At 45.2% G+C, this 143621-nt stretch overlaps 3 protein-coding genes across 5 annotated transcripts in view; 2 read left to right on the top strand and 1 right to left on the bottom strand.

The window, feature by feature from the left end:
- The first annotated feature begins 45162 nt into the window (after positions 1 to 45162).
- On the top strand, positions 45163 to 124918 carry SLC9A8 (solute carrier family 9 member A8). 3 transcript variants are annotated; one of them, XM_041732635.1, is made up of 18 exons: positions 45163 to 45284; positions 52930 to 53059; positions 54461 to 54508; positions 55904 to 56082; positions 62880 to 62960; positions 76982 to 77040; positions 82687 to 82770; positions 87718 to 87819; positions 88949 to 88983; positions 94100 to 94243; positions 99814 to 99952; positions 101452 to 101557; positions 109008 to 109124; positions 111373 to 111455; positions 113901 to 114012; positions 117392 to 117612; positions 119253 to 119399; positions 120290 to 124918. In XM_041732635.1, the coding sequence occupies exons 4-18, from the start codon at positions 56052 to 56054 to the stop codon at positions 120395 to 120397; spliced, it is 1569 nt and encodes a 522-aa protein (XP_041588569.1). In that variant the 5' UTR covers positions 45163 to 45284; positions 52930 to 53059; positions 54461 to 54508; positions 55904 to 56051; the 3' UTR covers positions 120398 to 124918. The 3 variants fall into 3 exon arrangements, with proteins under 3 accessions (XP_041588569.1, XP_041588568.1, XP_041588567.1); XM_041732633.1 differs by lacking the exons at positions 45163 to 45284; positions 52930 to 53059 and adding an exon at positions 53222 to 53998; XM_041732634.1 differs by lacking the exons at positions 45163 to 45284; positions 52930 to 53059; positions 54461 to 54508 and adding an exon at positions 53220 to 53998.
- Positions 124919 to 131171: 6253 nt separating this feature from the next.
- Positions 131172 to 131784, top strand: LOC121477699 (interferon lambda-1-like). Its single transcript, XM_041732153.1, has one exon. The coding sequence runs from the start codon at positions 131172 to 131174 to the stop codon at positions 131742 to 131744; it is 573 nt and encodes a 190-aa protein (XP_041588087.1). The 3' UTR covers positions 131745 to 131784.
- A 3950-nt stretch (positions 131785 to 135734) lies between these two features.
- SPATA2 (spermatogenesis associated 2) overlaps positions 135735 to 143621 on the bottom strand; it is a 9141-nt gene continuing 1254 nt past the window's right edge. The window contains exons 2-3 of the mRNA XM_041733345.1: positions 138645 to 139093; positions 135735 to 137712 (exon numbers count right to left, since the gene is read on the bottom strand). Coding sequence (XP_041589279.1) covers positions 136486 to 137712; positions 138645 to 138980 — 1563 coding nt within the window. The 5' untranslated portion in view covers positions 138981 to 139093 and the 3' untranslated portion in view covers positions 135735 to 136485. The remainder of the gene's footprint in view (positions 137713 to 138644; positions 139094 to 143621) is intronic.

The following is a 143621-nucleotide window of genomic DNA, read 5'->3' as shown; positions in this document are numbered from 1 at the left end:
GAGCCACAGGCAGGAAAGAGGAGTGTTGATCAAAGACAGTGAGGGAAAATCTGAGTCTAGGGTCTTAATATCCCAGAGCCTGGCCATAATCAATCAACCCAGACGACAGTAAATGTTATATTGCCCTGAGCTAGAGGCCACAGGATGGGCAGAGGTTATAGCTATGTTTCTCAGTTTTCTTAACCCATACCCCATTTCAATGAACATGAAAGCAACTTGGTCTCCTTTGGCATCATTTTAGATTATAAATTTTTTTTTCTTCAAAACTCTACAATGATAAAAGGAACACATAGAAGAATATCTTTATTTAGAGAGAAAGAGATTTCCTAAACCAGGCACAAAAAGCACAAACTAGGGGTGCCTGAGTGGATCAGTAGGTCAAGCATCTACCTTCGGCTGAGGTCATGATCCCAGAATCCTGGGTTCAAGCCCTGAGTCTGGCTCCATGCTGGGCAGGGAATCTGCTTCTCCCTTTCCCTGTGCCTGCCACTCCCTCTGCTTGTGTTCTCTCTGTCAAAAAAATAAAATATATTTTTTTAAAAAGCACAAACTATAAAGGAAAAGATTAATATATAGGAGTACATTAAAATTGAATATTTCCTCTGCAGCAAAAGACCTCACAAAGGGGAAAAACAAGTGACAAGCTGGAAGAAGATAATCACAACCAATATAACAAAGGAATTAAATCCAGAATTTCTAAAGAACTCTTATAGATCAATAAGGAAGAAAAGATAATCATCCCAATGAAAAAGGACTGAAGGATTTGAATGGCATTTTTGTGAGAATGGGACACATGAAAAGATGCTCTATATCCAGATTAACCAGGGAAATGCAAATTAAAACCAGAATCAGATACTGCTTTACATCCAGAGATTGACAGAAATTCTATTTCTACGTATGTGCTCCAAAGAAATTTTGGCAAGTGAGCATAAGGACATGTATACAGGGTGTTCATTACAGCATTCAGTCTAACTGTGAACATTTGCAGGCAAACTAAATTCTGTTATTAGAGGAGTAGGCGAATAAAATATGGTTTTACTGGTCACATGATGACACACTATACACCAGTTAAAATGACTGAACTAAAGCTTCTCTATGTACCAATATGAGAAAACAGCAAAGCTGCAGAATCACACATACAGCAGGATAACATTTGGCTAATTGTAAAACTTATAAACAATGGAACCATAAATATTACAAGAAAATATGAAAGAGGGCCTTCTAACTATGATTAAAAGTTCAGAAGCTATAAGGGCACCTGGGTGGCTCAGTTGGTTAGGCGTCAGATTCTTGATTTCTGCTCAGGTCATGATCTCAGGGTGGTGGGATCAAGCCAGCGGCTGACTCTGCACTCAGCAGGGAGTCTGCTTTAGATTTTCTCTCCCTCTCCTTCTGCCCTGCCCCTGTGCACTTATGCACACACACACACACACACACACACACTCTCTCTCTCTCTCTCTCAAATAAAATAAAATCTTTAAAAAATCCAGAAGCCATAAAAGAAAAGATTAACAAATTTGACTACATTAAAAAAACCTTTATGACAAAAACAGAGGAAGAGAGAAAAAAACCACCATATACAAAGTCAAAACACACATGACAAACCACAGAAAAAAATCCTGCAGCTCATACCACAAAGAGCTACTCTTCTTCATATAAGAAGAGCTCTTAGAGACAGATAAGAAAAATGGACAACAGCCAATAGAAAAACGGACAAAGGATGCAAACAGACAGTTCATAAATAAGGAGACTCAAATGGCTGTTAAACAGACGGAAAAACCACTCCTCTGCTCTCATTCTAAGAAATGCAAATGCAAACCACCTTGCTCCATCTATCATGCTGGCAAAGTTCCAGAAATCTGATAAGAGTTTGAGGCCATAGGGCACCTTCAGGATTCCCAGTGGGGTATACATTGGCCCAACCTCTCTGAACGGCAATTTGGCAAAATCTATCAAAATAATAAATGCATAGATCTTTTGATCCAGCCATAGCATTTCCAGGAATTTGTCCTCCTTGTGTGTGAGATGATATTTGTATGCAATTGTTTATGGAAAGCATAGGTTGTAATAGCTAAAAAAAAAAAAAAAAAAGGGAAAACAACCCCATTGTCTGCTATGAAGAGACTGGTAGCATAAATTGTGATCCATCAAATCACAGAATACTATGCAGCAGTAGGAAAAAGAAATGACAATGTTCTGGACATCTGGGTGGTTCAGTGGTTGAGCATCTGTCTTCAGCTCAGGTCGTGATCCTAGGGTCCTGGGAGCCTGCTTCTCCCTCTGCCTGTGTCTCTGCCTTTCTCTCTCTGTATCTCATGAATAAATAAATAAAATCTTAAAAAAAAAAAAGAATGACAATGTTCTCTACAGATTGGTACAGAAAAGTCTTTAAGATACACTGCCATGTGGAAAAGCAAGTATGGTAGTATCCACCTTGTATAGAAACAGTAGGAAAACAAAAACGTATGTTTGTATTTGCTTATGTATGCCAAAAGAAACTCCAAATGAACGCATAAGAAATTAGAACAGTAGTTACCTCTTTCAGGGAGAAGAAAACATATGAATCATATACCCATTTGGGGATTAAATGTAAAAACAATGAAAATACACATTACACACACATGTAAATCAGTTCGTGTTTCTTCTCTGCTCAAAAGGCTCCCAGAGCTGCCCCCTGAAATCACAATAAAGCCCTGCACCTGATGGAGGCCTACAAGCCCTGCATAATCAGGTACCAGCCTTCTCCTCCAACCCCATCCTGTCACACTATGCTCACCTTTCTTCACCTTCTTCCTAGATGCTCACACGGTATACAAAAGATATAAGAAGGTATCCAAGACTGGAACCCTCCCACACGGCTGGTGGGAATATAAAATGGTGCAGCCACTTTGGTAAGCAACGTGGCAGTTCCTCTGATGGTTAAAGATTGAGTTACCAAATGACCCAGAGATTTCACTCCCAGGTATATACCCAAATATACCCAAAAGGATTGGAAATAAGCGTCCACACAAAAACTTGTACACAGATGTTCATAGCAGCATTAGTCATAAGGGCCCCAGCGTGGAAACCTTAAGTGCAAATTACTAAGTGAAAGAAGCCAATCTGAAAAGGCCTGTATACTATATGATTCCAATTTTCTGACATTCCAGAAAAGGCAAAATTATGGAGACAATATAAAGATCAGTGGTTACCAGGGACATGGAGTAGGGGAGATGAAGAGGCAGAGTGTGGAGGGTTTTTTTGTTTTTGTTTTTAAGATTTTATTTATTTACTCATGGGAGACACACACACACACACACACACACACACACAGAGAGAGAGAGAGAGAGAGAGGCAGAGACACAGGCAGAGAGAGAAGCAGTCTCCATGCAGGGAGCCTGACGTGGGACTCGATCCCAGGTCTCCAGGATCACACCCTGGGCGGAAGGCAGTGCTAAACCGCTGAGCCACCCGGGCTGCCCTGAAGGGTTTTTAGGGCAGAGAAAATATTCTGCATGTTAATGATAGGTATAGGCCATTATACTCTTATCCAAACCCATAGAATATACAACACCAAGAGTGAATACACAACTCTGAGGTAAACTGGGGACTCTGGGTGACTGTGATGTGTCAGTACAGATTCCTCCTTGCTAAAAAATGTACCATCCTGGTGAGAGATGTTGATGATGGCAGAGGCTATGCACGAGAGGGAGGAGCAGATATATGGGAAGTCTCTGTACCTCCCTTTCAATTTTGTTGTAAACCTAAAACCACTCTTAAAAAAACAGGATCTTAGGGTGCCTGGCTGGCTCAGTTGGTGAAGTATGTGACTCTTGACCTTGGGGTCATGAGTTTGAGCCCTGCAGTGGGTGTAGACATTATTTAAAAATAAAATCTTAAAAAAAAAAAAAGAAAAAAACAGGATTTTAAGAACACACACACACACACACACACACACACACACCAGGACAGAAAAAGACATAATTTTTTAAAAGTTATTGAATGAGTTAGTGATGGGAATGAGGCTGATGGTCACCTATAGCCAAAGCAGATGGCAAACCAAGACTAGCAGAGTGCCCCCGGAAAGACTGAGTGGGCTGGGGAAAAGCAAATCCAAATGTGTCCTTTCTTTGCTCAAAACTTCCATAGCTCCCAACTGGCCCGCAAGAGAAAATCCAAATGCCCTGTGTTTACCAGGCTCCGGAGGAGCTAGATTCTATTTTTTCTCAGTTTCTTTTCTCAGGAACGTAGATCTCACTGGTGGTTTGCTTTTATGTTGCTTGAATGAAACATTTCCCTTTCTCTCTCATTGACTCTTTCCCCTCCTCTCTCTCTCTCTCTCTCTCTCTCTTTCTCTATTCCCCGCCCCCTCACACACACAGTTTCCCTGAAATCCTCCCGCCTCCCACTCTCTTAGGCTCACATACACCTACACACCTGCCAGGCTCAGCTCAGACTTGACCTCCCCCAGGAAGCCTCCTTGGTAGAGGTTCCAGCTCACATAAGAGCCCAGGGGAGGGACCAAGGTGGGGGAGTTGGGGCAGCAGGAAGGAGTGGAGTTGGGGGAGGGAGCTGGAGGAAAGAGATCAGAGGTCCTGCAGGGAGGGGGGTGCGATCACAGAAGGCCTTATCAATCATAGGAAGGCTTTTACTCCAAATGAGTTTCATGGGTGTTTTGAGCAGAGGGACATAGAGTGATTTAGGATATGCTTGCATTCTGGAGAATAGATGTTGAGAACAGAAGCAAGAAGACCCAACCTGGGAGTCAGAATTAATGCCACTTGGTCTGTGTACCCAGAACCCATACATGAACTGCTTTCGACAAGCAAAAGCCCCTATTTCTTTTGTTTTATATTCTAGTTATTTATAAGCAAGTGCAAAGCACAGTGGTTAAGACCAAGGGCTCTGGAGGCTGGCCCCTTGGTTGAAGCCCAGGCTCCACACCTAACACTCCAGTGTTGATTTAGTTTTGTTGGGACCTCAGGGGTTTTTTTCTGTAAAATGGGGTTGATGAATTGCACCAACCTCCACAGAGTTGAGAGGATTAAATGAGTTAATCTACGTGAAGGATGCCAAGAGCATGGTTAGGGCTCAGTAAATATTAGCTATTATTACACAGTGTCTGTCTGCATGACTATAACAAAAATTTCTCAGGATCTCTGTGTTGATTTAGCCTGGGTGCCCAGAGGCAGTTGTCAGGCCAAGTCTGGTGGAGCTTCAAACCCCTGCTCACTGCAGGTCTTCCCCTCTGACCCATCCTCCTTGATTTGTTGTGATTCTTTTTTTTTTTTTTTTTTTTTTTAAGATTTACTTTTTTAGAGAGGGAGAGAGAGAGCGTGTTAGCAGGGGGAGGGGCAGAGGGAGAAAGAGAATCTCAAGCAGACTCCCCGCTGAGCCCAGAACCCTGACATGAGGTTTGATCTATGACCCTGAGATCATGACCTGAGCCAAAGTCAAGAGGTGGATGCTTAACCGGCCTAGCCACCCAGGTATCCCAGTTTGTTGTGATTCTTGCAACAGGTTCCTGCAGAATCTTTTACCTGTTAACACTTCCAAATAATTCCATCCAGTGATCCATGGGCTTTCTGGACAGGTGGACGTACTGGTGGAGGCATTCATTTACAGGATGGCAGGCTGAGAGCCCTGGTCGGCTGTGCAGCAAGGTAAAGAAACGGAGGATCGGAATGGTCAAGCTGCTAGGCACGGGGCGCGTGAGTCAGGAACAGAACTGGGGCAGGATTCCAGGTTTCTTCTCCGCAGGGCTGAGGTACTTTTGTTTCCCTTTATAAATTTTTAATTACACAAGTAAGGCAGTCTCCTCATTTAAAAAAAAAAAACGTAGGTAAGTGTAAAAACTGTCTTTAATGGTCACCCTGTGCCATCAGCCAGCATTCTTTTTTTTTTTTTTTTTAAATCTAGTTTTTTTTATAAGCAAGGAATTTGAAGCCCTCCACCCATCATGTCCCGGGAATTCTCGGTTTTCTGCACGTCTCTTCCTCAGCGCTGCTTAAGATTCTCTTTTTTTTTTTTTTGCTTAAGATTCTTTAGTTGATCAGAGTGTCAGCCAGCATTCTTTATCCATACCCTCTGCTCTATTTTTCACCAAAGCTCCTGTTTCCACTAGGCATACCATCCACTGAACAAAAACTTCCAAAGGGCAGGGAGTCGAGTCTATTGTATTCACAGCTGAGGTCCCCATGCCTGGCACAGAGCACTGAGGACAGTGCCTGGCACAGAGCAAGTGCTCAATAAACACCTGCTAAAAGAATAAATGATATCCTGCCATCCTTCCTCCCTCAATGCCAAAGGAATTGCTATTATCAATTTGGCTTTTTTTGTTTGTTTGTTCCAAGTTAGTTATTTTATTATGCAGTTTTTCTCAATTTTTTTACCCAACCAGACCAGCACCATCCAACAGAATGTACCATAATGATGGAGATAGGCTATATCTCCACTGTCCGATACACTAGTCGCTAGCCACTGGCCACATATGGTTACTGAGCATGTGAAGTGTGGCTGATACCACTGAGGAACTGAATTTTAAATGTTAATGAATTTACATTTAAATGTAAATAGCTACATATGGCTAGTGACAACTGTAGCAGACAGTACTGTTCTAGACGTTTTTTTTCCTATGTATTTACATATGTATGTTACTGAGAGACTGTTTTGCATTTTTGTATTTTACATAAGTTTTCATGCTCTTTGTATCCTTCTGCTTCTCGCTTTTTTTTTTTTCTTGCTGAACACTATATTTTGGAAGTCCTTTCATATCAGTCCATATAGCTCTGCTCCGTTTTTTGTTTTGTTTTTTGTTTTTTTTTTAGAGAGATTTATATATTTATTTGTGAGAGAGAGAGCACATGAGCAGGGGCAGAGGGAGAGGGAGAAGCAGACTCCCCTGCTGAGCAGGAAGCCTGATAATAGGGCTCCATCCCAGGACCCTGGGATCATGACCTGAGCCAAAGGCAGACCCTTAACCAACTGAGCCACCCAGGTGCCTCTGTCCCAATCTTTTCAACTGCTGCACAGAAATCTGTAGTGTGGATGTATCATAATTGGTTTAGCCATTTCCTACTGAGAGATATTCAGATGGTTTTCAATCTGTCACTATTAAAAATTGTGCTGCAATGAATGTTACTATCCATATCTCCTTGGTCATATGTATGACCTTTCTCTCATAAATATTAACGATAGTTATTGTTATAATAATAATTTCTTGAATTTCTTCAGCCTTTGTTATGTGCCAGCCATTGTCCTGGGCCCTTTACATGGGTTAAATGGTTTAAGACTTATTATAGTCTAATAAGGGAGGTTTTGCTATTATCTCTATGATAATATCTCTACAGAAGCAGACACTGAGCACAGAGAGGTTCAGTAATTTGCCCAAAGTTACATAGCCGTAAGTAGCAGAGCCAGGATGTGAGCTCAAGCAGTTGCTTCCAGAGTTGCATGTCCAATATCAGGTTTCCTAGCTCCTGACCAACGATTCTGCAGAGGATGGAGGGACTGTGCCAGTGTACGCTCAGCCATGGGTCCCTCCCACAGGGCTGAAATGCTACCCTAGGGATCTCTTTTCTGGGCTGAGACCCTGGGATCCTCGTTCTAGGGTAAGTCACACATCCCTGGAAACTGGAAACTTGGCAGGGCCAGGCTGCTATTTGGGTCCATCTGGGCAGCACCAAACTCCTGCTGATCTGCCCTGTGTCTTCCTCCCAGGCTGGTGTGAGCTCAGAGCAGTTGGGAGACAACAGCAAGAGAGAGAGAGTGTGAGCAGTGGGCGGACTTACGCAACGCAGTGGAAAGTGATATAGGCCGACTGGCTGATTGGAAACAAACAGGAAAGGAGTCAGGCAGAGCTTCCTGGAATCCAGGTCTAGGAGCTGCCAAAAACAGGCCTCTTCTCTTAGGAACAATTGAATGTCACTGGGGTAACTGAACACTCCTGGCAAGAGAGGCCTCCTGCCCACAGCCTCACAGAGCGGCCTGTGTGAGCTAGGCCAGGCTCCAGAGGAAAAAAGGGCCTGGCAAGGTGCCCTGTGAGGCCATCTGAGGAGAGACACTGCAGTCTCTCGTGCTGGACCAGCCTTTGCTGTAGCCAGGCTGACAGGGATTCCCAGGGCAAGTCTCAGGCACAGAGATAGTTCTCAGGAAGGGCTCTGGCCCAGTGGTCACGCCCTGAACTCAGAAGCCAGGATGCTTGAAAAGCAAAGATAGTAGGTGTCCACATACCACCCAGCTGTCTTTATGTGAGAGCTGCTATTATCGTGCCAAACACAAGGGCAGGAAGTGCAGAGGCTTCAGACATTTCTGGGAACTAGCATTTGAAAAGTCACCTGGAATTGTGACATCCATATTCTGTGTCCCTTTATCATTCTGCACGCAGATTCCTTCATCTCTGCTTCTCTTCTCTGTCTCTCTCTCCTTCCCCAAGCCCCTGACCAAATATGGCTGCCTCACAGCACCTAAGCATGCAACCCCTTCCTTAGGCAAAAGCTGACAAAAATCACTAGAGCATAATGCCAAAATCTCAGGAGAGAGGATCTGCTTGACTCATTTAATCAGGCCTTCAACTCTGGCTGGGTTGTGTAGTTGTAAGCATGGCTTCCTAGAGTGTCCACACCTGTTGCAAAGAATGGGGTCACCAATGGACTGGCCAAGCCCCACATAGTGTGTCCCTGAAGCTCTACCTGAATGAGGTAATCTCAAAGAGACCAAAGCCAAGTTGTAGAAGCTGTGCCAGAAGCCAGGAATCTGCTTCCTCAGGACAGGACCAAGTCTTGCCTCTGGGGGACGGCTGAGGCTTCCATGAATAAGCGGACCAGCAGTCAGGTGGAGCTCTGCAGGCCCTGGAGGAGCATCCAGCCAGACCAGACCAGCAGAGCCTTCTCCCACCAGGAAGCCATGAGAACACCTGAAGGAAATAACAATCATAATAATAATATGAAAGAGTGCTCATCATAATCCTTATTCAGTGGTACTACCAGGCTTCGCTCCAGATATTTTAAATACATAATGTTTTTAATCCTCACAATGATACCATGAAGTAGGTACTTATTATCCTCATTACAGAACACCTGTTGAATGACTTAGCATTAACAGATCACTTATCTCATTTGTTCATTTTCACTCACTCCCTGAACAAGTACTTAATGAACCCTAACTATATGCCATACATGAGTGTGCTGGGTGTTGGGACCACTGTGGAGAACAAAAATGATCCTGCCCTCACAAAAGTTATAATCAAGGGTTGGAGGTCTGAAGGACCGATTGCCATTAATTAGACAGAGGGAAGGGAACAGCATTCTAGGTAGAGGGAAGAGCATGTGCTAAGGGCCCTGTAGGGGGGAGGGAGTGTGTGATGCACGGACAATGCAGGTAGACAGAGAAACAAGCAATTTACATCTTCTGATTCATTGAACCCTTATAACAATCCTGTCAAGGGCAGCCCCTGTGACACAGTGGTTTAGCGCCGCCTGCAGCCTGGGGTGTGATCCTGGAGACCCGGGATCGAGTCCCACGTCGGGCTTCCTGTATGGAGCCTGCTTCTCCTTCTGCCTGTGTCTCTGCCTCTCTCTCTCTCTGTCTCTATAAATAAATAAAATCTTTAAAAAAAAATCCTGCAAGATTTTTAACATCACTTTTTCAGATGAGTAGACTGAGGTACAGAGAAGGTAAGTAACTTGCCCAAGGACACACAGCCCCATCAGCAGTAGTAGAACTAGAGTTGGAACCCAGGCCTCTTCAACTGGAATCCCAAGCAGTTCTAATTCTTAGGTAAGGAAAGGAAAGAGATATTCCACTGGGGGCAGGTGTGTAGTCTGGGGGCCTTGCAGGACTATTCGTACTTGTGGCCATAGCCACAGGATTTGTGGTTTCCATCACAGAGGGGAGAAGAGTGCACACAGCCTTTCCCAGCCACAGACAGGAATCCTTTCAGGCAATTATTGATATTCAGCTATAGGAGATGCCACAGGGAGACACACGGAGGAGCCAGCCCAGGGAGAGGATGGTGAGAAGACCAGCATTCATCCTGGAGTGGCTCATTTCCCTTTCCATTAGGAGTGAGTCTGCTTAGAATAGAAGGAGCTCGGACTCTGGGGCCAGGCCAACCTGTTTCAAATGGCAGCTCCATCACCCACACACTGTGTGGCCTTAGGTGTGTTATATATTTGAGCCTCCATTTCCTCCTACAAGCGACTTAAAGTATCTGAAAAGTATCATTCTCTCCCTCCTCCACCCCACTGCACTCTCTCCCTCCTCCACCCCACTGCACCCAGTGACCTCATCCCCAGAATACATTCATCATTATTAGGTTTATATATCACCTTCCAGATAAATTTTATTTTATTTTATTATTTCATATTTTATTTTTTTAAGATTTTATTTATTTATGCATGAGAGACACAGAGAGAGGCAGAGACACAGGCAGAGGGAGAAGGAGGCTCCATGCAGGGAGCCCAATGGGACTTGATCCCGGGACCTGGGATCACTCCCTGAGCCAACCACTGAGCCACTCAGGCATCCCATATTTGATTTATTTTTTTAAAGATTTATTTATTTATTTTTAGAGAGAGTGAGTGGGGAGAGGAATGGGTGGGGAGAGAGAAAACCCCAAGTGGACTCCCCACTGATCACAGAGACTGACACTGGGGCTTGATCTCGCTACCTGGAGATCATGACCCGAGCTGAAATCAAGAGTCCCTTGATTTCTCTCTTTCACTCACTTGTTACATCCAGTCCATCATCCAGTCCTGCTTGGCTTTCCTGTAAACCCAGGGTCCCTCATTTGGACAGCGCTTTCAATGGGGCCACAGGAGTATATGGTCTTGTAACACCTACAAGGTTAACACCTATAGGTGTTAACACCTGTAACACCTGTAACTTCTTCTGCAAGGTAAGTTATTCTAACTGTAATCATCAGGTCTGCTGTCTCTAATCCAACTCCCCTGCATCCCCTCCCTTGGTGTCAGGTGACAATGGGGAGCCATGGACACTTGGGAGGGATCAGCCAAAGAAGCTAAATTGGGGAATCCGTTCAGTTTGTGTTTAGTGGGTATGAACACAAAGCTGTGTATCTCTTCTAAGCACAGTGAAGTTACGGCCTGCTGTCCTGGCATAGCAGTGGCTTCCAGAACACTCCTACAGCCCACATACTGACTTACCTAATATGGAGACACAAAGGTGCAGAGATAAAGGTCATATTGCTAAGGAGGCTGGAGCAGAGAGAGAGAAAGAATCTGGATCTTTGATGATATCATTGCTCACCTAAAGGAACGAACTCTGAAACTGTTCTACATTCAGGCCTTTTCTTTCTTTTTTTTTTTTTTAAGATTTTATTTATTAAAAAAAAAAAGATTTTATTTATTCATGAGAGTGGCAGAGACATAGACCGAGGGAGAAGCAGATTCCCTGCAGAGAGTTCAATGTGAGACTCCATCCCAGGACCCCGGGATCACAACCTGAGCCAAAGGCAGCTGCTCAACCACTGAGCCACCCAGGTGCCCCTACCCAGGCATCATATAATTAAGGCATACATTTGTACTTTGGGTATTGTGTTGTACTTGAAGCCAAAAGAATCTCAACAGATACAACAATATAGGCTTATCTGAGGTTTACCTAGAAGGGGATGTGGAACTGGTGGATGCCACCTGGGAAAGGGACCTGAGGCAGTGAGAAGCCGGTAAGAGGGAGACTCACTTTTTCTGGATACTTTTATTCTACTTGAATTTTGTTTACCTTGAGCCAGCTTATCCTATTCCAAAAACTAGAAAATAAAACTTCAAAAGTCAGTGGAACAATTGAGGTTTACATTCCTTTTAAGTGCATGAAATAAATAAATGTAATCTGGCAAGCTTGGTCTTTGCTGAAATAGTCTCCGAGAGGCCATTAGGATGGCAAAAGAAGAAATGTTGGCAAGTTCAGTTACTTAAGGGTCAGAAGGTGATCTGGGACCAAGCACGTAGAGCTCGAGGGACATTGAGAATTTTTCCTGCCTGCTTTTTCCCCACCACTGAGCCACTCAAGGCAGCCCAGCCTGATGTTCCAAAGGATTTCCAGGAAACTAACACCAGCCACACCCCCTTGAAATTCTTTTGAATGACTATCAAATGCACCCGCCTGCTTCCTCTTTAAAGAAAATGTTGCTGACGAGCTAAGGGACCTCAAACTGATTTTGCCATCCGCTTTAGACGTCAGGAGGTGGAAATTTTTTTCAAGGTCACACAACTTGGTCTAACTGATGACGGGGAGGGAGTAACGAGGATTCCACTGCCTGCCTGGGTGTATTTAGTTTGGCCACTTCGTGCTCCTGGTCTGCCTGAGGTTCCTTATCTCCTCCAAGGGGCTTTCCTGATTCTCGGTGTTTGTAATGGGAGGATCGCTGTGAAAAAATGACCTTGACATTCAAAGTCCAGGAGTCTGGAGAATGCTGCATTCTATAACCCCTTTCTGGAAATTTATAGAGCATTTGAGCAGATCAAAGCCTCTGGAAAGTCCTATTGTAAAGGAAACTACTTAAAAAAAAAAAAAAAAAAAACCCAAGCAGAAGCTCTGAAATCAGTCTCCTTGGTTTCAAAACCTCGCTCTTCCACCTCCCAGCTGAGTGGCCCTGGGGAAAGCACATAGTGACTTGGACCCTCGATTTCCTCATCAGTAAAACGAGGATATTAATAGTGCCCGTCTCACAGAGTTGTCATGAGGATGACCAGTGTTTCAAAATACAGGAATTTATAGATTTTAGAAAAGTAATGTGGTTTATATTCCATATATTTTATAGCATCCTGTAATCAAACATGTTGATTTGAATGAAACATATGAATGTAGATTCACATGAAGAGAGTTTGACAAGATTATAAATAACCACAGATCAAGTCAGGGTTTGCTCCTAAATGAGTTTTGGTGCCAGACTTTTGGGAAAATGTTGGCTTTCACAGCTTTTTAAAAAAAATTTTCAGAATTGTAGATAAAGGAATGGGGGCTTGTAATAAAAATAATAACTAATATTTATTGAGCATTTATTTGAACCAGGCAACGTTCCAAGCACTTCACATGGATTCACTTCATTGAATCCACAGAATAATCCCAAGTGATAGATACTGTTGAATCTCCCCATTAGGCAGATGAGAAAACTGAGGCATAGAGGGGCTAAGTAACTCAGTCAAGCAGCAGAGCTGGGATTAAATGAGAGGATCAATATGTATGGTATATAACAGTGCCGGGCACATAATTACCATTCTATAAATAACAGTTATTATTGTCTTAATAATATCATCCTTACCAATAGTGGAAGATTTATGATTGATTTTTGTCTTCTTTGAGCATATGTGCAATTTCCAATTTTACTATAATGAAAATATTCTGTGTGGGAAAAAAATGTTTTTCTAAAAATGAAATTCAATTTCTGAATTGAGCCTAATCTCTCAATTGAGAGAGAGTCTTCTGACTCCTTTTGTTAAACTCGATGCAGGCCCTGGGGCAAATATGAATTTGTCACCTCAAATTTGACTTCCTTGGGCATAGCCAGGCCAGACACTAGACACTCTGTGAGGCCCTCTGTGCCCTGGAAGGGCACAGCTTCAGGAACATGCTGCCCTCCTATGAAGAATGCAGTTAGCTGACAGCCTCTAGCTGCAGCATCTCTGGGATCTGTCCCACCTACCAAGCAATGCCATGTAGCCCCAGATCAATGACTGAGTATGGTACGGTTCCGGGGTTGGCCATTTCTGCCCAACATGGGCCTCCTCTAACCAACAATCTTTGCTCTGGAGCCCCCACAGAGTTGACAAGGACTTTGCAGATCTGCATTGCAGTCTGAGGTTCCCTCGATCAATTCTGCTTTCTCTCATATTTATTTTTCACAAGCATAACACCTCTCCTACCCCCTATAAACTTCACTCCATCTTAGCATCTACTTCCCAAGAGAGTGTGAACTGACACACTGCCCCTTCCTGCCCCACTGGCATTCCCATCCCACGTCCACATCTTCCTGCCCAAAGAACTTGATTTGGGGCTAAAGAAGAAGTAGAAATCCCTTGATCTTTGGAGGGTAGGTTGCTCTCCAGCCCCAGAAGATAAAATCATGATTCATCTTTAATAAAAGCAGTGATCCCATTCCCCTTTGGCGGTGATTGATCCAGAATGGGCACATGATCCAGCTCTTAGCCAATGAAAGGTCAAGGGAAATCTGGGGGGTTCACTTCATTAATCAGATAGAGCTTCAGGGGGTGAAAACCTCTTGCCTCGGTCCCTTCCTTCTTGCTTTGATCTGTGTCCTGTGATCAAATGGCAGGCGATGCTGCCATAGGTGTGATGGGCAATGGGTCTGAGGCCAAAGCCAAGCACTGGAGATGACAGAGCAGAAAGATGAGAAGAGCCTACCTGGGTCCGTGACAACACCATCGAGCCACTTCGACAGCTTCGGAGCTGCCGACCTCCAGACTTTTTGTTATAAAAGATAATTACATTTCTTCTTCGCTTAAGCCACTATTAGTCAGGCATGCTGTCACTTGCAGTTGAAAGTATCTTAACTAATGTGGTCACTTTCCTGATTCTCTATTATCCAGATTTCCTGGGGAAATAGAAGGAAAGGAAGGAAACCACAGCTAGAAAACCTTTGAAGGCGCAGAGTTCAGAGTTCCAGTAGAGGTATTGGGACTTTTCCTGGAAGGGAGACATTCAGAAAATCCTTCCGTCTCCAAATTGCTAACACCTACATATGACACTTACCTCTCCCCTGCTTCAAATCCTTCCATGACTTCCCATTGCTCTTAGGACAGCGTTCAAACTCCTCATTATAAAGACTTGCAAGTACCCTGCCATCACTCTGACCCTCTTTATCTCATACTTAGGCCCCAGCCAGACTGACCTACTTTTAGTCCTCTAATATCCTATCTCACCTCTAGGTGTTTGCGTGTGCTAATTCCTCTACTCTTCCCCACATCATCTGGCTCCCTTTCTCTTCAGGTCTCAATTCAAACATTGTCTCCTCCAGGAAGACTTCCTTGATTTCTTACATGTCTTATTGTACCTTATGCTTGCCTCTATTAAAACGCTTTTTAAGGGGAGCCTGGCTGACTCAGTCAGAAGAACATGCGATGCTTGATCTCCAGCTCATGAGTTCAAGCCCCACAATGGATATAGAGACTACTAAAACAAATAAATTTAAAAAAGAAAAACCTGGGGATCCCTGGGTGGCGCAGCGGTTTGGCGCCTGCCTTTGGCCCAGGGCGCGATCCTGGAGACCCGGGATCGAATCCCACATCAGGCTCCCGGTGCATGGAGCCTGCTTCTCCCTCCGCCTGTGTCTCTGCCTCTCTCTCTCTCTCTCTGTGACTATCATAAATAAATAAATAAATAAAAAAAAAAAAAGAAAAACCTTTATCAAACTAGATTGTAATTGTCTGTTCTCATGACTGGTGAATTTGCCTTTGCTCTTCACAGTGCCACTTCCAGCTCTTTTTCCTTTTAGTCTCATTGATTGAAATGGCCAGATGCTTGGCTGTAGATTCACAGAGGCAACTGCTTCCCATAGATCTCTCCTCTCCATTCACTACGTTGATTTGGAGCTCAGCTGAGGGGTAGAAATCCCTTGATCTTTGGAGGGTGGGTTGCTCTCCAGCCAGCCGATAAATAATGACCCATCTTAAGTAGAAGCTAGAAGCAGTGATCCCATTCCCCTTCAGCAATGATTGGTCCAGAATGGGCATGTGATCCACCCAAATCAGTTTTACATCTGCAGCTAGACACACTTTCTCAGTTTGACTGGTGACTCTTTTCTGATCCTTCAAGTCCCCTTCCAAACCTTCGCTTCCCCCACACACACACTCCTCTCAGTGGGTGGTCCACTTCCTGTAATATATCTCTTATCCTATAGGACAGTCATCCACAGTGACTCTGCTCCCCTGACTCACCCACAGTCCAGGGGCACACACTTTTCCTGGCTGTGGAAGTAGAGACATGATCCAGACCCCCTATCCAGAGATTTCTACTTTCCTGTCTACAGGGATGGACATATGCATCCTGGCCAATGAGAGCCTGCCCCAGGATTTTTGCTGAACTATTGTGGTGAGTGGAAGCAATCTTTCCACTGGTGTCATTGAGCTGTTTGTTCGGAAGCCTGGAGCTGCTGGTGATCATCTTGCCACAATGTGGAATGGGCCTGGCAAAGAAGGAGGCCACCAGAGAGGAAGGCATGTTGAAGAAAGAAAGAGGCACAGATTCCATATATTATCACTGGAGCATCTGTATCTAGCTTTGCTTGAAGCTAACCCTATCTCTGGATTTTTTTTTTTTGTAGCTCAAGTCAGCAGAAGTCTGAGCTAAACTCCCAACTGAAATAGTCTTGGCTAATATCAATGAAGAGTAAATATCTATGAATAGCTCTCAAACTGACAATGGCTATTTATGCTACTATTTATTCTTCATATTAATTTTTTTCTTTTTAGAATCAAGAAAAGAATTTTTCTTGTGCAGCTTGAACTCAGACACTGAAGTCAAGACCTGAGCTGAGATCAAGAGCCAATGCTTAACTGACCGAGCCACCTGTATGCCTCAAGAAGCAAGAAAGGAATTTAGAGGGCTCATGTCATATAAAAATGATAGTAGACTCCTTAGGAAGGGGTTCCTCTCTCTCTCTCTCTTTTTAAGATTTATTTATTTATTCATTCATGAGAGACACAGAGAAAAGCAGAGACATGGCAGAGGGAGAAGCAGGCTTCCCGCAGGACCCCGGGATCATGACCTGAGCTGAAAGTGGACACTCAACCACTGAACCACTCAGGCATCCCCAAGGAAAGAGTTCTAATCATCATTTAATCCAATCCTTTTTTATTACAGATAGGGAAACAACTGAGGCTCAAAGAAGCAATACAGCTTGCTCAGGGTCTTATGGCCAGGTTCTGTTAGATAGAGAATGCACAATCTGAATCTGATCATGAGAAAATATCAGACAATTCCAAAATAAAAAATATTATTTTTTTAAACAAAGACAAGGGGCGTGAGTATTATTCAAAAATGTCAATGTCATAAAAGACAAAGACTGTGAATGTTCCAGATTAAAGGAAACTAAAGAGGAGTGACAACTAAATGGAATATCTGACCCTAAACTAACTGGATCTTGCGCTGGAGGAGAAAAAGAACACTATAGGACATTATTGGATCAATTAGTAAAATTGGTATGCAGTTGGCAAAATTTGTATTTTATTGAGGGAGAAGCAGGCTCCATGCACTGGGAGCCCGACGTGGGATTCGATCCCGGGTCTCCAGGATCGCGCCCTGGGCCAAAGGCAGGCGCCAAACCGCTGCGCCACCCAGGGATCCCTATTTTATTGTATTTTAATACAAATGGCAGAAATAGTAGACTAAAGAACTTTTTTTTTTAAGATTTATCTGTTTATTCATGAGAGACAGAGAGAGAGAGGCAGAGACAAAGGTAGAGGGAGAAGCAGGCTCCCCACGAGAAGTCCTATGAGGGGACTTGATCCCGGATCCCAGGATCATGACTTGAGCTGAAGGCAGCTGCCCAACCGCTGAGTCACCCAGGCAACCCTAGACTAAAAGACTTGATCAGTGTTAAAGTATCAGGGTTGAGGAGTACTCGATTGGCTTAGTTAGTGGTGTGGGCAACTCTTGATCTCAGGGTCGTGAGTTCAAGCTCTGCATTGGGTATAGAAATTACTTAAAAATACAATATTTTGGGGTGCCTGGGTGGCCCATTTGGTTGAGTGTCCAACTCTTGATTTCAGCTCAGGTCATAATCTCAGGGTCCTAGGATCAGAGCCAGCATTGGGCTCCCTGCTTAGCTAAGAGTCTGCTTGTTTCCCTCTCCTTCCGCTCCTCCCCCTGCTTATGTGAGCACTCTCTCTCTCTCTAATAAATAAGTGAATCTTTAAAAAAGTACAATCTTTAAAAAAAAGTACCAAGAAGCCCAGAGTCCTTGAGATACATGGCCTATACCAGGGACTCTATACTGGACGCCATTGTCTTGCCTGTCCAGTATTCATTCTCCCATATTTGCTCACAGCACTCAGTATTTCTTTGGGGAACTTTCCCTTCCAATGTCTAGCCCCTGTAGTTCAGGTGGAGCTATCTCTACCTCAATAGGCATGTGACCAGGCCTGGACAATCAGAACATTGCCTTCAATGTTCAGAGACAGACCATGACCTAAGTTTGTCCAATCAGAGTGGAGGCTGGAGCAGAGTTTTCAGGAAATAACCCTCTTTTTTGCCACCAGACTTGTACCCAACAGAATGCAGGCCTAGAGCTACTGGTTGCCATCTTGTCAAGTGGAGTCTGAGAATGGAGCCAACACACTGAAGAGCAAAGGCAAGAGATGGCGAGAAACTGTGTCTGGCAGCCCCACTTGAGTTCATGGATCCAGCCAGGCCTAAAGCCAGAGCTCTTCAGTTACTTCAGCCAATCCTTTTTCAGTTATTTATGCCAATACATTGCCTCTTTTTCAAAAGCCAGTTTCAAATGGGTTTTCTGTCATTTATAAATAAAAGAATTCTAAGTTTCTCAATGTTTGGAGAAGCATATTTGAAAGGTAAATTCCTTGGTCTGGTCTCCAAAAATTTATGACCAAGGCCCCTGGGCCTGGGGCCTGAGACTCTACTTTGGAACAAATTCCTCCAAGTCCCCCAGTGTAGGTGGTCCTGCCCCCCACAATCTGAGACTCTAGGACCTTGGGGAAGGATGGTCTGTTATTCTAATTGGGGGTAAAAGCAATCCAGACCTTCTGATCACAAAATCCAGCTACCTTCTTGGCAAAGAGTAGGGGAAATACCTTTCATTCTTTCCCAATGACTCTGGAGTGGAGGAAATGAAAAGTAGTTGATTTCTCAATCAAGTTATTTGCCACTGTAAACTTTGGTAACTCCCCTTGCTCCACAGTGTTGCTAAAGCAACTCAGAACATTCAGGCAAGAACTATTTCCCAGCCAAACCCAGGGACTACAAACCCTGTCACTTGAGGGGCCAGAGAGGGAGAGCAAATCTGTGAAGCAATGGGAAGCAGGCCTGCTTGTGGGGAACAGGAGGGCTCAGGATGCCCCACACTATAAATGACATGTAAAATTATTTCAACACAGCACTAGAACCAGGCATGCACAAACGGCCACCAGGATCTGACTTCTCTTCCTCATCTTAGTGCCACTGTCCTCTATGATGGCTTCATCATCAGAGGATGTTAGCTCCCCAAGCCAGTACCCTAACAATTTAGGAACCACAGCAGAAGAATGTTCTCATTCTCAATTGTTTCACCAGAAGTCCAGGAAGAAGCTGCCATTGGCCTGAGGGGGTTGGAAGGTAGGGTTTACATGGCTATCCCTGAATCAACCATTGTAGCCAAAGATATCCAGTGGTGTTACTGGTCAGATTCGAGTCATGTGCCCACCCTGGAGTTGCAGGAGTAGAGTTCAACCATATATACCGAGACCTGGGAATGGGGAAGTTATTTGCATCCCTTAGCTTGGGCTCCCCTGCAAGGAGACCCCAAGACAAGAATTTCAAGTGCAAGGAGATGCACTTGAATTCTTTGGGAGATGATCCCAGGTAGCACCATTAGGGGCATGAGGGAATAAAACAGAGAAAGGAAAGCAGCCAATGTGTCTTGGAACAAGATACACTGTGGGCAATTGAAGCTTAATCCCATCAGGAGTCTCTGGGAGCTAGTGTAGAACAGGCACCTTGGAGTTATCCCATTGTAGGGTTGAAGGCGCAACTCCTGCTAATCCTCATCTGAGAGCTGCTCCCAGGAGCGTTAATTGCCCATAATTTTAAGTATGCAAGAGCAAACTGGTCCCTGGCGACCTAAGCCCTCAAAGAGATAAAGTCTGGGCCAGCATACATTGAAGGTTCAGATGATGGCCTGGTCAGGAGATTGGACATGGGCAGTTCGAGCACAGTAACTGTGCACAGTAACTGACCATCCCAGTTTGGGACAAAAGGGTTCTGGTCAATGCTTCCATCCCCCATGTCACTTGAGACCCTAGTTTGAGAAGTGCATCCTCTGTACTGTTTCCTCCTCCTAATAACCTTCTCTTTCCCTTCACCACCTCCTCTTTGGATAAACAGAGGTCAGGCCTTCTGCCTATGCTCTGTCCTCCTTGTTGGACCTCCTTGGTCCTCCACTGGGAACCCCAGTGATGCCAGAACTGTCCTGCTCCCAGAATCCCCCCATGTCCTACTGTCTTGTTTCTTGATCATCTTAGCCCTGGGCGTCCAGGGCTTGCAGAGCTAGAAATGAAGGACCAGAGTAGAGAAAGCACTTGCTGGTCTCACAGGAACAAAGTCAGGACTCTGGACCCCTCAGAATCCTTAGTGTCTGTCATTCAGTTAACTGGAGATTTCTTCAGAGCTGAGAGAAACTCCCTCTAACACACCCTTATGGTCAGCAGAGGGCAGAGGGCATGGCATGCATTGTGGTCTCAAGAAACACTCTGAAATACCTCTAGGGTTCCCTTCCAGCTCCCAAATGATTTCAGGGACTGCTTGACCTGTCTGAAAACAAGTTACCACTTCCATCCCCTAAACCTGTCCCCCATCATCCCCTGATATCTGGGGATGGCTTTTAGACCCCAATAACAATAGTATCCTAGTATAAACTAAGGTTTCTCAACATCTGCACAATTGACATATTAGGCCAAATAATATTGTGGGGGTGGTCCTATCCTGGGCATTGTGGGATGTTCAGCAGCATCCTTTGGCCTTTATCCACTCAACATCAGCAGCCTGCCCCACAGTTGTGACTATTGCAAATGTTTCTGACGCTGCCACATGTCCCCTAGGAGACAAAATCACCCCTGGTTCAGGTCCACTGATAGAGACCATTGATGTTTTCTTAATATTATATAAAGCATAGCAATAAGCAATTTGGAAAATATAGTCATTCTCATTGAGCTGTAAATATCATTTACATAAAAACCTCAAGTTCATCACACAAATGCAGCTTGCAGTGAAGGCCCTGGCATCCTCTGCCAGCCAGTTGGCTTCTCCCAGTGGGTTATACACGGATTCTGGCATCACTGTCACTATTCCCCACACACACACCACTCACAGAACAATAGATCTCTCTTTGGGTCTCCAACTTTCTCCACACACCCACTTAACTCTATTTTCCTGCACTAGAGAAGGCCTTCTTATGTTGCAGGCAACTGTGTTTATGCTAAGGCAATAGAATAGTCTCTTTGGCCTCCAACTCATGGCACATTAACATATTTAACCTGAGTTTCTTGACCTTAGCACTATTAACACTTAGGGCTGGATAATTCTCTGTTGTAGGGGGCCATCCTGTGCACTGATGTTTGGCAACATCTCTGGCCCGTACCCACTAGATGCCAGTAGTCCCCTCCCCCAATTATGACAACCGACACTGTTTCTAGACACCACTGCATGCCCTTTGGGGTACAAAATCACTCCAGTTGAGAACCACGGTTGTTAATCTTTCCTACAAACCCCTAAGGCTGGTAATATCACCATCATTTAACAGATGAGAAAACCACGGTATGGAAATAGGAGGATTTGTCTAAATGGTAAAGGGCAAAGTCAGGGATTAGAGTTAATGTCCAAAACAAGTGATTCACAGGGTGCCTGGGTGGCTCAGTAGGTTAAGCACCCGGCTCTTGATTTCAGCTCAAGTCATGATCTCAGCTCAGGATCATGAGATCAAACCCCATGTCATGCTCTGTGCTTGAGATTCCCTTTCCGTCCTCTCCCTTGACTCCTCCCCCACCTCTAAAATAATAAATGAATAAGTCTTCTAAAAAAAACTCACTAAAAACAGTGAGTCCCAAACTCTCCAGCTGTTAAAATCCTTGTTAGGTCTCAGCTCCTTCTCAGACCCATCGCGTCCGAATCTTTAGAGATGGAGCCAGCAATTCCATATTTCCCACAAGGTGGCTTTCCAGATATCAACAACTTCCAGACACCAGCAGCTCTCAGTAATTCATGGGTCCTGTCCTCTGTCTGTATAGCTTTTTGCCTATATGCACCCCCAACATTTTGAAATTACCTTGTTTATCAAACAAAATCTGCTTTTATCATAATGATTCATACCTTTTCCAGATGGAATTAGCTGGTTTAGCAAATAGAGTGAATAAACTGTCACTCACTGAGTGCCTGTGAAAAAATCCAAGGTGTCCTCAAACAGAATGAAGCTGACAGTGTGTCTAAGAACTGTTACTCTAATTTCTGCTGTACCCTGGGTCTTTTAGCTGGGTTATTATTTTTTTTAAGATTTTATTTACTTATTTGACAGAGAGAGAGAGAGAGAGAGGCAGAGACATAGGTAGAGGGAGAAGCAGGCTCCATGCAGGGAGCCTGATGTGGGACTCGATCTCGGGTCTCCGGGATTACGTCCCGGCCAAAGGCAGGTGCTAAACCACTGAGCCACCCGGGCTGCCCTAGCTGGGTTATTTTTAAGGCCCACAGCAAACATTAGAATGTGAGAACCATTCCCATTTTAAAGAAGAAACTGAGGCAGGAAAATTTTAAGTGAAATTAAAGCCCAAAGCCACAGAGAATGAGAAGAATGTTATTACATGTTTAATTAAACCCGTGACTAGCAAGGAGGTGTCCTGGCATTACTGTGATTCTCTTAGGCTATATAAGATTTATATGTGTGTGCATTCAGACACAGAAAATTAGGGCTGGAGACAGACCCAGCCTTCTCCCTTAAACCCATGGCCATCCAACGCTCCCACTCTCAAATTGAGGTTCTCTAAGCAAGAAAGAAGGGGCAGGATGGGTTAGTAGATAGGTACCCATCAGAGTCTGTACATATCTCCCTCATTTTATAGATAGGAAAGGCCCCACAGCAGCTTAATTGTCAAGACTGGACCTTGAGCCCACAGTCTGGGCCAGCAGACTCTCTACACTGTTACAGCTGGGGACTGAATGTCTCTGCTGGAGGCTGTTTCCTGGGGAACAGCAATCAGCCATGGGCCACACAGACACACAGGAGCCCTCCTTCCCCCTGACAACCCACCCACTGGAGCCTCTATCCAGAATCCACCAGCTTAAGGTACGGAAAGCGACCCTCCGGTCACTAGGGGACTCCTTGTCCGTGCAAAACCCTGTGAGCCATTCTCAAAGCTCCAGGGAAAAAGGACTCCCAGACAGGGGCCCATCCCAGGAAGAAATAAAACATTGGCCCAAGGCCCAGACTTTCAGGGAAACCAGCTGGCCCACTGGGCTGGGGGCTAGGGAGGATCATCTTGAACTGAGGTTTATCTGGACAGAACCATTTTCTTATTCCATCGTTTATTCATCAACTATTTATAGTTATGCTTTTGATTCCTTTAGTCAACAAAGATTATTGGGAGGGGCAAGGTAACTTCAACAATACCCTTTTGAATTGTATACCTTCAATATTGCAAACAGCACATGCTCATTGTTCAGCTTTGTTTTTAAATTAAATTTTTTAAAAATATCTTATTTATTTATTCATGAGAGACACACAGAGAGAGGCAGAGATACCGGCAGAGGGAGAAGAAGCAGGCTCCATGCATGGAGCCCAATGCGGGACTCGATCCTGGGTCTCCAGGACCACACCCTGGGCCGAAGGCGGCACTAAACCGCTGAGCCACCCGGGCTGCCCTAAATTAATTTTTAATAAGGAGCAATACCAAGTACATTCCTCTGGTAACCACCAAGATGCAAGGTAACTCACACTGTGACTCATGGGTGGTTTCTTTCCAGGCTTCTTCGGTGCGTATTCATGCAGATCCATAGAAAAGTTTTGAATTGTTTTGTGCGTATTTGCATATATGCCATCGTGAACTAGTTTGCGATTTTTTAAAAAGGAATTAAAATCAAATTTACTGAGATGCTGTTATGTGCCAGGCATGACTAGGTGCTAGTGATACAACAGCAAACAAGGGACAGCTGCTCCTTGAGTGTCATGGGCACTACAACCAAAGAGATCATTAGAACATAATCTAGTAAGTGCAGTGAAAATGGAGAAACAGGGGCTGTTTTGAAAATCCAGAAGGGGGATCCCTGGGTAGCTCAGAGGTTTAGCGCCTTCCTTCAGTCCAGGGTGTGATCCTGGGGTCCCAAGATCGACTCCCCCATCGGGCTCCCTGCATGGAGCCTGCCTCTCTCTCTCTCTGCCTGTGTCTCTGCCTCTCTCTGTGTGTCTCTCATGAATAAATAAATAAATCTTAAAAAAAAGGAAGGAAGGAAGGAAGGAAGGAAGGAAGGAAGGAAGGAAGAAAGAAAGAAAGAAAGAAAGAAAGAAAGAAAGAAAGAAAGAAAGAAAATCCAGAAGGGTACCCACTGTGGCCCAGGGAGTGCTGGGGGCCTGGGACTGCTAGTCAGGTGGACTTAGGCTTTATAAGTCACAGAATTTCCACTAACTAGTGAAACAAAGAAGGGGAGAGTGAGTCATTGGTTTATGAGAAATCATGATGCCAAACTACCTTCACATGTGACTGGATCCAGGGGCTCAAATGATGTCAAAATATGTATCTATCTCTTCTATCTCTTTCTCATTCTCTCTCACCATCTTCCTGCTCAGCCTTCCTCCAGAGGCTTTCTGCACTTGTTGGCAAAGACGGCCAGCGGGAAACTCCAAGGGTCCTTTTTAAAAATTATTATTAAAGATTTTATTTATTTACTAACAATAGAGGCAGACGTAGGCAGAGGGAGAAGCAGGCTCCCCATGGGGAACCTGATGCGGAGCTTGATCACAGGACCCCGGGATCATGACCTGAGAGCCAAAGGCAGATGCTCACCCACTGAACCATCCAGGTGACCCCAAGTGTCCTTTGTTGCAGGAATGTTGTGCCCCTTGAGGAACCAATCCCTTGGGGGGGGGGTGCGGGATATGCTGATTGGCCAGGCTCACCCATAGAGCCAGGGGCTCCTCCTTGAACCCCAGGGGTAAGCGTCGGGGAGGGAGTATTGGTTCCCCAACAGGAAATTGAGATGCTGTTTTCGGATCCAGAGAAAATCAATACAGGCAAGATAAAAGATCCCCAGGATAGAAAGAAAGCATCCTGGAGAATTTGACCTCTAACCTGAAAACTCAAGAATGGCGGGGACTATGCAGGTGACAGGGAGAAAAGGAACAGAAAGGGAGCACCTGGCAGAGGGAACAGCATGTACAAAGGTCTGAAGAACATTGCTTCCAGAAAATGTGAGTGATTGAGTTTGACCCATTAAGTACTGTGGGAAGGGGAGAGGAAGTGATGAGGTCAGAGAGAAAGAAAGGCGGAATGCCTTCAGGGAATTGCAATTTTAGCCAGGCTCCTCCCCACCCCCACCCCCACCTCTCCACCCCCATCCCAGTCCCAGGATCATGACTCAGTCATGGGGTTTTCACACTCTCTGGCTTCAAGCTTGGCACAGTTTCTATATCTCAGCGAATGTGTCATTCATCAGCAGATCATGTCATCCCACTGATCCACTGTGTGGGTTCCTGAATGTCAGCTGATCGTCACAGATTAGACAACAACTCTTCCAGAGTTTCATAAGGCAAAGGAATTCCAACTTGAAAATCAAAGGAGCATTAATACATAAGAGACAAGCCGGGTGTATAGCACACAGATGTTCGGGCAAGTTTTGCTCAATTGGGAAGAGGGAATCCCTTTAAAACCAGATCTACAACCACCTTTTGGTGAGTGTGTCCTGTCCCTAGCAGCTGAGTCTCCTTTCCTCCTGAGAAGAATCCATGAGAAATGCTTCGGTTATCCCCATTTCACAGATGAGAACTGAGGCCCAGATTTAGGAGACTTGCTCTGTACCTCACACACGATCTCTTTTTCATCCTCACTATAGGGCATGCCATTTCAGAAAAGAGGAAACCAAAACCCAGAGAATTGATACAACTTAACCAGGGTCACTCAGCAAAAGTGAGTCACACAGCAAGAATCTGTTGCTGTATAGGAATGTAAAATGACACAGCCTCTTTGGGAAACAGTTTGGCATTTCCTGCAAAGGTTAAACATAGCATTGCCAACAATAGCACACAGCAATTCCACTCTCAGGTATAAACCCAAGAATGGAAAACGTAAGTCCACACAAAAACATGCACATGTAGGTTTACAGTGGCATTTTTTATTATATATAGCCCAGGGTAGAAACAACCCAAATGTTCAACAGCTGATGGATGGCCCCCCACACACAAAAATGTGGTCTATTCATACAATGGGATCCTATTCAGCCGTGAGAAGGAATGAAATTGTGACACAAAGCTACACCATGGAGGGACCCTGAAGATGTGCAAAGTGAAAGCAAGCCCCAAAGAAGCACATATTCTGTGGTTCCATGTATATGAAATGTCCAGAATGGATACATCTAGAGAGAGAAAGTAAATTAGTGATTGCTAGGGGCTGGGCTGGGGTGGGGGTTAGAGGGGAATGGGGAGTGACTGATAACGGGTACAAGGTTTCTTTTTAGGTTGATGAAAATATTCTTAGGGTGGTGGCTGTGCAGCTCTGAATATATAGAAAACCCTTGAATTGTACACTTGAAATGAGTGAATTATATTGCATGTGCATTATATCTCAATAAAGCTTTTAAAGAAAATGTTTTTTAAAAAGAGAGGACAAGGATCCCTGGGTGGCACAGCGGTTTAGCGCTTGCCTTTGGCCCAGAGCGCGATCCTGGAGACCTGGGATCGAGTCCCACGTCGGGCTCCCGGTGCATGGAGCCTGCTTCTCCCTCTGCCTGTGTCTCTGCCTCTCTCTCTCTCTCTCTCTCTCTCTCTGTGACCATCATAAATAAAAAAATAAAATAAAATAAAAAGAGAGGACAGGGATCCCTGGGTGGCGCAGCGGTTTAGCGCCTGCCTTTGCCCCAGGGCGTGATCCTGGAGACCCGGGATCGAATCCCACATCGGGCTCCCGGCTCTCTCCCTCTCTCTGTGGCTATCATAAATAAATAAAAAAAAAATTAAAAAAATAAAAATAAAAAGAGAGGACAGACTGAATTTTTTTTTTAAGGATTTTATTTATTTATTCATGAGAGACAGAGAGAGAGGCAGAGACACAGATAAAGGGAGAAGCAGGCTCCCTGCAGGGAGCCTGATGCGGGACTGGATCTCAGGACCCCAGGATCACAACCTGAGCTGAAGGCAGAGGCTCAACCACTGAGCCACCCAGGCGGCCCACACAGGCTGAATATCTGCTACTCTGTGCTTAACTAGCCTGAGCCAACCGAAGGAGAAGGGAGCAAAATGGAAAGGCTCACAGACATTTCAGGCATGGCGGAACCAGAAGCTCCAGAATTATCAATGGAGTCATGCTCAGATTTGCCTGTGTTACCTTCCTTTCAAGCAGGTGACAAAGATGGCCTTGTTGTTCTAGGCTGCCTGACTCTTAAACACCCCCGCCACCCTGGGGAGTACTGCGGAGTTTCAGCAAAGGCTTGTGGGAGAGTCCTCATTGACCTGGCCTGGATGGCCTTTGCACTACTCACTATGTCAGGACAATTTGTTGTTCTGATGATCCAGGACTGGGTGTGACATGATTCACCCTAGAACCAAAAAATATGGTCAGCTCCACCCAAACCACGTGGTCAGAACTGGGGGCGAGTGGGTCCCCAAAAGATAGTTGGAATTCTGGACAGGTGCAAGCCACAATTGGGGGACTGTGGACCAACTGCCCAGGTTTGATTCTTGCTTCCTTCACTTGCTAGCTCTGTGACCTTGGCCAAGTATTAAACCTTTCCACATGTCTTAATACCTGTAAAACCTTCATTTTATACTGATCACAATAACAGTCCTGTGTCCCTCCCTGGGCTGTTCAGTGGTATAAATGAGATGAATCTGGTGAAGTGCTTAGAGGGGTGCCTAGTGCACCATCAGCAGTCATTAAATTACCACTATGATCACACATGTGCTGCTGAGCCATCTCGTTACCCATGCCACTTTGGGGACAGCAGGAAAACAGATAATAAAAACGTGAATTGCTGGCGTAACAGGAGTGTGGAAGCAACCGTGAAGAGGAAGAGACAGCCCTGGGTCTTCTCCGGTGACTAGCTCATGAACATCCACAGTGCCTCCACTTCTCCCATCAGAGCATCTGTCACCAAATTATAATTGCTCAACCCCATACTATAAGCTCCCTCTCTGACTCTTGGTGGTTACGGGTTCTGAAGTTCAGGCAATTTTAGAAAAAGAATACAAAGCTGTAAATATTAAATAATTAAAGTATTTATTGACAGAGGGGAAAAAATAGCTCATCTCAAATTACTGGACGCTTGGAGAGTCAGGACCCTTACTTCTGAGATCTCTTTAGACAATTTACATAGAAAAGCTTCCGGATGGTACCCTTGTTGTCCCTCACTGACCCTGGATCACTCTAGAACTCCTAATACCTCCCATACTGGTAAATCACGGTAAACCTGCCTTTGGACCCAGTAAAGATTTTCAATACATGTCTGCTGAATGACTAATTGGTCAAATAACTACACCCCAAATTAATAATCTTCACGACGGACAATACACACCCATAGAGCTAAAAGTCATATGCTTTTTTATTTCCTTTAAACAACGAAGGTTTTGAGAAATCTCCTCTCCTTAAAGGCAAAGATCCCGCCCACCTGATTTTGAGGCCTCTGAAATGAGATGACCTGGATTAATCTCTGGTTCTGGTCGAATTACCTCCCTTCCCTGAGCCTGTTTCCTCCTCTACACAATGGGCATCATTGAAAGGAATAAATGAGAATCATCTCAACCATGTAAGTGGCTTCACACAATGCCTAGAATATGTGTCTAATACATGAACTTCTGTTGTTTTTTTTACTCTTCACTTATTTACGGGGCTAGGTCATACTTATAAAAACTACACAAGGTTGAAAAATCAGTCTCTCTTTCCCTTGTTCCTTTCCCCAACCACCTCCTCTCCCCGAGACACACCACAATTGTGGGTTGCAAAATAGTTTCAAATTTACAGAAACATTGCAAGAATAATTCTAAGAATTCCAGTATACCCATTATTCACATTCACCAATTTTGAAAATATTTTGCCATGTGTGTTTTATCATCCTCTCTTTCTTCGTGTGAATATATATATTCATTATTAATATTTATTTTTCTGAAAAAATATTTTTCTGGGGGCGCCTAAGGTGCCTCAGTCGGTTAGGTGTCCAACTCTTTTTTTTTTAAATAGACTTTATTTATTCATGAAAGACACAGAGAGAGTCACAGAGACATAGGCAGAGGGAGAAGCAGGCTCCCTGCAGGGAGCCTGATGCGGGACTGGATCTCAGGACCCCAGGATCACGCCCTGAGCCAAAGACAAGACACTCAAGCACTGAGCCACCCAGGTGTCCCAGGTGTCCAACTCTTGATTCCGGCTCAGGTCTTGATCTCAGGGCAGTGGGGTCAAGCCCCTCAACAGCCTCTGCACTCAGCAGGGAGTCTGCTTGTCTCTTTCCCTCTGCTCCTCCCCCCACTCATTCTCAATCTCTTTCTCAAATAAATAAATAAAATCTTTTTTAAAATGTATTTATGTTTTCCATTTGCAAATAGATTACATATATCACGCACCATTTACCCCTTAAAATTTCAGCATAATACTTCCTAAGAACAAGGTATTATTTTATATAACTAAGCATGGTTACCAAATTCAAGAAATTTAACCTTGATATAATCCTGTAATCTATCACCCATATTCCAGTTTTGTCAACTGATGCAATAATGTCCTTTACATGATTATTTCCCTCTAGGACAGGATCCAGCTCAAGGCCATGTTTTGCACTGTGTTATTATGTCTCTTTAGTTTTCTTTAGTCTGGAATGATTCCTCAGCTTTTCTTTGTCTTCTATGACATTAACATGTTTTAAGAATACAGTCCAATTATTGTATAGAATGTTCCTCATTTAGGATTTGTCTGCTTCACATTGCTGTGAAACAAATTACCCCGAATTCCTACGGAACAAAAATTCAGAAAGGGCATAGTGGAGAAGCCTGTAATAATATCAGGCTTATTCATTCATCTATCCAGCTGTTGATGCTGGTTGCTGGCTGGGGCTTAGCTGGGCTTTTGGTCTGAACATCCACAGAGGGCATCTCCATGTGTCCTGAGCTTCCTCACAATATGGTGGCTGGGCTGGAAAAGGCAAGCATCCAAGTAAGAGAGAAAGAATGGAAGGAGCTATATTGCCTTTTATGACCTAGTCTTGGAGGTCATGCACTAGCACTTTCACTGCCTTCTATTAGTTGAGAAAATTATTGTGTTCGGCCTAGGTTCAAGGGCAGGGAACATGGACTCCACTTCTACAGGAGGCATGTCAATGTCACAGCGTAAGAAAAGCGCTTGGGAGGGATAAATATTGGTGTGATCATTTTTGCAAAATACAAAATCATTTTTGCAAATGATTGGTGTGATCATTTTTGCAAAATCTGCTCCAGTTTGATTCAGGTTATGCATCCCCAGCTGAAATATGACTTAAGTGGTGTGTCTTTCTCAGGGAGTCACATTTGGAGAGACATGTCCTTCACCTCTCCTTGATGATGTGGCTTTTGATCTCCCGGTGAAGGTATAGCTCTCCTTAAAATTGATACATAAGCTGTTGGGGGGAAATGTAGAAGACCAATGAAATATTTTGTTCCTCATAAATTTCTCTGAGCTCAAAAAAAAAAAAAATTTCTCTGAGCTCTTAGATTAAGCATTCATTGTTTCATTGTTAATTTTTTGCCTGAATCAGTCTGTGATGGTTTTAAAATATCATATATACTTTTTGGGACACCTGGGTGGCTCAGTTGGTTAGGCGTCTGCCTTTGGCTTAGGTCATGATCCTGAGGTCCTGAAATGGAGCCCCTCAGCAGGCTCTGTGCTCGGTGGGGAGTCTGCTTCTCCCTCTGCCTCTCCCTCTACTTGTGTGCACATGCCCTGTCTCTCAAATAAACAAATAAATAAATAAAAATTTTAAAATATATGCTATATATTTTTGTTTATAGAAATATACACATTTGTTTGTTTTGTTTTCTTGTAAAGGTGTATCTTAGGCTGCATCCCATCTTGGTACAATATTTTCCAAGGTTATTTTTTATTTTTATAATGATGCGTCAGTATAATTTTAGTGATGGTTGCTGCTGCTCAAGCTCCTTTGCTGCTTCTCCTCATCTCTCTGAACTTGATCATGTTGAACGTGTTCCACAGCTCAGTTCTCAGACACCTTCCCCCAGCCAGACTCCTGGCTTCAAGTGGCATCTCAACATGACATCCTGGGATGCATGTTTTCAGCCCAAACCTCTCTCCTGAACTTCAGGATCAGATATTCATCTACCTCTTCCACATCTCCACGTAGATATCTAGCAGCCATCTCAAAAAACACACCCCAAATCCAAATTCTGACCTTCTCTCACCTGGCCAGCCCCTTCTTAATGTCTCATCCTATTTGGGCAGGCCAAAAATCTGAGCACCATGCTGGACTCCTCTCTGTCTCTCTTCCCTCACATCCATCCCAACCCATCTTTTTGATACCATCTTCAAAATACATCCAGAATCAACATGTCTCTACTGACACCATTTCTGGCCAAACCACTATCATTTTCCATCGGGATTTATTCCAGCAGCCTGCTCACTAGTCTCATTGCTTTTTTTCCCTCGGTAACTTACTCTCAAATCAAAAGCCAACATTAAGGTAGAACCAGGCCATATCCCTTCCCTGCTTAAATCCCTCTAATAGCTGCCATCTCACTTGGAGAAGAAGCCAAAATCCTCACCTTGGCCCACGAGGACTTGAGGGATCTGATGCCCTGCAACTTCTCTGACCTGAGCTCACCACTCTCCTCTCTGGCTGGAATGTTTTCTCCTACATGGCCCATATCTTCTCCTTCTTCAGGTCATTGCTTAAATATCCCCTCCTCAGGGAGGCATTCCCTGAACAAAAATTGCAACCTCCCCAAACATGCCTTACATTCCATACCCCCATCTCTGCTTCATTTTTCTCCATAGCACTGATCACCATCTAAACCTCCACTAACAAGTCAGCTCGGAGAGAGTAGGGAATACCTCTCTACACTGAGGCACCCCCGGTACCTAGCACAGTGCCTGGAAGGTGCTCGGTTAATATTTATTACCTAAATGAATAAATGAAGAATGTAGCATCTTTGTACCAAACACAAACTTGCCTAGAGCTATATGTATAGTGGGCACCCAAAATGAGTTTGAATTCATGAAATAAAAAATGAATAGCACTAATCCCACTTATGAAATCAGTGATTTGAGGCTGCTGTTCATAGTGACTTATTGAAATTTCCCTGTCTAAACAAGTCTGTCCTACAGTCCAGGAGCTGGTAACATGGGCAGTCAGGCTGGCTGGGACCAGATTGGCCCCGGATGTGGTTATCAGGCCACATCACAGGGGGAAGGGGGATTTTTTGGCCAGAGGTTCCAGGAATGGAGCATTTGGGGAAGCTGATGCCTGTACCTTGGAACGAAACAGAAACTGCAGTGGCTGGCAAGGAAGGATGCCCTCACCTGTGCCCCTTGGCCCCTCAGCCACCAACGACTTCCAATAGACCACAGATGCCTTATGGAAGAAACTTTTTGTTGAAATGTAATATACATACAGAAAAATGCACACATAAGTGATAGCTCAATACACCTTCACAAAGGCAGTGCACTAAGGTAACCAGCCCCTAGACCAAGGAACAGAATATACCTGGTTCCTTAGAAGACCCTTTCTGGTCTCTGCCACCACCCTCAACAGTAACTATAACCCTGATTTCCAACACCAATGGTTATTTTTGCCTGTTTTTTCACTTCACGTAATGGCATCATCCAGTACTAGTTCTTTTATTACTTCTTTGCATGACATTATGTTTGCAGCAATGGCCTTTTGACCTCACCTCTTCTCCAGAAACTCCATGTGAAAGGGGAACCTAATAACTCTGCTTGGCTGGTTTCAGCGTACCAGCCATTCCTTGAAGCCTCAAAACCATTCTGTGGGATGCAACTGTTATTGCTTCCATGTCACAGACTAAGACACAGAGAGCTTAAATAATTTGTTCAGTGAAGTGAAGAGTCTGTATTTGAGCCCAGGTCTATCTGACCTCTGAGTCATTTTCTTATATGTTACCTACACATTTCTTATTGATAAAATGACCATTTATTGAACACTCGCTTGAGCTGAACATTGTGCTTGTGCTTTATTTGATTTTCCCAGCCCTTGAATGAGGAATATACCTTTATCCCTGCTTCACAGATGATGAAAGCGGGATTCAGGGAGGTTAAGTAACTTATCTAAAGTTGCACAGCCTAGGAAGGCATGAGAATAAAGATTTAAACTTTATTCCTAGGTGCAGGTAGGGCACCTGGGTGGCTCAGTGGTTCAGTGTCTACCTTTGGCTCAGGGCATGATCCGGGTCTGGGATGGAGTCTCATCACATCGGGCTCCCCGCAGGAAGCCTGCTTCTCCCTCTGCCTGTGTCTGCCTCTCTCTGTGTGTCTCTCATGAATAAATAAATGAAATCTTTAAAATAAAAGCAAAAAACAAACTTTACTGTATTGATTCCAAAGTCCAGTGCAGGGTGGTGTCAGGACCTAGCATTTATGTGCATCTTTCAAATATAACTACTGAGAGGGCGCCTGGGTGGCTCAGTCTTAAGTGATTAAGCCGTCTGCCTTTGGCTCAGGTCATGATCTCAGGGTCCTAAGATTGAGCCCCGATCTGGGCTCGCTGCTCAGCAGGGAGCCTGTGTCTCCCCCTTCCTCTGCCACTCCCCTGGTGCCTGTGCTCACTTTCTCTCTCTCTCTGTCTCTCTCTCAAATAAATAAATAAAGACAGAAGCCAGGTTGCCATTGTCAGAATGAGTGACCTTGGACAAATTCCTACCCGTCTGGGGTGTGGTTCTCATCTCTGCATGGTGGTGGGGGAGTGTTGGATGACATCTTCCTCTTGGTGTTATCTACTCAGAATCAAGTTCCTGATCTCTGGTAACAGCACCCAAAAGCCCCCCTTCTCTACTCCCTAACCCTGTGAAGCGTGTGGGGCAAACTCCATCCTTGGCTCCAGGGCAGGCCAGGTGCCCTAAGCTGGCCAAACAACACCTCACCCCTCTGCCCACAGGGATTGGTTCAGGGATGGGCACACGCCCCACGTGGACCAGTAAGCCAGTCCTCGGGTTTTAGAATCACTGGCATTGCCCTGTTTTCTTTCTGCTGTTCTGGAAGAGTGTGATGAGGGCCTGAAGCTCAAGGTGACCACTAGGGAGAGAGTGAGACTCAGCTCTGAGAACTGACGAACCCCTGAGTCTAGCTAGCTGTACCTGAAGCCAGAGCATCCTTGTACATGTTATTCTCCCGGAGTCCATATGGCTCTGTTTTGGCTGACGTCACCATGGCAGATGATGATGCATAGCAGATGATGCTGGTCCTCTGCCCGAATCCCCTTGGCACTCGTCATGGTGATGCTCAATGACCTGGCGGCTGCCAATCTCCAACCCCGGGGCTCTCTGTCAGAGGCCTTTGTTCCCACATGAGATTAATACAAACAGGCTAAGAATGCGGGGGGGCCCACCATCCCTATGAGCAGCCTTACCCAGACTGACAGGAGCTGGTGGATAAATACCCCTATTCCCCTGAGCCTCGGCTGGATGATACTGAGGACCATTCTACTCTGAGTCCTGGAGTTCCACAGGGGGGCTTGAGCTTCAGTAACCTACCTCATTATTGCTTCTTCCTCTGCCCTGTCTCACTCCCTGCTTCCCCCACCAGGGATCCCACCTGCGATGATCATGTCGTAAATAAATTCTTCGCACACACATCCTTGTCTCAGATCTGCTTTTGTGGGAACCCAACCTCAGCATTTCCTAAAATCACTTTCTGTACTCACAGTCAAAAGTGCTCTGGCTGACACATAGTTCAAGCATTCTTTGGACACATTTGCCTCCTAACAACTTGCTTTTTTCAGCTGTTAAGCAGCACACGCACTGGCCTGCTGGTATACAAAGCAGAAAGGGCCCTGAGAAGAAAAAAAAAAATGCCCCTGGCTGGCTCTGGGACAGCTCAGTGACCCAACTCGCCTGTTCCCTTCTCACTTCAGCCTTTCCCTGAGCCCATGCATGCTGAGGCCCTAGCCAGCCTCCCCGCCCCACCGCACCCGCACCTCCACCCCCCCCTCACCCTCCTCCCCGGCGCCCCAGATAGGGCCGCAGCTCCCTCGCAGACTCTCTTTCATCTGTAAGACCTCACTGTTCTGTCCTGCCAGTGATAAGACATTCTACGGTCTTCACGCCCCTGACCTTTGTAGGAACAGTACAAATCCAAGGCCTGTGACGTTACCTCTGGGGATGAAAGCAACGGGAACAGGAAGGTTCCTAAGAGGTCACCATTCATTCATTCATTCATTCAACCAATATCCATGGAGTGCTTATGTACTGAATTGAAAACAATAGAATCAATTAGAGCCAGCTTAAGCAGAAAGGGATTTATTAAAGGTTTCAAGTAGTACCCTGATGCCAAACAACCATAAATGGCATAGATAGAAGCACCAGAGCCAGGAGAAATACCCACTCTCATTGCTGAGCTGTTCCAACAGAAATGTCACTACTGCCTGCCACCTCAACTCAGGAGCTAGGGATTGGCTGATGGGACACCCCCGCCCCCCCACTATTCCCTAGAAGGACCAGATACTCCTACCACTGTGCTTGCCTGAAGATGTCACAACTTAGCATCCCAAAGCTTGTGTTTGTCTCTAAAGCTTCACCATGGCATCCTAGGTCACATAAATCACTCCTGTTTGTTGCAAGGATGTCTGGGAAATATATTTTTTCACTTTTTAGCCTTTGTAGTACAGGAAACCATGTTAGAATGGGATTGGGATAGAGTAGGATAGGTAGGTCTGTAGTGCCTGTCATAGGCTCACAACAATGATAAAGTCAACATGAATGAAGTAATTCCAGGAGGGGAAAGCATTATTTAAGGGAAATTTTAGAAATTATGAGAACATAGACTAGGAAGATTTAATCCTTTCCAGTAGGGTCTCCTGAAAGAGGTCTCACTGTATGTCACTTGTGAAGGGCTAACCAGGTAAAAGAAGAGCAGAAGGGAACAGCATTTCAGGCAAGGGGCAACATCATGTGCAAAGGTCCAGTGGCAGGAAAGGTGAGAGTTGTGGGAGGAATTAAGAGAAGGCCAGATGACTGGAGGACAGAGAACAAGGGGAAACAGGGGGGTAAGAGGTAGATGGGTGAGAAGGGGACAGCCCCTGACTTTGTAGTCCATGTCAAGAAGTTCAACGGTCTCCTAAGGGCAATGTGACCCACCAAAGACACATGAGCAGGGCAGTGACATAATAACAACTGCTAACATTTATTGAACACTTATTCCATGACAGACCTTTTTCTAAGCTCTTGACATTATCACTTAGTATCTATTTGAAACAATTCTATAAATCAAGCTCTACGGAACAAGAGCAAGTTTCTCAGACTTCTCTCTATGCCTCAGTTTCCACATATGCACAATGGGGCTAATAAGAGAACTTACCACAAAGTGTTATTATGAGGATTATACTGAATATTTGGCATGTGGGAAACTATGCTTTTTCAACCATTATTCTCATCGTACACATGAAAAAGCTGAAGCCCAGAGAGATTAATCAACTTGCCTGATGTCAGAGTTTATAAGCAACAGAATGGTCAGAAAAGGGGCAGGGGGATAGGAGAGCTGGTGAGGACAGAGGAGCCACATCTCTATCCTAGGACCAATGGGAACCATGGCCTGCCCATCGGGATCCCCATGGTCACTCTCTGTTCTGACTGGTGGGTGCCTGGATCGTGCCAATTGGTAAATCTTTCAATATCACCCCTGCTATTACATAGACATAAAATGTCTTGTGGCTTTACCATTTACATAAACAGTCTTGTACTAAGAGTTTGCTTTTGAAAGTTTTTTTTTCTCACTCAACATCATAAAGACCTATTTCAATCTAGATTATTCATTTTACTGCTCACTGGAATTCCTTTATGGGAGTATGTCACTGTTTACTTACCCACTGACACCTATCCAGTTGACTCCACTTCTGGCCTATCATGGGTGAAGCTACCACACCCACACGCATCTTCTTCTAGAGCTTCTCTAGGGTGGATATCTGGAAATGGGGTGACTTTCACACAGAGCATGCATTTCAGTGTGCCAAACCACAGTGTACGAGAGTTCCCATTTCCCCACTTCCTCACCAATAATAATACACCACTATCATATATGGTACTGATTATGTGCCAGACACTTTCTGGCATTTAACATGAAATAACTCCTGTAACTCTCCCAGGAAATTTTGAGGTAAAAACAATTATCATTCCCATTTGATAGATAGAGAAATGGAGGCACAGAGAAGTGGAGTAACTAGCCCCAAGTCACTCAGCTAGGAATGGCCAGAGTGTGGTATGAACCCAGTGAGGCCATTAACCACTCTTCTGTGCTTTGGTATTTTTTTAATTTTCAAATTCTTGTCTCTGGCTGTGAAACATCAGTAAGTTTTTGAACTTTCATTGCCTACTTTGGAGAGACCTTGAGGATCTTTCCATCCATTTGTTGGCGAGTCAGGTGTCCTCTTTGGGGGAAAAAATGCCTTTTTTAGCCTTGGCTGCTCCTGAATTTCTGATCTTTGAAGCAGATGATCCTGGAGTCCAGAACTCCAGGCAGAGCTCGGCAGAGGATAGGCTCTTGGTAACAATGTCCTGGACCAAACTGGCAGAGTCCCACACCCTCCTCTCCTCCCAGAAGCTTCATGGTGATTACTAATGCGTCTGCTTATATTATTGGCCTGTCATCTGTGTGCTGGATACATGAGCAACTCCCTGGCCCCAAACCCACTTTCTCCTCTGTGATCCAACTATGGTTTATTTCCCCTATATCCTCTCCTTGCTTCTTGTGAACCCCACTGGGCACCCTCCTGTCCCTTTAGTCAGCCAACTTCACTCTCATCTCGGGGTCTTTGCACGTGCTATTCCCTCTGCCTGGAACACTCTTCCCATGGCAACTCCATCTCATTCTTCAGTCCTCAGCTCAAATGCCACCTCCTCAGAGAGGCTTTCCTGACTAGCCATGGACTATCCAGCTTACACAGCTGGAGTATGGGTAAGATTTTTGAATTTTGTTAGCTTACAATGTGACTATATTGCCATTTTTTCTGAAGTGGTGATGTATTCCCTACATGTATTTTTTTTTTTTACTCAAATTTAAAATTAAGAGCCAACCCTGAGAGAGGACAGGTGAGTTTGAGGCTCTATTTTCCAATCCTCCTGGTTCAACACTTCAGCAGGATTGAAACAAGACCCCAGCATTTTGCAACCTCCAGGATTTCCTTACTCCCCACTCCCACCCCCATTCCCTTCCACCTGACCACTGTCTGCCCTTGGCTCTGAATCATAAACCTAAAAGCAAAGCTTCAGATCCAAAAGCCTATCTGCTAAACAGCCTCCCTTCTCCCACGGATGTTTCCGATCAGCAAAATGGGAATAATAAAAGCACTTACTTCACAGGATGGTTATGAGGATTCAGTGTCAGGGCACTTAAAAAGCATCCAGCAGAAGGAAAGCTACTACTGTATGGGAAACGACTGCTTGATGAGTTTGGAATCAGACAAACCTGGCTCAGAGCCTGCTCCCTGTGCTACCTTGGGCAACTCACTTGATCTCTCTTAGCCTCTGTTTCCCCATCTCTTTAATACAGATTTTAAAAATCCATACTAAACCAATTAGAATGCCTTTTGCTAGAAAGAAGCAGCTAATTAAATTCAAAGTGTCCTAGCCAGGACAGACTACCCTGCTACTCCTTACAGGATATCCAGCTCAGGCCAACTGCAAGACAGTGATAGATCTAGCAGCCTAATGCTATCATCAAGGACCCAAGTTCTCTCCATCTCTTTGTTCTGCTGACCCAAATTGGTATCATTCTAAGGTTGCTCTGCCTCGTGAGCACAGGATTACTTGCCAAGAGCTATCAGGGTCGCAGGCATCCTCTTTCATGTCCAGTTGCAAAATAGGTTCCCTTTCAGATCCTTTTCTGGAAGAGCAAGGAAGAACTTTCCTGGCAGATGTCTCCTTGCTTCGCATTGGCCAGATTTGGGTCACATGCCCATTTTTGAACCAGTCTCTGGCAAAGGGATGCAATTCTATGATTGGCTCAGACTAATTGGGTACCAGGTTGGGTGGAAACGGAGGTCAAGGAATCACCTGCACAGTCCTCCCAACCTTAAAGAGTTACAGAGGGAATGGAATGAGATCATGCTTGCAAAGCTTAGCACACACTGGATATTCAATAAACAGTAGTTCTTATTACTGTAATTATCATCGTCATCACCATTTGAGATCTTGCACATCAGACAGATTTCAATTAAAAAGTTTCTCCACTTCTCAGCAGTGTGACCTTATAAAAGTTGCTGACCTTCAATTGTACTATGTAAAATGGAAATTATAAGAGCTCCTATGCCATGTCATTATTGTGTGGCAAATAGTTAATGCTCAATCTGTGCTGGAGTTTTTTTGTTTGTTTTGTTGTGTTTTGTTTTTGACTTTCCAGTAGCAATTTGGGTAGACCTTTTCCTTCCAGTAGATGTGGTGCAAGTGAGGGACATTCCTCCTTATGACTCCAGGTGAGGATGTGTTATCCTCACCTAGATTCCTGCATCACCCCCAACCAGGCCAGTGTGATTGGTTCAGGGAACACATGTGATGCAAAATATATCAATGATAGGCAGCTCCAGAATTCTGATGGTTTTGCCCAGGAAAAGGGTGCTCTCTTTTGTCTCTAGGATTGCTGAGCTAGAGCAGAAGCTAGGAAGTGCTGGAGATTCTTGGTCACCTCTTGGGAAGAGCCTGACTGAAACTGAAACCAACAGAAGAGGGAACAGAGATGGAAGATGAGAGAGGCAGAGGCCTGTTGACACTGCAGAGCTCCTGAATCCAACCATGCCTGAACCAGGTACACCACTTCTTTTTTAAACTAAGGAGGTTCTGTTACTTGCAATGATGAGTTCATAGTGCAGCCTAGCCCCATTAAGTTGGAGCATCAGAGAAAGAGGTAGTCCTCTGAGGGTAGGACCATGCCTGTCCAAATAAGCTTGGTGTCCTGAGAATTTTGTTCAGGTCAACAAATAGAATAGAACTCTAGAAGTAATGAGCTAAAGGTGCAAACAGTCTGGTGAGTGTCTCTCCAGACTTTTTTTCCTATGCTTTAATAAACAGACATATACACATACATAGAGGAACACTTTTATGAAAATGGAATCACACTGTACGTTTTCAATTCAAATGCCACCTCCTCAGAGAGGCCTTCCATGATCACCCCACTTAGTAGTTCCACCTTTGTCCTACTTTCTTGCATCACAGCATTTTTCATTACCCAAATTAACTTATTTTGTGTACTTGTACACTGTCTTTCTCTTCTTGTAGATTGTCAGCTCTATGAGAGCAGGGACTTTTCTCTACTTATAAGTGCTGTGTCTCCAGTGCCTTGAACAGAGTAGCTAAATACTCAATATCTATTTGTTGAATAAATATTCTATAGTTGGTTCATTTAACTGAACAGTCTGATCACAAACTTCTTTTCAGGGTAATAGATAATGAATCTGCCTCAATCTTTTATTCAAATGCATGGAATACTATTGATTGGGTGGGCCATGTTTGCTTTCAAGCCCTGTTGAATAATTGTGAATGAAATAAAAAGCCAAATGGGGCTGCCTGGGTGGTTCAGTTGGGTTAAGCTTCTGACTTCAGATCAGGTCACCATCTCAGGGTCCTGGAGTCAAGCCCCAGGTCGAGCCTGGATTGGACTCACGGCTCAGGGGGGAGTCTGCTAGTCTCTCTCTCTCTCTCTCTCTCTCTCTCTCTCTCTCTCTCTTCCTGTGCCCCTTGCCCCACTCTGTCTCTCAAATAGATACATAAATAAAATCTTTAAAAAAGAGAGAGAGAGAGAGAGAGAGAGAGAGGAAGGTAGGTAGGTAGGAAGGAAGGAAGGAAGGAAGGAAGGAAAGAAGGGCAAGCGGGCCAAATGAACCAGGGTTTGGGTGGGTCAGTACCTCCTCCCCCGTGACACAGAGTCAGGCATGGGGATGGAGAACTCTCCCAGGCTTTAACAGGCTCATCCCGATTCACAGAGAGAGGATGTGAGCAGACATGGGTGACTTCATGTTCCAGCAAAAATTTCCCAGGCAAAACAGTCCTCAAACACACAAAGATGAGGACAAAAAAAAAATAATGCAGTGATCACCTCAACTCTGGAGTGCAGAGTTGTTAATTAAGCGCTCCACTCCCAAATGGAATTAAAAGTTTTTTTTCTAATTACAAAAGTAGTATTGAATTGTTATTATTTTACAAATTTCAGACAATACAGAAAAGCATGAAGAGTGATAAACAGTCAATCTTAGAGCATTTTATAAATTATCTCATAGATTTTTTTCAACTCAGACGTATATTTAAACACTAGTGTGAATTTGTGCTATTCTTATTCAACAGTAATCACTAAAATTTATTAAGTATCTACAATGAATGTTTTCATTGCTCTCTGTGTATTAACTCATGTTATCCTAATATTTCTGTGTGATAAGCACTATGATCAACCCCATTTTACAGAGGGGGAAACTGAGACACAGAGCAATTAAGTGATTCAGCCAAGTTCACACAGCTGTAGGTGGCCAAGCTGGGGTCTAGCTTCAAGGCCTGTGAACCTAACTACTACACTACATGGTCAAGGCAGAGGGTAGGCTTCTTTCAACATCATCACTGATGATGATATGAATCATCATTTTCAGTATCTGTATTTACTCTTCTATTAATGGATAATTGGGGTTTTTCTAATTCTCCCCTATTTAGGAAATAGAAGAGTTTCCCTTTTGGTCTTCAAATGAGGTAAGATATCACCACAACCAACATTTCTTTCTTTTCTTTTCTTTTCTTAAAGGTGTAGTTATTTTGAGAGAAGAAGAGAGAGAGAGAAGCAGGGAGAGGGGCAGGAGAGGGAGAGAGAATTTTTAAGCAGGCTCCCTACTAAACGGGGAGCTCAACACGGGGCTTGATCTCACAACCCTGAGATCATGACCTGAGCTGAAATCAAGAGTTGGAGGCTTAACCAACTGAGCCACCCAGGTGCCCCTCCCAACCAGTATTTCTAATCAAAGAGAAGCAGTAAAGGGTTCCAGCACCACTTGGAAGTAGTCACCCCATTATGTACACAAATATTGGTCTAGGGGGTTACTTTTATTTGCAAAACATCTATAAAGTATTTATCATGTGCCAGGCATGCTTCTAAATACTTTAAGGAGGCTCTCTTAATCCAAAATGATATCCTGAAATACATACCTGGGGAAACTGAGGCACTAGAGGGCTAACTTGCCCAAGATGACAAGGTGAGGTCATAAGCCTCAGTGCTGGGATTTGAACCAGCTGCACTGTCTGGATTCTCCGCTCTTATTCTAATGGTCCTCTCTATCTACCATTGGTCCGTCTCAGCCAGCCAGTCCTGGGGTCCTCAAAGCAAGCCTGCCTTCAGCTGGGGACCGGAAGCACAAGGCAGATTTTTCCCTTAAACATCCAGCTCAGAATTCTTAGGTCCTAAGCCCATGCAGGCTCTGCTGTGTTCTATGCCTCGGGTCTCACAGGCTGAGGTCAAGATGGCAGCTTTCTGTCCGTCTGTTCCTCATCTGGAAGCTCTGGGAAGAATCCTCTTCCAGGTTCATCCAGGTGGTTGGGAGAATTCAATTTCCTGTGATCATAGGACTGAGATCTGAGGCGTTTCCTTGCTTGCTGTTGGTGGAGGTGAGTATCTTAACTGTCCCACAGATTTGTCTTGAATAAGAACCAAAAGGACAGGGAACCCCCTTAGAAACAGATATTCAATGGGATTTTTCTTTTGTTTCAGTCTTGGTGGGGACCACCATGCTGGTGTGAAGTGTTGCTTTCTAGAAGAGCTCGACCATGTCTCCTGAGCCAGGAAAGGGTAGACTTTCCCCAAACCAGCCCACTAACCCTTAGCCCATCACCCACCCTGGGGAGGTACTAGGGGAGACTTGAAGATTACTGGGAGATAAACAGAGGGTAGAGAAGTTTTCCCTGGAGAGGATTTTTTTTGTGCAACTGTGTGCATAGCCCATAAGAAATGCTTAATCCATATTTAATGACTTATGCCGGGCACTCTTCTAGGTATTAGAGCTCCTGAGAGTTTAATGGGGATGAATAAGGAAGTAAGTTTTTAAAAAGAAACAGAATCTTATGTTAGAGAAAGAAGCCAGACACAAAATGCCACATACATGATTCCATTTCTATGAAATGTTCAGACAGGCAAATCCATACAGACAGAAATAGATTAGTGCTTGCCACAGGAATTGGGGGGGGGGATGACTGCTAACGGGCACAGGATTTATTGATGGGGCAGTGGAAACATTTGGGAATCAGATAACATTGATGAACGCACAATATAACAAATATAGTAAATGCCATTGAATTGTATACTTGTAAAGGGTAAAGTTTACACTAAGCGAAATATGTCAAAATAATAATTCTTAAAACATTTTAATTTTTAAAAAATATTTTATTTATTTATTCATGAGAGACACAGAGATAAAGAGAGGCAGAGACAGACAGAGGGAGAAGAAGCAGGCTCCATGTAGGGAGCCCGGTGTGGGACTTGATCCGGGGTCTCCAGGATCACACCCTGAGCCAAAGGTGGCGCTAAATCACTGAGCCACCCGGGCTGCCCTTAAAACATTTTTAAAAAGTCAAAGAAGCAGCATATATGATGCATAGTGCTATGTGCAATGAGGCCAAGAGAGAAAAATAATAACTGGTTGGGGCAAGGTGGCAAGGTGGTTGCTGAAGGCCCCTTTGAGGGAGTGACAGTGGTGATGGGACCTGAATTATGACTAGGAGGCAGTTATAAAAGTATCTGGAAGAAGGTAGGTGAAGGATAAGTGTGTGCAAAGGTCCTGAGGCAGGGACAAGTTTGGCATGTTCAAGGAGCAGCTGAGCGAGTAGAGCTGGAGCCCAGTGAGTTGGGTTTGGTAGAAAGGGTATAAGAGGGGGTATCAGAGACTCCTGCAGGTCCAGGAAGCAGGCCAAACCAGGCCCTGCGAGCCACTAAGAAGAGTTTGGGTTTTGTTCCCAGTAAAATGAGGAGCCATGGAATGGTTTGAGCAGGAGAGTAACTTGATCTGATAAATGCTTCCAAAGGACAGCTACGTAAAGTAAATAGCAGACAAGTGAGAATAGAGGCAGAAAATGTAAGCAAAGCCCTTTGACACTGTGCCCGAGACTGGAAACACTCAGGAACTGCCAGTCAGCTTTCATAAATTAGCAATATGCCAGCTTGTCATATTTATTTAAAAACAAGAAGTCAACGCCATGGTTATTTGATACGTCTGTCTTTGACACTGCCTCACCTCCCTGTTCCGTGAGTCACCAAGCTCTGTCAAGTCTTCCTCCCCCGCCCCTCACCCCTTCACTCTTGTATCCTTCCAACTGTCCCCACTTTGCGACCTGGTGACAGATGGAAACACTAGTTTCCAGGCTGCCCCCGGGCATGCCTTTTTTCTCTCTCCCATTTAAAAATGTCTTCTTTTCTCTTGTATTTTTTTTCACACTGTATATCATTTGCAGAACAAAACTGTTAAAAAAAATAACAAATAAGGAAATAAAATACCCCTGCGCCAAAATTCAGAGACGACCATTATCAAAACAACATTTCAACACATATTATTCCTGTCCTTTTTATTATTATTTGGCTTTAGATTTGATTTGTATCAAGGTTATTTTGTCACATAAATGGAAGTCACATTTTCTAAAAACAGAAATCTTCACTTGGCACCTACTCTCATTTCCCTCTCCCCAAAGACAACCACTTTGACTACTTTTATTTAGCTGACTTTTCGATGTTTAATTCCATATCTTTCAATAACATGCTTCTATTTCCACTTCTTTTTTTTTTTTTTTTTCAGTTTTCAGTATAACCTGCTTGCCCACTATAGGATTCGAGGTTTCTGCTGTCTTTCCCTTCCCATTCTTGGCCCTAAGCAGATAGGCACACCCTTCCCATCTCCCATTCTCTATGGTAATTTTGGTGGGATCAATATTCACTATTTACATAATTGTGACTATGTAAATGCCATGCACAGCTGAGCTCCACGGTAAACTAGGATGTCCTTTGCTTTCCTGAACAGCTTTTTATTTTTCTTTGAGTTAATAATTGTTTTGTTCCCTACTCCCAACCCCAAGCCAACCTAATTTTCTCAGTATTTGTTACCAGTCCGACTCCGAACTCTGCCACCATCCAAGTGTCCTCTCAACACCTTCCAATGCTTCAGGAATTCTATCCATTTATCTTCTGGAAGAAATCTCTCTGGAGCCTTTAGACCTGCTGGTAACTGGAACTGGGACCCATTGGTATCCCAGCTGTCATCTGGGATCTCCCTTTATCATCTTCTGGGGATGCCGTTCGTTTGTCTGTTGTGCTGGGTTTCCGTTTCCTGGGTCATGTGTCTTATTATCCTTTGTCTGATTCCCCCCTTTTGGTGGCGCAGCTTTCTGCAGAAAAACATCCTGAGGAAGGATGTTGGGAAACAGAAATTTTGTGACTTTCCATGTCTGAAAAATGTGTTTATTCTATTTGCTCCCTTGATGATTGCTTGGCTGGGTATGGAATTCCAGGTTGGAAATCCTTTTCATTCAGAATTTTGAAGGTATTACTCCATCATCTTCTTGCTTCCAAGTTTGGGTTGAAAAGTCTAAAGTTGCTCTGCCCTCAGTGCTTAACATGTGACCTATTCCTCACCACCACCTCTTCTGGAAGTTTGTTCTTGGTATTTTGAAATTTCATGATGATGTCCTTGCTATGCATTTATTTTTATCCAACATGCTGGGCACTCAGTAAACTCTTTCAGTCTGAAAACTCATGTCCTGAGTTTTAGAGAATTTTTGTGAATTATTTTATCCATGAATCCTCCCCATTCTGTTTCTCTTCTTTTTTGATAAAGTGCCTATTTTTCAGCTGTGGGATTTTTTAGACTGGTCCCCTAAACATCTTATCCTTTCTCTCCTATTTTGCTATTTTTGTCTGTTTGTCCTACTTTCTGAGACAAATCCTCAAATTTATCTTCCAACCCTTTTATTACATTTTAAAAATTTCTACTGTCGTTCTTTTAATTCCCAAGATCCCCTCTTTGTTCTCAAAATATTTCTTTTTTATAGCATCTTGTTCTTCCTTCAGGGTTGCTCTCTGACAAGTTTTTTTTTCCCTCTTGCATTATTTCTGTTTTCTCTAGTTACTTTTCTCTATTATATTAGTCTCAAATTTTTAAGTAAGAGGCTATCCTTGGTGTCTAATATTTCTTCATTTTCTGTTCATGTTTAAGTGCAGGGAGTCAAGAAGCTGATTATTGTGTATGTTGGAAAGGGGGCTGTTGACTTTAGCTATGACAATGAGCTTTATTAGGGACCCCTGATGTCAAAATATCTTTAGGTGATTCCTCTGGGTCTAGGCAGATTTTCTGGAGCAGACTCTTCTAGTCTCCTGCCTGGAATGGAATGAATGGCCTGGCTGGCCTGGTTCTGGGGCCATGTGGGTAGGCACTATATCCAATTTGCCTGGCTGCTTCGGATGTGAGCAGTGGGGCCAGCTCTGCAGGTTTAGGGAAAGACTAGAGTAGGGCATTCAGCATGAATATGGGCCAGAAAACGGCCCACAAAAAGACATCCACGTCAAATCTCTGGAACCCGGGAATGTTCTTTATCTTTGCAGTCAGGTTAAGGCTCTGGAGATGAGATAATCCTGGACTATCCAAGTGGGCCCTAAGCACCATCACAGGCATCCTCATAAGAAAGAGGTAGAGGGAGATCAGATACATGGAGCAGAAAGAGATAAGACCACAAGCCAAGGAATGCCAACAGCCACCAAAATAGGAATGACAAGGAATGGATTCTCTTCTAGAACTTCTGGACGGAGCATGTCCCTGCTGACACTTTGATTTCAGACCTCCAGGACTGTGACAGAATGTGTTTCTATTGTGACACCCCACAGTTTGTGGTAATTCCTTATAGCAGCCCCAAGAAGCTAGCGTCCAGTGAATCTTTCACTTTTAACATAGTGCCGCTGCCCTAAAGCATGCTGAGGTGTGCAAGTCCAGACACACTCCTGTTTTATTGTCTCCACAGCATAGACCTCTAGCCTTTTACCTGAGTAGGTGCCCAGTTGCCTAGATTCAGCTGGGGGCTGGGAGCACATGAAAATCTGCTTCTTTTTACCCAGTTTCCTTTATTTTCACACCCTCCTCTCCACACACACCCCCCCACTCCCATTTTAATTTTACTTTCAGAGGCACCTAGTATCACCAATTCCTGAGCCTTTTGGAGGGTTTTCTGGGGCAGGGGTGTAAATCAGGGTGGCCTGTGGCTTTCCTCTCTGCTGCCTGAGGATTGGATTTTCTCAATTCTGTTGAACCATTTAAGCCTGCCTTCTTTCTCTTCTCCAAAATGTTCTTACTACTGTCTCTCTCCTCTCTTATTCCCTCATCCTTGAGGGCTTATGCTTTAAAAAAATGAATCTCAGGGAGCCTGGGTGGCTCAGTGGGTTAGGCATCTACCTTCAGCTCTGCTCAAGATCCCAGGATCCTGGGATCGAGTTCCACATAGGGCTCCCTGATCGGTGGGGAATCTACTTCTCCCTCTCTCTCTGCCCCTACCTCCCCCCGCCACCCTACACCCCCCGCTCATGTCTCTCTTCTCCTCAAATAAATAAATAAAATCTTTAAAAGGAAACAAATCTCTGCGAAGTCATAAAAGCAAAAAAATGTTAGTTTATATCACCTGGCAAAAATATAACAAAATTAGAAAGGGATAAAAAATTTACATAAACACTCAGTAAGTAGGAAATTCTAAAACATTCCCTAAGTAAATCCTGTCTCAAAGCAGAAACTGTGGAGATGCCTGGCTGGCTCAGTCAGTATAGAACTCTTGATCCTGAGGTCGTGAGTTCGAGCCCCATGTTGGTCACAGAGATCACTTAAAAAAAAAAAAAAAGAAAGGAAAAGAAACTATAATGAAATCATCATGGGTCAAAACTCATGAGATATCCTCAAAGCAGATTTTCAAAACAGTCATACTCTTAAATGTTTATATCAGCCATGTGTAGGTATGTTGTTAAGCAGGTTGCCCCTGCAGGCAGCTTGAGCTTAACCCTACTGGGTACCTATGTCTAGAACAGACATTTCAGACTTGCCTCACCCCTCTGGGTGAGGGAATGGGGGTATTTATCCTCTACTTGCACCAGTCACTGGTTGAGGGCTGTTCTGGAAGCATTCACTTGTGCTGGCTTGTGCTGTGTTGAGAGGAAGCCTGTGGGTAGCAGTAGGACTCTCCAAGAGTAACTTCTTGAGCAGGCACCAGCAGAGTCTGCTTTGGAGGAGAGTGAAAAAAGAAACTCAGATTCCCAGGCCCCACACCTGAGATCCAGTAAGTCAGTGATAGGCCTGGAATCTGTATCTTTTCACAAACTCTCTCAGGAGTATCTGTTGCACCTGATTCCACTGAATTCTACAAACCCAACCTTTTCATTTTCACCTAGTAATTGTAGTACCTGTTACCTGCCAGATTAAAATATTAAATTCATAGGCATTGAAAAATTAGCCCCGACTCATATGTAAATCCATGTGAAACAATACTAAACAATAAATATAAAGGGAAGGTCAACACAGATTTTCTTTTTCTCATGGTGCGTTAAGCAGAATAATGGCCTCCCAATGACATCCACTTGCTAATCTCTGGATTCTGCAAATGTTGTGTTACGTGAAAAGGGGGAATTAAGGTTGCTAATCAGTTGCCCTTGAGATGGGGACATCATTCTGGATTATCCAGATAGGCTCAATGTAATCACAAAGTCCTTCTCAAAGAACGAAGGAAGGAAAGTCAGAGCCAGAGAAGATGAAATGACCAAATCAGAGGTTAGAGTGATGCCATTGTTGGCTTTGAAGGTGGTAGAAGTGCCCACAAGCTATAGGATGTGGACAGCCTCTAGAAGCTGGAAAAGGCAAGAAAGCAGATTCACCCCTAAAATCTCCAGAAGGAAGGCAGCCATGACAACACCCTGAGTTTAATCCCATAATACTTCCTCCCAACAGAACACAAAGATAATAAATGTGAGTTGGTTTGGAAAATTCCTCTAATATGTCTCTTAATATATATCTCCTACCGGTTCTTCTAATCTGATTGAACCCTGAGTAACATACATGGGAACCACTTTGATTCCCTTTTTAAAATACACGAAATACCAAATTCATTGAAAGCTTTTGCTGGGCCCCTTGTTTTGTTGACAGCTTCAGGTTTTCTAAGCTCTGGGAAAAGAGTGAGGAACAAGACATCAAGTTTCCACATCTGTAAAATTGCGCTAATCAGCATACCTCCTAGGGTTATTATACTGATTAAATAAGTCACTGAGCATAATGCGCTTGAGCAATGCCTGGTACAGAGTAAGGGTTCAAGAAATGTTAGAAGGTGCCTGGCTGGTGCAGTCGGTTAAGCATCTGACTTGGTTTGGACTTGGGTCACAACCTTGGGGTCATGGGATCTGAGCCCAGTGTCATGCTCCACACTCAGCACAGAGTCTGCTTGTCCCTCTCCTTCCCCCTCTGCCCTTCCACCCCCCACACCCCCCTTGTGCTCGTGCTTATGCTTTCTCTCTAAATCAATAAGATCTTTTTTTTTTTTAAGTTAGAAGAGGTAAGGAATAGAAGAAAGGCAGAAGAGAGATAAAATCTCCCTGCTTCCAAGGGGCTTAGATCTAACTGGAGGAAACAGGATGATAAACTCAGGAAGGAAAAAAGAAGAAGGAAGGAAAGAAGGGAGGGAGGAAAGGAAAGGGGAAAAAATCTGACGGTGATAAGTGCCTCAGAAACACTTATGTTTAACACTTCATACCGGGGTCAGCAGCCCCACCCCCCCAGGGGCAAATCAGCCTGCCACCCTCTATGTAATGGCTTGTGAGCTGGGGATAGTTTCCATGTTTCCAAATGGTTGAAAACAAGTATCATGAAAATGCCAAGAAATTCAAATCTCAATATCCATGAAGTTTTATTGAAACAAAGCCATACTTATTTAAATCATCTAATGTTGCTTTCCCACTGCAAAGGCAGAGTCAGATTGTTGCAACAGAGATCTGAATGCCCACAAAACCTAAAATATTTACGGTCTGGCTCAGTACAGAAAAAGTTTGCTGGCTCTTGCTTTAGGCTGAGTGGTCAGGGAGGCCCTCCCTGAGGAGATAACATTTAAGCTGAGACCGGAATGGCAAGAAAGAGGAAGGTTGGGGGTAGGAAGGCAGAAAGAACAGAGAACTAAGGTAAGAGCTTCTCTCTAATCCTATAACAGCCTTCCAAAGAGGGGCTCTGTCAAAAATTATGATGGGGGGAGGGGTCACCTGGATGGCTCAGTGGTTGAGCGTCTGTCTTCAGCTCAGGTGGTGATCCTGGGGTCCTGGGGTGAAGTCCCACATCGTGTTCCCTGTAGGGAACCTACTTCTCCCTCTACCTATGTCTCTGCCTCTCTCTCTGTCTCTCATGAATAAATAAATAAAATCTTAAAAAAAAAAACTTATGGGACTCAACCAGGACCTGTTCTAGCCTCTTTTCGGCCTGGCACAGCACAGGAGCCCAGGATCTGTGTGTTGAATAGCTTTGTTTGCCTTTCTGGAAGTAATGATTTTAGATTGGTTCCCAGGAATAGGTGAGAAGGGCCTGGGATTTGCCCTCAGGCTCAAGGGTAGGTGTTCTATGGACTCCTATTTGGCAGCATGCCAATGAGCGTCACAAAACTGGCCCTGATAACAGGATCTGTGGCAAAGGCAGTGGGTGGAATGCCAGGTAGAATGGGGCAGCCCTCAGGGAATTCAGGAAGCTGTTTTCATCCTGAGTGGCCCTACAGCTGGCTGCTTGATACAAAAAATCCTACCCCCAGTTTGCAGGGGCCAGACTCCAGCCAGGGGTCTTCTGAGAGAAGACTCAGAAGAGAACCTGACTCTGAATCTTCTCTGAGCCAGTTCATTTCTGCCAGGCTCTGTGATAAAGGAGAGAAATGGGGTGTTGGCCCTATTTTAGAGCCAGAGAAATTCAGGTGGTGGAGAGCTACAAGGGATACTTGGTAAAAAGACTCTGAATCCCAGCCTCAACATTTCCCCAGTGTGTGATTTCAGGCAGGTGGCTTCCGTTTATAGATACGATAGTATCTCCCTCAAAACAACAACAACAAAAGTACAGAATTAAGGAAACAATAGCTCAGCACCACACCTACAGGAAGAACTCAATAAACATTGCCTGATCCTAAGCACATTCCCTCAGTTAGCTGTGACAACAGCTCTAAGAGAGTCTAGATGGCAGAAGATTCTGGGTAGGAGCCAGACAGATCTTGTCTCCACCCAGTTCTTCAGGGCCAAATCCTTGAAATCATCCTTGACTCCTCTCTTTCCTTTAGACACCACAGTCCCTCAGCAAATGCTGCCTTCAATATACACCCAGAGAAGCCAAACGTTCCTGTCATCTCCAAGACATCACCTTAATCCAAACTGCCATCGCTTCTCACCCAGATTAGCGCAAAAGCCTCTTAAGCTGTCAGAGGGCTGCCAACTCCCCAACTCCCCACAAGCAAGCAAAGGGGTCCCGATAAAAGTCAGGTCAGAACACTCCTCAAAATCCTCTGTTTCCTAGCACTTCTAGAGTTAACTCACTTCTTTAGTTGTTCAGTGATCATTTATTATTGAGTATCTACTATGTGTTAGGTGCTGTTCTAGACACAGGAGATAAAACAGAACAAAACAGACAAAAACCTCTGCACTCAGGAAGTTTATATCCTCCTAGAGGGAGGACAATAAGCCAATGTAGAAGTAAAACATACGATATGTTAGGTGTCATGGAGAAAAATAACTCAGGGAAGGAGATGGGGTTTGGTATTTTAAACAGGGTGGTCAGCATATGTGTAATGAATAAGGTAAGGGTTAAATAAAAAGCCCAAAAGTGGTAAAAGGTGAGATCCAAGGGGCAACTCACAAGTGGAGTATTCTAGACAAAGGCCTGAGCAAGTACAGAGGTGGAAGTGTTCCTGATGTGTTTCAAGCACACAGAGGAAGCCACTGTGACCACAGCAAAAAACGTGCAGGAGGGGGGAGAGTGGATTGAACTCAGACGGGTAAAGGGGGCCTCAGAGGGGTAAAGGGGACTGGGTTGTTGAATCCTGTGGGTTCTCCAAGTCTTTTTTCTTTGATTGAGACTAGAAGCCAGTGGAGGTTTTATTTTACTATTATCATAATAATAATAGAGAGAGAGAGCACAAGCAGGTAGTGAGGTAGAGGGAGAGGGAGGAGCAGGCTACCGCTAAGCCGCAAGCCCGATGAAGGGCTTGATCCCAGGACCCTGAGGATAATGATTTGAGCTGAAGGCAGACACTTAACTGACTGAGCCACCCAGGTGCCCCCATGGTTATTATTATTTTTTTAAAAAAATATTTTATTTATTCATGAGAAAGAGAGAGACAGAGACATAGGCAGAAGCAGTCTCCTTATGGGGAGGCAGATGCAGGACTTGATCCTAGGACCCTGGGATCATGCCTTAAGCCAAAGGCAGACGCTCAACCACTAAGCCACCCAGGCGTCCCTATTATTATTTTTAAAGATTTTCTTTATTTCAGAGATCACAACTGGAGGGGATGGAAGGGGCAGAAGGAGAAGCAGACTCCCTGCTAGATGCAGAGCCTGAACCAGGGCTCTATTCCAGGACCCTGGGATCATGAACTGAGCTGAAGGCAGATGCTTAACCCAATTAACCACTGAGCCACACAAGTGCCCCACCAGTGGTTTTAATTTAAGTAGGGCAATGACTGGGGTTTTAAAGAATCACTAGGCTGGGCATGTGGCTGGCTCATTTGGAAGAGCATGTGACTCGATCTCGGGGTCGAGAGCTGAAGCCCCATGTTGGGTGTAAGGATGACTCAAGTAAATAAAAAACTTAAAAAAAAAATTTTTTTTTCAGGATCATTGGGGCCCACTGTGTGGAAGACCACAAGGAGCAGCCAGCAGAGCCAGTGAGACAGTTTACAGTTCAGGCAGCTACAACAGCTGTTACGAGATACGAGATACGATAGCTTGGAGCAAGGAAGGAGGTGGTATCATATTCAAAAGCCTTACCCAAGAGTAGGAGCCCTCCTGATGGGGTCCCTCTCCCCCTCCCCCCCCAACAAGCCATGTTCCTTCCCTCCTGTATCCCCTGGGCCACAAACCACAGCTAGGCACATACACGTGTGTAAAGAGTATTTGTTGACTCAGTGAAAGAATTAGTGAATGATCCAAGCCTAGAGCATCATCATCACCTATTATTATTATTTTTTAAAATTTTTTTTTTTTAGGGAAAGAGAGCTTGAGCAGGGGGTGGGGCAGAGGGAGAAAAGCAGATTCCAGCTAAAGGCAGAGCCCCAGGCGGGGCTGGATCCCACCACCCTGAGATCCTGAGCTGAGTGCAAATCAAGTCAGAGGTTAATCCACTGAGCCACCCGGGCGCCCCCACTAACGATAGGCATATAGTCAGCATTCAGTACATGTTTGCAAATAGAGTACAGCACAATTCTGCAAGGCCAGGTGGCTAGTCCTCTTTGCAACGAGGAAGACTGGGGCTCGGACAGGAAGGTGTACCCCCGGGTCCCTCTGCACAGCCTAGACTAGAAGCTTCCTTCTAGCCAAGGCCTGGACACTGGGTGGAGAGTGCTTGCTCTCAGGGTGAGTCACGATGACTTCACAGGAGTTTCCCTCAAAGTTTCTCCGCCCTGAGATGAAGAGAAGCCGAAACTTCACGAGGCCAGGAGGTCAGCGGTCCCAAGGAGGTCAGGCGTCCTAAAACCGCCCTGGCCGGGTCCTCCCACCTTCAGGCCACAGAGACGAAGGGCCAGAAGGGCCGCCCGCTCACGGCCGAGGCCCCGCCCCCCGCTCGCCGGCCAGCCGCGCCTCCAGCGGAAGCCGGAAGCAAAAGCGGTCCCAGCTAGCCCCTGGCTCCGAACTCGGTGGTCTTGGAGGCTCCGCAGGATGGGGGAGAAGATGGCGGAAGAGGAGTGAGTGGCTTTCCCGGGCGGCGGAGGCGGCGGGGCTGGGCCCCGGCGGGTGACAGCGAGCGCCTCGGGCCGCCCTCCGGCCCCGAAAGGCGGAGCTGCTTGTGTCGGTTGGCCGGGACTGACCCTGCCGGCGCCAGCGAGGAGGGCGGGAGGGACGGGCCTGGGCCCAGCCCGGCCCCGCAGCCTCCTGGGGGTCGGATCCTCGTGCAAGGACTCGACAGCCCAGGGCAGGCCTCGAAGGAGCCTGGCGGAAACCGAAACCCAAATTCCGCTTCCCCGGTTTTCGATCTTCTGATGATGAGGGAGAGCTCCGCCGCCTCCTCCAGGAAATCTCCAACCCCCACCCCCCTCCCCCTACTTAGCCAGTCGCCTCCTCTTCCACCGTAACGGTCATTTTTCGCATCTGTTTCCTCCACTGAGTTTCATTCATTCGTTAACTGTTGGCCATTTACTCTATTCCAGGCCCTGGGCACATAGTAGTGAAGGAGGCCGACCAGGAGCTGCCCTCAGGTAGTTTCCATTCTAGTGGGGAAAAGACCATACGCAGGCGAGGTGGTGTCAGAGCTCTAAAAGGAAATGGCAGTGTTAGGATGGGGAAGTCCCCTTAGGAGAAAGTGACATGCCTGTCGAAACTTTGATGATGGGAAGGAGGGTTGGGAGAGGGAACAGGCAAGTGCAAAAGGCTAGAAGCAAGAAAGAGCTTCATGTCTTTGAGGAGCAGAAAGGCAGGATGGCTGGAACAGAAAGAGTGAGGGGGGCTAGGTGTACAAGATGAGACAGGGATGGGGGCAAGGAAGGGGTCCCATGTCCTCCAGGTACTTACCCGCCAGGACCACTCTTTAGCCCGTCTCCGCCTGGCACAACCTGTTTCATGCTATTATAGATGCCCTACCTTTATGAGCTGGTTTGTAAAAACAGTAACAAGGAACCCCCCGTGGTTGAATTCAGACTCCCTCACCTGACATCTTTGCAGATGTGTCTCGGCTGGCAGGCTGGTCCTTTCATTTCCTACTTGCTCAGCACATGCACATTGGCAGACACCAACCTGGGCATCCGCAGCATAAAACAGTGGCAGTATGATTGGTCTCAAACCTGATTCTGCCACCGGTTAATTGAGATACTGGGCAGGTTATGCAACCCCTCTGAGCTTCAGTTATTCATGGGTGAAAAAGTGAAAGGAATAGTGCCCACCTCAGGCCTGGTGGGCCCATTAAATGAGAGGTTGTAGGTGACCTTGTTCCTGGAGTGAAGCATTGACTCAATAAACATGAGCTGTTATGATCACAGTTGCAATGGTTATTATATGAATATTGCCCTAGTTTACAACAGTCCCACCCCAAAGTGAGGAGTGTGCACTGGGAGGAACATAAGAGGTGGGGTGGGTGCAGTATTATGGAGGAGGTTACATTTGAGCCTTTAGAAATCTGAGAAGGATTCTGTAAAGCGGGGTGGGGTGTTCCGACCAGAATCAACAATTGGGTAAATTTGGGTGGCTTCTTCAACCTGCTGCTATAATTCAAGGAAAAGAATGTAAATAGGAGAAATAACGGCGCCAAGTAAATAGCGCTGGATCCTGGAATGTGATGAGACTTCAGTTTGTCTCCATTTAAATCCCTCATTAAATGCCAAAGAGCAGGCAGTGTTTTGTGTCTACATGGGCCCTGGCTCCCCCTTGTTGCTGTTCTCTGAGTGGCTGTGTTCAGAGCACCTGAAGCCCCTGGTACTCTCCTGCTGTGGCAGGCAGGAATTCTCTGAATCAGTGTCTCTCTTAGGCCTGCCTGGTGGTTGTAAGAGTTGTGAATCCCGTCATCCTCTGTGCCAGGTTCTCCTTCTGTTTGTGTATATGTGTTGACACTTGGGGCCCTTTTCCCTTTAACTAATCCTGCTGCTTTTTGTGTCCAACAGGTTTCCTAACACAACTCACGAAGGTTTCAATGTCACCCTCCACACCACCCTGGTTGTCACTACGAAACTGGTGCTCCCGACCCCTGCCAAGCCCATTCTCCCTGTGCAAACAGGGGAGCAGGCTCAGCAGGAGGAACAGTCAAGCGGCATGACCATCTTCTTCAGCCTCCTTGTCCTAGGTGAATGTGGAGACACCCTCATCTGCCATCTTGAGTGTCTGTGTGTGTTTTCTAGAAGGTCAACCCTGTCTAAGCCACCATTTACTTAATATCAAGCCTTCCTTCCATTTGGTTTGACATCAGACACTGAGGGACAATGATCAGTTAGTTCGTAACATCACAACAGGGTGCTCTTTTTCTTTCTAAATCATTGAGCTTAGCAATTCTGAAGAGCTCTTTATATAGTATCTTAGATGTCATTTGGAAGAAGGGATTTTTGGCCCGGAAACCTTGAACTTCCAGCTTAGTGGATTTCAAACCCTGCTCATGAGTGTGTGTGCGTGTGTGTGTGTGTGTGTGTGTGTGTAGGTCGTGGTAGTAGTAGCAGGAGGTGGGATAAGTCAAATGGGAGAGCATCTGACTTTCTGACCAGAGTAGCATTTGGTCTCCTATCTATTAGGCTTCCATGTAAATTTTGCTTAATTAAAGGTTTTGTTGCTGAGTAAAAAATCCAACACCCCCTTCCTTACCCTTTATCTCCCATCAACCATGGTATGATTTTTTTCCCATATCTGTATACCACCTATGCTGTTGTTTACTTATGTAATATTTTTCTTTGAACAGATTTCACTCTCAAACTTAAAAGTCTCGTTCTGTTCATCCTCCTCCAGTAATGGGTGAGAAAATTTAGGCCCAGAGAGATTAAGCAATTGATATGCCTCGTTTCTGGGGAGACTAGAGATTAATATTTGGGTTGCCAGACATCAGTTGAGAAGTTTTGGTAAAAGGCAATACATTAGATGCCTCCTCGAGACTATAGACAGCTGTCTTAGACAAGAAAATCCAGTTGAAACTGGACAACCACTTTGGACTAGCTAAGGAAGAAATAGCTTGAAACTTGGCCCAAATCCAAACTCTTCCTGGAAGAGTGAAGTTGGCATATTTACATTTTGTTTTTCTTTAATGATACTGAGCCATATTTTGAATTAGATTAGGTCTCTTCAGAGGACTAGGAGGTACAACTGGATTAAAAGGTGCAGAGCATTTCACTGATGTCATTGAGGACTTTTTTGAAGAAAACTAGAACTTATTTCATATTTATATTTGGATTCTGCTAATGGTCAAATAATTTTAATAAACCAATCACTTGATTTAAAGTCCCAGGACTCAGCCTTATCTCTCACAGATTCTAAAAAACCTTTAAATTGGGGGCACTTACATGGCTCAATTGATTGATCATCCAACTCTTGGTCTCAGGTCTTGTGCTCATGGTTGTGAGTTTCAAGCCCACGCTGGGTGAGGAGCCTACTTTAAAAAAAAAAGACACACACACACGACTTTTAAGTGGAATACTGAAAAAGTACACAAACCACAAGCATGAAGTCTCCCATACGGACCTGATATGCTCAAGTAATTGTGTACCTGGTGAAGGTAGTTGAATTCTGCATCTAGGGGATTCCTTCGACAATCAAGGACTCTTTTCTTTTTTTCCTTTTTCCTCTGTGATAGTAGTTGAATATAAAGAAAAGCAGTTTTGTTTTCTTTTTTTGTTTTTTTTTTTTAGCAGTTCTTTTCTTGATCAAGAAGTCTTTAGTATCTGAATCCTTAATCCTGAAGGACGAGTATTAATAGCCTCTGTACATTGTTGTCAGTTTGATATGGTAGGATAGCATACAAGGCGGGCCTGGATGCAAACTTTTGTTTTGTAGTGACTTTGTTTTCACGGGAAGATAATAAGTGGTAAGTCAGACTTTGAAGGTGATTTTCAGGGTGTGGAGCAATGAAGGTTAGTTTCTGACAGAAACCACGAAACAGGTTGTTAGTACTTTTTAATCCTGGCAAAACCCTGTGCAGTGGTAACACATCTTTGGGGCTGGAAAGGTCTGAATTGTATTTATGAGTGCTGTGTATTTTACTTGGATTGTCATTTCAAACAGATCATAAACCTAGACTCTAGAGTCACACTAGCATCAGATGGGTTTTGTTTTCACTTCGTCAGACTGTTGGCAGTCTGAATTGGTATCTCCACTTTTTATGTGTCAGTATGTGTTAGCAGAATGGAATGCTTTCTTTTTCAATAAATTTGAAGGCATTTTTGCTTTTTTCCTGTGTGTTATCAACAGAATATTATATATCTCATATGTTAGATATCCAGACAATATATGTCTGATAAAGTATAAAAAAATTTACAGCTAATGGATATCTTGCTAACTCACTAAATACATGAACTGCAGTGAATTGAGGAAACTACTAGTCATAGTTTATTCTAAACTTCAGGAACTCCCAACCTGGAACACATTTAACCACTTTTGTTTATTATTTTTTAGAGATTATTTATTTACTTGAGAGAAGGAGAGTGCATAAGCACAAGTGGCGAGAGGGGCAGAGGGAGAGGGAGAAGCAGACTCCCCACTGCACATCTTTTAGGAAAATACTATTTTCTTTTATATATATATATATATATTATTTATTTGACAGAGACAGAGCACGAACGGGGAGCAGTAGGCAGAAGGGGAGGGAGAAGCAGGCTCTCTGCTCAGCGGAACTACAGCCCAAGACCCATGAGATCAAGACCTGAGCTAAAGGCAGACACTTAACCTACTGAGCACTGGGATGCCCCTTTTTACTATTTTAGTCAAGTCAAATGAAAGTGTAATTTATGTCTTATAAGCTTGTCAGAGGATTACAGTGTGTGCTCCCCTTTTTTTGAGGAAGGATGATAAAACTGGTTACTCTAGTTACTTTTGACTTTAGAAGCTTGAAATCAGTTGACTTACACTTAACCCTTGCTGATCTTTGAGTCTGAAGAAACAATGGTGAGTCATTTTTATTGAGTTAACAATTAGCATTGTATGATACATTTTATGGGCCATTAAGTTTAATGGAGTTATTAAAATTGATATACCTATGTTTTAATATAGTTTCCATAATTATTACTTTGGGCATGAACATTTAGAAGCATATTAACTTGTGGTATCCCTGTCCTCCATACCGCATGGAAGCTTTTGTCCTTTCTCGTTTTTTTCTCAAATATCCTTGAAAACGTGTACTTTTATGTGTATATGCAAATATACGTTCATAAGCACATTCACATATACAGGTACATAGAGCTTAGATAGCTTGGATTTTGTTTGTTTTAATATAAGTAAGATCCTATAACTTGCTTTTTCATCTTGCAGAATGTCTTGGAGGTCTTTTTATGTTACTACTGTTTTTTGTATTACTTGATTTTTTTTCTTTTAAAGAATGTATATGTGTTAAACATAAAATATATACCATTTTAACCATTTTACAGTGTACGATTCAGTGGCATTTAGTACACTTACAATGTTGTGCAACCACCACCACTATCTAGTTCCAGAATGTTCTCGTCACCCTAAAGGGAAACCCAGTACCCATTAAAAGCAGTCACTCCCCATTTTCCCCACCCCCAGTTTCTAGTAAACGCTATTTTGCTTTCTATCCCTAGGAATTTGCCTACTCAGAATATTTCAGGCAAATAGAATCATACAATATGTGGCCTTTTATATCTGTTTTCTTCAGTTAGCATTGTATCTTCAAGGCTGATAGCATGTGTTAGAAGTGCATTCATTGTTATGGGTGAATAATAATCTCTTGTGTAGATATACCACATTATGTTTATCCATTCATCAATTGATGGATGTTTAGGTTATTTCTACATTTTGGCTGTTGTGAATGGTGCTGCTGTCAACATTTGTGTACAGGTTTTTGTGTAGACATATATTTATTTCTCTTGGATACATACTCAGGAGCGGAGCTGCTGGGTTAAATGGTTATTCTATGTATAGCTTTCTCAGGAATTTCCAAACTCTCTATACCATGTTATATTTCCATAAGCAGTGGCCTAGTGTTCCAGGATCTCCACTCCTTGCCAATCCTTGTTATTTTTTACTTAAAAAAAATTTTTTTTTAGATTTTTTTATTTAATCATGGGAGACAGACACACACACAGAGAGAGAGAGAGAGAGAGAGAGAGGCAGAGGCACAGCAGAGGGAGAGGCAGGCTCCATACAGTGAGCCTGACGTGGGACTCCATCCTGGGTCTCCAGGATCACACCCTGGGCCGAAGGCAGCACTAAACTACTGAGCCACCCAGGCTGCCGCTAACCCTTGTTATTTTTTATTGTGTTTTGTTTTGTTTTTTAATGATGGCCATCTTAATTGGTGTAAAGTTTTAGCTCATGGTCTTGATTTGCATTTTTCTAATGACCAGTGACATTGAGCATCTTTTCATGTGCTTATTGGCCATTTGTATCTTCAAAGAGATGTCTATTCTGGTTCTTGGCCCATTTCTTAAATTGTATTGTTTGTCTTTTTGTTGTTGAGTTGTAAGAGGTTTTTATGTATTCTGGTTACTAGACCCTTATCAGATAAATGATTTACAAATATTCTCATCCATTCCGTGGGTCTTTTCAGACTTCATTCTTTTAAGTGGCTGAGGACCATTACCTGGCATTCATGAACCTCATATTTAGTTATCTCTGTTAGAGATAGGTTTTCCCCTTTGCTTTTTTGTTTTTTTTTTTTTAGAGAGAGACAGAGGAGAAGTGCAGAAGGAGAGGGAGAGAGATGCAGGGCTTGATCTCATGACCCTGAGAGTTGAGGGTCCTACTAAGCCACCAAGGCACCCTTCCCCTTTGCTCTTAAAGGTACAAACTGATGTTTGATTTATTACAATAAGCGTTATTTTATTTTTTTAAGATTTTATTTATTCGGAATCCCTGTGTGGCGCAGCGGTTTGGCGCCTGCCTTTGGCCCAGGGCGCGATCCTGTAGACCCGGGATCGAATCCCACGTCGGGCTCCCGGTGCATGGAGCCTGCTTCTCCCTCAGCCTGTGTCTCTGCCTCTCTCTCTCTCTCTCTCTCTCTCTGCGTGTGACTATCATAAATAAATAAAATTTAAAAAAAGAAAACTTAAAAAAAAAAAAGATTTTATTTATTCATGAGAGACAGAGATACAGCAGAGGGAGAAGCAGGCTCCATGCAGGGAGCCCGACGTGGGACTTGATTCCGGGTCTCTAGGATCATGTCCCGGGCTGAAGGCGGCGCTAAACCGCTAAGCCACCAGGGCTGCCCACAATAAGCTTTTTAAATTAATTTTTTCATCTAGCATGGTGCAAAAAAAGAACAGAAACTGAATGAACTCCCTAGATCTATATTCGGTCTACTTATGTGCCTGCCTTTTTAGACAATAGGCCTGCTCACTGGTCACATGTTGTGCTTATGCCTTAGAACATTTTTTTCTTGCTCTTACTATTTAATGTAGGATTTTTCTAACTAAGTTAAATATTTATAATAAAATAACACCACAGATTGATAGCTTAAAGCACAGAATGAAAGGAGGACAAAATTTCTCTATGTACAACTGTTCCCTTTTTCTAGCCACCTGGTGGTTTTTGGTGGGCCTAAAGATATCTAGTTTGTCAGTGCAGGCTCTGAGGGTGGCCACTTAACCGTCCTGCAGATTGTTTAAACGTTTCCTTTTATAAAAAAAGCAACAATTATTTTTAGTGCTGTTAAGATAATACTGTGATTAATGAGATGGTATACCACCTAGGTGCATAATAAAAGAAGGGGACATGCACACTTGGATTTGGACCATGAAATTACATTTAGGAATTATTTATGTGAAAGTATGCTTTGGGTGGGGGGGTGTCCAGAAATACTTCTTTCAAACAGGGTTTTGTTTTGTTTTAAGATTTTTTATTTATTTATTTGAGACAGAGCAGTTAGTGAGAGAGAACATGAGTTGGCGGGGAGGGGCAAAGGGAGAGGGAGAAGCAGACTCCCCATTGAACAGGGAGCCCAATGCAGGGCTCAGTCCTAGGACCCCAAGATCATGACCCAAGCCAAAGGCATATGGTTAACTGACCGAGCCACCCAGGCTCCCTTCTTTCAAACAGTTTCACATCCTTTTGTTTCCTTTCTTTTCTTTCATGACAACACCTCTGTTAGAAAAGTCAGACATTATTCTTATTTTGGTGACTGAAGAACAAAGGCAATTGAGTGGGAGGTGGTGGGTGCCTCTGGTTAATACTACAGGGTTGGCATTGGGCTCAATCCTGCAGTACCTATGAATGACATGACCTCTTGAAGCCTCTGTTTTTACATCTATAATCAAAGGATTATGATAATAATAGTTAAGAGGGGTGTTGGAGGCCAAATGAGACAGTGTTTGGGAAGTGCTCAGTGTAGCGCCTGGCTCATGTGGAGCCCTCAACCAGTGGGAGCCCTGGTTCCCCAGCCAAGAAGCAGGCACCCCATCTTTTGCTCTCGCTGTTCTCATCATCAGCTCAAAGTACTTACTTTGTCCTCTTTATACAACATTCTCACTTCCTTTTGTATTCAAAGAGAACCAACCACATGGTAGCAAAATACTTTGTGTCAACATGTTATGTTGCAGTTATTTTTACATAAAAGTGATTGATTTCATTGATTTCCTTCTCACCATTCAAGTTTTCTAGTTGATTACTTCAAAAAAGTTGAAGACCATTTCTTAGAATCAGAGAGATCTGAAGAAATGATTGTAGAAGGCTTAACAGGCTAGAAAAACTGAAGATATCTGTTGCTCTTTCAGTGACCACTGGAAAACAAAGTAGTCCAGGCATATGAAGAAATATGGAGACAATGCTATAAACACTGTGAATCTGTTTCCAGGTTAAGAAATAAGAGATTGAAAATACAACTGCAGTTTGTGTCACTGTCCCTTGTACATTTTCCTGGCAGCACCCCCCAGAAGTAACCATGGCTTTGAACTTAAAATTGTGTTTTAACAATGTCTTATTTTTTCCCCGCAGCTATCTGCATCATATTGGTGCATTTACTGATCCGATACAGATTACATTTCTTGCCAGAGAGCGTTGCTGTTGTTTCTTTAGGTAAGTGCTTATCAGTGATCCTATAAGAAAAGCAGTAACAATACCATTTTTTGAGTGCCTCCCTAGTGCCAGGAACCACATGAGATATGATATATTCCTGATTTCATTTAAATCCTCACTGCCATCTGTCATGAGGGTATTATGATCCCATTTTACAGATGAGGACACTATAGCTCAGAGAGGGGTGATGACCTCCTAAAAGTCACATAGAACACCCCCCCCCCCCCCCATATTACTGAAAGGCCTTTCTGCTTCTAGAACTACCTTTGGGGCACATTGACTGTGTTACTAGGCTGTGCAGACCTGCAACTCAACTAAGGCAAGCAATTGATGCTTAATTCATAGGGTCATTGAATTTTACAATCTGAAGGGACTCTCACTTTATGGTTTAGGAAGGAGAAGTGGCTCACTTCCATGTCAGTCAGATCTAAAGTTTTCTGGAGCATTCCGTTCTACCTCACATTTCTCTCTTGTTTCCTGCAGCAATTAATTGTTAAGATAATTAACCTCTGTATGTCAACTGTCCTTCAATAATAAATATTAAAAGAAAAAGGATAATTAGCCTCTAGAGGCTAATTTAGTATCTACTGATACTAAATCGGTATCATAATAGATACAAGCTTACATCAAAGTTAATTGAAATGGTTAATGAAAGTGCAGGGACCTTACTTTTCAGTAAGTATTAAAATCAAGATGAAAATGTGGGTGGGGGTACTTAAGGCATAGTATATAAGTTTTCACTAAGGTCAGCTAAGACATTCTTCAGTTTGTGATATTGTAGTTACTCTTACTAGTTTCCACTTGCCTACTAATGATATTTAATTTTTCCTTATCTCCACTGATGCTCTACTTAATTTTCTTTGCCTTGTGAGTCTTATTTAGCATATTTAGTAATAATTTTACAGTACAGCGATGGTTTAGGTTAGCTTTGGAGATGGAACATTCAGACTTTGATTCACCTTCTTTTGTCACCATCTGCATTCCTACTACCCTGGTTCAGCTCCTCCTGTGTTTCCCCTGGGCCTCATGTTTCTACTAAGTGCCAGGTTCTTGCCCATGATCTTTTGCATTGCCCCCTCACATAAGCCTCATAACTCCCTAGTGATGCCGTATCTTAAGGAAGAGACACCACTGGGTAGTACTGATCTTCAGTAAATAATTGAAAAACAATTTTACTCGAATTCCTGTTCTCTATTTAGCAGGCTCTTGAGCTGCACATCCTGGCAGATTCGAACAACCTTCACTAACAAGATAGTTTTCGAGCTCTAAGAATGGGATGATCATTTATTAACATCCCTTTCCTGCTATCAGGAACATTGAATATAACCTATACAACTAATAACCTATTCAGGGACATTCAGTAAAGACTTAAAACATGACTCCAAGGAGTGTACAGTTTTGTGGTCAGTTTTCATAGTTTCTCAGAGTAAGAACTATAGTTGGTATGCATTTAGGTATTATGCACATGGAAACGATGGTTCTTATAATTTGGTTTGGAATTTCATGTTCTTCACTCTTTGAATGTTTGGGTAAGTGCAGGTCAGCGAACACCAATGCTTGTGTTAGGAGTTACAGCAGACATTGTTGGTTGCCTACCCAAGAGCCATGTCCCCCTTCTTCCTTGAAAATAGAACTCTAATTTTGATCAGGTATCTTGCCACAGTGCACTGAAGAAAGATAGGCCCATCCAGGTCAAGACTGGTCTTTATGCCATCATGATAATTCCATTCCACTTTACCATTGATTGGTTGTACAGGGTGAAGGCAGCGAGGCAGTGGGAAACCCTGTTCTGGCCTGTGAGACCACAGTGAAGTGCTGAGGTAGAGTGTACTTTATCCTCTCCGCTAAGAAAATTTCCCATACCTCTGATGCTGTCATGTGAAGATATAATGCCTGGAACACTGTTAGATGTCTTGTAATCACTGTGGCTCAGAGACAAAATCCAGAATCCTAAGGATTACCAAGGGGACAGATGGGAAACCTGGATTCTTGACTGCAGTGTTGTTTTGTTGAATTGATAGTTCTAGAGCTGCCTGTTAAATGAAATAACAAACATCTGTGGCTTAAGCCATTTTTATGTGGGTGTCCTTTTACTTTCAGCTAAAAGCATCTTAACTGATACAGGACTCTTCCTATTTAAGGGACAATATTAATTGAAATTGATTCAAAGAGAACAAATTGGTGGGGGTGGAGTTGCATACGCAGTGGCCCATGGAACCGAAAACCTACAGGTAGCACTAGCTTCAGACTTAGCTGGATCAAGTCTCTTGGACTGTTTTTCTTCATTTTTCAACAGTGCTTCCTTCCCTTTGTTTTGGCTTCACTCTCAGGCAGGCTCTCTCCTGAACCCTAGCTTCAGGCCTGCTCTCCTTACCATAGCAATCACAGTGGGAAAAGTAGCCTCCTCTTCTCCCTCTTTCCACCAGAAGTTGTAGGATGAACTCTGACCTCATAGCCTCCCTAGCCTGGACAGGATGGAATGGTGTTGGGGATTGGCCAAGGCTCTGTATCCACAGGGTTTCTTTCTTCACTGATAGAGCAGAAATAACGTAGCATGTACAGCTAGGTCATGGGAAGGTTGATGGAAAGTAAGTCTTGCTTTCAAAACTTCCGGTAGCTAACTCAGGTGATTGGAACGCTGAGAACGGTTCCAGGGAGAGTGCTGGGGTCCAGAAAATATTTTTTATTATGTTAGAGGACATTTGGTTAGAACTTAGAAATGCTGACAAAGCTATCAAAATAGTTCTGTATTTCATAAAGCCATGTGAATTGAAGGAAAACTTTTTTTCTCTTATTAGAGCAAAGTGTAACAAAATATTGAGATATCCCCCATTTCAATAATTTCCAAGTTTTGTGCCAAAAAGAATCTAGATGAAGCTGCCAGAGAAAAAGGTTTTCTTTCTTTCAGGGATAAACTCTCCCAGCCTACCTCTTCTAACCCAGAGTTGCTTTTCAGTTTGCAGTCATGTAGAGACATGATTAGCCTTTGATGTTAAACATTCAGAGTTCCTGGGGCACCTGGATGGGTAAGTGGTTGAGCGTCTACCTTTGCCTCAGGTTGTGATCCTGGGGTCCTAGGGTCCTGGGATCAAGTTCCAAATCAGGTTCCCCACAGGAACCTGCTTCTCCCTCTGCCTAAGTCTCTGCCTCTCTCTCTCTGTGTCTCTCATGAATAAATAAATAAAATCTTAAAAAAAAAAAAAAAGTTGGTATAAAAAAGGACTGTCTGCCTTTAAAAGCACATTTTCCCCTTCTATTTTATTGTATTTTCAGATGAATCTCCAGACTTTTCTCATTTTTTTTTTAAAGATTTTATTTATTTCAGAGAGAAGAGAACATGAGCATGGTGTGGGGCAGAGACAGAAGCAGACCCCCTGCTGAGCATGGACCCCCCCCCCCCTCCCCCCCGCCAACATGATCAGGACCCTAGACTCATGACCTGAGCCAAAGGCAGACACTTAACCGACTGAGCCATCCAGGCATCCCAACTTTTCTCATTCTTTATAAAAAGTATCAACATGAAATTCTAAAGATATTTCCTTGACCCTTCTTCAAAGCTTTTAGATACTTTCTATACTTATGGAATTCTGTAGCTTAGGCCTTTAAACCCCCCCCCCCCCCTTTTTTTTGCACAAAGAACTATACAGAAAAAGAAAAATCCTTTTCATTGATAACTTCAGCTATTTTTATTATTAGGCTTCGTTCTCTTCCAAACCATTTGTAGACATATATGTGGAGATTAGATGACCTTACTTGGTTTGAGTATCATTTTTGTGTTCTTTCCTTTTTACCATCCTTTCCATATTAAGATATGTGAACATATTAAGTTCATATATTTACTTTTATTGGTGCTGATTGGCTATTTTGGGCTGAATTTATAAGGAATAAAAATGAAATAATTGTACTGCTTACTATCTGCTACTGCTTACAATCTTTCCAATAGCAAAACAGGAGATTCCCACCCTCCCCCCCAACATATTTTTATTTTATTTTATTTTTTTAAATTTTTTTATTTATGATAGTCACAGAGAGAGAGGCAGAGACACAGGCAGAGGGAGAAGCAGGCTCCACGCACCGGGAGCCTGACGTGGGACTCGATCCTGGGTCTCCAGGATCACGCCCCGGGCCAAAGGCAGGCGCCAAACCGCTGCGCCACCCAGGGATCCCTTTTTTTTTTTTTTTTTTTTTTAAATTTTTTTATTTACCAACATATTTTTAGAGGAAAAGTCAGAAGGGGTCAGATACGGACTGAAAATTTGCCCCATCCAAATGCCAATACGCTGATAATTAGGAAACCCAGATTTGATGGAATCATTGACTAGGAAACACCGAAGTGCTCCCTTGTCATCACCTTCTTAACTGTGTGCCTTTAGTTTTATTAACTCATTCTTGTTTTAACTAAAAGACTTTAGATTTCTTTATTGAGTGCTCCTTTAATTGCGTAGAAAGGAATGAAAAATCACTCAGTCCCTGAGTTATTGACTAAAAGTAATTCAGGAAAAAGCAGATGTAGTAATGATATTCTAATTGTACTTAAGTTCTTAAAAAAAAAAAGTTTTTTTTAAGACAAAGGGAGAATCCTAGCTGTAACACTTTCTGTTCCTTTTTAGACTATTAAAGTTTAATCAGTGCTGACGCAGCTTATAGCGGCTCACAGGGAACTATCACTGAATCTGCAGTGCCATGATTTTCATTAGAGAAGAAACAGGCATTCATTTGCTGGTGTTAGAGTAGTGGTCTTAGAGGCAGAGGCCAAAATTGGTTGTCAAATTGACAAAATGGTCACATTAAGCTCAGGATTTTCAGGGCTGTTGCATTCCAAGGAAGAGTGCTAGCACAGACTTTTATTAGTTCCTGGATGTATGGGTCAGAAGTGATGAGGTCCTCTTGGAACTCCTGTTGTTCTTTTACTGCTGTGAACTAAATGTGTGCTCGGTCTGGAATAACTCCCTTTTTTTTCCTGGAGCCTTGTTTGGACTTTCCTAGTTTTATGGTCTCCTTTTCTTAGTGGAGCATTTTATTATCCGTATGTTGTATTTTATACTTCAGTCTTCCAGTTATGCCAGAGTAGGGAGATAAGCTCAAATTTAGAATAAGAAAGATTGTTAAATAATTGTATTCTGAAAGTTGCTATATTTGGCTGATTTCTTGAATTTCCTCCTTCACCACCTAAATGTTCTCCTTTTTGGTGGAAAAAGGAATAATGTTCCTCTGAAAATGTGAGCTACTTTAAAAACAAAACATATAAAACAGGCTTTCCCCAGAAAACAAACAGCCCTGAAGTATGGATTCTAATCCTAACTGGTAGGACTTCTTTTAGAGTATCTTTGAATAGAATAGGTGGCAAAATCAAGGATTAGATTTTCAAAATTACCTTATGATAATATAACTTGGTTCTGAAATTACAGCTGACAAAATGTGCTAAAAACATTTTCAAAAAATCATTTGGCTAAAAGATTATATAAGTAACTATATTTCTTTTGCCTCATATAGTAGCAGACCTGTTTCCTCATGATGATCAGGGTCAATTATCCCTGCCAATATGGTTGCCTGTTTCTAGGCATGCTGGTCTATTGGCTCAAGGAGCCCAAAGGGACCAGGCAGCTGCCGTTGTAACTCTTACAATGTGAACCCTGGTGGAAATGTTACCTTCTGGGAGCCAGGACCTTTCAACCCCCTGAGCCTAAAGTTTCAGGCTAAGGAAGCAGAAATTCCCCAAATAGGACTCTCCATTCCCAAGTGAGTCCCTGAGAATGATGTTGAGTGGGGCCACTCCTACTTTACCCACTGTGTGCTATACCCATGCTTATCCTTGGAGATATACTGCCCTAAAATGCCCTTGGTTTGAGGAGTAAATTGCAGTCTGGGGGAGAGCTCTGTTCTTCACAGGATGTCATCTCCAAGCTGGTGCCTCAGCTTCTTTAAGAGACCCTGTTACAGGGGATCCCTGGGTGGCTCAGCAGTTTAGTGCCTGCCTTCAGTTCAGGGCGTGATCCTGGAGTCTCAGGATGGAGTCCCACATCAGGCTCCCTGCATGGAGCCTGCTTCTCCCTTTGCCAGTGTCTCTGCCTGTGTGTGTGTGTGTGTGTGTGTGTGTGTGTGTGTGTCTCATGAATAAAAAAAAAAAAAAAAAAAGACCTGATTACAGCTCTGGCTGGCTGGCAGCTTCTGGATGGGGTGTTACATGGTATATGACCATTATGGAGTCCATGGTCACATGCCTACTGCTGCATCTTTTTTCCCATAAAGTGATAAAGTGAATCTCTTGGTTTACCCATTGTTATGCAGTATCCCACTTCAGTGGCTTGGACATTTGTGGACCATTGGACAATGGCACTAGCCAAAGGACATCCAGCCAGCATGCATCCAGTCTCAGTCAGTATTAACTACCACCCCTTCCAGGGTGGAAGGGGTCTGAGGTAATAGAGCTGCCATCATGTAGCTAGCTGGTCTTCACAAAGGATGGAATCACATCAGTGGATAGGTGCTGGTCTATGTGGCTGTCCAGCCATCCATCCAGCAATGGTAGTAGCTGGAGCAGCCATAGTGAGGAGGAGTTCGTGCTGTTGAGCCCCTGCACAGCTCCCATTGTAGTGTCTGTGATCATGAACCCATTGCACAAACACTGAAGTGACTGAGGTGAGAGGCTGGCTGAATCCAAGCACCAAGCTTGAGTGCTTTTTCCTCTGTCAGCTGGTCATGAAGAACTCCTTGACAGCTGGTCAAGAAGTAAGCACTGAGAGAGAGATGTTGACGTAACAGCTGTAGAGGACACAGAGGCCTGTGGTGCCTGTTCATGCACCTGTGCTCGCGCCCTGTAGACCTGCACAAGCCTCAGTGCGTAATGTTACACTTTCATCTTTCAACACATTGCTGCTCAGCCCACCCAGCCCCCAAACTGAGTAGTTATGGCAACCTACTTCTAAAGGATGGTTCTGAGCACATGGCATCTGATGAACCATGTCTAGATACTCTGTCTGTACCAGGGCCCCACAGCATGCCAGGAGCATTTTGCGTTTTCTCCTCAGGTGGTTTTCAAATTGCTGCAAATGGCAGGACCTTGCTTCAGAACCCTAGGGAACTATGCTGAGCAGCCCTCCTATTGCGACTTGCCTGAGATGTCACACACCATACCTTTCTACCATAGATCATTCTAGTACCATACCATAGATGGTATGGCAAAAGCAGTGGAGCTGCTTGAACTGCAGCTGGACCTGCTGCAGGGCCTCTCTTCTGCCCCCCCCCCCCAAAAAAAACTATCAGCCTCCCACAAACCAGTAAATGATTGAAGTAGTTTTCTCCAAACCTGGAGGCATTGCACTGCTTTCTTAGTGGTGGGAGGTGGAAGGTGTAAATCTTGTCCTTTACTTGGAGACAATGTCCTGTCATGCTCCAGACCACTTGACCCCTAACAGCTTGCCAGATGGGCAGGCCCCTGAAACTTTCTATCCTCTGAAACCTGTGTGTCTTACCAAGACATCTACTTGCCACTTCTTGTTTATTGTATCAGGTTAACGTGATTTCCACAGTCTAGTGGATCAGCATGTTGTCCTGGGGTACATATGGTCTGGGTCCTTTGGGACTAGGTTATGACAAAGCAGGAGTTAACATAAGGCGCTCGACTTATCTGGGGCTCGTCTGTAATCTTGAAATAGCCTGCAGAACTCTGTATTCCAGCAGGGAGGTTGGGGCACTTCTGCCACCAGACGGTCTCCAAGAATCTGGGGGCTGAAGGTGCTTGTGTGCATCTCCCCTGGATAACTCCCCCAGGTCTCAAAGTCCCACTTCTTCCTTAGCAGGCCTGGCAGGAGAAGGCATGGATGTTCCTTCTCGAGTACAGCTTTCTAGGGAGATCAGCCACTCCTGCACTTAAGTCCCAGGCCTGATCTTTAGCTCTAGAAGCCCTCCAGCTGCAGGAGATGAGGGTCTGCTTACATGTTGCCAGGGAAGCCCTCTGATGCTCACCCTTTGCTTTTAAGTTGTGATTGTCTAAGCCTATCATTTTCTCTCTTCAAAAGATCAGTGGCCTTCTGCAGCCACCACACAACTCCACTGCTCTTACGTTCCCCACACCTCTCCAACACCACAGGCACTGCCTGAGCCACTGCTTCCCACCTAGTGTCTGACCCAGTCCACCACAAGGGAGCCCTAGCATTGGTACTGCTGCCCCCGGGAGTAACCATCGGGATTGACCACCGTGCTGGGGTCCTCATGGACAGCTGGCTGCTGAGCTATCCAATTCCAGAGTACAGCACCTTTCAAATTTGCCTCCTAGAGCCACTCCGCTCCTGAAACCAGTTGTCTTAAGTTGGCTGCCTGAAAGCAGAGTCTGAGACGGGGCTGGGGACATGTAATTTATGGAGGGGTGCTCGAACAAATCTGCAAGAAAGGAAGTAAACCAGACTTCAGGAGGAGAAAGAGCCAAACACCAGGCCGGATCTCAGCTTCAGTCTGGCCTTAGCCTCACCAGAAAGGCCCAGGGACTAGAACCCACACCATGGTTGTCCCTCTTTAAAGAGAGGGAGTTGGACTCCCGCCACCCTGTCAGTCATTGTCTATGAATTGGTGTGGGGTGGGTGTAACCTCCTGAGAAGGTGCCTCTTGGCAGCTGAGGGCACTTTTCCAGAGTAGGGGACAGCTGCGAGCACTTAGCAGCCAGCATTCTCAGAGGCTCCCACAGATGGGCCCAGTGGAAGGAGAATTAAAAATGCCTGTACCCTTGACCCAGCAATCCCTCTTTCAGGGGTTTGTGCTCTGGATGCCCCAACCCATGGGGAATCATGTATTTACTCAGATAGCAAAATCCTGAGAAAAAGCCCAGGGACTCAAGTTTTCACAGAATATTCTTTTGTAGCTTTAAAATTTTGTATCACGTACATCTGTTACATAATTAAATAAAGATGTAATAATTCATTCTTAATTCTGGACCTGCTATTTACTAGATTAAGTGGTGCTGGGCCTTAGCCTTAGTTTCCTTATCTATAAAATGCAGGTGACAGTGCCTTCACTTCCTGGAATTGCAGATACTGAGCAGGGTAATGCATAGAATTCACTTAGTATAATGCCGACCTGCTAATAATCAATGACTATTAGCTGCTGCTCTTAATATTATCTATATTTTTATGGTTTATTGCCTTGCAGGGTAGTTGTGAGAATGAACTAAAATAATGTGTATCTTATACATCAGCACAGTGTCTGGATATAAAGTGTGTGTGTGTGTCTCTTTTTAACATAGGGCAAATAAATATATATATGTACATATATATCTACTCTTTAAGGGAATTAAGATCATGTTCTACATTATGTTTTGCAACCTGATTATCATCCTTAAGATATCTTAAGCATTTTTCCTGTAACATTATTAGGAACATTGCACAGTGATGGTGGTAGGGCAGAGCACCCTGGGAGAGAGGTGAGGGTTTATAGGCTATAACAGCTATGCAGACAGGCTGGGGCAGTATAGTCTGCCTCTGTCTTAGCATCATGAAGTGTTAGGATGTCCAGTGTCCCTTGCTGGCCCTGAGCCATCACACAGGTTACTTCAACTCTCTGAGCCTTCCTACCTGAAACATTCTCTTGAGGATTAGAAATAATTTAAAGTGGCAAATCCTAGGAGAAAGGGCTCAACAAATAATTATGAATTGTTCCCAATGTTTTGAGTTAATACAGTGATGTCCATAATGAGGTATGTGCATCAGGATCTATTGGGGGCAGAAGAAAATGTAAGAACTTGAGTTTCTGTTTTATTTTATTTTTTTTTTAAAGATTTTATTTATTCATGAGAGACACAGAGAGAGAGAGAGAGAGAGAGGCAGAGACATAGGCAGAGGGAGAAGCAGGCTCCCCATTGGTAGCCTGATGCAGGACTTGATCCCACAACCCCAGATCACGACCTGAGCCAGATGCTCAACCACTGAGCCACCCAGACGTCCCTTGAGTTTCTATTTAATTTCACTCTTTTACAAACTCTGTTTTGTGTGTACACTTTCAAATATATTAATATAGTAGCAGTGCTTTTTAATAAGATAAAAATTTATAACTTGAGATTATATATGCTTACATTCTTTTGACTGGTAAGAATATACAAAATTATAACTAGGGCATTATTTCCATCTGGTAGCTAGTCGTGTGGTAGGAATTCCTCCTGGAGAGTAGATTGATTTGACCTAACCTGGAACCTCAGTCTCAAAAGGGAAAGCTGCTAATCTCAGGCTGCATGATATTTTAGTCCTAGGACATCTAGAATGGATTGCTCAGGAAATAGTAGTAACAGTAGTAGTGATAATATCACATTGTATTTTACAAAGCTTTCTAGTGCCTCATAAATAATAATATAGAAGCAAGCTTAGGCAATAGAATGATAATGATTATAATCGATAGATATAATAGATAACTATGAATAATGATTTTCATGGGACGCCTGGGTGGCTCAATGGTTGAGCATCTGCCTTTGGCTCAGGGCGTGATCCAGAGTACTAGGATCCAGTCCCGCATCAGGCTCCCCGAGGGGAGCCTGCTTCTCCCTCTGCCTATGTCTCTGACTCTATGTCTCTCATGAATAAATAAATCTTTTAAAAAGAATAATGATTTTCGAATGCAGCTGTTTCATATGTAATTACAAAGCACTAACCATGGTATTATACATTTACAAGGGAAAGAAAAAGTTGAAGTTTTAGTAGAGCAGAAAAACACTAGCTTTGAAAATGAAATCTGAAACCGTGAAAAGAGGTTCAGCTTCTCTAGTAATCAGGAATGATTACTGAATGCAGATTAACTGCCAATGCAAAGTGAAACAATGTAACAACTTCTTGCCCAACCCGTGGGGCAGAAATGTTTAGTCTGATGACTGTCCAGGGTTGGTGAGAATGTGGGAATGCTCTGGAGCAGCAGTGTAAATTGGTGCAACCACTTTGGAGGACAATTTGGCAACATTCTCAAGAGATAAAAATGTTCATGCCTTTCACTGTCTCTGGATCTGCCCTCTGGAAACACTTACACAAAGCAGCCTGAACCATCGTGTTCGTTGCAGGACCACTGTTAACAGCAAACAGTTGGAGACAGCTATTATTTGCTGAATGGTTAAAAAAAAATTGTGACTTAAAAAAACATTAAAGTATAATTCACATACTATAAACTTCACAGTTTTAAGGCATACAATTCAGTGCCTTTCAGTATATTCACAGGACTGTGCAACCATCACCACTATCTAATTACAGAACATTTTCATCACTGCAGAAGGAAACCCTCTACCTATTAGCAGTCATTCCCCATTCTCTCCTTTCCCCTTCCCTTGGCAACCACCAACCTCCTTCCTGCCTCTGTAGACTTGCCTATTCCACACATTTTGTATACATGGAATCATATAATCTGTGGCCTTTTTTTAAATAACAGATTTATTGAGATATAATTCACATATGATACAAGTTACCCATTTTAAGTGTACCGTTCAGTGGGTTTTAGTATATTCACAGAGTTGTACAGCTATCACAACAATTTTAGAAAATTTTCATCATCCCCAAAAGAAACCCCTTTCCCTTTAGCTATGAGCCCCAAACCATCCTCCCCAGTCCAAAGCAACCATTTCTGTCTATAGATTTGCCTATACTGCATGTTTTGTACAAATGGATCACAAAATATGTGTCTTTTGTGCCTGGCCCCTATTACATAGCATGTTTTCTTTCTTTTTTTTTTTTTAAACATTTTATTTATTCATGAGAGACCCACAGAGAAAGGCAGAGACACAGGCAGAGAGAGAAGCAGGCTCCATGCAGGAAGTCTGACGTGGGACTCGATCCTGGGACCCCAGGATCATGCTCTGGGCCAAAGGGAGGCGCTCAACCGCTGAGCCACCCAGGCATCCCTACTTAGCGTGTTTTCAAGACTCATCCATGTTGTAGCATAGATCAGTGCCCCGTTTTTTTAAATTGCCAGATAATATTCCATTGTGTGGATATACATTTTGTTTCTCTATTCATCAGTTGATGAACATTTGCGTTACTTCCACCTTTGGACTACTGTGAATAATGGTGCTAATGAACATCCGTGTACAAGTTCCTATAAAAGCATATGTTTTCTGGGCTCTTGGGTGGAGTTGCAGGTCATATGGTAACTCTCACTTTTTCAGGAATTGCCAAACTGTTTTGTCACAGCAACCACGCCATTTTACATTCCTACCAGCAATATTTGAATGAAGGCTCCTGCTTCCCTGAACCCTTGCCAGTGCTTGCTTTCCTGTCTTTTTATTCTAGGAATGTGAAGAGCTATCTCATTGTGGTTTTGATTAGCATTACCCTAACAATGTTAAGCGTCTTTTCATGTGCTTGTTGGCCATTTGTATGTCTTCTTTGGAGAAATACCTGTTCAATGTGTGGCATTTTTATGCTATGCTGCAGAGCTGTTCAAAGGAATGAGGCCGATCTATATGTAATAATCCCTGAGTGCATCTCCCAGGATTTAACACTGAGCAAAATAGCAAATAGTAGAATGACACATACTGTAAATTTTATATAAATACACACAGGTGTGCCATATGTACATAAACACAGTACTGTATGTTAAATATAAACATGTCAGAGGCTAGAGAATGATCTGATAGAATGTTTCCCAAACTCCTCGAGATGGTTGCTTACCTTGGGGCAGGAAGAGAAAGCACTAAGGTGGGAATGGGGGGTGGGATCTCATCAAAAGGGACTTTTATTTACAACATTTTACAATGTATTCATGAGCTATTTGGTTAATAAATAATTCTATTAAAAAGTCCTTAAATATATAAACAATTTGAAAAGATAAGAAAAAAGCAATTGGGAAGCTCTATCTGGAGAGTTTGGAATCAGTGCTTTCATGCCACCTGGCAAGTGAATAGACAACTTCTATTTCGAAAATAGATTCATTGACTCTCTTTACACCCCAGATCTGTTTTGTCTTGGTCTCTTTTTCAGAGTAATGTTATTACAGCTTTAACAATATGGAACAATTCAGATAGTATAGAGGTTTATAAAGTTAAACTTATCTCCTCTCCACCTGCAACCCCCTCCCCCACAGAAGTGAGTGATGTGCACTTCCTTTTCCTGATAAACTTCTCTGTTCTAGTATTGTCTCTTCCTCCCACCCCCATCAGACATAGTAACAAAGTGTGTTTCATCTTTCTGTTGTTGATGGGGAAAAGCTCCTTCCTCTGGGCAGGAGGCGGGGGAGATGTCTTTGACTTTTAGGGTCTATGACAGTGGCCTTTAGGCTTGCTTTTAATCAGCCCCTACCAGAGATTGTGATTTAGTAGGTCCAGAGTGCTGCTCAGGTGTCTTTATTTTATAAAAAGTTCCCATGATGATTCTGATGAGGCAACAGGGTTAAAAATCATTTATCTAGTGAGTAACAGAGCCATCATAAATTGTACCCGTGATGCTTCTTTGAGAATTATTTTTGGTAGGTTCTTTATGAAAGAGTAATGAGCCTGTCAGCCTTAAGGAAACATGCCTGAACTTAGATGGTCTGTTTTGTTCCAGGAATTTCACAGAATTTTTACTTTAGGTTATTTTTAGCATTGGGGTTTTATCTCTAACTAAATACTCTGCCTAGAACTGCCATCTGAATCTAAGAAAGTGATCTCAGATTCTTGTTCAGAAATGATAAGAATAAGCAGTATAGAGGAAACTTGGCATGTGAGCTTTCTGTCATTTCACATTGAAAATGAGTGGGTGTACCAAAACTGACCAGTTAAATCGTCTGTGCCCAGCGGACTGTCCTTAGGGCTTGTTCAGTCAAGCTTTTTTTTTTTCAGTCAAGCTTTTTGTTCCCAACCTGCATGCCCCCCCACTGCCATTGTTGACTTCATTCTAGTATGTTTGTCTAAGATGTGACTCGGAACTTCACATTGATCTCCATTCTTACGTTTTCAGATCGAAAACTTGTGGAAATCCATAAAAGCTATTTAAAGACGTAATAATCAGTTTTTCTAGGAAAATAGACCTGAGTAATCTTTCTCATATCATATGTTATGTCAAACTTTATATTTTCTCTTCTAGGTATTCTCATGGGAGCAGTTATAAAAATTATAGAGTTCAAAAAATTGGCAAATTGGAAGGTAGGTTTGCCTATTGATTTTTTTTTTTTTGCCTGTTGATTTTTGAACATACTTACAATTTTTATTGATTATCCTTAATTTTAGTAACACTGATGGTTAGTTATGATGGCTTATCATTACATGACTATCAGTAAACTTTATATTGTCCCACTAATTTTTTAACATTCCGTTGGATTAGGGTTGATATCTTTACCTCTGACTTTTATTTTTTAAGATTTTATTTATTCATGAGAGACACAGAGAGAGAGAGGCAGAGACATGGGCAGAGGGAGAAGCAGGCTCCATGCAGGGAGCCCGATGTGGGACTCCATCTCAGGACTCCAGGATCATGCCCTGAGCCGAAGGCAGATGCTCAACTGCTGAGCCACCCAGGCATCCCAACATCTGACTTTTTAAAAAAAGTTTGGGGATCCCTGGGTGGCTCGGTGGTTTAGCGCCTGCCTTTGGCCCAGGGTGTGATCCTGGAGCCCCGGGATTGAATCCCACATCAGGCTTCCGGCATGGAGCCTGCGTCTTCCCTCTCCCTGTGCCTCTGCCTCTCTCTCTTTGTATGTCTATCATGAATAAATAAATAAAATCTAAAAAGAAAAAGAAAAAGAAAAAGCTTGAGTCTCACACTGCTTCAAGTTAATGTGGCAGCACCTGGTGTCATGTTTTGTTACTTAATTGCATTTGCATAATCTTAGACTCACCTGCTGCTGTCTGGGGAGGAAATCTTTAATTAGCATTAAATATCAATCAGTGGTTATTGTTGCCAGCTAACAATAAAACAGATTTGTCCAGCCCTGTAGAGCTTACAGAATGTTTTCTATACTGTAGCTCGTGTTGTCCTCATGTTAACCATGTGAGGTAAATTGACCACATATTATCATCACTGTGTTTTCATGAATGAAGAAAGTGACCACAGAGAGGTTGAGACATGTCCAACATCAAAGAGCTAGAAAGTGGCTGAGTTGAGCCTTAAGGCCAGACCCTCTGGCCCTATGTATTCTGTATTCTCTCCACTATACCATGTTGTCCTCAGTGTGTGGGCATTCGTACCGGCGTGTTCACACAGAAGTCAGCATGTGAGTATCATCTTATGGTACAAGAACTAATTGAAACTCAAATTTCAACCTAAACTAGTGCATCCATGTTGAGTACAGAGCTTTAAAAAGTGTGTAGCAGGGAACCTGCTTCTCCCTTTCCCTCTGCCTGCTGCTCCCCCTGTTTGTGCTCTCTCTGTGTCAAATCTTAAAAAAAAAAATCAAAATTAAAAACATATAACAAAATTGTGTGGAGGGAAATAAGGTTAATTTCAAAACATTAAAGAATATTTTGTAGCAAAAATTTATCACATCCGAACCCCTCCTATTTTGATTCAGCTCCTAGATGCTAGGATTAATTTACCTATGAAACTATAAAATTTGCATAAAATTTGCAAAGCAAGCACATAGACTGACCTAAAACACAATTTGAAACTGTTATAAATAATATCAGGAAATATTGTATGTATTAAATGGATTCTCAAAATACACATTGAGCTCTTGCTATTATAGATCTCCCTCCAGCTGGGGAAGAGACTGAGCAGGCCCCACTGTACTTCAGTGGGGCCTGCCCAATCTCTGCCCTACTACAACTGGTTAATGTTAATCACCCTTACAGTGGCTAGTTTTAGGGCAGGGGACTGTAATCCTTTCTCTACTCCTACATACAGCCTGGTGTGTAGAGGGAACCTCCTAACACATTTTGTTTGACTTAAATCAGTTGCTCAAAATTGGAACTGATTTTAAACAATTAGAAATTGTTTTATTTTAAAATATTGCCAATCTATATAAAATGCTGGAAATTTCACATAAAAACCTGAATTTCTAGCTTCCCTTGAAGAAGCAGAAACTCTTAACATCAGGCCCACATGCCGCCCTGCAGAGATCCAGCAGCTGCTTCCTGGGGAATGTTGTGTGGCCTGGGGAACCACTTGAGTTGGTGACCCCTGTTCTGAGTAGTGGGGACAGGGGGAAGGAGGGGAGATTGTCCTCCATTTTCAGTTTTATATGCTTCAATTTTGTTGAATTTATTTTTCAGTGGATGTTAAATAATAGTATATTTAATAGCACAGGCAAGTAAACCAGAGTTGGGTGGTGAATGTAACGAAGTGCCCAAAGAGCCATCCAATCTGGGCTTGACCTCAGAGAAGGGGGAGGTTTCTAGGCCAGGACAGTTGGGCCAGGCTTCCTGGAGGAACAGGTGTTTGTGGGAAGCCGAAGCAGGAAGCAGGACACCTGTTTGGAAACCAAATGCTGCAGGAAGCAGGGGGAGATAAGAAAAAACAAGGAGTTTGGTGTTCTCTCCACGCAGTTCTATTGCCAGACTGTCTGTCTGGGCCTGCCTTCCACCTGTATTGTCATATACTTAAATATTTATTTCTTGAAAGTGACTTGGTTTTTACATATATATTTATATATATTGTAGCAGTTTGTTGTAAAGGCTTTTGTTGTGGTGAAGTATATTTAACATAAAATATATAATTTTAGCTATTTTTAGGTATATGTTTCAGTAGCTGAATACATTTACAATGTTGTATAATCATCACATTATCTATTTCCAGAACTGTTTTATCATCCCAGACAGAAACTCTACCTGGTAAAAAACTCCCTAGTCCCCCCCGCCCACAGTCTATTCTGCTTTCTTTCTTTCTTTTTTTTTTTAGTGTTTTCTGTTTTTTTAGGAACCCCCTATTCTACTGTCTATCTTTATGAATTTATGTACTTTAGGTACCTTATGTACGTGGAATCATACATTTGTCCTTTTGTGTTTGGTTTATTTTACTTAACGTGATGTTTTTAGAGTTCATTCATACTGTAGCATGTGTCAGAATTTCCTTCCTTTTTGTGGCTGAATAATACTCTTTTGTAGGTATACACCACACTTTGTTTATCCATTCATCTGTTGATGGGCTGCTGGGTTGTTCCTACCTTTTAGCTATTGTGGATAATGCTCCTGTGAACACTGGTATACTATATACATTTATTTTAAAGGAGACACTATAGTACCAGGTTATAATACTGTGGGAAACCAGTATTGTTTTTATAAATAAATATGATAAAAACAAAGTAATACAGATGCCTGCTGAAGCCTCTGAGGTCAAGCCTGCTCTGTTAAATAAAAGGGCGATCAGCACATTGGAGAGAGGCTTTACACGCCCTAACTCCAACCTGTGGTGTCTGAGTTCATTGGGACTGGAAAAGAATCAAAAGAGGTTTTTTCAATCTGACAGGTCTGTGGTATTTGACATACACTGCTCAGGTACCATCTAAAATTACCTCATATCATTTTGGGGAAGATGTTGCCAAAAGAACCTGGGATCTTTCTGTAACACTGTTCATTGTAAGGTAGGATGTGTATTTCCTGTGGCTGGTGTAGCAAAACTGGGGGGCTTAAGACCACAGAGATTATTCTTCCATAGTTCTGGGGACCAGAAATCTGAAATCAAGGTGTTGGCAGAGCTGTGTTTCCTCTGGGGAGCAAATCCAGGCTCTAGGGGAGAATCAGTGATTGGCTTTTGCTGCTTCTGATGGTCCCAAGTGTTCCTTGACTGTGGCAAGTGATTGGCTTTTGCTGCTTCTGATGGTCCCAAGTGTTCCTTGGCTGTGGCAGCATAACCTGTTTCTCATCCCTGTCTTCACATGTCCTCCTCCTCTGTGTCTGTGTGTCCTTTCCTATCTCTTGTAAGGACACTGTCATTGGGTTTTGGGCCCACTCTAATCCAGTCTGATCTCCTTTGGACTCTTCCCTTAATTACATCTGCAAAGACCCTATTTTCAAAGAAGGTCACATTCTGGGGTTCCAAGTGGACATGAATTAAGCCTGTAAAACCCGTGCAACCCACTGCAGGTGGGTTCCTTTTTTTCCCGGGGTCAAGGTGGAAGGTCAGTTTCTGAAACTCCAAAAGAATCTATATGGCAGTCCCACCACACACATATCCTGAGAATAGGTTGCCCCACAAAACACAGAAATCAGCCCATTTCTTTTCACATGGTCCCAGTCTGAGTCATGAGCTTGTTGCACGGGCAGTTATTTTAAGACTTAATAAGGCATTTTCAGAAGTCATTTGCTTTCTATTTTGAGCCTTTGAATGTTATTTTAGTCTTTATGGTAACAGCTGTACATTTGTAAGAACACACTTAGCCATTCTTTTAAACAGGGATTTGGACAAGAAATCTGTGGCATGAAAACTTTCATGTGAAAGGGGGCCTAATTTTACAATTAAGTATAATAAGTAGACTTTATATTATGTGTGGTCATTTTGGATTTGAGGATCAATACGAATTTTTCCCCCAATACACCAACAATTAGAGATACTAACATAAAAAATGGAATTATCATTTCATTCCTCCAAAGATGGCCATATTCTAGAAATACCTTTCCTAATGGTACTTAATATTTGAATCTGAACATGGCAAGGGCCTTGCTTTATAACTGTGTCCCCAGTAACAAGGGCATCAGGTGGAAACTGTTCTGTCATAGTCCCAGATTTAGGAAAATCTCTGTTATGATTGTGACAGGCAGAGAAAAGGCCGGGTTGTTTTAAACACATATAGAGTTTACTCTTTCTTCAAGTGGATTGTTTTAGGGCCTTAACTGTTACCTTTCTTCCAGAGGATTTCAATTTGTGGACTTATTTTTTAAAGTGTTCTATTTTAATTGAAATGTTTTCTGTATTAAAATTAACGTTCTTTCCTTAGTAAAGAATGAAAAGCAGGGGAGCCTGGATGGCTCAATCGGTTAAGCATCTGCCTCTTGATTTTGCCTCAGGTCATGATCTCAGGGTCATGAGATCATGCCCCACATTGGGTTCAGTGCTGGGCGTGGAGCCTGCTTCAGATTCTCTTTCTCCCTCTCCCTCTGCTCCTTTCCCTTCTTTCTGTAAAATTTTTTTAAAAGAATGGAAAGCATATACTGTGTGTTTAGAAGCAGTTCATCCTGTGGTTTCTCTTGCTGGTCACCTCTTAAAATCACTTGTCCTGTATTTCTTTCTTTCTTTCTTTCTTTCTTTCTTTCTTTCTTTCTTTCTTTCTTTCTTTCTTCTTTTCTTTCTTTTCTTTCTTTCTTTCTTCTTTCTTTCTTTCTTTCTTCTTTTCTTTCTTTTCTTTCTTTCTTTTCTTTCTTTCCTTTCCTTTTTCTTTTCTTTTTTCTTTTCTTTTCTTTTCTTTTCTTTTCTTTTCTTTTCTTTTTCCTTTCCTTTCCTTTCCTTTCCTTTCCTTTCCTTTCCTTTCCTTTCCTTTCCTTTCCTTTCCTTTTCTTTCTTTTCATGAGGGACACACAGAGAGAGAGAGAGGCAAAGACACAGGCAGGAGGAGAAGCAGGCCCCATGCAGGGAGCCTGACGTGGAACTCTATCCCAGGACCCCAGGATCACGCCCTGGGCTGAAGGCTGGTGCTAAAACATTGAGCCACCCAGGGATCCCCCTGTCCTTCGTTTCTTAATGCAGGTTTTGTTGTGTTTTTGGTTTCTTCTGCCTGGTTTTATCATCAGGTACTCTTTTAAACATTACATGCTTCCACTGGGCCTAAGAGAACAATTATTTTGGCTCTTTACTGATGGATTTATTTCGTAACTACACAAATTCTATGCTTCTGAAAATACCCATTTTATATTTATTTACAGGAAGAAGAAATGTTTCGTCCAAATATGTTTTTCCTCCTCTTGCTTCCTCCTATTATATTTGAGTCAGGATATTCATTACACAAGGTAAGACTCAGGCTTGCATTGGTCCTTTAGGACCAGTCTAGGTAGCTGCCATGTTAGTAAGACAAGCTCTTTAAAAGCCTGGTTTTGACCTAGCAGCAGTGGCTCAGCATGAACACCCCGGGGTACATGGTAGAAGCTGGACTGCACTGCCTGACATAGGGAGAAGAGCAGACAATATATATATTATATATGGTCCGTGAGTTGCTCTCATGGCTTCAGGCAGTGTGGCTTATTAATTAGCATTTTCCATAAAAGATTACTTTGCCTAGGAAATGATGACCAAAGTGGTTTTATGTGGTGTACAGACGATACATTGACTCCTCTTGTTGGACGGAGACTGTCCTGGGACAACAGAGACATGTGCCTCAGGCCTTTTGATTCTTTCAGCTTGCAGTGTGGGGCCCCTCTGCCTCCTTCATTGTATCCTCTCTCAGTGTCCTGCCCTGGGCCTCAGCTCCCTGCTGATAGCCCCTCACTCCCAGCCTCCTTCTGGCCCATTACCTAGTCCCACAGTTCCCCTGCCCATCCTTGGCTCCTTGGCCTGGGGAGCAGCCTCCCTGGCCTCTGCCCGCTTCCCTGCTTTGCCCCAGCATTTCTAGTCTCTGTCCTCTGGTTTCCAATGGGACCCTTTCTGCCTGGGCCAGAGCTTCTAACTTTTAAGCTGATTTGTATATATGTGTAGGGGGGAAGGAAAGGGGGTGTTTGGGATGTTATTTTTTTGCCTATGAGTTTTCCTTAAATATATTTAGTTTTAAAAATAAAAGGGTATTCAACTTGAAATGTTAGTAATACATCAGTTATTTTGTGAATGTGATTAAAAATTGTGAAGGCTGGAAGGTTTGGCCTAGCCTTGAAGAAAGCAAAGAGCCTGGACTTTCAGAGAGATGTAGGTCTAATCACGCGCTGCCCCCTACAGGTGTCTTCTGAGTAAAGTCAAAATTAAAAACAAAATGAAAAAACCCCTAAAATTCTACCTCTCAGGTTGTTTGAAGGTTTGCACTAGATGAAGGAATGTTTGCAAAGCATCACCCACCACGATAAATGATTGGTGAGGGTGCTTGTTATTAACATTATCTATTATTAATATAATCAGTGTTGTTTTTAATAGCTTATTAAACTCAAGAGTTAAATTTGTCATGAGAGTTTTAGTTAAAACATATTAATTAAATCTTTAATTTTCCACCTGGATTCTAAAGCATAAAATGTTCAGTCCAAATTCTAAAATTTTCAGTCAGGATTCAGTTTAAACTGTTATTGTGTAGCTATCCAAAGAAAAAGTAAAAAGGAAGTTTAATGTAAAAAAAAAAAAAATTCCCAAGTCTTATAAACTATTACTGATTTTGGATAATTTAAAAAGAAATGAGGGGATCCCTGGGTGGCGCAGCGGTTTAGCGCCTGTCTTTGGCCCAGGGCGCGATCCTGGAGACCCGGGATCGAGCATGGAGCCTGCTTCTCCCTCTGCCTGTGTCTCTGCCTCTCTCTCTCTCTCTCTCTCTCACTCTCACTGTGTGCCTATCATAAATAAATAAAAATTAAAAAATAAAAATAAAAAATAAAAAAAAATAAAAAGAAATGAGTAAGAAGGAATTAAAAAGTCAGCATCTTTCATTTTTTCATTTTATAAACAAATCTTAACTATAAGCAGATTATGAAAATATTTCAAAACAATGCTGAGGCGATTGATTTGGATTTTACTTAAAAACCTGACCCTTTGATTATTGTATTAGAGCATATAAAATGTTTATTTTCTAATTTTTTGGAAGGAAGGGAGATAAATTTGTTCTAAAATTTAAGGAAAATAGTAGTTTCTTAGAAAAAGAAAGATGGCTTTCCAGCAGAAAATGTGACAATTATGAGAAAGGGACTAATGTGACTTAGCAATGTGAATTCAGAGATTTCTGTTCACTTCCTGCCCTCCCCAAAGAAGATAGGAAATTGACTCTGGATGTCCTTAATATTGTTTTATTTGTTGATGTAAATTTGGACTTGGAATAAAAATTTCAGTAAGATTACCATCAATATGCATTAGACAGGTGGCTATTGGTTCTTTAAAATTATTAATATCACATAAAGAATAGGCCATTAGTTATTTGAAAGAGAAACATAAATTTATATTATGTAGCAAAGGGAAGTTCTTGAATGTAGTAACTTGAATTTGGGTAAATTTTCCATATCCAGATTAATATTAAGCAACTACATAAATTATATCAGCATTAGATTCCTATAAACAGATCGACTTAATCTATTTTAACAACAAAATAAATCAGCTCCTTGCAAAGAAAAACTCAGAGGAAAGCCTTTAGTTTAGAAAAAAACAAATCAAAAAAAAAAAAAGAAAAGAAAAGAAAAAAACAAATCATTGTGTTTGCCCTGAGTTATTTTAAGGTTCTTTGTGTATGGTAGATTGATATACCAAACAAAGTAATTGAATGTCAGATCATGGGTGGCCAAATCAGATTGCAATGAATGAAGCAAAGCAGCTTCCTGAAGGAGATGGGCTTGGTGGGGCCGCCAGTGTTAAACTAGGGCACACTTTTGAAGTGAGCTTCAAAATACCACTTCCGGGCAGCCCCTGTGGCTCAGCGGTGGCTCAGCGGTTTAGCGCCACTTTCAGCCCAGGGCGTGATCCTGGAGACCTGGGATCGAGGCCCACATCGGGCTCCCTGCATGGAGCCTGCTTCTCCCTCTGCCTGTGTCTTTGCCTCTCTCTCTCTCTCTCTCTCTGTGTCTCTCATGAATAAATAATTAAATAAAATCTTAAAAAAAAACCAAAATAGCACTTCCCTGGCATGCCTGACCAGCTCAGTCAGAAGAGCGTCGAACTCTTGGTTTCGGCTTCAGTCATGATCTTGGAGCAGTGAGTTCAAGCTCCATGTCTGGCTCTGTGTTCAGTGCAGTCTGCTTGAGATTCTCTCTCCCACTCCCTCTGGCCACCCCCACCACCACCCCCTGCTGGATCATGCACACATGGTCTCTCTCCAAAGTAAATAAATCTTTAAAAAAATAGATAAAGGGCAGCCCAGGTGGCTCAGCGGTTTAGTGCCGCCTTCAGCCCAGGGTGTGATCCTGGAGACCCGAGATCAAGTCCCACGTCGGGCTCCCTGCATGGAGCCTGCTTCTCCCTCTGCCTGTGTCTCTGCCTCTCTCTCTCTCTGTGTCTCATGAATAAATAAATAAAATCTTAAAAAAAAAAATAGATAAAATAGCAGTTCCTGGGGGTGTCTGGCCCAGTTGGTAAAGTACATGATTCTTAATCTCGGGGTGAGTCATGAGTTTGAGCCCCATGTTGGGTATAGAGATTACTAAAAGTAAACTTAAAAAATAAGTAAAATAAAATAGCAGTTCCTATTGTCTCTGGTGTTTTAGTTAAGCAAAAAGATGAGATTCCTTGTCTGTGCCCACAATCAAGTTTTAGGGATCCTTGGTATTGTTCCTAAGTGGAGCCCACAGGATTCTAATAAGTAGCTTTTAAAAATTTTTTAATGGAAATTACCATGGTACTAGGACTCAAATATTTTTTTCTTAAATGTTATGAGGTATAGATGGAAATATATTTTCTCTGTCATATTTGAAGAAGATACTGAGAGTATAATAGAATTATTATTTTTTTAAAGATTTTATTTATTTATTTATTTGAGAGAGAAAATGAGTGAGGAGAGGGACTGGGGGGAGGGAGAAGCAGATTCCCCACTGAGCAGGAAGCCCTGTATGAGATTTGATCCCAGGACCCTGGGATCATGACCTGAGCTAAAGGGAGACACTTAATCGACTGAGCCACCCAGGAGCCCCTAGAGTAAAATAAGATTATTTGAAAGTCCTGGACAGCAAACAGGATTTTCTAATCACGTAATCTATTATCTTGTCATTCTTTATAATAACGCATCTTTTCTGGGGTACCTGGCTGGCTCTAGTCAGTGGAGCTTGTGACTCTTGATCTCAGGGTTAAGCCCATGTTGGGTATAGAGATTACCTAAAATCTTTTTTAAAAAGTATGCACCTTCTTAAAATTAATTAAAAAATTATAATTGTATAAGCTTTGGACTTTGATCAGACATGAAACATGAAAGGTTAATTCGTTCCTTCCAATTCATTGGGTATCTTCCATCTGACAGGTATTATGCCAGTAACTATGTTGTGTAAAAGCAGATGTGGTCATTCCCCCCACCCCACCCCCACCTCCACTGAGCCTATATAGTTTAGTGGGAAAGACAGACATTAGTCAAATAGTTCTATAAATGAATGCAAGATTTCAGCCATGTCGTGTGTTACCAGGAGAGGGTGATTGTTCACTGAGAGCATAGAATAGAATCTGACCTGGGTGAGGGATCAGAGCAGGCTTCCCTCAGGAAGAGCCAGACTGCCCTAAGACCTTAGGATGATTTAAGTTCACTGAGCAAGGAGGAAGAAAGAGTGGCCCAAGCCCGGGGAGCATGACATGTTCCAAGAACCAAAAGCTACCAGTGTGACTAGAACCCTGAGAACAAAGGGGAAATTAGAGGGCTTCATAGGGGTAGAACCATCTAGGCTTTGGTTGGATTTTAGCTGCATTCCAAGTGGCAGTGGGAGGTCAGAGTGAAGATAGCAATAGCACAATCAGGTTTGGCTTTTCCAAAGATCATTCTGAAAGGCCTTGAAGAGTAAAGGGCAAGGGGCCAGCACTGGTTGAGATTGTTGATGCTATTGCAGCGGTCCAGGGGAGAGGCATTATCAGCTTGCACAAGGGCTGTAGCGATGTAAGTGACATGGAGAAGGTGACACCACACAGCACCTGGCTCTGCATTAGATGGGGGGCGAGGGAAGACTCCCAAGGTTACCAGCTTGCCAAACCAGGTGGGTGGTCTTTTGCAGAGAATCAGACGTGTACAGAGGGCCAGGGGAGGGGTGTATGCCTTCATTGACTGGACCACCTTCCCTAAGCAGTCCTCTTATTTCTATTCTTTCCAACAGGGTAACTTCTTTCAAAATATTGGTTCCATCACCCTGTTTGCTGTCTTCGGTACGGCAATTTCCGCTTTTGTAGTAGGTGGAGGAATTTATTTTCTGGGTCAGGTAAGAAAAACATCTTTGAAAAATTCTGAAAAACTTATATTCTTTGAGCTAGTGCAGGGAGGTGGGGTAGGAACATCTTGTGGGGCTGGGTTTCACGTTCAAGGTTAAATGCTGTCCTGGAAGGAAATCCAAACTCCTACGAGGCACAATAAAGGCATGCTGAAATTGTTTCTAAGTGTCCTCGAAGAGCGTTGGTGTCTGGAATTGAGTGAATCTTCTCCATCATCCCCAAAAGTTTTTTTTTATCTTATTTGCAAACCATTAATTTCTTAAGACAGAATACTAAAACTAAAGTGGAATATATACCATCAAGGTCTTCAGATTATAGGTCTTCAGTTGTGTTATCAAGTAGACTGAATCAGGATTAAATACTGTTTCTTAACAAAAATTTGCGTTTTTAAAATCACACTTGATTCTGAATATGTTCACTCAATTCTAAGTTGTCCACCCATAGAATTATATACTCTGGATTTTCCACCATTGCTAAACCAATTCCCAGTGTCATCAGTTGGACACTCTGTACTTCAAATACAAATTAATTTGAATTAATTTAAACCAAATTTACCCAGAAAGGTAAAATCTGTAGTTTTGCATTCTGCATGCCTATGCACGTCAGAGTTCTTTTCCTTTATGGTCACTTGCAGCAAGTTTGCCTGCCCCGGTTCTGTAAACCTAAAGCTTAAAGCTCAGGCATCTGGGTGACTGGCAGGCTTCTTGTGTGTGTGTCAGATATGTTTGCTTCTGTGGGTAGCTATTGGCCAAAGCCCATTGCATCTGATTGTCACCTATGCTGCTGCCTCAATGGCACCAGAAATAAATCTGTCTGTCATGCAGCCTTCTTCATTGCTTCTAGCTTCTAGCATCAAATGGGAATAAACTTAAGAGAAAAAAACTATACTTAATTTGGCTTGAAAAATGTAGCATTCTTTTCCATACTTTTGTTGTATAATGGTTGAATGCATGCTTAAACTAAAACTTTGGAGTTTTCTTTACTTTTCAAGTGGTTTGGGGACTGAAGATTAATGTCCTTATTAGTTTCTAATAAAGCACTAATGGACATTTTAATCTTCTTGGCTGTTCTCCAGGGGGTTTTTTTTGTGTCTGTGTGTTTGTGTGTTTTATTTTACAGGCTGATGTAATCTCTAAACTCAACATGACAGACAGGTAAATCTTTCATACTGTCACACCCGTGTGACTGCTTTTCAGACTGGGGATAGTTTTCTCCACATTGATTCCTGGGTGTGGTATTTCTCTATTCAGTCTCTCTTTTTGTTTTGCTGGTGATTTCTGCCAAATTAACTTGGGGCTCTGAAATGAATCAAAACTATATTGTGGAATTTTGAAGATCTCTAGTCAGAGCATTGCTGCTGGAAATAACTGATTTAATTTAAGCTTTGCAGAGGATAACTCTGGTCAGTTAACTTCAACACTGCACAGTGCATCTTTTATTATCCAGAATCATCTTCAACTAATTTCTGAATGTTTTCAGTGGCCACAATGAAAAGTTGTCCTCTTGATAGATGAAGGATAGGGTGGGGAGTGAGGGGTACAGAATCTTTTTTCTGGGATTCCCGCCAAGCCAGGCATGGGGCAGAGTGGGGGAAATAGGCAGGGCCAAGGGCTCTACTATGGCTCCATTGAGAGCTGTTGTCTCAGAGTGCAGCCCAGGAATTTCCAGAATCAACTTAGCAAGAAACAGCCTAGGCCACTGTCTCGTGGATAGTACCAGATCTAGTGCTAAAAAAGTACACAAGCAGAGTGAGGCCTGGTTTCCCCTCTGAGAAGTCCAGTGTGTGTATGGCCATGGTCTGTTTTTGCACCATCGGCACTTGCTCCTGGAGTATGGGGCGGGGGGGGGGGGGCAGAAAGCAGGGCTGAGTTCTCAGTCCCGGATCTCTCCCATCAAGCTGGCTGGAGCTTTCAGCCTTCAGGAACTTGGGGACTAGTTTTCATGGGAAATGTGCCTCTGCTAACAGCCAGTCCAATCCCATCTTTCTACCGGGAACATAAATTTTGGAGTTTTTGTTGTTATAAGATAGTCCTGATATATAAACAAGTAGCAAAAGTCACATTCCTATTCCATAAGTAGCTGGAAGTATAAAGCAGAACCAAGGTCCTGCATTTTGTAAGTATTTTGCAAGTGAGAAGAAATGCCCCTACCAGTCATGTAAAGGAAATGTCACAGCATTCCGTCCTTCAGCCTGTTCTGGGGCAACCGGTTAGAGATGCAAAAACTGCTTGATAAATTCTTATGCAATTGAATTGAACCAATGTTTATTGGGACATTCAGGTAGAGAAAAGAATTGTCCCTTAGAAAGGCAGAATAAGAGCCAGGTAGGGTTTTTCTTCTCTGTGTGGAGATACTCTTTCCTGTTAGAAAGTGACTGCCAGATAGGGGATACTCTGGGAAAAATTAGCTAGCAGTCACAAACCCACACAGCCATGGGGCCTGGCCGAGTGCTTACCAGAGGGACCTGCCACTGTGCGTCTAGGGGTGGCCACAGTGGTGACCCTAACAGTGCACCCTGTTTGAAGGGGACAGCCACTTCTCAGCTCTACCTAGTAATCACCATGTGAGAATATGATCCCCAAATTACTAAATATTAAAAAAAATTTTTTTTTCACAAGAAGCCAGATTTCCAGATTTTATAGTGAATTTTCTAGTTTTTAAATGTTGACAACTTAGTCAATTTTTCAAAATGCCATGTAAGTCAAACATAATACCCACAGACTTCTGCACAATAGAAAACATAAAAATAACTGTTGCATGTAATATTTTATTGTAGCATTTAAGATTTAATTTATTTATTTGAGAGAGAGAGAGAGAGCACAGAGGGAGAGGGAGAAGCAGACTCCCCGCTGAGCAGGGAGTCTGAAGTGGGGCTCGATCCTAGGACTCTGAGATTATGACCTGAGCTGAAGGCAGATGCTTTACGCACTCAGGTGCCCCAGGAACACATTTTAAGTTGGACTTTTAGCTCCTGGCCTTTCAAAGACCAGCCATGAAAGTGGGGAGGAGAGCAGCTGATGGCACAATGACATGACTCCTGAGACTCCGACCTCAAAGAGTTGGGTCATTCATACTTGAGACGAGTCATGCTCACTGCCCAGAGGGCTCTGTCCCGATATAGATCCCCCCGCCCCCAACCCAAGCTAAATGCGTTCTATGACTTGTGCAAAGCATTTCTGCCCAACTTTTTATTATGAAAATTTCAAACATAGAGGAAAGGCAAAGCATATACCCGTGGACACCCAAATGACCACCTCCTGGACTCTGCAATTACTGTCTCACTGCATTTGCTTTAACCCAGATCTTTCCATCCGCCTATCTCACTGTCCATTCATCAATCTCTGCTGGTTCCTGCTCTGGTTTCAGTTCAGGTTGCTACAGGGACTGTGACAAAGGATGGTACTGGGCCTCTCTTAGTACAACTGAAACCCAACACAACTAGTTTTTGTGTGTGGGGGAAAGAAAGGGTTGTTGGCTCAGAGAACTGAAGTGTCCTGGAATGATGGCTTCCAGCATGACAGCCCCCTGGGGTCCATGCCATCCAGGGATCTCTCCTCCCATCGTGTCTGTGCACTCTTCCAACCAGCTTCATCCTTGGTCCCACTTGTCCCACGTGGTAGCGCTGATGGCTCTGGGCTCATGTTGCCCCCACTCTAGCCAGCTCTGCCCGAGGGCCAACCTGATTCCCAATGACCTGGTGGAATGCCCGGTGGTGGCCCTCTTGGACCAAACTGGGGTCCCCTGCCTGCTCCTAGAGCCCCATTCAACTCTGTGGGAGGAGGGGAGGCTCCCCAAAGGAAAATTGGGGTGCTGTTACCAAAACCAGGGGTGTGGATGCAGAGCAGAGAACCGTGGCTGTCTGCTCAGCCGCACTGTCCCCCGGAATGGAGGGAAGGGCCAGTGGAGCCACACCCCACAATGCACAGGCCATTAAAGGCTCCCAGGTTCCCCCTCCCTCGCCTTTGTCTTTGGGGCATTCAGAATATGCTTTTTAGACCTTCTTTTCCCTTGAGGCCCTTGGTGTTTTGCCCCAAGTGAGGAGAGTGGGAATTAAAGACAAGGAGAAGGGATCCCTGGGTGGCGCAGCGATTTGGCACCTGCCTTTGGCCCAGGGCACGATCCTGGAGACCCGGGATTGAATCCCACGTCAGGCTCCCAGTGCATGGAGCCTGCTTCTCCCTCTGCCTGTGTCTCTGCCTCTCTCTCTCTGTGTGTGTGTGACTGTCATAAATAATTTTTTAAAAAAATTAAAAAAAAAAAAAAAGACAAGGAGAAGAGACAAGCTCCATGTCGAGAATGCAGCAGGAGCGCCTCAAAGTCGGCTGCCAGCGGAACAGGGCCTCCCAGGTTGGCAGTCGTCTGGTGGTGTTACCTTTCTTCCTCCCCCTCGCCTTCCTCCTTTCCCCCCATCCTGCCTGCCTTCCACAAATATCTCTAGGCCATACTCAGTACAGATCCTGGGACTCACTCCCTGGGCACTCACAGTGAGGGCGAGAGGCAGGTGACATGTGGCAACCTCTGTGAGGACAGGGCAAGTGTGGAACTGAGCTCTGAACTGAGACATGAGACTGTCTTTCGGGCTCTGCTCCTCAGCTTGGGATCCAGAGGCTGTCCTTGAGGTAAGCGGGTATCCTGCATGAGTTCACATTAATCAAACACAGGGAGCTGCCAGATTATTGACTTACAGAGTAAACTGTAGCTGGCCAAGGCAACTAGGCCTCTCCTCCCACTGGCTCTGCTCTGCCTGAGCCCAGACTCACGTGATTGCGCAGGGCTGCTGGGGAAGCTACAGTGGGCAGAGCCCACCGCCTGTTCCGGGTGAGTTGCTCCCCCTTCCCAAGTGTGGTGAGGGCAGGAAGCAGAGGTGGCTAGTCTCTGGCTTCCTTCTCTACCCAGGTCTGCCCCCTTGGGGGTCTCTGTTTTGTTGTGGAAGGGGGCAGACCTCATCTGTCTGCTGAGCTAGAAAGAAAGCTGTGCTAGGCATGTTGTTTGAGGGGATTGGAAGGCACACAAGAACTCTTGGGGGTAAAAAGACAAACCGGTGGAGCCAATAGATCTTCCAGGCTCCTGAGGTGGCCCATGAGGCCCTGCCTCGCCTGCCAGCTTCGACATCTCCTGCCACTCACCTTCAGGAGCTGCTGCCATGCTTACCTTTCTACTTCTCAGGCCATCAAGCTTACTCCCACCTCAGAAGCAGCTTACTGCTGTCTCTGTCCCCAGATCCTGGCTTGCCATCTGCTTCTCGTCTCGTAGATGCTTGTTTAAATAAGTGTCATCTCTTCAGAGAGGCCTTTTCTGACCAGCCACTCTTAAGTGGCCTGTCCCCTTGCCCCCGCCAGGTCACTCTGATCTTCCATGTAACGCTTGCTATTTTCCAAATTGGCCTTGGTCTCTGGGTGCTGTTGTATCCAGTGTAGCAGTCAGGAGTACGGACTCTGAGCCAGACGGCCCGGGTTTGGATCCTGGCTCTGCCACTTCTTAGCTGCTGTCTGACCCTGAACAAGTTACTTAACCTCATTGTCCCTCAGTTTTCTCTTATGTAATCAGGGTGGTAATAGTACCACCCCACATGGGAGTGGTGAGCTCTGTGGAGTAGTGAGTGCTCAGAACAGTGCTTGGGACATAAATGTTAGCTGTCATTATTGGCCTCGGTGCCTGAAACATTTCAGGCAATTAATACCTCTGTGTTGGAGAGAATGACACCTTCCTGGGCACCATTAGGGGACGCTGCTGGCCGGGGGGGTGCAGCCCTGGCATTGGTGTCTACAATCCATCCCCTTGAAGGACGCCAGAGTTGCTGCTGACTGTTGACCATGTTACAAATCTAAGTGGCAGGTACGATCAGTCACAGGTGGCACTCTGGTGGCAAGGGGAAAGGCAGAGGTCACACCTCTGGTTCATGGGCCCCGTCAGGGAGGCCCCCCTGGGCCATCATGCTTCTGGCTGCTCTGACAAGGAAGGCTGGGATGTCTGTAGTATATTTTAAGCAAAAGTCCTCCCAGCCATTATCAATCCAGTAAAGTCCTAGGACTCGTGGTGGGAAAGCAGGCCGTTCCTAACAACTGCCTGTGGAGTGGGCCTTTACTGCCTTTGGCACAGGGTCTGCCAGCAGATACCGTAAGTGGGAGAGAAGACACCCTCTCCTGTTGTTACTTCAGCTCCAGTGTGTACTAACATGTTACACCAAGTACAGTTTCTGGCTTTGCTGTTTATTTTGTGGGCCGAGTGATAAAGCATTCCGAGTGACCCCTTCCTTTTCTCTTCTTCCAGCTTTGCATTTGGCTCCCTGATTTCTGCTGTCGATCCAGTGGCCACTATTGCTATTTTCAATGCCCTTCACGTGGACCCAGTGCTCAACATGCTGGTTTTTGGAGAGAGTATTCTCAATGACGCAGTCTCCATTGTCCTCACCAAGTGAGTATCCTTTCTTTTTTTTTTTTTTCTTTTTTTTTTATTTATTTATGATAGTCAGAGAGAGAGAGAGAGAGAGAGGCAGAGACACAGGCAGAGGGAGAAGCAGGCTCCATGCACCGGGAGCCCGATGTGCGATTTGATCCCGGGTCTCCAGGATCGCGCCCTGGGCCAAAGGCAGGCGCCAAACCGCTGCGCCACCCAGGGATCCCGTGAGTATCCTTTCTTCAGGGATGGCATTCAAGTGCCCTTGTATCAGAGGGACAAATGTTCCCATGCAGCTGCGTGTACAGCTGCTTGTCCTCTAGGTGATGGGTTCACACGCTCCTAGGTCTTCTGTCCTGACGAGCCCTGAGGCACCCCAGCAATACTGTCAGGGCCCAGGCTGATCAGAGGCGAACCTGCCTTTTAGGACCTACCTTTCAGCAGTGCTTTCAAGTTCAGCTTCTTGTCAGTGTCCCTGGGGGTAAATATTAACCAGAGTAGTCCCAAGCCCCACTCTCAACTTCTGATTCAGTTGATCTGGGGTAGTTCCGAGAACTTAGGTTCTTAATTAGCTCCACAAATGATGAGGGAGCAGCCGGTTGAGGGATCTATGTTTGGACAGCCTCGGTGCAGACAAAAGCCGTAGACCAAAGACCCTGCTCTCCCAGTGAGGAGTTGTTGCACATCACCTTCCTTTTCACAGCTGTAAAATAGCTAGTGATACTAACAGGCACCCCAACTTGAGATGCTGTTGTGTGAAAGCTACTTTGGAAACTGTAAATCTCTTTCAAATGTTCATGGGTATTACCACCCTTGTTGATAGGATCTGAGAAATTATAGATGAATCCTAAAATGTCAAGAAGCCATTGAGAAAAAGAAATGAATCTAAGATCATCTCAGATGCATTTATCTGACACAGGGCTCTTGTCCTTGTCTTCCTCTTTTCCTTGTCTTTTGTGGTATTCATTCATTAGCATGTATGGGCGAAAGACCCAGACAGTTTTACCAAAAACAGAGAAGGCACAGACAATCAAAGCAATTGGAGAAAAGAGCCCTGGACAGTGTTTCAAGATGGGCTAAGAGAATTTTAGGAGCCAGTCTGTGTTCTGCTAAAGAATAGACTTTCCATGATCTGAATACTGACTTGACTTCTTTTGTGGAGGGGTTCCTGGCTAAGCATAGCCACTCTGTTGTAGTCAGCATTTTCTTAAAAGCTTTATTACAGACGACATTCTGAATTTTTATGTCGGAATAAAATGATGTTTTATAGTGGAAGGAACCTGAACTCAGGTTTTGGAATCAGGCTGACCTGGGTTCAAGTCCCATTGATGCCACTTAACAGCTGTGTGACCCTGGGTCAGCTTCTTTACCCCTCTGAGCTATGTGTTTCCCAGCAGTAAAGTGAGGGTGATAATGCCCCAGCCTAGGATTGGATTCGAGGATTGAATAAATACGATGCTGTGTGAAGAGCACCGGACATAAGTTCATGTTAGGTCCTTTCCTCTTCTTTGCCTGTCCCCCATTTACTGTTTCCTGTGTTTGTCCTAGTTTTGTCCCACTTTTGCAGGAAGAACTTTACCAAATGTTGTTTAATTGCAAGAGGTGCTTAGCAGACCTTAAAACAAACAAAAAACTTTAAAATATTTTTGTTATTCTAAAAGTAATACATTTATTCTTTATATAAAATTTAGAAAACAGGGAGAGAGAGTACATGCATTATTACTATCCAGAGATAATTATAGTTGACAATTTGGAAGTATCCACGCATTTTGTAGAGATGGGCTTATACCCCATATACTGTATTGTAACTCTTCCATTGAGCAGAGTTGAAAAATAATTGTCCATAACCTCATTTTACTGGTTACAGAGTATTCCTTTCTATGAACTTACTGTGATCAGTTTAGCAAGTTCCCCACTTTTGGCTTTTTAATGTTTCTCTTGACAAAAATTTCTGGAGCTTTATTAGGCAGTTATCATACATCATGCTATAAGACCTTTTAAAAATCTGATGGCATTATTTTTTCTAATTTAAGATCTACCCTGAAAGCCTTTAACTTTTGGGTTTTGTCTTTTGTCTCATGTCCTGGCTGCATGTATTGAACATTTGCAATGAAGAATTTTGTCCAAATTGGTGGTGACATCATGAGTTATTTTTACACATTAGGAGCTCAGCTCCTAATTAGAGACTGCTTTGTCTCTAATTTGTTTTGTTTTCAAAAATTCATCAGAATTAGGACGTTTTCTGAACTTTTCCAGGACTCTGCCACAAGAAGGTTAAAGATGAGGAGCTATTTTTTTTTTAATATTTTATTTGTTTATTCATGAGAGACACAGGGAGAGAGAGGCAGAGACACAGAGGGAGACGCAGGCTCCATGCAGGGAGTCCAATGTGGGACTTGATCATGGGATTCCAGGATCATGCCCTGAGCCAAAGGAAGACACTCAACTGCTGAGCCATCCAGACATCCCGAGGAGCTATTTTCTTTTGAAAATGTGAAATCATGGAGTCACTGTAACCAGCCAGAGTTTCTTCCTGGAAAAGTGTTTTTGAAGGCCAAGATCGCCTGTGATGACAGTTCCCAAAACTGGATGTGTGGGCCACATGCATATGTAATGTCCAGCCCCCACCTCACCACTGCTGGTCTCTAGGCTGGGGTGGGTGTGCTACAGGCTGGCTGTCCACTTTCTGCATCTGGTGAAGGCCCTCTATTGCTCAGAGGCCAGCTGGACTTGCCAAGGTCAGTCCAAGGTAGAAGAAGGATGCTCACAGAGAGGTGAGCACAGTGCCTTGAGTACAAGAGGGAGACAGACTCTCTGAGGGATTGGAGTGAGGCTTCTCAGCCAAGATGTCTTGTGAGCCAGTAGGCGTTTTCAGATTGGAGAGGCAGAGGGGGCGTGGTAGGCCTGCCTGTTTTGAGGGGGTGAGAGAGCAGTACAGAGGGGATTGTTGTCACCTTTGCTTGGTCAGAAGGTAGAATTACGTCTTATTTCAGAGTCTACTTCATAAATGATCACTTTCCAAGTGACCTGACACATTTATATTTGCAACTGAATATGTGAATGAATTATACCCCTTTTTCGATGTTTTCATTTTCATAAGTGCCAGAAAGCTATCTTCTGTTTCTACATTGACTTTATTAGTTTTAGCTTTGATTTGTTAGTATGACCATTTATTCTTATAACGATTGCTGTAGAGGAAACCTTTTTGTGCTCTCTAGCTGCAGTGTAAACTAATGAGATGGATCCTGACGCAGCATTGTCTTGTTTTCTTTAAAGTGTGAGAAACAAAATATGTAGAAATTTACCAGGCCAGAAAGAGTCCAGATTCTACTTTCAGTTACCCTGAGTTCAGAAACCATTGGCCTCTGTCCTGGATCTGCTGCTATCCTTTAGTGTAGCCTCACCAGCGAGAGACACTTCCATGGAGCCTCTGCATGAAAAGAAAGCAGTGGCCCCAACCGGTGAACCAGGTGAACCAGCTGTGGCAGCTCTAAGGGGTGGGGGCTGGGCACTATGTGCAAGTGGCCTACAGATCTGTTTGGGAACTATGGGTGAGTTTAGCCTTCAAAAACACTTGTCCAGTGAGAACCCTTGTTGGTTCTCAGCACTCCTCAAGGTGGGGGTATTAACCTGTGGTCTGTTGGGCTAAAGAAAGGGATGGAGGACGTTGTGCATTCAAGTGAGTTTGGTAAACGTTTATGTGAAAAAAGTTAGATTTCTTTTTTTGTGGGACTTTTCAGAACCTTTATTATACTAGAGCTGTGAATCACTGCTGAAAACTTTCTGAGATTATTTGACCAAGCTATCCTCTTATCAGAGATTATCCTGCTTTGAAATTATACCAATTCATGAAACGCTGATTAAAGAAGCTAAATATTTTTATGGACAATTCTTTGTTTTGTTTACTGATCCAACAAAACTGTACTGAGTGTCTTTGCATACCAGGCTCTGCCTTAGGCCCTGGACGCGTAACAATGATTGAGATGGACATGTGAATGACAACCTTAGCACTTGCCATGAAGTCAAGCACCAGGGGAGCCTATAATATGTGAAGGGGTCAGAGCAGGTGTCCCCAGGGAAGTGACACTGACAATGGGTTCTGAGGAACAAACTAGGGAGTTAACTAGGGTCAGGGAGCAGTAAAAAGTGACCTATAGAGGGGTGCCCACCATAACATTGGGGCCCTCCCTGGATGAGGAGGAGATGGGGTCACGATATATGGTGGACAGAGTCAGGTGTTGCTTAGACTGGGCTTCCTTTTTTTTTTTTTAATTTTTATTTATTTATGATAGTCACACACAGAGAGGCAGAGACACAGGCAGAGGGAGAAGCAGGCTCCATGCACCGGGAGCCCGATGTGGGACTCGATCCCGAGTCTCCAGGATCGCGCCCTGGGCCAAAGGCAGGCACCAAACCGCTGCGCCACCCAGGGATTCCCCTAGACTGGGCTTCCTCCTAAAAAGCAGTAGATGGTTTGATGGGTTTGGACAGACCAGTAACCCAATCAGATAGTACATTTTAACGGCCAGTAAGTGGAGAATGGGTTGGTCCCTAGGAAGACAAGGATGTTTAGAAAGAGCCCTGAGACATAAGGCCCAGGACGGAGGATGGTAAGGAGAGAGAGGGAGAGAAGTGGCTGGATTTGAGAGGTCATCTGAAGGTAGGATCCATTAGGAGGATCTTTAATGAGAGTAACTCCATCGTCAGGGTATAATGGTTTTCCCTTTGAGGATAAAACCATTAATTGAATTTAATGGTTTCTGACATTTTAGTGTTTTGTGATCCTGAAAGGAAAATCCTTTCAGTTCTTCTTCCTAACAGTCTTCTTAAGTCCACTCCCTCAGCCCTTACTCTCGGAGTTCCTGCCGTCACTTCAATTCTAGGTTTTATCACAGGGCCTGCCCCCACCGGAAGCACTCCGCATGGCTCGCTAGGGCCTTTGGGTTGCAAAAGCCACTCCTGACCTTGGTTCCTGGCCTCTCACAGGTCTGCCATGACAGCCACTCTGGCCTTATCTCTTGTTGTTGTTCGCCTCCCCTCCCCGGCCCGTTCCTGGGCTCTACCTCTACTAATGTGTGGAATTGAATGCTCCCAGAATGGGCTCCTTGGCTCTGCATGTGCTGTTCCCTCTGCCGGCGGCACTTGTCCTCATTTCTTCACCTGTGAACTCTTCTTTTTTCCAATTCTGAAGCCAACCGGCATGTTACGAGAAAACTCCTTTGGGCACCACCCGGCTGAATTAGATGCCCACCCTGTGTTTCTGCAGCCCTTTGCCCTTCCCTGAGGTGGTCATTTGTTTCTGCCTTGTTCATATTCCTTACCAGGCTGAAGGAGCCCCTGCAGAGCAGGTCCTCTGCTCTCCTCCCTGAAACACCCTCCCACACACACCCCTGCCCCCTACCCCCAACCCTGGAAGGTAACACAGTAGGTGGTAGTTCACAAAGTAGGTGAACCAATAAGTGGCCCAGCCCAGTGGCAGAAGGAATGAAGGAGCGCATAAGCAAAAAATCAGTTTTGGGTTTTAGTTGATTTCTAATAACTTTGTCTATAACATTTTAACTTCTTTCTGTTTTTCTTTTATTTCCTAGCACAGCTGAAGGTTTAACAAGGAAAAATATGTCAGATGTCAGTGGGTGGCAAACATTTTTACAAGCCCTTGGCTACTTCCTCAAAATGTTCTTTGGCTCAGCAGCACTCGGCACTCTCACTGGCTTAATCTCTGCATTAATATCCTTTTAATATGATGAACTAGCATGGCTGAGAAGATTTTCGTAATTAGATTCATTTCCAGCCATTTCCACCCCTGCTTAAGAGGCCAGTTTTAGTGTAAGGCTGCATTTGAAGGACCTTTACGTGGTTTTGGCTTGGGGAGCACTTTCATTGACACCCAACCACTTTTAGATGTGACGTGTACAGTTTAGGGCCTCACTTTTCAGAGTGTCTTGATCACACACACCATTGGCTCTCAGATCCCACTGTTGTGGGAGCTTGCTTCTCAGTTGAGAAGATTTTCTGTTTCCACTGTCTCCTTTTTCATAGTCAGAAAACTGGAAATTAATTTCCTCTGAAAATACTAAATTGAGAAAGTCTTTATTACCCCACTGAAAGTGATTATCTGGACGTCCAGAAAAGAGACTTGCAAAGTGGGTCCATCCAAGGTATTCACACTGGATTGCATTGTTCAACAGCCCATACACTTGCTGTTCCAGCCAGAGGAGGAAGGAGGCTCATTAAGGCCAATGACACCTTCATCGCTGTAGAAAATTCATCATGTTTAAAATAGGAACAGGCACCAGACCATTTCTGTGGGAGCCCAAGCCTGCGTCTCAGGGAGTTGGCCACCTGGCCCTCCTCCATGAGCAGTTTGGTCCACAGATGGCCGGAAGAGCCACCCTTGCCTATGACAGGCATGCTTGTCTGCCGTCCTATTGAATTTTCCTTCACCTCCTTTGTCCAGAAGTCTAAAGGCTCTGTTGTTGGCTGACAGCTTCTCATATTATACCATAAACAGAATGGAAAAGAACTTTTTCTAGTTCAGTATTTTCCTCCATATTCATCTTTCTCTAAGGGGAGGGAGGATGGAGAACCTTCGGCGGTGATGAAGCCAAGTAGATGGGCTCAGTGAGTCCCAGCATAGGCGTGTGGGCTGTATTTGAATAGAGAGAAGACTCTCCTTTCATAGGAGCAGGAGTTTAGAAATCTCCAGGAATAGGAAAGAAAGAAGGTCCTTCAGTGGGGCACTTTACCCCAGAGTTCTGGCCACTCCATCAGCTGTCTCATCAGACGTCAGAGGAAGGGGATAAAGGGTGATGCAGCCCCGGAAGCCCAGGCCCTCCTGGCAGCATGGGCTGTCCTCAATCTGGCTGCTTCCTCAGCTTTGCCCCAGCAACCCCAGCTTTGCCCCCGTAGCTCTGGCACATTGTCAGCCTTTCAAGTCAACATTTTTAAATGAGTTGACTTATGTTGATTTTCATTTATAAATCCCCACCATTTGTCTCAGGAATTTACAGTTGTTAGTATTTTGTCCGATTCCCTTTCTTAAAACAACAGTCTGCCTGCAAAAGGAAAAAAAAAAAAAACAGATTTTCATGTGTTACCCTGGGATGTTCAAAAGCCTTTCACATCCGTTGCTTACCCTATATATTTGGAAGGCAGCAGTTTTGTGACTTGTCTACATCTCCCATCAACTGTCCGTTGGTTCTTTTTCCTTGACAACTGTTATTTACGTGCTAAAGCATATTGACTTGAGGAAAACGCCTTCCTTGGAGTTTGGCATGATGATCATTTTTGCTTATCTTCCTTATGGGCTCGCAGAAGGAATCTCGCTCTCGGGTAAGTGACAGAAATGTTGAACTGCTGGGGTTGATGGCATGTTGTCCTGCCTGGTGAAAGAGGTTAGATCAGTGGGGTCCCTTTTTTTTTTTTTTTTTTAAGATTTTATTTATTTATTCATGAGAGACAGAGAGAGGGAGAGGCAGAGACACTGGCAGAGGGAGAAGCAGGCTCCCTGCAGGGAGCCTGATGTGGGACTCATCCAGGGACTCCAGGATCCTGCCCTGAGCCATTGGCAAATGCTTAACCGCTGAGCCACCCAGGCATCCCAGTGGGATCTCTTTCAATCACAAGAGACAGTCACAACTCTCAAAAGCTTAAGCAACAAAGGGGATTTACTGACCCTTGACCTGGGTCAATTCAGGTCTGGCTGGATTCAGGGTCTTGGTGTTGTCATGGTCATGTTTTCTCTTCACCCACTGTCCTGTAGCAGAGATCAAAATACTCATCCAGTGGTGCCTCTTTCCCAGAATATGGTATCTAAAGAGCCTTCACTCAAAGGATGGGGTCAGACCACCAAGGGCCAGTCAATCCCCTGGCCTGCCCCCAGCCTCTATTGAGCTGCATTCTATCACTATAGTTTTGCCTTTTCCAGAATGTCCTACAAATGAAATCACATAGTATATAGACTTTTGTGTCTCCTTTCTTTTTTTTTTTTTTAATTTTTATTTATTTATGATAGTCACAGAGAGAGAGAGAGAGGGAGAGGCAGAGACGCAGGCAGAGGGAGAAGCAGGCTCCATGCACCAGGAGCCCGACATGGGATTCGATCCCGGGTCTCCAGGATCGCGCCCTGGGCCAAAGGCAGGCGCCAAACCGCTGCGCCACCCAGGATTCCCTGTGTCTCCTTTCTTTTAGTTATAGTAATGTTGTTGAGAGACATCCATGGTTTTGCACTTGTCAGTAGCTTATACACTCTTACTGCACTACATTTTATTCATTCATTTGAAGGAGATTTGAGTTTTTCCAGATTTTAGCTACGAACATGTGTGCATATTTTCATTTATCTTGGATAAATACCTATGAGTGAGGTGGCTGGGTGATACAGTGAGTATAGATTTATTAGAAACTGCCTGCTGTTCTCCAAAATGACCGGACCATTTTGCATCCCCACAAGAATGCATGAGAGAGTTCCAGCTACTTCCTGTCCTCATCGACACTTATTTTTTTAAAGTTTAGCCATTTTGATAGTTGTGTGGCAATTTGATTTTGATGGACTTTGGTATAGTCCTCTTTATATTCTACTTGGAGTTCATTGAGCTTCTTGGGTTTATACTTTATGAAGTTATAGCTTTTCACGAATTTGGGAAAATTTTCCCCATTTCTTTAAACACTTTTTTGTGTTCTCCCATCTCTTCTCCTGTTGAAACTTCAGTTACTGAAATGATCAACAATATACTGTCATCCCATAATACACTTGGCCTTTTTAATTGTTTTCAATCTTTGGTGTTTGTGCTTTACTTTGCCTGGTTTCTTTTGCTATGTCTTTATGTTCACAGATCTTTTTTTCTGCTACACCCACTGTCCTGTTAGTTGCATCCAGTGTATTTTCCACTTCAAATATTATGGTATTCATCTACAGGAGTTCCCCTTAAGTAATTTTTTAAAAAATATTTATCTATTTATCTATTCATGAGAGACACAGAGGCAGAGGGAGAAGCAGGCTCCATGCAGGGAGCCCGATGTGGGACTCGATCCCGGGACTCCAGGATCACACCCTGGGCTGGAAGCAGGTGCTCAAGCCGCTGAGCCACCCAGGTGCCCCCCCCTTAAGTCATTTTTGTATCATCCATTTCTCTCCTCATCATGTTCATGATTGTCTACTTTTTTTTTTTTTTAAGATTTTATTTATTTATTCATGAGAGACAGAGAGAGAGAGGCAGAGACACAAGCAGGCTCCATTCAGGGAGCCTGATGCAGGACTCGATCCTGGGTCTCCAGGATCGCGCCCTGGACTGAAGGCAGCACTAAACTGCTGAGCCACCCGGGCTGCCCTACTGTCTACGTTCTTGAGCACATGGAGCATGTGTATAACAGCTGCTGTAAATCCTCGTTTGCTAATTCCATCATCTCTGTCAATTCTAGGTTGTCTTTGGTCAGCTCACTTTTCTTCTGCTTATAAGTCATATTTTCCTGTTCTTTGCTTGCTTACTAGTTTTTGATTGAATACCAGTCATTGTAAATTTTATTATGTTGTCGAATACTAGATTTTACTGTATTCTTCGCAGAATTTGGGGTTTTCTTCTGCTGTGTATCTGAGTTTCTCAGAATCACTTTAATCCCTTTGGGGTTGATTTTTCGACTTTGTCGGCAGGCCCAGAGGTAACGCAGTGCCCTACCAAGGCCTCTCCCTCCTGGCTCATCTATTACAAGGTTACCTCACTCTGGCCTGGGCAAACACAAACTTACCAGCCCTGTGTCTGCTTCAAGAATTGTTGGCCTATTCTTTTTTAGTGGCTGTCTCCCTAGCTTCTTGGAATCTCACCCCACACATGGACAGACCAGTACAGTACAAGATTCAGGGGGATGCTATGGTAGCTCTCCAGAGCTCTGTTTCTGTGTGGTCCCTCCTCCTGGTTTCTTTTTTTTTTCCTCCTGGTATTATGACTGCTTTGAGTCCCTCGAAAGGAATGTTGGCCTATTCCTTTCACCTGTCTCCTCTTAGCTGGACCAACCCTGCTGGGCTTGGTTTTGGAGTTCCCCTCCCTAAGCCTCAACCTGGAAGCTATGTCTGGGCAGAAGCTGGGCTGGGGCCTGGAGCAGAAGTGGCCACTTTGTTTGTTTCCCTTCTGTCAGGAATGTTTCCCTTCCGACGATCCTATCCTGCAGTACCCAACGTCAGAAGACAGTTTCGTTTCACATCTTCTAGCAGGTTTTCTAGTTGTTTATGGCAGGACAGCAGTCTGCCTAACAAAGTGGAAGTCCCCAGTGGTTTTTAATGACTGTTGAGCAGAAATCTCCTGCCCGCAGGTCACTCTCTAGAATCACATATGGGTACTCTGCAAGCAGATCCTGCCAAGGAGGAAGCAGAGAGGACTCTGGCCATTTTCACTGGAGAACTCGTTATAAACCTTATGGTTTTGTTCTTAGTTTGATTTGTTCCCAAGCCAGTTCTCTTGGGTAATTTCATTGTGGTATCTGTCAAGTTCCTTCTCTTATCTGTCCCGAATTTTGGCACTTACATAAATATTACCTTTGAGTCATTTGGCTTTAGCCTAGCTATTTTTACCTCTGTTTTTCTAAATTGCTCCACACCCCTTTGAGATGAACGCTGAGTACCTGGTTGGCAAAGATGTATTTTGTGCATCCATTTCAAATTTGTGATTAAAACAAGGGTGTGTTTTTCTTGTCTTCCAAGAAGCTGTGTTTTCTGTTTGTCGGTTTCACTTCTTTAAGGACCTTTGCTACATGAGCCAATGGAGCCAAATTCAGCACACACAAGCCAAGAGCACGCTTGGCCATGTCTAGGCGATTGGCTGGGCTCTGCCCCTGTTTATCTTTGGGTTCTCAGACAAGGTTAGGATAGCCCGGGTGCGTTGGGAGGACCTTCTAGTCCTGCTGTGAGAACACAGCGGGAAAGGTGATGTCCCCCCTTCCTTCTCATGCTGCACTATTCCTGTCACAAATGACTGAGTGAGCAGTTCCCAAGAACAGGAAGCAGGATGCTGTCCTCCGACTCACACCCAAACCATATGTTTAGGACACAGCAGTTAAGGATGCCAGACAGACCTGGGTTTGAATCCCAGCCCCATCTCTCATTAGCTGTGTAACCTCACACAACTGACTTATCTACTCTGAGCATCTACTTCCTCCTCATGAAATGGATGTTATAAAAGGGCCATCCCGAGGCTCGTGGTGAGGATTAAAGGGAAGGATGCAAGTAAGAGCTCTGACAGAGGCATGCTGGGGTGACCACATACCCTACTAGCCCTAGTACCCCCAACATGTAAACTAATAATACCCCCTTTCACTCTCACAAACATCCTGGCTTCAACAGCAAATTAAATTCTCCCTCTAATTATGAGTTAGTAAGTGTTAGCCCTTTTCAGAATCTTTTCTAACTCTATCAACAGTAATTATTCTGTTTATTGAGGCCAGTTTCAGGGGCCACTTTGCCCTCTGGCTCTAAAGGTTCTGGGATAAATAGACCCCACCTTTGCCAGGGATTGGGGCAGAGTGACCACTGTCATGGCGAGTCACAGAGGATGGGACTTGGGGGTTGAAGGGTGAATCTGCAAGACTGACCAGGATATAACACATTGTGCCAAGTTGGGAAGACATAGGCCAAAGGTAGAAAGTGTGCAGCCCTCGTGTACACAGGTACACAGCCAGGGGAGTCCTTTATTTGTGGCACTGCCTATGGGAGAAAAACTGGAAGCAACTACATGTTCATTTACAGGAGAGAAAGATTACATAAGTTTGGGTAGGCTCTTACTATGGAATCCTGTGCAGCCACTAAGTGAACTTAACCTATTTGTATTGCCGTGGAAAGAACTCCCAAGATATATTGCTAAGTTTTAAGAAAGAAAGGTGGAAAACCATTTATCCATCCATTCAACCCTGGGCTGAGAACTGTCCTTGGTACTGGGGCTGTCCTTCATAAGACCAGATCAGGTTCCCAACTGCTGAAGAAAGATGGGAAGCAAGTAAGCAAACACATACCATAATTTTCAGGGCGTGAAGTGACAGGAAGGAGAGAAATCAGAGCACTGTGATAGAGAGTGGCATGGGGGCAGGTGTGTCCTGCAGCAGGGGGTCAGGAAGGTCTCCTCAAATAGGTGGTGCATGAGCTAAGGCTTGTATGGTGAGAAGGAGGCAGCCAAGGGAGGGAGGGCCCAGGGCATGATACCTGAGCAGTGCTTGACCTCCCATATTGCCATGAGATAGCTTGGCACACTCCAGGAGGAGCAGAGGTCCATCGTGGCTGGGACAGAGGGGCGGGGACCCTGGCCCACAGAGTTCTCTAGTCCTGGGCAGGAGTTGGGATTCTGTTATGTGTGCAAAGGCAGGTAAGTGTTGGAGGTCTTTTAAAAATCCCTCTGCTGATAATCCATGCTGCATACATAATGTGACCCTCCTATTCATTGCCTTTTAAAGACAGATTTATGGCTTAGGAAAAGAACTGGCAACCTGTATCAGAAACTTAATTTGGGGCGAGGTGGTGTGAATGGAGAGTCTCTTACTCTACCTCTGAGTCTGGATGTTTTATAGAAAAATGGGTTTATTTTGAGGTGATTAACAAAGAAAACTAACTGTGATTTGATCCAGCCTTCAGGAAATTCGTATTTTACCCACAGAAAGGTACAATACAGTGGAAGTTATACCTTGATAGGACCACCCTTCACCTTCTGCCTTTGGACTTGAGTCTATTCATCATCATTGTTCATTACATTTAAAATAATGGATTTAACTGAGACTAGAAATGGATTTCTTCCCTCCTTCCCTCCCTTCTTTCCTTCCTATCTTCCTTCCAAGAAGCTAATAATTTTGCTGCACTATTATCTACTTCCTCAAATGAGTTTGCCTTCTAAAAGAAATACATGTGTCGGGAATTCTTCCTTAGGGCATTTTTTAAAATACCCATGCTTTGGGGCTCCTGGGTGGCTTAGTCAATTAAACATCTGCCTTCGGCTCAGGTCGTGATCTTGGGGTCCTGGGATTGAACCCCCATCAGGCTCCCTGCTCAGCAGGGAGTATGCTCCTCCCTTTGTCTCTGTCCCCTACTTGTTCTCGCTCACTTGCTCTCTGTCTCTCTGTCTCTCTCTCAAATAAATAAATAATCTTTTAAAAAAAAAATACCCATTTCTTTTATCTCTACAAGTGAGCCTGTTTACACCATTTATCCACTGGTGTTTTTACAGCCTGTGTGGTGGCAGCTACAGTGGATAAGGGTAGTCTGGGTAATGGAGAAGCCACCTTTGCTGAGAGACGGCTCATAGGGCAGACACTTGAACTGTCCCTTGGGCCTTTGCACCCACTTCTGATGCTGCTGACTCTTTCCTTTAAACCTCAGAACTCAAGAGATGCTCTGACCTTAGACTAACCCAGGGTAAAATGTGGTGGTTGGCTGTTTACTCTTGCTTTGGCCAGAGGACCCATTTTCATACAGTCCAAATTCAGCCTCCAGAGGTGGTTTGTTTATCTCTACGGAAATTTTGTTAACATTTGAGTTAGTTGCCATCATTAAAAGCTGGGAGAAAAAGAAAGGTAAAATAATAATAATAATAAATAAAAGCTGAGAGATTTCCCATAAGAAACAGCTTTCTAGTATCTCTCAAAAAGCTAGAAGGAAGATTGGTCACCACTTAGGCCTCCCATCTATAGGCTCGCAGTGCCTGGTGGGTCACACAAGGTGGCAGGCCTGCCCCTGTGGGGATGGTATTGAGAATGCAAGCTGAGCTCTTGCAATGTCTCTACTACAGTTCAGTGGTTTTCACCCCTTTTCTAAGTGGAGAGTCAGCCATTCATCCCCGTCACTAGAGTGGCAGGTGTGAGCTACAACTTTTCTTATAAATTTTCACTTGTAATCCATTTTAGCAGCTTACTTAATGACTTCATAAACATCTCAGCTTCCTTACATGACAGTGAGACCCCTTTGGTGCTGCCGAGGCAGAGCAGCAGTAACAGACGAACCCATCCACACAAAGCACTGTGGGAATGATCGGGGCAGTGGGCAACAGGTGTGGACTCTTGTGAAGAGCTTTCAGGAAAGGACACAGACCCTTTTTTAGTCACTCCTCTTTGTAATCTAAAAGATTATGGTAGGGGACGCCTGGACGGATCAGCGGTTGAGCATCTGCCTTCAGCTCAGGGCATGATCCCAGGATCCAGGATCAAGTCCCACATCAGGACCCCTGAGGGAAGCCTGCTTCTCCCTCTGCCTATGTCTCTGTCTCTGTCTCTCTCTCTTTCTCTTTCTCTCTCTCTCTCTCTCGGTGTCTCTTATGAATAAATAAACAAATCTTTAAAAAAAATAAAAATAAAAAATAAAAGATTATGGTGATTAAGGTGAAAATTAGAAAAGAAATGAAAGTCCACGCAGTCTCCACATCCCGATTCTTACACTCCCTTTCTGCCCCAAGAGTGATTCACCTGCCCTGTTTCTGTCTGTGGGTGAGAGTCACTTGTTCCCAGTACCCCCTTGGCAGGTCCACGAGAAGCTGCTGTTAGTCCCCTGCCCAGAAGAGAGAGCTGAGGCTTGGAGAGGTAAAGAAGGTTGGCCTGAGGTCACCCAGCTGGTAAGGACGCTGCCAGTGATAGGGGGCCTGTAGCACTTCTCTGCAGCCTCCAGGAGTACTTTCTTCGCTTTTTCTTTTCCTTTTCTGAATATATGTAACACTGTAGGGTCCAGTGACCTGCAGAAAATATACGATATTATTTGTGTATCAAATAGCAGGTGCTCTTCTGTGCTGTTCATGTCTCTGTGCTTTCCCTCTTGGTCTCTCTCTAGGCATCATGGCCATCCTGTTCTCGGGCATTGTGATGTCCCACTACACGCACCATAACCTGTCCCCAGTCACCCAGATCCTCATGCAGCAGACCCTCCGGACCGTGGCCTTCCTGTGCGGTGAGTTCTGCCTCTGTGTGGTCCTGCGCAGGCCTGCCCACAGCCTTTGTTCTGCTACACCGTTTTGGGAGGCTGCCCAGCCTTCCCCTGGCAGGAGAGGCAGCAGAATTCCTTCAAGCCAGATACTGCACTCCCTTATCTTTTGTTTATTACTCTGGCTTTCAAATTCCGTAATGTAAACCTAACTCCTGATAACTTTCTAGAACATTTGATGCCTGCGATTTTAAAACCACAAACAGTAAGAACTACTAATTATGAATATTGGAGACTCCTATGTTTGTAATGTTGTAAAGTGACATTTCCAAAAATGTATTCCCTGGCATTGGCATCGGTGAGAGTTAGCCAGGACAAGACCCAACAGTCAACAAGAATCTGGAAAATCTTGGGGGAAATGCAGTTTCAGTTTGGGGACTGCAAGAGCATTGTGAGCTGACACACATCATAGCATTTCCCCAGCATATCCACAGGCCCCTTTTCCACAAGAGTGGCTCGAAGAGCGTAACTTGGGAGCTCGTGTGCCAGCACAGTCTTTGTTGGGCAGGGTCCACCACAAGAACTCTCTCTCTGAAGCTGTTCCAGCGTGGGCTCTTGCTCCCCCACACTCTGCTGTACTCCCTCACCTTGTCCCTGGTTTATATCTGGCAGCAAAGGATGCACTCTCACATGGTCCCTTTCCACTGGCCTACCAGGTAACTGTGCCCAGCTGTCATCACCAGCATCTCCCTGGCAATGCGGTAGGGTGCGTCTCATTTTCCAGCACCAGTTCCACACGGTCACGTCCTAGGAGGCAGGGGCAGGCTGTGCAGAAGCTTCCTTCTGCAGCCTTAGGGCACTCAGGTGCCCAGAGTTCAGATGACTTGCCCTCAGTCTTGTAGCTAAGAAGTGAGTCTGGAATCCAGGTCTGTCTCTTCCTGGCCGAGGGGGTCTTTTTATCCCAGCCCCCCACTCGCAGAGCCCTGGCTAAAGTCTCTGAGCCTGATACTCGCAGTTAAAGGAATGTAAAGCAAAACACCTGTCTGTTTTGTACTCATCAGATTGGCCTATCTTAAGTTTGCTAATACCCACTTCCGATATGGGCATTTGGAAAGCAGACCTTGCTGACAGGCGTGTGCACCGATGCCATCTCTTGTATAGTCATTGCAGCATCAGGCAGGGTTTCAAAGCCGTGTGCTCTTTGACCCTCCAGTGCTACCCTCAGGAACTGAGCCTGGATATTTGTCGTAACTGGTAACATCAGAAATAGAAACAGCTTAAGTGTCCATTGACAGAGGATTTGTTTTGTTCAATTAGCCATGACAGATCAATATAGTGAAATCTATGCCACCAGGGAAAAGCATAACATAGATCTAAATATGTTCTGAATGAGCTGATTTGGAAAGATCACAAAAATGTTTATTAGATAAGAAAAAATTCAAGGAGGAGAAGGGTGTGTATACTATCCAGCTTGCAGACTTGTTTTAAAAAGATACGTGTTTAGAGAAAAACATGGCTGAAATGTTTTAAAGCAGCCTTTCTATTTTATGATGTTCAACTCTTTTAAAATACAGTCTTTGTCTCCCTGATTATTAGCCTATTCTGGGGGATGTTGTAATGTAAGCAGGGAGCTTAGTGCTAGAAATTCATACGGTGCTTTTTCTTAAGATACACAAGGGCTTGCTGGCACAGAGAGTAGGGATCCGACTCTCTCTGCCTCGTGGATGGAAGCCAAGAGTCGGAGATCCCCCTCTCTTCCTACAGATCCTGCGGGTACAAGTCCCCTTCCAAACCTGTGACAGCATCAGATGTGTGAAGTCACTCACTTAGTTTTGTCTGCCCTGGTAAGGAAGTTAACCGAGGGCCCTTTCCACACTGGTTATGTGGTATCTGCAGTCATTTGCTCTGAATTTTTCCCACTTCGCTGCAGTCGGGATCCTCACTAATGACAGTGTTTGACAAATGGGCAGATTCATGTATTTATCATCTTCCCCCGGTTGGAGAGTATTTATTTGCATGAGTATTTGACAGCTGGCTCATTAAATGAGGAGATTCTGAATAAGCAAGCACATGTGGCTCATGGGATAGAAAAGAATGAGTGAATCGAAGTACAAGTTCCACCAAGGAGGCATCAGGTGCAGGATTTTTCAGAAAATAAGCAAAGTTGTTATAGTGGATTCTGACTTACATGAAATGTTTGCTTGCTTTAATGATTGAGTACCATGTTAGAAGAAAATAGTTGGGGCTGAATAATCCATTCTTTGGTTTGTTTCAGAAACATGTGTGTTTGCATTTCTTGGCCTGTCCATTTTTAGTTTCCCTCACAAGTTTGAAATTTCCTTTGTCATCTGGTGCATAGTAAGTATTTTCCTTGTTTTTTATTTAATTACTTCTTTGTAGATCAATAACCACATATTCTGGATTCATTTATGTAACTGTTAACTGCTCAAAGTCAACAGCTACATAGACACTCTTCTGTTTAAAGTTTCTTTTGTTAAAAAAATCATAAACATACAATAAAGGGAGGAGGGATGGAATTAAGTGAATGAATATCCCTGGAAAAGAATTTTGGCTTCTTTTTGAATTTTAAACGGCCTTAAAGGTTATGATCTTCTCTAAAACATACAAGTTCCTGTGTTTCTGTGTGAGGTGGTGAAAGCAGATTTCAGAATTTAATACATACTTGATCATAGCCATGTAAAAACATCATGCATAGAGGAAAAAACCATGTGAAAGAATATAGCACAATGTTCACAGGGGTTGTAGAATTGGGGATGATTTCTTTTCCTTTTCTACTTTTTCTCAATAATTTATAATGCATATATTTACTTCTTGCTGTGGCCTTCTTCAGATGTGTCCATTTTTGAGCATAACCATGGACACTTGTTTAAAGTAAAGATTACCAGGCCCTTACCTCCCCAGAGGTTTACCCAGAGCAATTGTCCGAGGTGATTCTTGCCATTCAGAAGGTTTGGGAAGCTTATCCCTGGACTCAGGGCAGCAAGAGGAGACAAATTAAAATATTAATTTAAGCTAATTAATAAACTAACAAATAAAGTCATAAATTAACTAATTAATTTAAAATAGGAAAGGAAAAGTTTGATCATTCACAGTAGAATCAAATCTTTTGGGGGAAATAAATGTTTAGCATTTAAAACAAAGGTCCAGCTTCCTCAGGCATCTGATGAAAGTGACATGAATGGCTTCTGACCTGTGAGCATTTAGCCTGGTGCTCCCAGGTCTCTCCCTTCATTGTGAGCTTGTCTCTCAGGCCTGCTGCCTGCTGATTCTTGCTGTAATCCCTAACTCGATCTTTGTTGTCCTTTTAGACCCACCTTCAATATAAGACACATGAGAAGCACGCCTTACCGTTGCTCAATCAATTATCATAATTCATCTTCAGTTAACTTTTTATTACCAATGCCACTTAACAGAACCCAGCTATTGGAGAGGCACACCTTTTTTAAGCACTGTCACCTACCATGTACAAACCAGTGAGGCCTACCTGTTTGGCACATGGGAAACCGAGCCATGGAGAAGCTAAAAAATCCTCTGGAAACTGTTTCTCCTTGCAGTAGGGGTGCTTCCCCCTCTCAGTCAGCAAGAGCTCATTGCTTCTGTCACTGTTATCTGTCTTTCAAGTTTCAGGACAAAAGAGAACAGCCAAAATCATTTCCCAAAAGTGTAAGAGTCTTTAGTGTGGTCCCTGGGTAAAAGGGCCACGTTTGGTCAAACCTGAGACACAAGTGCAGGGATGAAAGATTGGATTTCAGTGGGTGAAACGGAGGTGGCTCCCTCAGCCGTGGGCTGGGAACAAAAGGAAAATGAGAAGATGTGCTGGAGTGGGAGCTCCCTCCCGCTCCTGGAGGTGGCTAGTGCTGTTCAGATGCATTACCTTAGACTCACTTAGTGGTCAAGGGCACGGGCTTTGGAGACCGGACTGGGTTTGGGACATGGCTCCCCTACTTCCTGCCTAGGTCCTCTTAGACCAGTCCTTTACCCTCTGTCTCCATTTCCTTGCCCCTGAAACTTAGACCCTGCCAAGTGTACATGTGTATATTGTGTACATGTTATTAGATTAGTTATGGTGAGAACCAAGTTGAAAAAAGCAAATTAATAAGTAGTTCTAGGCATCCAATTAAATAAGATTTAAACCTTACCTAAAGCTATATTTTGTTAAGACTGTAGAGATGGGTAGGAACCCAAAGCTGTGGCAAGCAAATGTCCAGGCAGGGTGCATGTGACCTCCTTCTAGAACCTGCCTACACATTCCTTCTGCTTGAGGAGCAGCATTTATGAGCATTAGGTGTACGTCCTTTTCAGTCATTCCTCTTTTCCCTGAGGAGTGGGGTGCCCATAGGAGAGGCAGGAACACCTTGTCTGTCCCTCCAGGGCTAGACCATTGGGAACGATTAGCTCGGGCCTGTCCCATGGTGGAGCACCTTTGGAAAGAGTGGGATTGCCCTTAAATTAGTCTCTGGATACTTTAGCATGGCCTCTTGGCATTTGGTTTTGTTCTACTGTCAGAACTAAAGCTGGCTTTAATACTTGTTAGTCCTCTCTTCCTGGCCACGGCAACATACTGTACAAAGTGTGATCCTTTCCCAGACTCATAGAAACCAGCGTCTAGAGCAACATGCCCCAGCTGGGTCTCTGCCTAGCGTTATCATTCATGTCTTTCATGGCCAAGGGGAAGGCTGCATTTATTCTGGGTGTGTCACAAGGTCTGTGTTAGCTTCAACAAGCTTCATCTTGAAAGACCAGAGGTTTCTGTCTAAGACTTCATTTGTTGCTATTTCACAGGTACTTGTACTGTTTGGCAGAGCGGTAAACATTTTCCCTCTTTCCTACCTCCTGAATTTCTTCCGTGATCATAAAATCACACCGAAGATGATGTTCATCATGTGGTTTAGTGGTAAGTCCAATGTTGAATGAACAGTGGAAGGAAAATGCCTCTTATAAAGGCACACACTGTATAGAGAGTGCATGTGGCTATCTGCTGGAGCCCTTTGAAAATGGGAGCACCTCAAAAAAAAAAAGAAAAAGGAAATGGAAAAAAAAAAAAGAAAATGGGAGCGTTTCAAGGTGCCAGGGTGGCTCAGTTAGTGAAGCGTCTACCTTCGGCTCGGGTCATAATCCCAGGGTTCTGGGATCAAGCCCTGTGTCAGATTCCATGAGGAGCCTGCTACTCCCTCTGCCTGTCACTTCCCCCTGCTTGTGCTCTCTCCCTCTCTCTCTGTCAAATAAAATTTTTAAATAAAAAGAAAAACGGCCACACCTCATAAGGCAAAAATCCTACAATCCCCTGGTTAACAGGGTCCGGACGAGCCCCTTCCAGACAGTACTCCTCACAGGCTCCATGCTGTGAGATAAATGGGTAATGTGCATCTGTTCTACACATGAGGAAGCCCAGGCTTAAGGCAAAGGACTCACTTGGGTTTGTGTATCAACAGGAGGCAGAGCCAGAATTTACTGTCTATTCACGTTCCTCTTGACAGACGGGCAGCCTGGGGCAGGTTGCACAAGGAGCAGCTTTGACTTGCCTGCAAGTAGTGTAGGGCTCAAAATAAAGAAAGTTCAAGTTGAAACTTTTTTTGCACGACAGGCTAGGTTTAGGTATTTTTTTCCTTTAGTCAGAGTTCTCAGCATTGATCGGAACACTGTTTCTGTGCAAATTCCTCTACTTTTTAAAGGATGGGAATGAGTTCATCTTTGGCTCCTAACACACTGGATCCTTAGGCATCTTTAAATTTATTTTTGAGCAATACATCCAGTTCTTTGTACCTTCTTATTTAAATATTATAATTAAAATATTCCATGTGGGTCGGGGTATAGCAACATGCTTTATAAGTTGTTTTCTATCCAACAGCGTATCTGTAAATTTCTCACAGATTTGTCTCCCCTTTCAAAAGACCTTGTTTAAAATATATACATATGTATGTGTGTGTGTTATGTATGTATGTATAGCAAGAGAAACTTTTTGCTCAATCTTTTTTGCCAAGAAGAAAAAAAATGTAGTAGATCCAAGGTCTTAAAAATTTCAAAGAAAATGTCAGATGTATCAGATACTTTACATAGTAGCATGAGCTGTTTGGAGAAGCAGGCATGGGAAGAGGCCTCTGTGGGGAATGGGGCGCTGTTCTAAACAGTGAGGACCATTGGTCCCTGGTGCTTCTCCCAGGCCATCCCGAGCCCTCCTGCCACAGGCTTTTGCCCTCTCTTTCCTGGATACTCAGACTCTGTCTCTACTGAGACTTCATCATTGAAACTCTTAAAGATTCTTTTCTTTCTCAGCAAAAAACAAGCAACTTCAACCCAAACCCCTTCTGCACACCCCCTCCGGCTGCTTCCCGTCTCCCAATGCTGCCAGACCTCCTGACATGGACTGTCCTCGCCTGCTTTCTCCACTTCCTTACCTCCTGTTCATGGACCTGAACTTGGCCTTGCCCGGGTCACGAAGCAACCTTTTGCAGCCAAAACCTGGTGGGCACAGGGCAGCCCTTGTCCGGCCTACCTCCTCGGCTTTGAGCTCCTTCTTCCTACTGACCTCCTTTCTGCCTGGAGATCTTCTTTCCTAGGCCTTCAGGCCATGCTCCTGGTTGCCTTCCTTTTCCTGTGGGGTTTCCTTGCCTTGCCCTTCCTCCTTTACCAAACCCTCAACACTGGCTTCTTCAGGACTCAGCCCCAGGCCTGCTTCTGCTCTTGTGTTCTCACACGCTCACCCATCATGTGGCCTCCACTTCCATCAAGTTCCCACACTCCCAAAGCTGTTTGCTCTTTTTTTTTTTTTTTTTTTAGATTTTTTTAATTTATTTATTCATGAGAGACACAGAGAGAGAGGGGCAGAGACACAGGCAGAGGAAGAAGCAGGCTCCATGCAGGGAGCCCGACTTGGGACTCGATCCCGGGTCTCCAGGATCACACCCTGGGCTGAAGGCGGCGCTAAATCGCTGAGCCACCCGGGCTGGCCAAGCTATTTGCTCTTAAATCTTGACTCCCGTGTTGAAATCCTCCTTTGATGCCATGGAAACACCACAATCTTGTTGTCTAGGACTGAATTTGCCTTCCTGCCCAACCTCTTCTTTGCCAGCGTCCCCCTTCCACGGAGAACAGAGAAATGTGTGTTACAGCAGAGGAATGGCTAACTCCGTATTTGCTGCATGTACATCTGTCCTGTGCTGAGCATTTCCTCCTCAGGCCACCAACCTGGCAGGCCCTGTGTTTAGTCTCATGTGACAAGTTGAGAGATGGAGTTGAATCCATGGCTCCAGCCTGAGACATCTGGGCGGAAAGCAGGGCACTAGGTGGTGAACCCAGGAGCCAGATTCTAGACCCTGTGCCCCGTCCACCGTGTAGCACAGCCCTCCTAGGACATCCCGCCATCGTCTGTGCCCTTCCCCTCTCCTTGTCTCTCTTAATTCCATCCCCTGTCTTTGTCCCTATCTTGGGCACTGCTTGGTCAGAGCCCCCTCATTCTGTGATGCTCCAGCCTCCATATTTGGGTCAGATCCTCCACTGAGTGCCTTGCCCCATTCTCCCCTTCTCTGGCACTCACTGTGTGACAAGTCCTTGTCTGGGGTCTCCCCTCCTGGAAGCTCCCCTCTGTGTGGCCCCAGGCAAGTTAGGAGGTTTCCTAGAAAATGCTCTCTCCGGCTCTGGCTCTGTGCAGCCTTCAGCTGAGCCAGCAGCCTTGCTGGGCACCACAGCAGGAAGTAAGGAAGAGGCAGTGGCGCAGCTCCCCCACAGCCTCTGGCCAGCAGCAGGGCAGCCCAGGACCTGTCATGCCGCCAGGAGCTGTGTAAGAGTGGCATCTTCAGAAGCAAGGGGCCTTTGGATAAATTGCTATCTGGTGGAGAATTGTAGGACCTGCTTTATCAGCCTCCTATGAAGTTCCAGCGAGGTTGTACATGTGGAGTCCTTAGCACAGGGCCTGGTACCTATGCACAGGGATGGCTTGGTCCATGCTAGTATTTTTGTGAGCATTGAGCTGGGTAAATCTTCACACAAGCACGCACGCCTAGTGCATCACGGCCTGGACAGGTCACCTCATTTGACCTGCTTGGCCACCCTGTGAAGGAGAAATGGGATGAGCTAAGGCCCCGCTTCTCTGTGGCCTGCTTTACTCACACCCTAGAGCCTCACAGGAGGAGCTCATCCTCTTTAGTCGGGTGTGTTAGAATGTTCGACTGGCGTGATGCAGGGCCATGGCCGTATCCGCAGAGCACCCAGTCAGTGATGTGGCTTCTCCTCTCTCCGCCCTATGCATGTCCTCATACCCCCTTCTCTTCCCCCAGGCCTGCGAGGGGCCATCCCCTATGCCCTGAGCCTGCACCTGGACCTGGAGCCCATGGAGAAGCGGCAGCTCATAGGCACCACCACCATCATCATTGTGCTCTTCACCATCCTGCTGCTGGGCGGCAGCACCATGCCCCTCATCCGCCTCATGGACATCGAGGATGCCAAGGCACGCCGCAGGAACAAGAAGGACGTCAACCTCAGCAAGACAGAGAAGATGGTCAGTGCCCCGTGGGCCCGGGGATGGGATGGGGGCTTGGTCTGCACCGCAGCTGGGAAATGGGGAAATGAGACACGATTTGAGGATCTCAGCACCTACACACACGTACACCAGTTGCCAGCCTCAGAAGGAGGTTGGAGTCCTGAGGCTCCTTGTGAGTTGTTTGCCAGCCTCTGGCCTCATGGTGGGAAAGGGACACAGCCCACTTTCTCAGTGGGGAGCACAGGTCTCTCTGCAGCCATGTCTCAGCCAAGGCCCTGCTGGAAAGGTCCACAGGGGAGAGGGTGTCACGGGGGCGCTGGCTCAGCAGGACCTTCTCACAGAGGCTGTTCTCCCACCACCCCCATCCTCCAGCTTTCTTGTCTGTTCTTAACAAAAGCCCCAATATAGGTTCTCAGACTTTTTGCTGGGTATCTGAACCAGTGGTGGCTCTAGGGCTTTCCAGGGCTGGGTGGGACCAGAGAGAATTTGCATTTTTAGCAGGTTGCCAGGTGCCGCTGCCCTGCGACCCTGCAGCCATCCTTGTTGAAGCCCGGCTTTAGGGAAACCAGGATGTTTGCCCAGAGGAAGAGGAGCTGCTATGTTATTTAGGGAGCTGCTATGTTATTTAGGGAGAGCCTGTGGCACAGGCTCTCCTCCTACTGTCCCGGGCACCCTGATCACCCACAGGAGGCAGGTGCTCTCTGCTCATCCCCATTTTGCAGATATGAGCACGGAGGCACAGAGAGGCCACACAGACTCCATAGTCTGTGCTCTTAACCATCACGCTCTCCATCAGCGCTCTCAAGGTGGAGGCCCCTGGACCAGCAGCATCACTGGGAGCTTGTTAGAAATGTGAATTCTTGAGCCCTTTCCCAGACCTGCCTAATGAGAACCCTGTGGGGCGGGGGGGCTGCATTTTCTGAAACCACAAGCCTTCTGGGTGACTCTCCCTGCCTCCCCCCACCCCCCGCAGCTGCACCTCCCCCCAAACCCCCAGTGGTGGCCACTTGGCTGTGGCCTCAGGGCTTCTCCTGCATTCACACCCTGGTGGCCTTTGGTCCTCCTTTCAGAGAGTGGGGCTGTTCCTCCGCAGTGGGCTAGAGCTGTGCTGGCATGAATCCAGTGACCCTGAGACCTCCTACCCTCGCAGACCTGTCCTGCCAGAGGGTGGTCACTCTCATTCCTCTCTGCTTCCCACCAAAATTGCCCCCCCACACACCACCAGCCCCACTGATTGACCGGCAAACACCTGCCCAGAACAGAACCACAGCTAGTGCAGCTGCAGGCACAAGTGACAAAAGGAGCCTGCCCTGTTCAGTTTGCTGGGAACAAAATCACCGAGAATGGCAATTCCCAGTCCTACATGCACATTAGAATCACCTTTGGAAAGCTTACAGACCAAACCCCAGCCCACAAATAAATTCTGATTTATTCATGATTCTGATTTATTTCTGGGTATCCATTGTATTTTTACAAGCCTTTCCACCTCCCTCAGGGTTCCCAGGGGGCGCTCTGCTACCTACAGACGCCCTGCACTGATTCGAAAGCACAGTTAGGGCTCGGGGCACTGGTGGCCAGAAGCGGAGGGCTGCTGGGTAGGCTGGGTGGGGTAGGAGCTCCCAGGAAGAGGCCAGCTGACGACCTCCCTCCGGCCACAGGGCAACACCATCGAGTCAGAGCACTTGTCAGAGCTCACGGAGGAGGAATATGAAGCCCACTACATCAGGCGGCAGGACCTCAAAGGCTTCGTGTGGCTGGACGCCAAGTACCTGAACCCCTTCTTCACGCGGCGACTGACTCAGGAGGTGGGACCCCAGCATGCACCACATGGCTCAGGGTCCCTAGCCTTCCACCCTCAGGCCCTGTGGGGCCGTCGGTGGGTGGGCAGAGGGGCCTGCCGGCCCGCCTCCCCCACGCCCCCCTTCCCGGGCGGCAGCTGGATATGCTGTGAGGCTCGGCATCTGCTCTTCGCCTCCCCCTCCCTGCCATTTGTAGTGTGAGTTTAATAATAGACTTGTTAACACAGTTTGGTTTTCCTCGATGATAGACTCGGAACATTGATCAGCTACTGAATCGGAGCTGAAAATTTCAAACATGCCAGGGCCTCAGGCAGTGAGGCCCAAGGCTCAGGGCTGTTGTTCCATCCCCCCGGGGACTGCTGGCCTCTGGACTGTGAGTGACACAGTCTTGGGCCCAACTTGGGTCTGCTGCACTTCATTTCTGAGCCCATGTTCCTCCCTGGCAGTCATGGTCTCTGTCATTGTGGGAATGTTTCTCATTATTGCTTCGTGTCATTTTCCCAACAACCTGTGTAGTAGCTACAGCTATTCTCTTGCTGGACAGCTGGGAAGGCTGAGACCCAGAGAGGTGCAGTAACCGCCCTGAGGTCACACAGCCAAGACGCAGCAGAGGTGGCAACAGAGCCCAGGGGTGTCTGATCCCAGAAGCCAGGTTTTTGAACGTCACGCCAGCCTGCCTCCCACTCCCGTTTCTGAGTGACACCTCCTGTCCTCTCCACCCCCCAGAGAAGAATCCCAGCTTGAGTTAGTTGGTTAACACTTTGAAGATGCCTGCGGCCCTGTGCCCTTCTTCCCATCTCTCTCCCACACCCCCACAAGGTACAGGCAGCTCCCCCTCCTAACCTTGACCTGACCCAGACCCACTGACCAGGGCTTGCTTGTGTCTCCTGCCCCAGGACCTCCACCATGGGCGCATCCAGATGAAAACCCTCACCAACAAGTGGTATGAGGAGGTGCGCCAGGGCCCCTCGGGCTCCGAAGATGACGAGCAGGAACTGCTGTGATGGAGCAGGGCGCCCGCCCAGCGGCCTCTTGGCTCTCAGGACAGACGCTCAGCAGGGGCCCCGGAGATGCTGCATTTGGCCGCAGCCTCAGGGAAGATGGAAGCAGGGTGAAGCAAAGGCCATGGTCTTCTGAAACCAGATGTCCCTGGGCCTTGGAGCCAGCTGTCTGCTTCTGAAGTAGGTCATGTCCCCGGGCCTCCCCGAGCCGGACTTCTGCTCTGTTGCTTCCCAGCCCGCAGATCCAGAGGGACCCACCATCCAGGTAAACCTTCCCTTCTGCTTCTGCGGCCAGGGTGCAGAGTCCTCTGACGAGCTGAGGTGCCTGAGAAGAAAAGCCGTGACCAGCTGTGGAGCCCGCCAGGACTGGGGGTTCTGGGGGAGTGCTGGCTTGCAGCTTCTGCTGTTCTCAGCCACGGCCTTCACAGGAGTCCCTGCTGTGGCCCAAATGGGTGTCTGTTCAGCAGTGCAGGGAGCCAGCCACCCTTTCCCTTTGGTCATCAAGGTGCCTCTGGTCTCAGCAGCAGTAGCAGTTCTGACCTAAGTGGTGGGCTCAGAAATCCGGAAAACCTCACACTTCCCTTTGAGTTGTTGCTTGCACTCCCTGAAAAGGAAAAACCAGTGACCTTTTTCTTTACCTCGGACTGGCACCTTTGCGGGCTGTCTCCCTGGGTGGCAGGCAGCTGCTGTCCTCCTCTGGGAATAGTGTGAATGTTTACACTGGTGCGGAGCCGGACACGGGTCCTTCTCAGGAATCCCATTAGAAGCTGCATCGGGTTTCTGGGGGTGAGCCAGCCAAGTCCGTGGGGTCAGAGCGCCCTCTGAAGGGAGAAGCTAGAGTTACAGGGCTTATGCAGCCGGTATCGGTGGTCTTTGAGTTGTTTAAATTCCTGCACTTTTACATAGTGAGAGCCTGGCAATCACCTCCCTCCCTCACCCAGTGGATCTCATTGGTCCAGAGGCCCCAGTTCCTGGGCTCTGTGGGGTCTGCCCACGGTTTGCCTGCTGCCACCTTCACTGCTAATCAGCATTTCCTTCTTCCCTGTTCGGTTCTTTACCGTCTTGGGTCCCAGCTCACCAAAGCCCTGAGTAGGGGCCAGAGCAGCAGTGCCCTGTGCTTCTTCCCTGCCACTCCCACCCAGAACTCGCTCACAGAGGCTTGCACATGTCTCTGTCTCCCACACGTACACCCCCTGCCCTGTCCCTGTGGTCCTGGCCCTTGGCTATCCAGGGTGAGGAGCTGCTAGTCACATCCAGATAGAGTGGAGTTCCTCACTTTCACATCTGCTCCTCATCTTCCCTTAACAAACCTCATACCCACTAGCCTTTGCCCATCTATGGGCCAGTGGTACCTCCCCTAGGTGCCTCAGGGTCCCTGCCTTGGGACTCGCCACCCTCTTGGGTGGTTTCGTTCATTGTGTCCTGGTTCTGTGTGAGGAACACTGGGCCAGCATGGACCCTGGGCTGGCAGCAGGTCTGTTTTCATCCCTTCTGCCTCAGGCAGCATGGCCCTGGGTGTCAGGAAGAACGGACTGCAGAGCCCTCCAAGACCCTGGTGCCCAGCCCACCAGACCAGGCCCCTTTCCTGGAAGTATGAGGCCAATCAGACAGGAAGCACTTGGTTTCCTTCTTATGCATGAAAAGTAAATCTGTACTTGCTAGGGTTAACATATGTTCATTTCTCTTTTTGGAACCTCCCCCTTTAGCTCCGTAATTTAAGCCAAACAGGAGTATTTTACTTCACCTAATACCTTCTGAGAGGAGCAATACCATGCATAATTCTGGTCTCTGTCATTTCCTACTTTTAGAGGTCAAAGAAGGAGAAGACGGTTGTCCACACCTAGGAGGAAGAGGGCAAGGATCCGAGACTAGAGTGTTTTCCAATCCATAAATAATTTACCTTCTCCTTTGAAGTTCGTGGTCTGATCTCAGAAGTGGAACTTGCATTGCAAACTCAATAGCTTCCCAGAAAATGGGGGGGGGGGGGGGGGAGGGCTGTGAATTCACAGATAAAGCAGTGGAAACACCTTCTCAATTCAGACTGCCCCCTGTCACCAGATCTCGCCTCCCACTTTTAGCGGAGACTTGAAAATGATAGTGTAGTAGAGAAGAGTCCTCAAAGTGGAAGGTCCCCTAGGCCTGGGTTAGTGGGCCTGGGGGCACCTTTCCTGGCTGGTCCTGGCACCTCTTGGGTCTCCTGAGAGCCTCTTCTGCCCCCTGCTGGCTAAGTGAGGCTTTGGCAGGCTGGAGCCCATTCTCATGGGGACAAGGGCAACCCGCGTTCCTCACGTCTGTCTCTTGGCCTTTACCATTTTCACCTGCAGAGCCCATGGAGATACATTTTCCTGGTGGATTTTTTCAAGTGTCTTTGCTTGAAAATCAGAAGTTTGCTGCTGCTGCTGCTGCTGCCTTTAGCATACTTAATAATTCTACTTTTGGGGGCAATAAATGCCTAGTAGATAAAAAAATATTTAGCATAACTACAATTTCCCACAGATTTATTTCCTTCTAGGTCTAGCCCATGGGAAGGAGGGGGTATAGCACACAGACAGGGTCATACTTCAGAGCGAAGGTGAAGGCTGTGAAGTCTGAGTGCCTCTGAGGCAGCTGTCAGCTTAGTGAACTTAGAAGACGTGCTTGTCTTGGGGAGCCATGTGGCAACTAGGCCCACACCCAAGGCTCCCCCCTGCAGCCCTGTCATTGTAGGATCCCTGGGAAAACCATACCCTGAGGCTTGTGGTGTGGGGAGTTACAGGGCAAGGAGGTGGCTTATCTTAGGTCCCCAGAGATCACGTTTTAGGCTGGGCTGAGCCAGGGCCAGGCACGAGGAAGGTGGCTCAGTTCCATAGTCTGGTGCTCAGATAGCCCAGCAGCAGAACCAAAAACCTCCTGCTCCCTGGCCAGCTACCTCTCTTCACAGTAGAAGTGCTGGCCAGGCTCTGGTTGACGTAAGGCCCAGGGGCAGGGCCTGGCCCAGAATGTTGGCTCCCCCAGAATACCCCAAGTTAGCCTACAGAGGTTCTGGTTGGCCTGCAGATTCCTCTGTGTGCCATGAAATATGGAAAGATTGATGAGCAGGGGACCCTCCTATCCTTGAAACCTACATCAGAGGTGGCATCAGCAAGATTTGCTCTGTGAGGTCTCAGCTTCACATCCCAGGGGCTTGTGCATTTGGCCGAGTCCTCAGCAGGGTGGCCACATCCAGGATCCCATTTCTGCTTTCGTGGGGAGAGTGGGGGCAAGGCAGGGTGGTGGCTGGCTTCTCATCAGCTAAGTCATGGATGTCAATGGTGCAAGCCTCCGAACTGGTCCCTGATTCAAGCACAAGGAAGAATCAGCAGCAATGATCTGCCATTAATTAGGACTTTAAAAGCGAGAGAGAGAGAGAGAGAGAGAGAGAGAGAGCGAGCCAGCGTGATCCTCCCCCCTTCCCTCCAGAATGTAGACCTGTGTTTCTCTTGCTGGTTGACGTGTGTAGGAAACCAACTCTGAACCATTCTCGTTCTCGATATGGCAGCCAGCATCATTAAGAAGCTGTTCTCCTAGGAACTCAGTCTCTAAAGCCCCAGGCAATTTGTTTTAAATGCAAACACTCCCGGTGAAAGGGAAGACTTACACAGAGTAAGTAGCCACACTCCCTCCTGCTTAGGTTCCTGCTGTCTCTCACGCAAGTAGTTAGGTATTGAGGAACTTCTGTGGCCATTTGCCATGTGACAAATGAAGAAGACTTGACAAGTTTCCCCTGGGCCACCCCATCCCACTGGCCAACTTGGTCCAGAGGGAAACAAACACCTGGTCTTTCTCCCGGTGAGCTGGTCCTGCCAGGCTGCGGTGTGAGCTCGCCCGACTTCAGGGTGAGTGCGGCTGCCGGAGCGGGGCCACCTGACCGGACAGGGAACGTGCAGACGGGCACTCAAGAGAAAGGTCCCCTGTCACCCTGGTGGGCCTGTGCTCCCAGGAGCCTGTCAGCCCTGTGGAAGAGCCATGTCCTCGTGCTCCTAGTCCCTTCTAGAAGCCCCAGCCCTGTTCTAAGGAACAACTAGAGGCCTGGGGAAGGCTCCTCACTCGCTGCCAGGTTTTGGGGTTCATGGCTTCCCCACGGCTTTCACATCATCTCCACAACAGCCCCTGCCAAGTTTGATCTGTTCTCAAGGTTAATCAGAACTTTGAATTCTTCTGACTCATTTTCTTTATAAAAATGAAGGATTTTTTTTTTTTTAAGTAATGTTTTTTTTAATTTGTTTTAAGGACCTTTCAGAAGGTCAGGCTTATTCTTTGTCCTCCCACGTGTAAGTTGTGAGAGGTATTTGTTAGGTCCTGGTTCCTGAGAAATGATTTGCTGCTCTTCCTGATGGGGCTTCAGACTGGAGAGGGGAAGGTGGGCTGCCGTGGGGGGAGGGGGGGGAGCACAGGAGCTGCTGTGCTGGAGCCCCTGCTTCATCTCACTGGACTGTAAGAATTCAGAAACAGAAAACAGTAATGTCACTGGATATTTATTTAGAAATAAAAATGAATGCTGCTGGATCCGAGCAGTTCCTGTATTTGTGTTCAGGTGGCACTACAAATACACGGGTCCCACTCTCCTGGACTCTGCTCTGTGTCAGCACCTACCAGACTCCGGGGACCAGCGGCAGACGTGTTGCCCAGGCCATGCGGTGGGCTTCGGACCAGACAGGCCCCGGGCGTCATACCTGCCCCTGCCCCTGCCCCTTAGTGAGGAGGATGTGAGGCCAAGCAGAATGGTCTAGCTCGGGCCCAGCTTCTGTCTTCCCAATGGCTCCCTGGGCTGCTGGTCCCCCGCTGCTGGGACTGCAGACGAGCCCCCATGCGCCTCTGCCAGGCTGTGGAAGCAGGAACTTGCCAGTCCATCCTCCAGGTTCTGAATCCACAAAGCCGCAGGCGTCTCTGGTGGAAGGTGGTGGCACGCTCTGCCGGAAGCCTGGAGTCTGTTTGCCCCCTCATACTTCCACATGGCACCCAAAGCTGCTTATGGGAACAGGCACAGACCAAAAACACACGTACTAGAAAATGAAAGCAGGTAGGACAGCCTGTGCTGATGCCAGGTGCGGGCCTTCCAGCAGGGAAGCCAGAGCTGGACCTCTCCGCTTCTTCCACTCCTGCTCCCCCACCCCCAGCCGAAGGAAGTGGGGAGAATAGATCACACCTGGGACCCAGCTGTGCCCGGGCTGCCAAACCGGGTGGCCAGACATGCTGCTGGGGTCGGGGGCAGGGAGCTGTGGGGGCGGGGGGGGGGGGGGCAGAGGCACTCGCACCTCCCTCTTCCACCTTTGAGGAGACCTGGGTTCAGAGAAACGTTTCTCTACGTAATCAAACTGTGAGTGTGATGACGGGTGGCACTGGAACGATGGGGACTGTGGTGGAGTCCTCTCAGGCCACCGCTGGTTGCAGGGGAGGCCAGCAACGGAGCTGTGCCAAGCAGTGTCAGCTTGAACAAGGGAGTCCTGGTAGTAAAAGGAGAATGGATCTCAAGTGGCCCCCCCAGAGGGAGCTGGTATTTTTCGCTCACATTTCAACCTCTTCTCAATTCCTAGGAGAAGCACTCAGGGTGGAAGGGAGCGGGGCAGGGGAGTTTTTCCTTAGAGGCCAGAAAACTCTGGGGGAGGGCCGTACACAAAGGTCAGGGCCCCATAATCCCCTGGATGTCACTTGCAGCAGAAATAACGGATACAAATTCCTGAAGGGAGACAGATTCCAAAACAATAATATATAGCATTAGCCTCTAACAATTAAATTAATGGTGTGTGTATAAATAGGAAACGGTCCAGAAGAACAGGTGCCAAGTTTTGGTTCTCTGAATGGAAGGATAATGGCAACCTTAAACCTCTTGTTGTTTGCATATCCTTCCTATCCTTCAGAAAGCACAGTCATTCAGTACTCAGGAACACACTGCACGGCATCTTCACGTTTCATAATGAAACGTGAAACAAATGAAAACAAATGAAACCACAGCTATAGGAGCAGTGCAGTAAGGGGAGAGATTTGATATGATAGAGCACTCGGGAAACAGGAAGTCTCACTGTCACCGGAGGTGAGAGTCCAAACTGAGAGAATCACTTAGAAAAGCATCTGGCAATGCCTAGTAAAGTTAAAGACCTCTGTCACCCTTCAACCCAGGAATTCCCCTCCCAGGACCATGCCCTGGAGAGCAAGCAGGAGCAGACAACTGTCGGAGGACCAAACCCCAGCCTGCCTGCCTATGCTCTGTACTACCAGAGAGTGAAGAATGGTTTTTAACATCTCCAAATGGTTGAAAAAAAAATTCAAAAGAACATTTTACGACCTGAAAACTATATGAAATTCGAATCTCAATGCCTATAAATAAAGCTTTTAATTTTTTAATTAAAAGTCTATTGGGGGAGCCGGGTGGCTCAGTGGTTGAGCAACTGCCTTTGGCTCAGGTCATGATCCTGGAGTCGTAGGAGATGGAGCCCCACATCAGGTTCCTCGCAGGGACCCTGCTTTTCCTGCTGGCTATGTCTCTGCCTCTCTGTGTGTGTGTCTCATGGATAAATAAAATCTTAAAAAAAAAAAAATCTATGGAAGGGGTGCCTGGGTGGTTCAGTTTGTTAAGTGGCTGCCTTCGGCTCAGGTCATGATCCTGGAGTCCTAGGATCCACCCCAGAGTTGGGCTCCCTGCTCAGTAGGGAGTCTGCTTTTCCCTCGCCACCCCACTCATGGTCTGTCTCGCTATCTCTGTCTCTCTCTCAAATAAATTTTAGAAATCTTAAAAAAAATTTATGGAAAATTTTTTCTCTCTTGTTATGTAAGTACCTACATAACTTTTTTTTTTCCTCTTGGCTCCCGAAGCCAAAAATACTCACTACCTAGCCATTTACAGAAAAGGCCTGCCCACCCCTGCCCTAGAGAAATTCTTAACACACTCTTGCACCAGGAAACACCCGTGAGAATATTTGCAATAGCACCTGATTGGAAACAAGCGAAATGTGTCTCACCAAGAAAGTGGATAAGCAGTTACCCTCCCCTTCTCGCTTGTATGTGTGTGGTGGGGGGGCGGGGGGTAACTGAGACTCCCTCTCAGTCAAAATTAGGTCTGGTCATAGGTGGCAAAATTAAAATCAGTAATGGCTTTCCTAGAATCCTTGAGAACCAAGATTCTTAGAAAAAAGGTGAAGTAAAAAAATCCCTTGGTCCTAAATTTTAATTAAAGTATAAATATGAACTTACGATGTATTTTGTTTTTTAAAAAATGTAAGCTCTGTTCATTAAAAAGACATAGAAGCGGGCAGTCCGGGTGGCTCAGCGGTATAGCGCCGCCTTCAGCCCAGAGTGTGATCCTGGAGTCCCAGGATCGAGTCCCACGCGGGGCTCCCTGCATGGAGCCTGCTTCTCCTTCTGCCTGTATCTCTGCCTCTCGCTCTCTTTCTGTGTATTCTCATGAATAAATAGATAAAATCTTAAAAAAAAAAAAGAAGGACTCAGGAAGGACTGGAAGAAGTCCCTACTGGCCAAAGACAGGAATCTGAGCATCAATAGCAATAATGTAAAGAACTAAAGTATTTAAAATATACTGAAATTAAATATATATATACATATATACGTATATATATATGTATATATATACACATACATACACATATGCTGAAATCAATGAGTTAATGATACTTTTTAAAAAAACAGTCACTGTTGGGGGACCCTAAGGCATCAACTCATTAAGTAAAAATAAAGGCAAAGAGGGGCACTTGGCTGGCTCAGTTGGTAGACCATGTGACTCTTCATACCAGTTGTGAATTCAAGCCCCACACTGGGCCAAGAGCTTGCTTAAAAAAAATAGTAATAAAAACAAATGACTAAGCATTTATCTCATTTAAACTACTCCTGATGGTCAAATAACAGCTAATGGCAGTTTCTTTTTCTTCTAAAAAAATAATTATAAACTTACAGGAAGTTGCAAAAAAATAATACAAAAAGGCCTCGTGTACCCTGCACTGTTTCCCCAGTAGTAACATCTTGCACAACTACAAAATAATATCACACCTGGGAAACTGACATTGGTACAAGCCACAGACCTTGTTCAAATTCTATCAATTTTACATGTACTCCTGTGAGAGAGAGAGTGTGTGTTTAGTTCTATACAATTTTATCACATGTGTAGAGTCACACCACTACAAGGAAGTTTCTTTTTATAGAAGTATTCTGGTTGCCAAAAGGAATACTAAAACAATCTACATTTTGCAACTTCCAATGAAATGACCGATCTGAGCACCAAATAATAGTCCTAAAGGCTGATACTGTTCCAAAGGGAGAAAATTCAACATCACGTGCCTTCTGGTGAAGGAATACAACATCCATGAAGTATTCTTATTCCCCCCAAATCAGACCCAAATCTGAGCAGGCCTTAAAAGTCAACTGCCATTGGGGCAGCCTGTGTGGCTCAGCGGGTTAGCACTGCCTTCAGTCCAGGGTGTGGTCCTGGGGTCCCCGGATCAAGTCCCACGTCAGGCTCCCTGAATGGAGCCTGCTTCTCCCTCTGCATGTGTCTCTGCCTCTCTCTCTCTCTCTCTCTCTCTCTCTGTGTGTGTGTGTATCTCTCATGAATAAATAAATAAAAAATTTTTTAAAAAAGTCAGGGCCGTGTGATGTACCTCAGTTATAGAATGAAGGATGAAAACCACATGGTTGGGATCCCTGGGTGGCGCAGCGGTTTGGCGCCTGCCTTTGGCCCAGGGCACGATCCGGGAGACCCTGGATCGAATTCCACGTCAGGTTCCCGGTGCATGGAGCCTGCTTCTCCTTCTGCCTGTGTCTCTGCCTCTCTCTCTCTGTGTGACTATCATAAATAAATAAAATTAAAAAAAAAAAAAAAGAAAGAAAACCACATGGTTGCCTCAACTGATGCAGAAAAAAACATTTAACAAATTTCAACACACATTCATGATAAAAACACTCTTAATAAATTAGGAATAGAAAGAAATTACCTCAGCATAATAAATGCCACATATGAAAGTGTATGTGCCACAGCGAACATCCTACTTAATGGTGAAAGACTGAAAGCTCTTCCTCTAAGATCAGGATCAAAGCAAGGATGCCCACTCTTGCCACTTGAAGTCAACACAGAACTGGAAGTTTTAGCCAGAGCAATTAGGCAAGAAAAAGAAATAAAAGGCATCCAGACTCCAAAGAAAGAAGTAAAACTGCATCTGTTCTCAGCATGATCTTCTATGTAGAAAACCCTAAACATTTCACATACACACACACACAACTCTGTTAGAACTAATCAGTGAGGGCGCCTGGGTGGTTCAGTGGTTGAGTGTCTATGCCTTTGGCTCAGGTTGTGATCCCCGAGTCCTGGGATCAAGTCGCACATCAGACTCCCCCACAGGGAGCCTGCTTCTCCTTCTGCCTATGTCTCTGCCTCTGTGTGTGTCTCTCATGGATAAGTAAAATCTTAAAAAAAAAAAAAGAATAAATGAATTCAACCAACTTGCAGGATACAAAACACATAAAAAATCAGTTGTCTTCTATCCATACACAATGAGCAATCTGAAAAGGAATCACAACAACAAATCCATTCACAATAGCATCAAAAAGAATAAAATACTTAGAAATAAACTTAACCAAGGAAACAAAAGACTTGTACACTGAAAACTATAAGGCATTACTGGAAGAAATAAAAGAAGACACAAATAAATGGGAAGACATCTTGTGTTCATGGGTTAGAAGACTTAGTATCATAACATGGTCCATACTACCCAAAGCAATCTACCAATTCAATGTAATCCCTATCAAAATACCAATGGCATTTTTTGCAGAAATAGAAACAGTCCTAACATTTATCTTGGATCTCAAGGGCCCCTGAATAGTTGAAACAATCTTTAAAAAGACAATTTTCGACTCTCACACTTCCCGATTTCAAATCCTATTACATACAAAGCTATGGTAATCAAAATACTATGGGACTGGCATAAAGATAGATTTATAGACCAGAATAGAGCCCAGAAATAAACCCTCACATATATGGTCAAATGAGCTTCAACGACAGTCAAGAACACACAGTGGAGCACGGACGGCCTCAACAAATGGTGGTGGAGGAACTAGATAGCCAAATGCAAAAAAATCGAAGTTAGACCCTTACCTTTCACCACGTGTAAGTCTTAAAATGGAATAAAGACCTAAATGTAAGACCTAACGCTATAAACCCCTAGAAGAAAACACAGGGAAGAGTTTCGGGACGCAGGGTTTGGCAAGGATTTCTTGGACAGGACGCCGAAAGCACAGGTGACCAAAGCGAAAGTAGACAAAGGGGACCCCAGTGAACAAAACGTGCCTCAAAGGGAAGCCCTCTCTGCCGCAGTGGCAGCCTCACCCGCACCTCCCAGCCTGCACCCCACCGGAGCCACTTTCCTGTCCCTCTACCGGTCTCGGCCTCAGTAAGGGGCTCCCCAAAGCCAGCTGGCTGAAGGCTGCCCCAGAGGGTCCTAATCCGAAGATTGTCCAGGCACGGGGACTTCTCCAAAACCAGGCGTCCTCCTATGAGTGAATTTCAGTTTCTCTTTCCTTCTCGGCACAGGTCCAGGGAAGGGACTTGTGGGATACCTGGTCTCTGTGACTCAGGCAGCCTCGCCCAGCCCCATGTGCTCCCCTGGTTCAGGACTGGCCCCACCTACGTACGTCTGCCTCTCCTGTGGAGATTCCAATTTTCATTTGCCTTTTCACTTTACATACATCAGCTGGGATTGCCCAGTGAGCCTGGCTAAAAGCAGAGCCATGCAGCAGGGAAAGCAGAGGAGAGTTGGCCATGGCTACAGCTCGGGTCCTGGTGCTGGTGACCGTGGTGCTGGGCTTGACCAGAGCCGGCCCTGTCCCTACTTCCAAACCCACCACAACCAGGAGGGGCTGTCACATGGACAGGTTCCAGTCTCTGTCACCCAGGGAGCTAGAAGCCTTCAAGAAGGCCAAGGACGCCTTGGAAGAGTCGCTCTCTCAGAAGAACTGGAGCTGCAGCTCTCGCCTCTTCCCTAGGTCCAGGGACCTGAGACTCCTGCAGGCCTGGGAGCGTCCCGTGGCCTTGGAGGCTGAGCTAGACTTGACACTGAAGGTCCTGGAGAACATGACTGACTCATCGCTGGGGGTCACCCTGGACCAGCCCCTCCGCATGCTGCACCACATCCACTCGGAGCTCCAGGCTTGTGTCCCGGCTCAGCCCACAGCAGACCCCAGGCCCCACGGCCGCCTCCACCACTGGCTGCACCGGCTCCAGAAGGCCCCCAAGGAGTCCCAGGGCTGCCTCGAGGCCTCCATCACGTTCAACCTCTTCCGCCTCCTCACACGGGACCTGAAATGTGTTGCCAGTAGAGACCTGTGCGTCTGAGAACCTGGACCTGCCCCCGGCCCGTCTGGGACTCAGGCCTTATCCAGGCACCAGCCTCACCCTTGCCTTAAGTTATTTCCTCTCAACCCCTTATTTATGCAGCCCTGCCCTGTACCCCTAAGTAAAGTTTATTTTTCTACTTTTGTACAACATGCAGCATATAAAGAATGGAGAAAAAAAAAAGAGCCACAACTCTGGAGACTGAGAGCACAGCGGAACGTGTTGAACAACAGTGCAGGCTGCAGTCAGCAAAATGCAATCTCTGACAAACTATGAAGGACTAAAAATCCAGCTCAACTAAAACATTTCAAGGGGAAAAGAAAGAGAAAGCTGGGGTCCCTATATTCTGTGGGGACAGCCTTTAGGGTAAAAGTGATTTAAAGATCTAACTACCAATTGCAGTTTGGAGAATTGAGCACTGGTAGTTTTTAAAATATGGATTTCTATGCAACCGGACATCAGAACATTGACTGCATACCTATCGCTATTAAAGAATTCTAAAAACTTAGATGTGATAATGGTATGGTGTTTTAAAAGTCCTTGTCTTGAGTTGGCTCAGTCGGAGGAGCATGGTGACTCTTGATTGGGGTTGTGAGTTCGAGCCTCACAATGGATGTAGAGATTAAATAAATAAAACTTTAAAAAATAAATAAATAGAAGTCCTTGTCTTTTAGATACACATACTAAAATATTCACAAGTGAAACAGATGCCTGGAATTTGCTTCAAAGGAATTTAGGAGGGAAGTGGATGGACAGGTAGAAAGGAAACCAGGTTGGCTGCAACCTGGTAAAACTGTTAAATTGGGGAATCCCTGGGTGGCTCAGTGGTTTAGCGCCTGCCTTCAGCCCAGGGCGTGATCCTGGAGACCCGGGATCCAGTCCAACCTCAGGCTCCCTGCATGGAGCCTGCTTCTCCCTCTGCCTGAGTCTCTGCCTCTTTCTCTCTCTCTGTCTCTCATGAATAAATAAATAAAAATCTTAAAAAAAAAAAAACAACTGTTAAATTGTTGAAGCCAGGTTCAAGGTACATGAAGTTTGTAAATAAAAAGGTTTTTTAAATGAGAAAGTAGGAAAATGTGGATTAAGCAAAGTAATAGCTCATTCCTCTTGTACATAAGAATTCTGGAGGTGGGCAGGGCAGGCTGGGTCTGATGGCAGCTTCCTAAGCACCAGGGACCTGGCCCCTTCCAACTGCTACCCTGCCCTCTTCCCTTGGCTTCCGCCTCAGTGTTTTCATGGCTGCCCCATTCCAGCCAGCACAGCCCTTCCAGCCAGGAAGGAGGATCAGGGTGGGAGGACAAGATCCTTTGAAAAACACGTTTGGAAGACACACAAACCACGTCTCTGTCCCAGTGACCAGACACAGCCATGTAGCCATGCCTCGCCACAGGAGAGCTGGGAAAGGTAGTCTTTACCATGGTCTTCTGTTACCAAGGGAGAAAGGGTGAGAGGAGTTCGAAATGTCTGCCACAGCCCTTATCCCTCTGAGACTGGTAATCAGGCATGTGGGGCGCCACAGATGGGTGCTCAGAGCTGGCAGCAGAGCTAACGGACAGCTGGTGGGCCTGATGATGTTAAATATGCTTGTCATTTATATTCACAGATGAAGCAATCTGCTCTGAAGTCACTGCACTGCTTTGGATGCAGGAGTGTCTGGCTTCCTCTGCTCTCCCGGGCTGGGTGTGCACCTATAGGAAACCGCCGTTCCCAGCAGTGCCATCTCCTATGTTGTAGCTAAAACCAAACCCAACACTTGGGCCTTTGTCTGGCCTGAGGCCGTTGGAAGAGGCCCGGTGTGGCAGGAGGGCTCATTTCACAAGGCTGAGGTGCCTTGGAAGGGCCAGCCCAGCAGTGGTCACTATCATGCGGAGACCGTGCTGCTACGGAGAGCCTGGATGTCTTGAACCACAGCCGCTTGTATACTGCCCTCAAGATTTTTGCCATACATCTTGCTTTTAAAAAACACTTAAATTGATTTTTGAAGTGATCTATCATTGCTGTAAATGGAAAACAGTACAACCTGCTTCAAATAGAAAGTAACTGGTTACCTAGCTAAGATTCAGCCTGAGGCTCTGTCCCTAACACCTCCTTCCTCTTTGGTCCAGACAAGCTAGCACTGAACTTGTCTTCCCAATAAGAACTTCCTCCTTAAGGCATTTAAATGGATCAAAAGAATTAAAGATGTCATTAATTTTTTCATTGTGTCCTTCAATGTTATTTAATGCCTGCCAATCACCACCAATAATCATTTCTCCTAGAGTTTGGAGTCCCACTCCTGAGAAACATGGCTGAACTGGGCATGCCTCAGTTTCCCCGTCTGTAAGAAGGGAATCATATATAACACTACCTACCTAGCTTACAAGGGGGCTGAAGACTGTTACATGGAATCATGCAGGTAAAGTCTCAGCATACAAAGTACCTGGCTCACAGGACGAGCACTTGGATGCCGAATGCCAACTATTATTACGTATCAGTTTCGTGGAGGAGAAAATGTGAGTCCTGTCATTGAAGGATGCAGCTTAAGCAAAACAAACAAAAAAATCCAATCAACCCAAACTTCAAAAGCAGCAGGGCAGGAGGGACATAAAACCTCAAACACTTGGTTTAATAATGGAAGACGCTTTATTATTTTTTAAATCATCTCTCAACATTTCAATTCTTGGTAGAAATCAAATGCAAAACATCTGCCTTTTTAAATTAGCATATATTTATCCAGCTCAATCACAGCAACCTCATACAATAAGGTACACACCAAGGACAGGGTCAGAGCATTTCCTATTCCAGTCTGTGAACACAGTATCTCCGTGATGACACACGCGTGCTGGACTTTCTCTCCCAGGACAAGGTGGGCACTCCTGCTTCTGCCCACCGTACAAGTTACCGGGCATCACGGTTTGTTAAGAGTTCCTGTAGAGCTGGAGCGATCTGGGAATGGAAAACTAGAAAACTAGAGCTCTCAGGAGTAAAACAGGCATCGACACTTCAGAAATGTGGAAAGAAGAACGTCAAAGATGATGACCCCAGAACGGGCTGGTCTTAGTAATAAAGGTGGTTGAAAGTCAGCTGTACATACACATTGAATATCTACATGTGCTCTACTAGACATATAAAAAAGAGCCATAGATTTGGAAAACCTTAAAATCACTCAATTGAGTTGGAAGAACATGAGCAAATTCACAGTGGCCTCAGGATTCAGCCAGATTTAAATTTGTTCAAGAGCTGAATACCTCCTTCTACCAGAAAACCCACTGCATGTAAATTCCTATAATACTCTGTACATCACAAACACTTATGGCTAAAATATAGTAGTTCACAAGGAAGCGGTTCTTTTTTCGAATTCTTGCCCCACTCCTGCTCTGCACCCCAAAAGCAAAATCCAGGGGACAGTCATTCACATGAGGAGTTTAAGGGGCCCTCAGGTTTGGAAGCACTGAGGCTCAGCTGAATATCTCAGGAGACATCTGTCTGATGGGCACACGCTGACTTGGGCCCACTTTAGTGCAAAAAGATCACTGATGTTGCAGAGGAGTCCTGGAAACAGGCGAAGAGGGCTGAGATTGGGGGTGGGGGAGGAGGCAGGGGAATCCCATAGAATTTTCCTTCCGAAACAAGACTGGAGACATTTGGAGTGCAAGGTTCACACGCAGCAAGTGGCAAAGACCAGGCTGTAGATCTGCAGAGTGAGGATCCTGAAGGTCACCAGGTCATCACAGTCCGCAGGCACACAGACCTCCTGGCCCGCACTAGCCCCCTAAGTGTACACTGGAGGTAGGTATATAGAGATTTATTGTAGGGAAGACAGTGGCTCTCCATCAGCTCAGGAGCATCGTCTGTTCCTCCTCTGCCCCCGCACTCTCCGCCCTACCCTCGGGCTGTGGTGTGTGTAGGATACATGGAAGGGCATGAGACCCTCCCTTGGAAGACTAAAGGACCCAGGTCATTTGTATAAATAGCTACATAATTAATGTTTTAACCACTTTGAAACACACGGCAAGTTGAATATTTATTTAAAAATAAATCTCAAAAATATCTATTTACAGTACAGTAAGAGGGGCATGTGCAAACAACAGAAAGGGAAAAAGTCTATCCCGCCGTGGAAGGTCCACACTTCGATGCGCTGGAGCAAAGTGCACGAACACCACGGGCCGCACTGAGCTGTGCTGGCAACAGGATGCCATTCAGTGAATACTGGACACAGTCCACCCTTGAGACTTAGGTGGAAGTCAGTGTTGGGGGTGGGGGGGATCCAGGTGGGAGATCCTTGTATTTGGGAAGGGGGCGGCCAAAGGATGAGCCATTGGAAGAGGCCCGGTGTGGCAGGAGGGCTCATTTCACAAGCCAACAGGCCTCTAGCTCGGCGCTCCAGGTGGGCATTTGGAGGTGACCTGGAGGGCCCTTCCCAGTCCAAGTTGGCTTTGCAGTGGAAGAGGTGGGTGTGGCAAGAGTCTCAGAAATCCTCCTCGAAAACAAAACAACGGAATAGGGAGTGGAGAGATTAGCAAAATGAATCTGAACGGAAGTGCCACCCTCTCCCTTGTCAGGCAACAAAGCAGCCATCAGTTGAAGTATCTGGGTCACCATGGGAACTCCCACATGGTGCGGCCAACCCCACGATCCCCTGACACCTACATGGTCAAATGCAGGTCTCGGCTTCTGAGATCAACACATCAACACTACTTCCCAGGGGGGTAACCAGAAAGTCAGTGCTGTAGCCCTTGGAGCAGGGGATGCCAGGTCCAGTCTATCTATACACGAGATGGGAGAGCTGGGTGGACTTGTAGTTCAGCTGGTTGTTGGGCATGAACTTGTGCAGCTCATTCTTTTTGCAGCAGGGGTCGTAATGGTAGGCGCTGAGACAGCCGTCGCAGGAGACTTTTGAACACTGGGTGCAGGTGTTGGTGGCACCCGGGCGGTTACAGAAGCCACAGCGGGAGGTGGCTGTGGCGGAGGGCTTGGATTTGGGGTGGAGGTGCGGCAGCCGCTCGAGGCCTTGAGTCTGGCCTGCATACTTCTCCCGCAGAGACGACCCGTGGGCCAGGCTGTCGTGGGCAGAGGACTTGCCAGGGAAAGCGCCCGGCTTGGAGGCTGGGGGACAGGCAAGCAGGCTGTCACAGCGCTGGCAGAGGGAGGAGCTACAGGACAGCCCGCAGTTTTGGCACTTGGACAGGGAGGACTCTTTGGCGGGGGGTGAGCGCTTGTGGTAGAGGGGGTGGGCGTCATTCCTGACCAGCCACACGTCTGGCCTCAGGGCATCCTGCCTCCGGTATGTGGCCCTAGGCTCTGAGTCTGTGTACAGATCCACGTCTTCCTGAGCGGAGAAGTACGTGCCACGCAAGAGGCCGAGGCCGTTGTTGGGGGAGGGGGATGGCTGGTCATCCGGGCTTCCGTGGGGGGAGCTAGATATGGTCAGGAGCGAGGGGGATGGGCGGATGATCTCATCCTTGAGGTCATCTTCCAAGTCTGGTGCCATGGGCTCCTTCCGCAGGCTCAACGAGGCCTTCAGGGGTGGCTTCCGGCTCTCCCAGTAGCTGTCATAGGCATCTACTGACCTCGAGGGCTTGGTCACCCGAGGCTTGTAGTAGTCCTTGGCTGCCCGCTCGCTGGCAGACTTCTGGAGCGCCACACGGGCCATGGAGGCCGTCAGGTGATCCCGGCCCTCAGCCCGCCGCCGCAGGGCCTCAGAGCAGCCACGCACATCCTCCGCACTGCTCTTGCGCTCGCTCACCACGTCCAGCTCGGAGTAGCCCTTGTCCTTGACTTGTGAGTGGATTTCCAACATCTGCTCACACTCCACCTTGGCCAGAAAGAGCTCAAAGGAAACCATCTTCACCTGGAGGGTCTCCACAAGCTCTTTGAGTTTATACGCAGTCCCTAACTCAGGCACGTAGCCCATGTAATGCAGGATGGCTCGGATGTCCTCTTCCAGTAACGACGACTTGACATAATAAACGAAGGGGCCCGTGTACGTCTAGGAGAAGGGAGGGGGCAGAAAAAGAGAGGCACGATTTGCTGAGACACACAGGGAGCTGGCTTCAGTGCCCAGTATGCCCGCGGAACGGGAGCACAAGGAGGGGAGGAAGGATCTCAGCAGCTCCTCGCTGCAGCAGGCGGAGGCTACTAGCACATGGCGAGGGGAGCCGCATGGCACTCCTGCCCTGAGCTGAGGGCACAAAGCCACCAGCTTCCCATATGGGGCTCAGCGGCTCTGCTCCACAGGAGGAGGAAACAGGGCAAACGCACAAGAAGAGAAGGGATCAGAGTGGGGGAAGAACGCCCAATGAGCAAGAATATTCCTCTCTGGCATCTCTGCGAAGTTCTGAAGAATAACAGACTGGCTTTGTGGAAACTCTCCTGAGCCACCACTGCCTTCAGAATGATTCAGAATTTTCTTTCTCTCTTAAATCCATCCTCCACCCTCCTGTCTGCTACTACTTAGTCCAAACCTGCTCTCAGAGTACTCCAACATCCACGGCAGCTTCCTAACTTTTCTTGCCGCCCCCCCCCCCCCCAGGCTATTTCCCATACAACAGCCAGAGGGATGCTTTCCAAATGGAAACCTGACCCTGACCTGCCTTGCTTCTCAGCCTACTTAGGGTAGATTCAAGCCCTTTGCCCTGGGCTTCAAAGCCCTGCATAACCAGGGAGCTGCCTACCTTTCCAACCTCACAGCTTCAGGTGGGAGCTGCCAGGGGCAGGGACCCAGTAAAGAGATGACACTTGTCAGACAGCAAGGTAGGGAGCCTCAGGGAGGGGGGTACTTCTAGTTGTTACATCAAAGGCAGTGGGGAAGACAGGAGGGTCTGCGGGCAGAGGAGGCATGCAATTGGCACAAGCCCTCTCAGGTTGGACCGGGAGGTGAACCAGGGAGACTGGTGTGGACGGCCCTTCCTTAGACCTTACCTTGATGCTTCTGAATTCCTTCTTCCAGGGGTAGAGGAAGAGGTTGACGCCCATTGTTTCCAGCACACTGAAGGCGCAGTGCAAAGCCCGCAGGCTGGAAGAGCTGAGTGAGCGCAGGGAACTCTCCACCACTTCATAGAATTGGATCAGCCGGAATCGATAAAAGGGATCCACCTTGTGTAGACTGAGTAGGGTCGAGGCTGCCACCCGAAGGTACTCATCACTGCCAGGCCGCTGCTTGCTGGGGGTGGTGTCCACTCTGCCCTCATGGAACTGCACGTACTTCCGAAATAAGTCATCCTTATATTTTGTATCCATCGAACTGGGCTTCCCCATCTGATCCAGGGACAGGGCAGGGCTACCTTATCTCCTCCATGGTTTCTGGGTTCGAGGCAGGGCCATTGCTAAAAGCACAGACATGCTGCCCACCTGGAGTAGAGGGGCGTGCTCTGGAAGGGGAAGAAAAGAAGCACATCATTTCATTCCTGAAATGGTCCATATACCAGCTTGTGGCTGCTGAGACAAAACCAGACCGTCCTGGCCTGAGCCACACCGGGCATCGCCAGCCCTAGACCCCTTTCTGCTCATCCATTCTGCTAACACACTGACTGAACGCAGACTATGTGCAAAGTTGTAGTGGAAACAAGACAAACAGGTCCTTGACTTTGTTGAACTCAGATAAAGATATGATTAGAAGCACCTAACTTGGTTTTGTGGGGAGGAGAAGTTTTTAAAAGTCCCACCCCCATCCCCACCCCGGGCAGTGACAGTTAGGCTTGAAGCATGAAGAGTTTGCCAAGCAAAGAGGTGGGCGGAGAATGTAACAGCAGCAGTGTCGCCAGGGAGGAAGGCCCAGAGCTAACACTATCACTCTTACTACGCACCGGGCACTGATGCATATGAATGCATTTTGTCTTCTCAAACAACGCTAGGAGATAGGATCCCCATTTTACAGATGTAAAAATGAAGACACAGAAATGTTACAAGTGTCCAGGGTTACAGAACCACGAAGAGGCAGAGCTGAGAGACCTGGCAGCTTGGTTCCAAAGTCTACGCCCTTAACCACCACGCCCTGCTTTCCTGAGGCAGGAAGGAGCTTGGCCTATGAACAGAAAAAGGGCCAATGCGGCTGAGGCAGCGAGGGGAAGAGAAGGGAAGGGAGTGACCAGAGATGAAGCTGCAGGCACCATCAGGACAGGATCCTGTGCCCCAACTGTACATTTTATTCAAGGAGGCACATGAAGCACCTGAAGAGTTCAAAGCAAGGGGGAGAGGGACGTGATCTTATCTGCCACTTTAAAGAGAGATCATGCTGGCTGCTGACCCCTGGAGAGCATTTTCCCTGGCTCTGACAGCCTGCATTCCCCTCTACCTTAGGAGAGGTTCACAGTCCCACTGGAAGAGGACAAAACATTCTGAGCTGGGGTACACCAAATTTGTACATTCTTGCTGTCTGCTTGGCCCCCAGTTAGTAGAACATGCACAGAGCAAGCAATATTTTTGGTGCCACAATGCCAGGAGCAATCTGGATTCATCGAGGGTATTGCCAGGGCCAGGAGGACAGCACAGCACAGGAGTTACGAACAGATCCCCAAGCCAGACTGTCTGGGTGTGAATCTTGGGTCTGCTTTTCGAGGCTACCTGGGTGAACTACTCAGCCTCTGTGGGCCTCAGTGTTCTCATCCAAAAATGGGGGTTGATAATAGTACTTAGGGTCCAGAATTGGTGGAAGGGTTATGTGCAATCAGTACAGAGAGCTCTTCACAGAGGGCTGGCTGGAAATAAGCCTTTGATACACATGAGCAGCTACTCCTGCTCTCTGAAGGTGCCATTCCCCTGCCATAACGCCAAGCATTCTCAAAGAGGTAAGATCAGAGCGAGCAAGTATGTCCACCCAGGTGGCGGATGCGCATCTTCACCCTCGCCCATTCTGACCACAAGCTCCATGGGCACAGCGATCCCAACTGAATTACTCGTTAAGGTAACCCAAGCACAGAGCCAGACATGGGGTACGTGCCTCCTAGACATCTGCTGTCTAAGTGAAGGAGGCTGCTGCTGGCTGTGGACATAGCAAGGGACCGAGAAGGAAACTGCAGGGATGGGACAGGCCTGTGCCGGCCTTTAGCACAACTGGCTTCAGCTCAGGAAGTGCTAAAGGCCTACAAATCCAGTGGCAATCAGGAGCTCAATAAAATCATCTACATCTTGAGCCACTCGCCTGGGTTCTCTGGTTTTTGGGGAGACTCCTGAGTATCTTAACTATGAGGTGAGGGGTGAGATGTGCGAGAGAACTGGGGACTGAGAGGCCACCTTCTCCTACCCACTGCCCTGCCAAGGGAGCCCAATTATTCAGGAACAAATACACGTGAGGGGCACAGGGGGCAAACCTAAGTCCATTAGGATAAAATCCCACCTTCTGACCAAAGGTCAAAGGCTTCACACGGGCTACCCCTGCTCACCGCTCATGGCCATATTCCCCTTCCCTCTTCCTTCCCTTCTGCTCACAGGGACGCTTCTGTCTGTTCCTCAAACACACCAAGCTCATTCCTGTCTCAGGACCTTTGCCCATGTTGTTCCTTTTGCCTGTTCCTTCTCTGATCCTTCCCATAACTGGCTCACTCTCATTACTACGGCCCTAGCTCAAATGTCACCCCTCAGAGGCCTCAGTGACAACCCTAGCTCTAACTCCCACCTTCCCAGTCCCTCGTTATCCCATTATCCTGGGATAATCACCCTCTGACGTTATCACCTTTATTTATTCATTTACTAACTTCCTCTCTTTGTGCCCCCTATTACCCAGGAAGCTCCACAAAGGCAAAGACCATATCTGTTTTGTTCCATGGTGCCTAACACACAGCCTGGCACACAGCAGGTGTTTGAGAAAACAGGTGAAATGAATGGTGCATTCACGATGCCACTCCTTCAGTTTCTCACTGAGCTCTCCAAGAATCCCGGGAGATCAGCTGGAGAGAGAAGGGACAGAGGCTCCATGATATGACATGCTGTAAGTTGCCAGAGTTAGTGAACCCAAGATTCCAAGCCTGACCTTCTGTGGCACCTGTGTTCCGCCCCATACCCCCACAATTCCTGAGTTCAACAAGTATTTTATGCAGCTCCTTTCTGGTGCCAGGCCCTAGGATGGGTGCAGTGGGGGGATGTAGGGTGTAGTGGGGAGCAGTTGGAAAGCCACTGCCCTGCAGTTCAACAAGTATTTTATGCAGCTCCTTTCTGGTGCCAGGCCCTAGGATGGGTGCAGTGGGGGGATGTAGGGTGTAGTGGGGAGCAGTTGGAAAGCCACTGCCCTGCCCTCAAGTCTAGCTGAAAGAACTTCTTATCAAAGTATGCACTGCAACCTGAAAGACGTCAGTCCTTGCTATTAAAACCTGTTAAGTATTTACCATTTTTTATTCATTTAAGAGAAATGTCCATCCCAGGGACTATTTTTTGATACACCTGAGAAGAATTTAAAGAGGGACGTCAAACCTCCTAAGTACTGCTGTGATCTTTCTCCAAGGAAGTCAGCTTTGAGCTTATAGAGACTGATTTTTTTTTTTTTAAACAAAGTCAGCCACCCTCAAGCTCAGCGTCTGCTGCTCTGTAATCACACCACAGTCCACACCCTTGTTTGTTGCTGGCACACGATAAACAAGGAAAAGGAATCCGAATAGCCCAACTGGTGTTCTAAATCCTGAAGTCAAGGATAGGAAACCAATCTATGATGAATCTTGAACCAATATAAGTAGGTGAACAGAAAAGTAAAAGGAAATGAACACTATGAGAGAATTAAGGAAGGAGAGGGAAATGACTAATTACTGAGGTCCTACTACGCACCAAGCACAGGGCCTTCCACTTTAATTGCATCATCCCATTTAATCCTCACAACAATGCTCGAAGGAAACCAAAGTTCGGCCATGAATCCAGAGAAGCTTCCAACGGTCAGAGCTATAATTTGAACTTCAGCTGGCAGGCCCTGAGGCCTGGGTTTTTTCCCCGTTTATCTTACTCATTTATTCTTACAATCTACCATTCACCAAGGGATTAGTACATGAGGGCCCTCTGCTAAGGGCTTGATAAAAATCAACGAAACTCACAGGACAGCCCAAGGTTAAAGAGGAAACTGAGGCTCAGCGAGGCCAAAGCACTTGTCCTAAGTTACAGGAAAAAGGGAATCTGAAGTCCAAACCTAGGTCCGATGCCAAAACCCTGACTCAAACTCTGAGTTGGGGTGCTTCTAGGCAAAAGGTGTCCTGTGGCATCTGCTGGACAGCTCTACTTGAAAGGGCTAAGTTAGAACGTCCTATGGCAGGGAGAGCGGAGTTGAGTTCTAAAAATTCCTATAGTAGCAAAATTCACATCTTCCCACACAGAACGGGGCTAGAAGAGCCACAAATCTCTTTATGATGTAAGCTCAAGGGCCAAGGGAAGAGGCTGGCCAGACACCGGCCAGTGGTGAAGCAGCTGACATCATCCCTCCTGAATACATTTTCTGAGAATACAGGCTGCATTGTAGCTGGTCATAGCTGGTGTCTTTTCTGAGCACAGAGCCAGCAATTTATTCCCAGCACTCTGCAAGAACAACAAAAAACACGCTCTCTGCAAAAACAGCGTGGTTACAGGAGACTAGACAGCGCAATGACAGAAGCCGTTAATTTCTCTAAGCAACCCAAAGATTGGAACACCATGACGTGCCAGTCTGGTGGGGGAAAAAATGGCACTGTGAACATCCCTAACAGCATCAGGCGGGTGCCCAGAGCCAACAGGCCTGGTCAGCACTCCCTGCGCCCACAATCTGGACTCCCTTTGAAAAACAAGTCAATGAAGAGAGAGACAGTACATATGCAGTCAGGGAGGTGGTAGCTTTTTAAGGATTATTAGTTTTCCGATGATTATTTTTTTAAGCATCCAAAGGAAAGCTGTACCTGTTTAAAACCCCACTGAAAGGAGCTGAAATGATTTGGAGGTAGCAAAGCATTAGCG

This window comes from Vulpes lagopus, chromosome 18, assembly GCF_018345385.1.
Source record: "Vulpes lagopus strain Blue_001 chromosome 18, ASM1834538v1, whole genome shotgun sequence".
Taxonomy (NCBI): Eukaryota; Metazoa; Chordata; class Mammalia; order Carnivora; family Canidae; genus Vulpes; species Vulpes lagopus.
This window is presented reverse-complemented; position numbering and strand designations above follow the sequence as displayed.

What these genes read in the sequence shown, in the direction of transcription:
- SLC9A8 (XM_041732633.1), top strand. Translation starts at nt 53,973, where the DNA reads ATGGGGGAGAAGATGGCGGAAGAGGA. An exon ending in AAAAATTGGCAAATTGGAAG is followed by an intron (nt 77,041 to 82,686) that starts GTAGGTTTGCCT and finishes ATTTATTTACAG; the next exon opens with GAAGAAGAAATGTTTCGTCC. An exon ending in TCAGCAAGACAGAGAAGATG is followed by an intron (nt 117,613 to 119,252) that starts GTCAGTGCCCCG and finishes CTCCGGCCACAG; the next exon opens with GGCAACACCATCGAGTCAGA.
- LOC121477699 (XM_041732153.1), top strand. Translation starts at nt 131,172, where the DNA reads ATGGCTACAGCTCGGGTCCTGGTGCTGGTGACCGTGGTGCTGGGCTTG.